This window comes from Saccoglossus kowalevskii, chromosome 1 (assembly GCF_978046115.1).
Source record: "Saccoglossus kowalevskii chromosome 1, keSacKowa6.1, whole genome shotgun sequence".
Classification (NCBI taxonomy): domain Eukaryota; kingdom Metazoa; phylum Hemichordata; class Enteropneusta; family Harrimaniidae; genus Saccoglossus; species Saccoglossus kowalevskii.
In genome coordinates, this window is record NC_140641.1 from 41,589,901 (window position 1) to 41,710,652 (window position 120,752).

At 38.6% G+C, this 120,752-nt stretch overlaps 2 protein-coding genes and 4 long non-coding RNA genes across 8 annotated transcripts; 4 read left to right on the top strand and 2 right to left on the bottom strand.

Annotated features, from left to right (window-relative positions):
• Nucleotides 1-48,632: 48,632 nt before the first annotated feature.
• Nucleotides 48,633-50,729, bottom strand: LOC146750892 (uncharacterized). The gene has a single exon (XM_085497916.1). The coding sequence runs from the start codon at nucleotides 50,727-50,729 to the stop codon at nucleotides 48,633-48,635; it is 2,097 nt and encodes a 698-aa protein (XP_085354042.1).
• Nucleotides 50,730-60,935: 10,206 nt separating this feature from the next.
• On the top strand, nucleotides 60,936-66,687 carry LOC144349493 (uncharacterized). The gene is made up of 4 exons (XR_013419975.2): nucleotides 60,936-61,032; nucleotides 61,287-61,508; nucleotides 62,193-62,249; nucleotides 66,100-66,687. It is a non-coding gene; the product is annotated as an uncharacterized LOC144349493 (long non-coding RNA).
• Nucleotides 66,688-68,792: 2,105 nt separating this feature from the next.
• LOC100367815 (uncharacterized) lies at nucleotides 68,793-70,236 on the top strand. Of its 2 annotated transcripts, none has more exons than XM_085502086.1 (2): nucleotides 68,793-69,292; nucleotides 69,656-70,236. In XM_085502086.1, exons 1-2 carry the CDS (start codon nucleotides 69,145-69,147, stop codon nucleotides 69,829-69,831), a joined length of 324 nt encoding a protein of 107 aa, XP_085358212.1. In that variant the 5' UTR covers nucleotides 68,793-69,144; the 3' UTR covers nucleotides 69,832-70,236. The 2 variants fall into 2 exon arrangements, with proteins under 2 accessions (XP_085358212.1, XP_085358218.1); XM_085502092.1 differs by having other exon boundaries at nucleotides 68,794-69,292; nucleotides 69,652-70,236.
• Nucleotides 70,237-70,821: 585 nt separating this feature from the next.
• LOC102801968 (uncharacterized) lies at nucleotides 70,822-71,667 on the bottom strand. The gene is made up of 3 exons (XR_438213.3): nucleotides 71,471-71,667; nucleotides 71,298-71,376; nucleotides 70,822-71,201 (listed from the first exon to the last, which is right to left on the bottom strand). It is a non-coding gene; the product is annotated as an uncharacterized LOC102801968 (long non-coding RNA).
• Nucleotides 71,668-73,020: 1,353 nt separating this feature from the next.
• Nucleotides 73,021-111,188, top strand: LOC144349492 (uncharacterized). 2 transcript variants are annotated; one of them, XR_014928828.1, is made up of 4 exons: nucleotides 73,021-73,125; nucleotides 73,295-73,431; nucleotides 109,997-110,239; nucleotides 110,638-111,188. It is a non-coding gene; the product is annotated as an uncharacterized LOC144349492 (long non-coding RNA). The 2 variants fall into 2 exon arrangements; XR_013419974.2 differs by lacking the exons at nucleotides 73,021-73,125; nucleotides 73,295-73,431 and having other exon boundaries at nucleotides 109,795-110,239.
• Nucleotides 74,889-77,421, top strand: LOC102801897 (uncharacterized). The gene is made up of 2 exons (XR_438212.3): nucleotides 74,889-75,196; nucleotides 76,992-77,421. It is a non-coding gene; the product is annotated as an uncharacterized LOC102801897 (long non-coding RNA).
• Nucleotides 111,189-120,752: the final 9,564 nt, after the last annotated feature.

Sequence of the window (120,752 nt, forward strand, 5' to 3'; positions counted from 1 at the left end):
GAACACTTGTGATATTGTGTAGCGGATTGCGTGTTGACAATGATATATTCGAACACTTGTGCTATTGTGTAGCGGATTGCGTGTCGGCAATGATATATTGGAACACTTTTGCTATTGTATAGCGGATTGCGTGTTGGCAATGATATATTCGAACACTTGTGCTATTGTGTAGCGGATTGCGTGTTGGCAATGATATATTCGAACACTTGTGCTATTTATTGTGTAGCGGATTGCGTGCTGCAATGATTTATTCGAACACTTGTACTATTGTGTAGCGGATTGCGTGTTGGCAATGATATATTCGAACACTTGTGATATTGTTTTGCGGATTGCGTGCTGGTAATGATATATTCGAACACTTGTATTATTGTGTAGAGGATTGCGTGTTGTCAATGATGTATTCGAACATTTGTACTATTGTGTAGCGGATTGCGTGTTGACAATGATATATTCGAACACTTGTGCTATTGTGTAGCGGATTGCGTGTTGGCAATGATATATTCGAACACGTGTGCTATTGTGTAGCGGATTGTGTGTTGGCAATGATATATTCGAACACGTGTGCTATTGTGTAGCGGATTGCGTGTTGGCAATGATATATTTGAATACTTGTACTATTGTGTTGCGGATTGCGTGTTGGCAATGACATATTCGAACACTTGTACTATTGTGTAGCGGATTGCGTGATGGCAATGATATATTCGAACACTTGTGCTATTGTGTAGCGGATTGCGTGTTGGCAATGATATATTCGAACACTTGTGCTATTGGGTAGCGGATTGCGTGTTGGCAATGATATATTAGAAGACTTGTACTATTGTGTTGCGGATTGCGTGTTGGCAATGATATATTGGAACACTTGTGCTATTGTGTAGCGAATTGCGTGTTGGCAATGATATATTCGAACACTTGTGCTATTGTGTAGCGGATTGCGTGTTGGCAATGATATATTAGAAGACTTGTACTATTGTGTTGCGGATTGCGTGTTGGCAATGATATATTCGAACACTTGTACTATTGTGTAGCGAATTGCGTGTTGGCAATGATATATTCGAACACTTGTGCTATTGTGTAGCGAATTGCGTGTTGGCAATGATATATTCGAACACTTGTGCTATTGTGTAGCGGATTGCGTGTTGGCAATGATATATTAGAAGACTTGTACTATTGTGTTGCGGATTGCGTGTTGGCAATGATATATTCGAACACTTGTACTATTGTGTAGCGAATTGCGTGTTGGCAATGATATATTCGAACACTTGTGCTATTGTGTAGCGGATTGCGTGTTGGCAATGATATATTAGAAGACTTGTACCATTGTGTTGCGGATTGCGTGTTTGCAATAATATATTCGAACACTTGTGCTATTGTGTAGCGGATTGCGTGTTGACAATGATATATTCGAACACTTGTGCTATTGTGTAGCGGATTGCGAGTCGGCAATGATATATTGGAACACTTTTGCTATTGTATAGCGGATTGCGTGTTGGCAATGATATATTCGAACACTTGTGCTATTGTGTAGCGGATTGCGTGTTGGCAATGATATATTCGAACACTTGTGCTATTTATTGTGTAGCGGATTGCGTGCTGCAATGATTTATTCGAACACTTGTACTATTGTGTAGCGGATTGCGTGTTGGCAATGATATATTCGAACACGTGTATTATTGTGTAGAGGATTGCGTGTTGTCAATGATGTATTCGAACATTTGTACTATTGTGTAGCGGATTGCGTGTTGACAATGATATATTCGAACACTTGTGCTATTGTGTAGCGGATTGCGTGTTGGCAATGATATATTCGAACACGTGTGCTATTGTGTAGCGGATAGCGTGTTGGCAATGATATATTCAAACACGTGTGCTATTGTGTAGCGGATTGCGTGTTGGCAATGATATATTTGAATACTTGTGCTATTGTGTAGCGGATTGCGTGTTGGCAATGATATATTAGAACACTTGTGCTATTGTGTAGAGGATTGCGTGTTGTCAATGATATATTCGAACACTTGTGCTATTGTGTAGCGGATTGTGTGTTGGCAATGATATATTCGAACACTTGCACTATTGTGTAGCGGATTGCGTGTTGGAAGTGATATATTCGAACACTTGTACTATTGTGTAGCGGATTACGTGTTGGAAATGATATATTCGAACACTTGTACTATTGTGTAGCGCATTGCTTGTTGGCAATGATATATTCGATCACTTGCACTATTGTGTAGCGGATTGCGTGTTGTCAATGATGTATTCGAACACTTGTGCTATTGTGTAGCGGATTTCGTGTTGGCAATAATTTAGTCGAACATGTGTACTATTGTGTAGCGGATTGCGTGTTGGCAATGATATATTCGAACACTTGTACTATTGTGTAGCGCATTGCGTGTTGGCAATGATATATTCGATCACTTGCACTATTGTGAGGCGGATTGCGTGTTGGAAATGATATATTCGAACACTTGTACTATTGTGTAGCGGATTGCGTGTTGGCAATGATATATTCGAACACTTCTGCTATTGTGTACCGGATTGCGTGTTTGCAATGATTTATTCGAACATGTGTGCTCTTGTGTAGCGAATTGCGTTTTGACAATGATATATTCGAACACTTGTACTATTGTGTAGCGGATTGCGTGTTGGAAGTTATATATTCGAACACTTGTACTATTGTGTAGCGGATTACGTGTTGGAAATGAGATATTCGAACACTTGTGCTATTGTGTAGCGGATTTCGTGTTGGCAATAATTTAGTCGAACATGTGTACTATTGTGTAGCGGATTGCGTGTTGGCAATGATATATTCGAACACTTGTACTATTGTGTTGCGAATTGCGTGTTGACAATAATATATTCGAACACTTGTACTATTGTGTAGCGAATTGCGTGTTGGCAATGATATATTCGAACACTTGTGCTATTGTGTAGCGGATTGCGTGTTGGCAATGATATATTAGAACACTTGTACTATTGTGTTGCAGATTGCGTGTTTGCAATAATATATTCGAACACTTGTGCTATTGTGTAGCGGATTGCGTGTTGACAATGATATATTCGAACACTTGTACTATTGTGTAGCGGATTGCGTGTTGGAAGTTATATATTCGAACACTTGTACTATTGTGTAGCGGATTACGTGTTGGAAATGAGATATTCGAACACTTGCGCTATTGTGTAGCGGATTGCGTGTTAGCAGTGATATATTAGAACACTTGTGCTATTGTGTAGCGAATTGCATGTTGGCAATGATATATTCGAACATGTGTGCTATTGTGTAGCGAATTGCGTGTTGACAATAATATATTCGAACACTTGTACTATTGTGTAGCGAATTGCGTGTTGGCAATGATATATTCGAACACTTGTGCTATTGTGTAGCGGATTGCGTGTTGGCAATGATATATTAGAACACTTGTACTATTGTGTTGCAGATTGCGTGTTTGCAATAATATATTCGAACACTTGTGCTATTGTGTAGCGGATTGCGTGTTGACAATGATATATTCGAACACATGTGTTATTGTGTAGCGGATTGCGTGTCGGTAATGATATATTGGAACACTTTTGCTATTGTATAGCGGATTGCGTGTTGGCAATGACATATTCGAACACTTGTGCTATTGTGTAGCGGATTGCGTGTTGGCAATGATATATTCGAACACTTGTGCTATTTATTGTGTAGCGGATTGCGTGCTGCAATGATTTATTCGAACACTTGTACTATTGTGTAGCGGATTGCGTGTTGGCAATGATATATTCGAACACTTGTGCTAATGTGTAGCGGTTTGCGTGTTGGCAACGATATATTCGAACACTTGTGATATTGTGTTGCGGATTGCGTGCTGGTAATGATATATTCGAACACTTGTATTATTGTGTAGAGGATTGCGTGTTGTCAATGATGTATTCGAACATTTGTACTATTGTGAAGCGGATTGCGTGTTGACAATGATATATTCGAACACTTGTGCTATTGTGTAGCGGATTGCGTGTTGGCAATGATATATTCGAACACGTGTGCTATTGTGTAGCGGATTGTGTGTTGGCAATGATATATTCGAACACGTGTGCTATTGTGTAGCGGATTGCGTGTTGGCAATGATATATTTGAATACTTGTGCTATTGTGTAGCGGATTGCGTGTTGGCAATGATATATTAGAACACTTGTACTATTGTGTTGCGGATTGCGAGTTGGCAATGACATATTCGAACACTTGTACTATTGTGTAGCGGATTGCGTGTTGGCAGTGATATATTCGATCACTTGTACTATTGTGTAGCGGATTGCGTGTTGGCAATGATATATTCGAACACTTGTACTATTGTGTAGCGGATTGCGTATTGGCAGTGATATATTCGATCACTTGTACTATTGTGTAGCGAATTGCGTGTTGGCAATGATATATTCGAACACTTGTACTATTGTGTAGCGGATTACGTGTTGGAAATGATATATTCGAACACTTGCGCTATTGTGTAGCGGATTGCGTGTTAACAGTGATATATTAGAACACTTGTGCTATTGTGTAGCGAATTGCAAGTTGGCAATGATATATTCGAACATGTGTGCTATTGTGTAGCGAATTGCGTGTTGGCAATAATATACTCGAACACTTGTACTATTGTGTAGCGAATTGCGTTTTGGCAATGATATATTCGAACACTTGTGCTATTGTGTAGCGGATTGCGTGTTGGCAATGATATATTAGAACGCTTGTACTATTGTGTTGCGGATTGCGTGTTTGCAATAATATATTCGAACACTTGTGCTAATGTGTAGCGGTTTGCGTGTTGGCAACGATATATTCGAACACTTGTGATATTGTGTTGCGGATTGCGTGCTGGTAATGATATATTCGAACACTTGTACTATTGTGTAGCGGATTACGTGTTGGAAATGATATATTCGAACACTTGCGCTATTGTGTAGCGGATTGCGTGTTAGCAGTGATATATTAGAACACTTGTGCTATTGTGTAGCGAATTGCATGTTGGCAATGATATATTCGAACATGTGTGATATTGTGTAGCGAATTGCGTGTTGGCAATAATATACTCGAACACTTGTACTATTGTGTAGCGAATTGCGTTTTGGCAATGATATATTCGAACACTTGTGCTATTGTGTAGCGGATTGCGTGTTGGCAATGATATATTAGAACGCTTGTACTATTGTGTTGCGGATTGCGTGTTTGCAATAATATATTCGAACACTTGTGCTAATGTGTAGCGGTTTGCGTGTTGGCAACGATATATTCGAACACTTGTGATATTGTGTTGCGGATTGCGTGCTGGTAATGATATATTCGAACACTTGTATTATTGTGTAGAGGATTGCGTGTTGTCAATGATGTATTCGAACATTTGTACTATTGTGAAGCGGATTGCGTGTTGACAATGATATATTCGAACACTTGTGCTATTGTGTAGCGGATTGCGTGTTGGCAATGATATATTCGAACACGTGTGCTATTGTGTAGCGGATTGTGTGTTGGCAATGATATATTCGAACACGTGTGCTATTGTGTAGCGGATTGCGTGTTGGCAATGATATATTTGAATACTTGTGCTATTGTGTAGCGGATTGCGTATTGGCAATGATATATTAGAACACTTGTACTATTGTGTTGCGGATTGCGAGTTGGCAATGACATATTCGAACACTTGTACTATTGTGTAGCGGATTGCGTGTTGGCAGTGATATATTCGATCACTTGTACTATTGTGTAGCGGATTGCGTGTTGGCAATGATATATTCGAACACTTGTACTATTGTGTAGCGGATTGCGTATTGGCAGTGATATATTCGATCACTTGTACTATTGTGTAGCGAATTGCGTGTTGGCAATGATATATTCGAACACTTGTACTATTGTGTAGCGGATTACGTGTTGGAAATGATATATTCGAACACTTGCGCTATTGTGTAGCGGATTGCGTGTTAGCAGTGATATATTAGAACACTTGTGCTATTGTGTAGCGAATTGCATGTTGGCAATGATATATTCGAACATGTGTGCTATTGTGTAGCGAATTGCGTGTTGGCAATAATATACTCGAACACTTGTACTATTGTGTAGCGAATTGCGTGTTGGCAATGATATATTCGAACACTTGTGCTATTGTGTAGCGGATTGCGTGTTGGCAATGATATATTAGAACGCTTGTACTATTGTGTTGCGGATTGCGTGTTTGCAATAATATATTCGAACACTTGTGCTATTGTGTAGCGGATTGCGTGTTGACAATGATATATTCGAACACTTGTGCTATTGTGTAGCGGATTGCGTGTCGGCAATGATATATTGGAACACTTTTGCTATTATATAGCGGATTGCGTGTTGGCAATGATATATTCGAACACTTGTGCTATTGTGTAGCGGATTGCGTGTTGGCAATGATATATTCGAACACTTGTGCTATTTATTGTGTAGCGGATTGCGTGCTGCAATGATTTATTCGAACACTTGTACTATTGTGTAGCGGATTGCGTGTTGGCAATGATATATTCGAACACTTGTGCTATTGTGTAGCGGTTTGCGTGTTGGCAACGATATATTAGAACGCTTGTACTATTGTGTTGCGGATTGCGTGTTTGCAATAATATATTCGAACACTTGTGCTAATGTGTAGCGGTTTGCGTGTTGGCAACGATATATTCGAACACTTGTGATATTGTGTTGCGGATTGCGTGCTGGTAATGATATATTCGAACACTTGTATTATTGTGTAGAGGATTGCGTGTTGTCAATGATGTATTCGAACATTTGTACTATTGTGAAGCGGATTGCGTGTTGACAATGATATATTCGAACACTTGTGCTATTGTGTAGCGGATTGCGTGTTGGCAATGATATATTCGAACACGTGTGCTATTGTGTAGCGGATTGTGTGTTGGCAATGATATATTCGAACACGTGTGCTATTGTGTAGCGGATTGCGTGTTGGCAATGATATATTTGAATACTTGTGCTATTGTGTAGCGGATTGCGTGTTGGCAATGATATATTAGAACACTTGTACTATTGTGTTGCGGATTGCGAGTTGGCAATGACATATTCGAACACTTGTACTATTGTGTAGCGGATTGCGTATTGGCAGTGATATATTCGATCACTTGTACTATTGTGTAGCGAATTGCGTGTTGGCAATGATATATTCGAACACTTGTACTATTGTGTAGCGGATTACGTGTTGGAAATGATATATTCGAACACTTGCGCTATTGTGTAGCGGATTGCGTGTTAGCAGTGATATATTAGAACACTTGTGCTATTGTGTAGCGAATTGCATGTTGGCAATGATATATTCGAACATGTGTGCTATTGTGTAGCGAATTGCGTGTTGGCAATAATATACTCGAACACTTGTACTATTGTGTAGCGAATTGCGTTTTGGCAATGATATATTCGAACACTTGTGCTATTGTGTAGCGGATTGCGTGTTGGCAATGATATATTAGAACGCTTGTACTATTGTGTTGCGGATTGCGTGTTTGCAATAATATATTCGAACACTTGTGCTAATGTGCAGCGGTTTGCGTGTTGGCAACGATATATTCGAACACTTGTGATATTGTGTTGCGGATTGCGTGCTGGTAATGATATATTCGAACACTTGTATTATTGTGTAGAGGATTGCGTGTTGTCAATGATGTATTCGAACATTTGTACTATTGTGAAGCGGATTGCGTGTTGACAATGATATATTCGAACACTTGTGCTATTGTGTAGCGGATTGCGTGTTGGCAATGATATATTCGAACACGTGTGCTATTGTGTAGCGGATTGCGTGTTGGCAATGATATATTTGAATACTTGTGCTATTGTGTAGCGGATTGCGTATTGGCAATGATATATTAGAACACTTGTACTATTGTGTTGCGGATTGCGAGTTGGCAATGACATATTCGAACACTTGTACTATTGTGTAGCGGATTGCGTGTTGGCAGTGATATATTCGATCACTTGTACTATTTTGTAGCGGATTGCGTGTTGGCAATGATATATTCGAACACTTGTACTATTGTGTAGCGGATTGCGTATTGGCAGTGATATATTCGATCACTTGTACTATTGTGTAGCGAATTGCGTGTTGGCAATGATATATTCGAACACTTGTACTATTGTGTAGCGGATTACGTGTTGGAAATGATATATTCGAACACTTGCGCTATTGTGTAGCGGATTGCGTGTTAGCAGTGATATATTAGAACACTTGTGCTATTGTGTAGCGAATTGCATGTTGGCAATGATATATTCGAACATGTGTGCTATTGTGTAGCGAATTGCGTGTTGGCAATAATATACTCGAACACTTGTACTATTGTGTAGCGAATTGCGTGTTGGCAATGATATATTCGAACACTTGTGCTATTGTGTAGCGGATTGCGTGTTGGCAATGATATATTAGAACGCTTGTACTATTGTGTTGCGGATTGCGTGTTTGCAATAATATATTCGAACACTTGTGCTATTGTGTAGCGGATTGCGTGTTGACAATGATATATTCGAACACTTGTGCTATTGTGTAGCGGATTGCGTGTCGGCAATGATATATTGGAACACTTTTGCTATTATATAGCGGATTGCGTGTTGGCAATGATATATTCGAACACTTGTGCTATTGTGTAGCGGATTGCGTGTTGGCAATGATATATTCGAACACTTGTGCTATTTATTGTGTAGCGGATTGCGTGCTGGAATGATTTATTCGAACACTTGTACTATTGTGTAGCGGATTGCGTGTTGGCAATGATATATTCGAACACTTGTGCTATTGTGTAGCGGTTTGCGTGTTGGCAACGATATATTAGAACGCTTGTACTATTGTGTTGCGGATTGCGTGTTTGCAATAATATATTCGAACACTTGTGCTAATGTGTAGCGGTTTGCGTGTTGGCAACGATATATTCGAACACTTGTGATATTGTGTTGCGGATTGCGTGCTGGTAATGATATATTCGAACACTTGTATTATTGTGTAGAGCATTGCGTGTTGTCAATGATGTATTCGAACATTTGTACTATTGTGAAGCGGATTGCGTGTTGACAATGATATATTCGAACACTTGTGCTATTGTGTAGCGGATTGCGTGTTGGCAATGATATATTCGAACACGTGTGCTATTGTGTAGCGGATTGTGTGTTGGCAATGATATATTCGAACACGTGTGCTATTGTGTAGCGGATTGCGTGTTGGCAATGATATATTTGAATGCTTGTGCTATTGTGTAGCGGATTGCGTGTTGGCAATGATATATTAGAACGCTTGTACTATTGTGTTGCGGATTGCGTGTTTGCAATAATATATTCGAACACTTGTGCTATTGTGTAGCGGATTGCGTGTCGGCAATGATATATTGGAACACTTTTGCTATTATATAGCGGATTGCGTGTTGGCAATGATATATTCGAACACTTGTGCTATTGTGTAGCGGATTGCGTGTTGGCAATGATATATTCGAACACTTGTGCTATTTATTGTGTAGCGGATTGCGTGCTGCAATGATTTATTCGAACACTTGTACTATTGTGTAGCGGATTGCGTGTTGGCAATGATATATTCGAACACTTGTGCTATTGTGTAGCGGTTTGCGTGTTGGCAACGATATATTAGAACGCTTGTACTATTGTGTTGCGGATTGCGTGTTTGCAATAATATATTCGAACACTTGTGCTAATGTGTAGCGGTTTGCGTGTTGGCAACGATATATTCGAACACTTGTGATATTGTGTTGCGGATTGCGTGCTGGTAATGATATATTCGAACACTTGTATTATTGTGTAGAGGATTGCGTGTTGTCAATGATGTATTCGAACATTTGTACTATTGTGAAGCGGATTGCGTGTTGACAATGATATATTCGAACACTTGTGCTATTGTGTAGCGGATTGCGTGTTGGCAATGATATATTCGAACACGTGTGCTATTGTGTAGCGGATTGTGTGTTGGCAATGATATATTCGAACACTTGTGCTATTGTGTAGCGGATTGCGTGTTGACAATGATATATTCGATCACTTGTGCTATTGTGTATCGGATTGCGTGTCGGCAATGATATATTGGAACTCTTTTGCTATTGTATAGCGGATTGCATGTTGGCTATGATATATTCGAACATGTGTGCTATTGTGTAGCGAATTGCGTGTTGACAATAATATATTCGAACACTTGTACTATTGTGTAGCGAATTGCGTGTTGGCAATGATATATTCGAACACTTGTGCTATTGTGTCGCGGATTGCGTGTTGGCAATGATATATTCGAACACTTGTACTGTTGTGTAGCGGATTGCGTGTTTGCAATGATATATTCGAACACTTGTACTAATGTGTAGCGGATTGCGTGTTGGCAATGATATATTCGAACACTTGTACTATTGTGTAGCGGATTACGTGTTGGAAGTGATATATTCGAACACTTGTACTATTGTGTAGCGGATTGCGATGTTGGAAATGATATATTCGAACACTTGCGCTATTGTGTAGCGGATTGCGTGTTGGCAGTGATGTATTCGAACACTTGTACTGTTGTGTAGCGGATTGCGTGTTTGCAATGGTTTACTCGAACATGTGTGCTATTTTGTAGCGGATTGCGTGTCGGCAATGATATATTCGAACACTTGTACTATTCTGTAGCGGATTGCATGTTGGCAATGATGTATTCGAACATTTGTACTATTGTGTAGCGGATTGCGTGTTGACAATGATATATTCGAACACTTGTGCTATTGTGTAGCGGATTGCGTGTTGGCAATGATATATTCGAACACTTGTACTATTGTGTAGCGGATTGCGTGTTGGCAGTGATATTTTCGAACACTTGTACTATTCTGTAGCGGATTGCATGTTGGCAATGATGTATTCGAACATTTGTACTATTGTGTAGCGGATTGCGTGTTGACAATGATATATTCGAACACTTGTGCTATTGTGTAGCGGATTGCGTGTTGGCAATGATATATTCGAACACGTGTGCTATTGTGTAGCGAATTGCGTGTTGGCAATGATATATTCGAACACGTGTGCTATTGTGTAGCGGATTGCGTGTTGGCAATGATATATTAGAACACTTGTGCTATTGTGTAGAGGATTGCGTGTTGTCAATGATGTATTCGAACACTTGTACTATTGTGTAGCGGATTGCGTGTTGACAATGATATATTCGAACACTTGTGCTATTGTGTAGCGGATTTCGTGTTGGCAATAATTTATTCGAACATGTGTACTATTGTGTAGCGGATTGCGTGTTGGCAATGATATATTCGAACACTTGTACTATTGTGTAGCGCATTGCGTGTTGGCAATGATATATTCGATCACTTGTACTATTGTGTAGCGGATTGCGTGTTGGAAGTGATATATTCGAACACTTGTACTATTGTGTAGCGGATTACGTGTTGGAAATTATATATTCGAACACTTGCGCTATTGTGTAGCGGATTGCGTGTTAGCAGTGATATATTAGAACACTTGTGCTATTGTGTAGCGAATTGCATGTTGGCAATGATATATTCGAACATGTGTACTATTGTGTAGCGAATTGCGTGTTGACAATAATATATTCGAACACTTGTACTATTGTGTAGCGAATTGCGTGTTGGCAATGATATATTCGAACACTTGTGCTATTGTGTAGCGGATTGCGTGTTGGCAATGATATATTAGAACACTTGTACTATTGTGTTGCGGATTGCGTGTTTGCAATAATATATTCGAACACTTGTGATATTGTGTAGCGGATTGCGTGTTGACAATGATATATTCGAACACTTGTGCTATTGTGTAGCGGATTGCGTGTCGGCAATGATATATTGGAACACTTTTGCTATTGTATAGCGGATTGCGTGTTGGCAATGATATAATCGAACACTTGTGCTATTGTGTAGCGGATTGCGTGTTGGCAATGATATATTCGAACACTTGTGCTATTTATTGTGTAGCGGATTGCGTGCTGCAATGATTTATTCGAACACTTGTACTATTGTGTAGCGGATTGCGTGTTGGCAATGATATATTCGAACACTTGTGCTATTGTGTAGCGGTTTGCGTGTTGGCAACGATATATTCGAACACTTGTGATATTGTGTTGCGGATTGCGTGCTGGTAATGATATATTCGAACACTTGTATTATTGTGTAGAAGATTGCGTGTTGTCAATGATGTATTCGAACATTTGTACTATTGTGTAGCGGATTGCATGTTGACAATGATATATTCGAACACTTGTGCTATTGTGTAGCGGATTGCGTGTTGGCAATGATATATTCGAACACGTGTGCTATTGTGTAGCGGATTGTGTGTTGGCAATGATATATTCGAACACGTGTGCTATTGTGTAGCGGATTGCGTGTTGGCAATGATATATTAGAACACTTGTGCTATTGTGTAGAGGATTGCGTGTTGTCAATGATGTATTTGAATACTTGTGCTATTGTGTAGCGGATTGCGTGTTGGCAATGATATATTAGAACACTTGTGTTATTGTGTAGAGGATTGCGTGTTGTCAATGATGTATTCGAACACTTGTACTATTGTGTAGCGGATTGCGTGTTGACAATGATATATTCGAACACTTGTACTATTGTGTAGCGGATTGCGTGTTGGCAATGATATATTCGATCACTTGTACTATTGTGTACCGGATTGCGTGTTTGCAATGATTTATTCGAACATGTGTGCTATTGTGTAGCGAATTGCGTTTTGACAATGATATATTCGAACACTTGTACTATTGTGTAGCGGATTGCGTGTTGGAAGTGATATATTCGAACACTTGTACTATTGTGTAGCGGATTACGTGTTGGAAATGATATATTCGAACACTTGCGCTATTGTGTAGCGGATTGCGTGTTAGCAGTGATATATTAGAACACTTGTGCTATTGTGTAGCGAATTGCATGTTGGCAATGATATATTCGAACATGTGTGCTATTGTGTAGCGAATTGCGTGTTGACAATAATATATTCGAACACTTGTACTATTGTGTAGCGAATTGCGTGTTGGCAATGATATATTCGAACACTTGTGCTATTGTGTAGCGGATTGCGTGTTGGCAATGATATATTAGAACACTTGTACTATTGTGTTGCGGATTGCGTGTTTGCAATAATATATTCGAACACTTGTGCTATTGTGTAGCGGATTGCGTGTTGACAATGATATATTCGAACACTTGAGCTATTGTGTAGCGGATTGCGTGTCGGCAATGATATATTGGAACACTTTTGCTATTGTATAGCGGATTGCGTGTTGGCAATGATATATTCGAACACTTGTGCTATTGTGTAGCGGATTGCGTGTTGGCAATGATATATTCGAACACTTGTGCTATTTATTGTGTAGCGGATTGCGTGCTGCAATGATTTATTCGAACACTTGTACTATTGTGTAGCGGATTGCGTGTTGGCAATGATATATTCGAACACTTGTGATATTGTTTTGCGGATTGCGTGCTGGTAATGATATATTCGAACACTTGTATTATTGTGTAGAGGATTGCGTGTTGTCAATGATGTATTCGAACATTTGTACTATTGTGTAGCGGATTGCGTGTTGACAATGATATATTCGAACACTTGTGCTATTGTGTAGCGGATTGCGTGTTGGCAATGATATATTCGAACACGTGTGCTATTGTGTAGCGGATTGTGTGTTGGCAATGATATATTCGAACACGTGTGCTATTGTGTAGCGGATTGCGTGTTGGCAATGATATATTTGAATACTTGTACTATTGTGTTGCGGATTGCGTGTTGGCAATGACATATTCGAACACTTGTGCTATTGTGTAGCGGATTGCGTGTTGGCAATGATATATTCGAACACTTGTGCTATTTATTGTGTAGCGGATTGCGTGCTGCAATGATTTATTCGAACACTTGTACTATTGTGTAGCGGATTGCGTGTTGGCAATGATATATTCGAACACTTGTGATATTGTTTTGCGGATTGCGTGCTGGTAATGATATATTCGAACACTTGTATTACTGTGTAGAGGATTGCGTGTTGTCAATGATGTATTCGAACATTTGTACTATTGTGTAGCGGATTGCGTGTTGACAATGATATATTCGAACACTTGTGCTATTGTGTAGCGGATTGCGTGTTGGCAATGATATATTCGAACACGTGTGCTATTGTGTAGCGGATTGTGTGTTGGCAATGATATATTCGGACACGTGTGCTATTGTGTAGCGGATTGCGTGTTGGCAATGATATATTTGAATACTTGTACTATTGTGTTGCGGATTGCGTGTTGGCAATGACATATTCGAACACTTGTACTATTGTGTAGCGGATTGCGTGATGGCAATGATATATTCGAACACTTGTGCTATTGTGTAGCGGATTGCGTGTTGGCAATGATATATTCGAACACTTGTGCTATTGTGTAGCGGATTGCGTGTTGGCAATGATATATTAGAAGACTTGTACTATTGTGTTGCGGATTGCGTGTTGGCAATGATATATTGGAACACTTGTGCTATTGTGTAGCGAATTGCGTGTTGGCAATGATATATTCGAACACTTGTGCTATTGTGTAGCGGATTGCGTGTTGGCAATGATATATTAGAAGACTTGTACTATTGTGTTGCGGATAGCGTGTTGGCAATGATATATTCGAACACTTGTACTATTGTGTAGCGAATTGCGTGTTGGCAATGATATATTCGAACACTTGTGCTATTGTGTAGCGAATTGCGTGTTGGCAATGATATATTCGAACACTTGTGCTATTGTGTAGCGGATTGCGTGTTGGCAATGATATATTAGAAGACTTGTACTATTGTGTTGCGGATTGCGTGTTGGCAATGATATATTCGAACACTTGTACTATTGTGTAGCGAATTGCGTGTTGGCAATGATATATTCGAACACTTGTGCTATTGTGTAGCGGATTGCGTGTTGGCAATGATATATTAGAAGACTTGTACCATTGTGTTGCGGATTGCGTGTTTGCAATAATATATTCGAACACTTGTGCTATTGTGTAGCGGATTGCGTGTTGACAATGATATATTCGAACACTTGTGCTATTGTGTAGCGGATTGCGAGTCGGCAATGATATATTGGAACACTTTTGCTATTGTATAGCGGATTGCGTGTTGGCAATGATATATTCGAACACTTGTGCTATTGTGTAGCGGATTGCGTGTTGGCAATGATATATTCGAACACTTGTGCTATTTATTGTGTAGCGGATTGCGTGCTGCAATGATTTATTCGAACACTTGTACTATTGTGTAGCGGATTGCGTGTTGGCAATGATATATTCGAACACGTGTATTATTGTGTAGAGGATTGCGTGTTGTCAATGATGTATTCGAACATTTGTACTATTGTGTAGCGGATTGCGTGTTGACAATGATATATTCGAACACTTGTGCTATTGTGTAGCGGATTGCGTGTTGGCAATGATATATTCGAACACGTGTGCTATTGTGTAGCGGATTGTGTGTTGGCAATGATATATTCGAACACGTGTGCTATTGTGTAGCGGATAGCGTGTTGGCAATGATATATTCGAACACGTGTGCTATTGTGTAGCGGATTGCGTGTTGGCAATGATATATTTGAATACTTGTGCTATTGTGTAGCGGATTGCGTGTTGGCAATGATATATTAGAACACTTGTGCTATTGTGTAGAGGATTGCGTGTTGTCAATGATATATTCGAACACTTGTGCTATTGTGTAGCGGATTGTGTGTTGGCAATGATATATTCGAACACTTGCACTATTGTGTAGCGGATTGCGTGTTGGAAGTGATATATTCGAACACTTGTACTATTGTGTAGCGGATTACGTGTTGGAAATGATATATTCGAACACTTGTACTATTGTGTAGCGCATTGCGTGTTGGCAATGATATATTCGATCACTTGCACTATTGTGTAGCGGATTGCGTGTTGTCAATGATGTATTCGAACACTTGTGCTATTGTGTAGCGGATTTCGTGTTGGCAATAATTTATTCGAACATGTGTACTATTGTGTAGCGGATTGCGTGTTGGCAATGATATATTCGAACACTTGTACTATTGTGTAGCGCATTGCGTGTTGGCAATGATATATTCGATCACTTGCACTATTGTGAGGCGGATTGCGTGTTGGAAATGATATATTCGAACACTTGTACTATTGTGTAGCGGATTGCGTGTTGGCAATGATATATTCGAACACTTCTGCTATTGTGTACCGGATTGCGTGTTTGCAATGATTTATTCGAACATGTGTGCTCTTGTGTAGCGAATTGCGTTTTGACAATGATATATTCGAACACTTGTACTATTGTGTAGCGGATTGCGTGTTGGAAGTTATATATTCGAACACTTGTACTATTGTGTAGCGGATTACGTGTTGGAAATGAGATATTCGAACACTTGCGCTATTGTGTAGCGGATTGCATGTTAGCAGTGATATATTAGAACACTTGTGCTATTGTGTAGCGAATTGCATGTTGGCAATGATATATTCGAACATGTGTGCTATTGTGTAGCGAATTGCGTGTTTACAATAATATATTCGAACACTTGTACTATTGTGTAGCGAATTGCGTGTTGGCAATGATATATTCGAACACTTGTGCTATTGTGTAGCGGATTGCGTGTTGGCAATGATATATTAGAACACTTGTACTATTGTGTTGCGGATTGCGTGTTTGCAATAATATATTCGAACACTTGTGCTATTGTGTAGCGGATTGCGTGTTGACAATGATATATTCGAACACTTGTGTTATTGTGTAGCGGATTGCGTGTCGGCAATGATATATTGGAACACTTTTGCTATTGTATAGCGGATTGCGTGTTGGCAATGACATATTCGAACACTTGTGCTATTGTGTAGCGGATTGCGTGTTGGCAATGATATATTCGAACACTTGTGCTATTTATTGTGTAGCGGATTGCGTGCTGCAATGATTTATTCGAACACTTGTACTATTGTGTAGCGGATTGCGTGTTGGCAATGATATATTCGAACACTTGTGCTAATGTGTAGCGGTTTGCGTGTTGGCAACGATATATTCGAACACTTGTGATATTGTGTTGCGGATTGCGTGCTGGTAATGATATATTCGAACACTTGTACTATTGTGTAGCGGATTGCGTGTTGTCAATGATGTATTCGAACATTTGTACTATTGTGAAGCGGATTGCGTGTTGACAATGATATATTCGAACACTTGTGCTATTGTGTAGCGGATTGCGTGTTGGCAATGATATATTCGAACACGTGTGCTATTGTGTAGCGGATTGTGTGTTGGCAATGATATATTCGAACACGTGTGCTATTGTGTAGCGGATTGCGTGTTGGCAATGATATATTTGAATACTTGTGCTATTGTGTAGCGGATTGCGTGTTGGCAATGATATATTAGAACACTTGTACTATTGTGTTGCGGATTGCGAGTTGGCAATGACATATTCGAACACTTGTACTATTGTGTAGCGGATTGCGTGTTGGCAGTGATATATTCGATCACTTGTACTATTGTGTAGCGGATTGCGTGTTGGCAATGATATATTCGAACACTTGTACTATTGTGTAGCGGATTGCGTATTGGCAGTGATATATTCGATCACTTGTACTATTGTGTAGCGAATTGCGTGTTGGCAATGATATATTCGAACACTTGTACTATTGTGTAGCGGATTACGTGTTGGAAATGATATATTCGAACACTTGCGCTATTGTGTAGCGGATTGCGTGTTAGCAGTGATATATTAGAACACTTGTGCTATTGTGTAGCGAATTGCATGTTGGCAATGATATATTCGAACATGTGTGCTATTGTGTAGCGAATTGCGTGTTGGCAATAATATACTCGAACACTTGTACTATTGTGTAGCGAATTGCGTTTTGGCAATGATATATTCGAACACTTGTGCTTTTGTGTAGCGGATTGCGTGTTGGCAATGATATATTAGAACGCTTGTACTATTGTGTTGCGGATTGCGTGTTTGCAATAATATATTCGAACACTTGTGCTAATGTGTAGCGGTTTGCGTGTTGGCAACGATATATTCGAACACTTGTGATATTGTGTTGCGGATTGCGTGCTGGTAATGATATATTCGAACACTTGTATTATTGTGTAGAGGATTGTGTGTTGTCAATGATGTATTCGAACATTTGTACTATTGTGAAGCGGATTGCGTGTTGACAATGATATATTCGAACACTTGTGCTATTGTGTAGCGGATTGCGTGTTGGCAATGATATATTCGAACACGTGTGCTATTGTGTAGCGGATTGTGTGTTGGCAATGATATATTCGAACACGTGTGCTATTGTGTAGCGGATTGCGTGTTGGCAATGATATATTTGAATACTTGTGCTATTGTGTAGCGGATTGCGTATTGGCAATGATATATTAGAACACTTGTACTATTGTGTTGCGGATTGCGAGTTGGCAATGACATATTCGAACACTTGTACTATTGTGTAGCGGATTGCGTGTTGGCAGTGATATATTCGATCACTTGTACTATTGTGTAGCGAATTGCGTGTTGGCAATGATATATTCGAACACTTGTACTATTGTGTAGCGGATTGCGTATTGGCAGTGATATATTCGATCACTTGTACTATTGTGTAGCGAATTGCGTGTTGGCAATGATATATTCGAACACTTGTACTATTGTGTAGCGGATTACGTGTTGGAAATGATATATTCGAACACTTGCGCTATTGTGTAGCGGATTGCGTGTTAGCAGTGATATATTAGAACACTTGTGCTATTGTGTAGCGAATTGCATGTTGGCAATGATATATTCGAACATGTGTGCTATTGTGTAGCGAATTGCGTGTTGGCAATAATATACTCGAACACTTGTACTATTGTGTAGCGAATTGCGTGTTGGCAATGATATATTCGAACACTTGTGCTATTGTGTAGCGGATTGCGTGTTGGCAATGATATATTAGAACGCTTGTACTATTGTGTTGCGGATTGCGTGTTTGCAATAATATATTCGAACACTTGTGCTATTGTGTAGCGGATTGCGTGTTGACAATGATATATTCGAACACTTGTGCTATTGTGTAGCGGATTGCGTGTCGGCAATGATATATTGGAACACTTTTGCTATTATATAGCGGATTGCGTGTTGGCAATGATATATTCGAACACTTGTGCTATTGTGTAGCGGATTGCGTGTTGGCAATGATATATTCGAACACTTGTGCTATTTATTGTGTAGCGGATTGCGTGCTGCAATGATTTATTCGAACACTTGTACTATTGTGTAGCGGATTGCGTGTTGGCAATGATATATTCGAACACTTGTGCTATTGTGTAGCGGTTTGCGTGTTGGCAACGATATATTCGAACACTTGTGATATTGTGTTGCGGATTGCGTGTTGTCAATGATGTATTCGAACATTTGTACTATTGTGTAGCGGATTGCGTGTTGACAATGATATATTCGAACACTTGTGCTATTGTGTAGCGGATTGCGTGTTGGCAATGATATATTCGAACACGTGTGCTATTGTGTAGCGGATTGTGTGTTGGCAATGATATATTCGAACACGTGTGCTATTGTGTAGCGGATTGCGTGTTGGCAATGATATATTCGAACACGTGTGCTATTGTGCAGCGGATTGCGTGTTGGCAATGATATATTCGAACACTTGTACTATTGTGTAGCGGATTACGTGTTGGAAATGATATATTCGAACACTTGCGCTATTGTGTAGCGGATTGCGTGTTAGCAGTGATATATTAGAACACTTGTGCTATTGTGTAGCGGATTGCGTGTTGGCAATGATATATTCGAACACGTGTGCTATTGTGTAGCGGATTGTGTGTTGGCAATGATATATTCGAACACGTGTGCTATTGTGTAGCGGATTGCGTGTTGGCAATGATATATTTGAATACTTATACTATTGTGTTGCGGATTGCGTGTTGGCAATGACATATTCGAACACTTGTGCTATTGTGTAGCGGATTGCGTGTTGGCAATGATATATTCGAACACTTGTGCTATTTATTGTGTAGCGGATTGCGTGCTGCAATGATTTATTCGAACACTTGTACTATTGTGTAGCGGATTGCGTGTTGGCAATGATATATTCGAACACTTGTGATATTGTTTTGCGGATTGCGTGCTGGTAATGATATATTCGAACACTTGTATTATTGTGTAGAGGATTGCGTGTTGTCAATGATGTATTCGAACATTTGTACTATTGTGTAGCGGATTGCGTGTTGACAATGATATATTCGAACACTTGTGCTATTGTGTAGCGGATTGCGTGTTGGCAATGATATATTCGAACACGTGTGCTATTGTGTAGCGGATTGTGTGTTGGCAATGATATATTCGAACACGTGTGCTATTGTGTAGCGGATTGCGTGTTGGCAATGATATATTTGAATACTTGTACTATTGTGTTGCGGATTGCGTGTTGGCAATGACATATTCGAACACTTGTACTATTGTGTAGCGGATTGCGTGATGGCAATGATATATTCGAACACTTGTGCTATTGTGTAGCGGATTGCGTGTTGGCAATGATATATTCGAACACTTGTGCTATTGTGTAGCGGATTGCGTGTTGGCAATGATATATTAGAAGACTTGTACTATTGTGTTGCGGATTGCGTGTTGGCAATGATATATTGGAACACTTGTGCTATTGTGTAGCGAATTGCGTGTTGGCAATGATATATTCGAACACTTGTGCTATTGTGTAGCGGATTGCGTGTTGGCAATGATATATTAGAAGACTTGTACTATTGTGTTGCGGATAGCGTGTTGGCAATGATATATTCGAACACTTGTACTATTGTGTAGCGAATTGCGTGTTGGCAATGATATATTCGAACACTTGTGCTATTGTGTAGCGAATTGCGTGTTGGCAATGATATATTCGAACACTTGTGCTATTGTGTAGCGGATTGCGTGTTGGCAATGATATATTAGAAGACTTGTACTATTGTGTTGCGGATTGCGTGTTGGCAATGATATATTCGATCACTTGTACTATTGTGTAGCGAATTGCGTGTTGGCAATGATATATTCGAACACTTGTGCTATTGTGTAGCGGATTGCGTGTTGGCAATGATATATTAGAAGACTTGTACCATTGTGTTGCGGATTGCGTGTTTGCAATAATATATTCGAACACTTGTGCTATTGTGTAGCGGATTGCGTGTTGACAATGATATATTCGAACACTTGTGCTATTGTGTAGCGGATTGCGAGTCGGCAATGATATATTGGAACACTTTTGCTATTGTATAGCGGATTGCGTGTTGGCAATGATATATTCGAACACTTGTGCTATTGTGTAGCGGATTGCGTGTTGGCAATGATATATTCGAACACTTGTGCTATTTATTGTGTAGCGGATTGCGTGCTGCAATGATTTATTCGAACACTTGTACTATTGTGTAGCGGATTGCGTGTTGGCAATGATATATTCGAACACGTGTATTATTGTGTAGAGGATTGCGTGTTGTCAATGATGTATTCGAACATTTGTACTATTGTGTAGCGGATTGCGTGTTGGCAATGACATATTCGAACACTTGTACTATTGTGTAGCGGATTGCGTGATGGCAATGATATATTCGAACACTTGTGCTATTGTGTAGCGGATTGCGTGTTGGCAATGATATATTCGAACACTTGTGCTATTGTGTAGCGGATTGCGTGTTGGCAATGATATATTAGAAGACTTGTACTATTGTGTTGCGGATTGCGTGTTGGCAATGATATATTGGAACACTTGTGCTATTGTGTAGCGAATTGCGTGTTGGCAATGATATATTCGAACACTTGTGCTATTGTGTAGCGGATTGCGTGTTGGCAATGATATATTAGAAGACTTGTACTATTGTGTTGCGGATAGCGTGTTGGCAATGATATATTCGAACACTTGTACTATTGTGTAGCGAATTGCGTGTTGGCAATGATATATTCGAACACTTGTGCTATTGTGTAGCGAATTGCGTGTTGGCAATGATATATTCGAACACTTGTGCTATTGTGTAGCGGATTGCGTGTTGGCAATGATATATTAGAAGACTTGTACTATTGTGTTGCGGATTGCGTGTTGGCAATGATATATTCGATCACTTGTACTATTGTGTAGCGAATTGCGTGTTGGCAATGATATATTCGAACACTTGTGCTATTGTGTAGCGGATTGCGTGTTGGCAATGATATATTAGAAGACTTGTACCATTGTGTTGCGGATTGCGTGTTTGCAATAATATATTCGAACACTTGTGCTATTGTGTAGCGGATTGCGTGTTGACAATGATATATTCGAACACTTGTGCTATTGTGTAGCGGATTGCGAGTCGGCAATGATATATTGGAACACTTTTGCTATTGTATAGCGGATTGCGTGTTGGCAATGATATATTCGAACACTTGTGCTATTGTGTAGCGGATTGCGTGTTGGCAATGATATATTCGAACACTTGTGCTATTTATTGTGTAGCGGATTGCGTGCTGCAATGATTTATTCGAACACTTGTACTATTGTGTAGCGGATTGCGTGTTGGCAATGATATATTCGAACACGTGTATTATTGTGTAGAGGATTGCGTGTTGTCAATGATGTATTCGAACATTTGTACTATTGTGTAGCGGATTGCGTGTTGACAATGATATATTCGAACACTTGTGCTATTGTGTAGCGGATTGCGTGTTGGCAATGATATATTCGAACACGTGTGCTATTGTGTAGCGGATTGTGTGTTGGCAATGATATATTCGAACACGTGTGCTATTGTGTAGCGGATAGCGTGTTGGCAATGATATATTCGAACACGTGTGCCATTGTGTAGCGGATTGCGTGTTGGCAATGATATATTTGAATACTTGTGCTATTGTGTAGCGGATTGCGTGTTGGCAATGATATATTAGAACACTTGTGCTATTGTGTAGAGGATTGCGTGTTGTCAATGATATATTCGAACACTTGTGCTATTGTGTAGCGGATTGTGTGTTGGCAATGATATATTCGAACACTTGCACTATTGTGTAGCGGATTGCGTGTTGGAAGTGATATATTCGAACACTTGTACTATTGTGTAGCGGATTACGTGTTGGAAATGATATATTCGAACACTTGTACTATTGCGTAGCGCATTGCGTGTTGGCAATGATATATTCGATCACTTGCACTATTGTGTAGCGGATTGCGTGTTGTCAATGATGTATTCGAACACTTGTGCTATTGTGTAGCGGATTTCGTGTTGGCAATAATTTATTCGAACATGTGTACTATTGTGTAGCGGATTGCGTGTTGGCAATGATATATTCGAACACTTGTACTATTGTGTAGCGCATTGCGTGTTGGCAATGATATATTCGATCACTTGCACTATTGTGAGGCGGATTGCGTGTTGGAAATGATATATTCGAACACTTGTACTATTGTGTAGCGGATTGCGTGTTGGCAATGATATATTCGAACACTTCTGCTATTGTGTACCGGATTGCGTGTTTGCAATGATTTATTCGAACATGTGTGCTCTTGTGTAGCGAATTGCGTTTTGACAATGATATATTCGAACACTTGTACTATTGTGTAGCGGATTGCGTGTTGGAAGTTATATATTCGAACACTTGTACTATTGTGTAGCGGATTACGTGTTGGAAATGAGATATTCGAACACTTGCGCTATTGTGTAGCGGATTGCGTGTTAGCAGTGATATATTAGAACACTTGTGCTATTGTGTAGCGAATTGCATGTTGGCAATGATATATTCGAACATGTGTGCTATTGTGTAGCGAATTGCGTGTTGACAATAATATATTCGAACACTTGTACTATTGTGTAGCGAATTGCGTGTTGGCAATGATATATTCGAACACTTGTGCTATTGTGTAGCGGATTGCGTGTTGGCAATGATATATTAGAACACTTGTACTATTGTGTTGCGGATTGCGTGTTTGCAATAATATATTCGAACACTTGTGCTATTGTGTAGCGGATTGCGTGTTGACAATGATATATTCGAACACTTGTGTTATTGTGTAGCGGATTGCGTGTCGGCAATGATATATTGGAACACTTTTGCTATTGTATAGCGGATTGCGTGTTGGCAATGACATATTCGAACACTTGTGCTATTGTGTAGCGGATTGCGTGTTGGCAATGATATATTCGAACACTTGTGCTATTTATTGTGTAGCGGATTGCGTGCTGCAATGATTTATTCGAACACTTGTACTATTGTGTAGCGGATTGCGTGTTGGCAATGATATATTCGAACACTTGTGCTAATGTGTAGCGGTTTGCGTGTTGGCAACGATATATTCGAACACTTGTGATATTGTGTTGCGGATTGCGTGCTGGTAATGATATATTCGAACACTTGTATTATTGTGTAGAGGATTGCGTGTTGTCAATGATGTATTCGAACATTTGTACTATTGTGAAGCGGATTGCGTGTTGACAATGATATATTCGAACACTTGTGCTATTGTGTAGCGGATTGCGTGTTGGCAATGATATATTCGAACACGTGTGCTATTGTGTAGCGGATTGTGTGTTGGCAATGATATATTCGAACACGTGTGCTATTGTGTAGCGGATTGCGTGTTGGCAATGATATATTTGAATACTTGTGCTATTGTGTAGCGGATTGCGTGTTGGCAATGATATATTAGAACACTTGTACTATTGTGTTGCGGATTGCGAGTTGGCAATGACATATTCGAACACTTGTACTATTGTGTAGCGGATTGCGTGTTGGCAGTGATATATTCGATCACTTGTACTATTGTGTAGCGGATTGCGTGTTGGCAATGATATATTCGAACACTTGTACTATTGTGTAGCGGATTGCGTATTGGCAGTGATATATTCGATCACTTGTACTATTGTGTAGCGAATTGCGTGTTGGCAATGATATATTCGAACACTTGTACTATTGTGTAGCGGATTACGTGTTGGAAATGATATATTCGAACACTTGCGCTATTGTGTAGCGGATTGCGTGTTAGCAGTGATATATTAGAACACTTGTGCTATTGTGTAGCGAATTGCATGTTGGCAATGATATATTCGAACATGTGTGCTATTGTGTAGCGAATTGCGTGTTGGCAATAATATACTCGAACACTTGTACTATTGTGTAGCGAATTGCGTTTTGGCAATGATATATTCGAACACTTGTGCTATTGTGTAGCGGATTGCGTGTTGGCAATGATATATTAGAACGCTTGTACTATTGTGTTGCGGATTGCGTGTTTGCAATAATATATTCGAACACTTGTGCTAATGTGTAGCGGTTTGCGTGTTGGCAACGATATATTCGAACACTTGTGATATTGTGTTGCGGATTGCGTGCTGGTAATGATATATTCGAACACTTGTATTATTGTGTAGAGGATTGCGTGTTGTCAATGATGTATTCGAACATTTGTACTATTGTGTAGCGGATTGCGTGTTGACAATGATATATTCGAACACTTGTGCTATTGTGTAGCGGATTGCGTGTTGGCAATGATATATTCGAACACGTGTGCTATTGTGTAGCGGATTGTGTGTTGGCAATGATATATTCGAACACGTGTGCTATTGTGTAGCGGATAGCGTGTTGGCAATGATATATTCGAACACGTGTGCTATTGTGTAGCGGATTGCGTGTTGGCAATGATATATTTGAATACTTGTGCTATTGTGTAGCGGATTGCGTGTTGGCAATGATATATTAGAACACTTGTGCTATTGTGTAGAGGATTGCGTGTTGTCAATGATATATTCGAACACTTGTGCTATTGTGTAGCGGATTGTGTGTTGGCAATGATATATTCGAACACTTGCACTATTGTGTAGCGGATTGCGTGTTGGAAGTGATATATTCGAACACTTGTACTATTGTGTAGCGGATTACGTGTTGGAAATGATATATTCGAACACTTGTACTATTGCGTAGCGCATTGCGTGTTGGCAATGATATATTCGATCACTTGCACTATTGTGTAGCGGATTGCGTGTTGTCAATGATGTATTCGAACACTTGTGCTATTGTGTAGCGGATTTCGTGTTGGCAATAATTTATTCGAACATGTGTACTATTGTGTAGCGGATTGCGTGTTGGCAATGATATATTCGAACACTTGTACTATTGTGTAGCGCATTGCGTGTTGGCAATGATATATTCGATCACTTGCACTATTGTGAGGCGGATTGCGTGTTGGAAATGATATATTCGAACACTTGTACTATTGTGTAGCGGATTGCGTGTTGGCAATGATATATTCGAACACTTCTGCTATTGTGTACCGGATTGCGTGTTTGCAATGATTTATTCGAACATGTGTGCTCTTGTGTAGCGAATTGCGTTTTGACAATGATATATTCGAACACTTGTACTATTGTGTAGCGGATTGCGTGTTGGAAGTTATATATTCGAACACTTGTACTATTGTGTAGCGGATTACGTGTTGGAAATGAGATATTCGAACACTTGCGCTATTGTGTAGCGGATTGCGTGTTAGCAGTGATATATTAGAACACTTGTGCTATTGTGTAGCGAATTGCATGTTGGCAATGATATATTCGAACATGTGTGCTATTGTGTAGCGAATTGCGTGTTGACAATAATATATTCGAACACTTGTACTATTGTGTAGCGAATTGCGTGTTGGCAATGATATATTCGAACACTTGTGCTATTGTGTAGCGGATTGCGTGTTGGCAATGATATATTAGAACACTTGTACTATTGTGTTGCGGATTGCGTGTTTGCAATAATATATTCGAACACTTGTGCTATTGTGTAGCGGATTGCGTGTTGACAATGATATATTCGAACACTTGTGTTATTGTGTAGCGGATTGCGTGTCGGCAATGATATATTGGAACACTTTTGCTATTGTATAGCGGATTGCGTGTTGGCAATGACATATTCGAACACTTGTGCTATTGTGTAGCGGATTGCGTGTTGGCAATGATATATTCGAACACTTGTGCTATTTATTGTGTAGCGGATTGCGTGCTGCAATGATTTATTCGAACACTTGTACTATTGTGTAGCGGATTGCGTGTTGGCAATGATATATTCGAACACTTGTGCTAATGTGTAGCGGTTTGCGTGTTGGCAACGATATATTCGAACACTTGTGATATTGTGTTGCGGATTGCGTGCTGGTAATGATATATTCGAACACTTGTATTATTGTGTAGAGGATTGCGTGTTGTCAATGATGTATTCGAACATTTGTACTATTGTGAAGCGGATTGCGTGTTGACAATGATATATTCGAACACTTGTGCTATTGTGTAGCGGATTGCGTGTTGGCAATGATATATTCGAACACGTGTGCTATTGTGTAGCGGATTGTGTGTTGGCAATGATATATTCGAACACGTGTGCTATTGTGTAGCGGATTGCGTGTTGGCAATGATATATTTGAATACTTGTGCTATTGTGTAGCGGATTGCGTGTTGGCAATGATATATTAGAACACTTGTACTATTGTGTTGCGGATTGCGAGTTGGCAATGACATATTCGAACACTTGTACTATTGTGTAGCGGATTGCGTGTTGGCAGTGATATATTCGATCACTTGTACTATTGTGTAGCGGATTGCGTGTTGGCAATGATATATTCGAACACTTGTACTATTGTGTAGCGGATTGCGTATTGGCAGTGATATATTCGATCACTTGTACTATTGTGTAGCGAATTGCGTGTTGGCAATGATATATTCGAACACTTGTACTATTGTGTAGCGGATTACGTGTTGGAAATGATATATTCGAACACTTGCGCTATTGTGTAGCGGATTGCGTGTTAGCAGTGATATATTAGAACACTTGTGCTATTGTGTAGCGAATTGCATGTTGGCAATGATATATTCGAACATGTGTGCTATTGTGTAGCGAATTGCGTGTTGGCAATAATATACTCGAACACTTGTACTATTGTGTAGCGAATTGCGTTTTGGCAATGATATATTCGAACACTTGTGCTATTGTGTAGCGGATTGCGTGTTGGCAATGATATATTAGAACGCTTGTACTATTGTGTTGCGGATTGCGTGTTTGCAATAATATATTCGAACACTTGTGCTAATGTGTAGCGGTTTGCGTGTTGGCAACGATATATTCGAACACTTGTGATATTGTGTTGCGGATTGCGTGCTGGTAATGATATATTCGAACACTTGTATTATTGTGTAGAGGATTGTCTGTTGTCAATGATGTATTCGAACATTTGTACTATTGTGAAGCGGATTGCGTGTTGACAATGATATATTCGAACACTTGTGCTATTGTGTAGCGGATTGCGTGTTGGCAATGATATATTCGAACACGTGTGCTATTGTGTAGCGGATTGTGTGTTGGCAATGATATATTCGAACACGTGTGCTATTGTGTAGCGGATTGCGTGTTGGCAATGATATATTTGAATACTTGTGCTATTGTGTAGCGGATTGCGTATTGGCAATGATATATTAGAACACTTGTACTATTGTGTTGCGGATTGCGAGTTGGCAATGACATATTCGAACACTTGTACTATTGTGTAGCGGATTGCGTGTTGGCAGTGATATATTCGATCACTTGTACTATTGTGTAGCGAATTGCGTGTTGGCAATGATATATTCGAACACTTGTACTATTGTGTAGCGGATTGCGTATTGGCAGTGATATATTCGATCACTTGTACTATTGTGTAGCGAATTGCGTGTTGGCAATGATATATTCGAACACTTGTACTATTGTGTAGCGGATTACGTGTTGGAAATGATATATTCGAACACTTGCGCTATTGTGTTGCGGATTGCGTGTTTGCAATAATATATTCGAACACTTGTGCTATTGTGTAGCGGATTGCGTGTTGACAATGATATATTCGAACACTTGTGCTATTGTGTAGCGGATTGCGTGTCGGCAATGATATATTGGAACACTTTTGCTATTATATAGCGGATTGCGTGTTGGCAATGATATATTCGAACACTTGTGCTATTGTGTAGCGGATTGCGTGTTGGCAATGATATATTCGAACACTTGTGCTATTTATTGTGTAGCGGATTGCGTGCTGCAATGATTTATTCGAACACTTGTACTATTGTGTAGCGGATTGCGTGTTGGCAATGATATATTCGAACACTTGTGCTATTGTGTAGCGGTTTGCGTGTTGGCAACGATATATTCGAACACTTGTGATATTGTGTTGCGGATTGCGTGTTGTCAATGATGTATTCGAACATTTGTACTATTGTGTAGCGGATTGCGTGTTGACAATGATATATTCGAACACTTGTGCTATTGTGTAGCGGATTGCGTGTTGGCAATGATATATTCGAACACGTGTGCTATTGTGTAGCGGATTGTGTGTTGGCAATGATATATTCGAACACGTGTGCTATTGTGTAGCGGATTGCGTGTTGGCAATGATATATTCGAACACGTGTGCTATTGTGCAGCGGATTGCGTGTTGGCAATGATATATTCGAACACTTGTACTATTGTGTAGCGGATTACGTGTTGGAAATGATATATTCGAACACTTGCGCTATTGTGTAGCGGATTGCGTGTTAGCAGTGATATATTAGAACACTTGTGCTATTGTGTAGCGAATTGCATGTTGGCAATGATATATTCGAACATGTGTGCTATTGTGTAGCGAATTGCGTGTTGGCAATGATATATTAGAACACTTGTGCTATTGTGTAGAGGATTGCGTGTTGTCAATGATGTATTCGAACACTTGTACTATTGTGTTTCGGATTGCGTGTTTGCAATAATATATTCGAACACTTGTGCTAATGTGTAGCGGATTGCGTGTTGACAATGATATATTCGAACACTTGTGCTATTGTGTAGCGGATTGCGTGTCGGCAATGATATATTGGAACACTTTTGCTATTGTATAGCGGATTGCGTGTTGGCAATGATATAATCGAACACTTGTGCTATTGTGTAGCGGATTGCGTGTTGGCAATGATATATTCGAACACTTGTGCTATTTATTGTGTAGCGGATTGCGTGTTGCAATGATTTATTCGAACACTTGTACTATTGTATAGCGGATTGCGTGTTGGCAATGATATATTCGAACACTTGTGCTATTGTGTAGCGGTTTGCGTGTTGGCAACGATATATTCGAACACTTGTGATATTGTGTTGCGGATTGCGTGTTGTCAATGATGTATTCGAACATTTGTAGTATTGTGTAGCGGATTGCGTGTTGACAATGATATATTCGAACACTTGTGCTATTGTGTAGCGGATTGCGTGTTGGCAATGATATATTCGAACACGTGTGCTATTGTGTAGCGGATTGTGTGTTTGCAATAATATATTCGAACACTTGTGCTAATGTGTTGCGGTTTGCGTGTTGGCAACGATATATTCGAACACTTGTGATATTGTGTTGCGGATTGCGTGCTGGTAATGATATATTCGAACACTTGTATTATTGTGTAGAGGATTGTGTGTTGTCAATGATGTATTCGAACATTTGTACTATTGTGAAGCGGATTGCGTGTTGACAATGATATATTCGAACACTTGTGCTATTGTGTAGCGGATTGCGTGTTGGCAATGATATATTCGAACACGTGTGCTATTGTGTAGCGGATTGTGTGTTGGCAATGATATATTCGAACACGTGTGCTATTGTGTAGCGGATTGCGTGTTGGCAATGATATATTTGAATACTTGTGCTATTGTGTAGCGGATTGCGTACTGGCAATGATATATTAGAACACTTGTACTATTGTGTTGCGGATTGCGAGTTGGCAATGACATATTCGAACACTTGTACTATTGTGTAGCGGATTGCGTGTTGGCAGTGATATATTCGATCACTTGTACTATTGTGTAGCGAATTGCGTGTTGGCAATGATATATTCGAACACTTGTACTATTGTGTAGCGGATTGCGTATTGGCAGTGATATATTCGATCACTTGTACTATTGTGTAGCGAATTGCGTGTTGGCAATGATATATTCGAACACTTGTACTATTGTGTAGCGGATTACGTGTTGGAAATGATATATTCGATCACTTGCGCTATTGTGTAGCGGATTGCGTGTTAGCAGTGATATATTAGAACACTTGTGCTATTGTGTAGCGAATTGCATGTTGGCAATGATATATTCGAACATGTGTGCTATTGTGTAGCGAATTGCGTGTTGGCAATAATATACTCGAACACTTGTACTATTGTGTAGCGAATTGCGTGTTGGCAATGATATATTCGAACACTTGTGCTATTGTGTAGCGGATTGCGTGTTGGCAATGATATATTAGAACGCTTGTACTATTGTGTTGCGGATTGCGTGTTTGCAATAATATATTCGAACACTTGTGCTATTGTGTAGCGGATTGCGTGTTGACAATGATATATTCGAACACTTGTGCTATTGTGTAGCGGATTGCGTGTCGGCAATGATATATTGGAACACTTTTGCTATTATATAGCGGATTGCGTGTTGGCAATGATATATTCGAACACTTGTGCTATTGTGTAGCGGATTGCGTGTTGGCAATGATATATTCGAACACTTGTGCTATTTATTGTGTAGCGGATTGCGTGCTGCAATGATTTATTCGAACACTTGTACTATTGTGTAGCGGATTGCGTGTTGGCAATGATATATTCGAACACTTGTGCTATTGTGTAGCGGTTTGCGTGTTGGCAACGATATATTCGAACACTTGTGATATTGTGTTGCGGATTGCGTGTTGTCAATGATGTATTCGAACATTTGTACTATTGTGTAGCGGATTGCGTGTTGACAATGATATATTCGAACACTTGTGCTATTGTGTAGCGGATTGCGTGTTGGCAATGATATATTCGAACACGTGTGCTATTGTGTAGCGGATTGTGTGTTGGCAATGATATATTCGAACACGTGTGCTATTGTGTAGCGGATTGCGTGTTGGCAATGATATATTCGAACACGTGTGCTATTGTGCAGCGGATTGCGTGTTGGCAATGATATATTCGAACACTTGTACTATTGTGTAGCGGATTACGTGTTGGAAATGATATATTCGAACACTTGCGCTATTGTGTAGCGGATTGCGTGTTAGCAGTGATATATTAGAACACTTGTGCTATTGTGTAGCGAATTGCATGTTGGCAATGATATATTCGAACATGTGTGCTATTGTGTAGCGAATTGCGTGTTGGCAATGATATATTAGAACACTTGTGCTATTGTGTAGAGGATTGCGTGTTGTCAATGATGTATTCGAACACTTGTACTATTGTGTTTCGGATTGCGTGTTTGCAATAATATATTCGAACACTTGTGCTAATGTGTAGCGGATTGCGTGTTGACAATGATATATTCGAACACTTGTGCTATTGTGTAGCGGATTGCGTGTCGGCAATGATATATTGGAACACTTTTGCTATTGTATAGCGGATTGCGTGTTGGCAATGATATAATCGAACACTTGTGCTATTGTGTAGCGGATTGCGTGTTGGCAATGATATATTCGAACACTTGTGCTATTTATTGTGTAGCGGATTGCGTGTTGCAATGATTTATTCGAACACTTGTACTATTGTATAGCGGATTGCGTGTTGGCAATGATATATTCGAACACTTGTGCTATTGTGTAGCGGTTTGCGTGTTGGCAACGATATATTCGAACACTTGTGATATTGTGTTGCGGATTGCGTGTTGTCAATGATGTATTCGAACATTTGTAGTATTGTGTAGCGGATTGCGTGTTGACAATGATATATTCGAACACTTGTGCTATTGTGTAGCGGATTGCGTGTTGGCAATGATATATTCGAACACGTGTGCTATTGTGTAGCGGATTGTGTGTTGGCAATGATATATTCGAACACGTGTGCTATTGTGTAGCGGATTGCGTGTTGGCAATGATATATTCGAACATGTGTGCTATTGTGTAGCGGATTGCGTGTTGGCAATGATATATTTGAATACTTGTGCTATTGTGTAGCGGATTGCGTGTTGGCAATGATATATTCGAACACTTGTACTATTGTGTAGCCAATTGCGTGTTGGCAATGATATATTCGAACACTTGTGCTATTGTGTAGCGGATTGCGTGTTGGCAATGATATATTAGAACACTTGTACTATTGTGTTGCGGATTGCGTGTTTGCAATAATATATTCGAACACTTGTGCTATTGTGTAGCGGATTGCGTGTTGACAATGATATATTCGAACACTTGTGCTATTGTGTAGCGAATTGCGTGTCGGCAATGATATATTGGAACAATTTTGCTATTGTATAGCGGATTGCGTGTTGGCAATGATATATTCGAACACTTGTGCTATTGTGTAGCGGATTGCGTGTTGGCAATGATATATTCGAACACTTGTGCTATTTATTGTGTAGCGGATTGCGTGCTGCAATGATTTATTCGAACACGTGTACTATTGTGTAGCGGATTGCGTGTTGGCAATGATACATTCGAACACTTGTGCTATTGTGTAGCGGTTTGCGTGTTGGCAACGATATATTCGAACACTTGTGCTATTTATTGTGTAGCGGATTGCGTGCTGCAATGATTTATTCGAACACTTGTACTATTGTGTAGCGGATTGCGTGTTGGCAATGATATATTCGAACACTTGTGCTATTGTGTAGCGGTTTGCGTGTTGGCAACGATATATTCGAACACTTGTGATATTGTGTTGCGGATTGCGTGTTGTCAATGATGTATTCGAACATTTGTACTATTGTGTAGCGGATTGCGTGTTGACAATGATATATTCGAACACTTGTGCTATTGTGTAGCGGATTGCGTGTTGGCAATGATATATTCGAACACGTGTGCTATTGTGTAGCGGATTGTGTGTTGGCAATGATATATTCGAACACGTGTGCTATTGTGTAGCGGATTGCGTGTTGGCAATGATATATTCGAACACGTGTGCTATTGTGTAGCGGATTGCGTGTTGGCAATGATATATTCGAACACTTGTACTATTGTGTAGCGGATTACGTGTTGGAAATGATATATTCGATCACTTGCGCTATTGTGTAGCGGATTGCGTGTTAGCAGTGATATATTAGAACACTTGTGCTATTGTGTAGCGAATTGCATGTTGGCAATGATATATTCGAACATGTGTGCTATTGTGTAGCGAATTGCGTGTTGGCAATAATATACTCGAACACTTGTACTATTGTGTAGCGAATTGCGTGTTGGCAATGATATATTCGAACACTTGTGCTATTGTGTAGCGGATTGCGTGTTGGCAATGATATATTAGAACGCTTGTACTATTGTGTTGCGGATTGCGTGTTTGCAATAATATATTCGAACACTTGTGCTATTGTGTAGCGGATTGCGTGTTGACAATGATATATTCGAACACTTGTGCTATTGTGTAGCGGATTGCGTGTCGGCAATGATATATTGGAACACTTTTGCTATTATATAGCGGATTGCGTGTTGGCAATGATATATTCGAACACTTGTGCTATTGTGTAGCGGATTGCGTGTTGGCAATGATATATTCGAACACTTGTGCTATTTATTGTGTAGCGGATTGCGTGCTGCAATGATTTATTCGAACACTTGTACTATTGTGTAGCGGATTGCGTGTTGGCAATGATATATTTGAATACTTGTGCTATTGTGTAGCGGATTGCGTGTTGGCAATGATATATTCGAACACTTGTACTATTGTGTAGCCAATTGCGTGTTGGCAATGATATATTCGAACACTTGTACTATTGTGTTGCGGATTGCGTGTTTGCAATAATATATTCGAACACTTGTGCTATTGTGTAGCGGATTGCGTGTTGACAATGATATATTCGAACACTTGTGCTATTGTGTAGCGAATTGCGTGTCGGCAATGATATATTGGAACAATTTTGCTATTGTATAGCGGATTGCGTGTTGGCAATGATATATTCGAACACTTGTGCTATTGTGTAGCGGATTGCGTGTTGGCAATGATATATTCGAACACTTGTGCTATTTATTGTGTAGCGGATTGCGTGCTGCAATGATTTATTCGAACACTTGTGCTATTGTGTAGCGGATTGCGTGTCGGCAATGATATATTGGAACACTTTTGCTATTGTATAGCGGATTGCGTGTTGGCAATGATATATTCGAACACTTGTGCTATTTATTGTGTAGCGGATTGCGTGCTGCAATGATTTATTCGAACACTTGTACTATTGTATAGCGGATTGCGTGTTGGCAATGATATAATCGAACACTTGTGCTATTGTGTAGCGGATTGCGTGTTGGCAATGATATATTCGAACACTTGTGCTATTTATTGTGTAGCGGATTGCGTGTTGCAATGATTTATTCGAACACTTGTACTATTGTATAGCGGATTGCGTGTTGGCAATGATATATTCGAACACTTGTGCTATTGTGTAGCGGTTTGCGTGTTGGCAACGATATATTCGAACACTTGTGATATTGTGTTGCGGATTGCGTGTTGTCAATGATGTATTCGAACATTTGTACTATTGTGTAGCGGATTGCGTGTTGACAATGATATATTCGAACACTTGTGCTATTGTGTAGCGGATTGCGTGTTGGCAATGATATATTCGAACACGTGTGCTATTGTGTAGCGGATTGTGTGTTGGCAATGATATATTCGAACACGTGTGCTATTGTGTAGCGGATTGCGTGTTGGCAATGATATATTCGAACACGTGTGCTATTGTGCAGCGGATTGCGTGTTGGCAATGATATATTCGAACACTTGTACTATTGTGTAGCGGATTACGTGTTGGAAATGATATATTCGAACACTTGCGCTATTGTGTAGCGGATTGCGTGTTAGCAGTGATATATTAGAACACTTGTGCTATTGTGTAGCGAATTGCATGTTGGCAATGATATATTCGAACATGTGTGCTATTGTGTAGCGAATTGCGTGTTGGCAATGATATATTAGAACACTTGTGCTATTGTGTAGAGGATTGCGTGTTGTCAATGATGTATTCGAACACTTGTACTATTGTGTTTCGGATTGCGTGTTTGCAATAATATATTCGAACACTTGTGCTAATGTGTAGCGGATTGCGTGTTGACAATGATATATTCGAACACTTGTGCTATTGTGTAGCGGATTGCGTGTCGGCAATGATATATTGGAACACTTTTGCTATTGTATAGCGGATTGCGTGTTGGCAATGATATAATCGAACACTTGTGCTATTGTGTAGCGGATTGCGTGTTGGCAATGATATATTCGAACACTTGTGCTATTTATTGTGTAGCGGATTGCGTGTTGCAATGATTTATTCGAACACTTGTACTATTGTATAGCGGATTGCGTGTTGGCAATGATATATTCGAACACTTGTGCTATTGTGTAGCGGTTTGCGTGTTGGCAACGATATATTCGAACACTTGTGATATTGTGTTGCGGATTGCGTGTTGTCAATGATGTATTCGAACATTTGTAGTATTGTGTAGCGGATTGCGTGTTGACAATGATATATTCGAACACTTGTGCTATTGTGTAGCGGATTGCGTGTTGGCAATGATATATTCGAACACGTGTGCTATTGTGTAGCGGATTGTGTGTTGGCAATGATATATTCGAACACGTGTGCTATTGTGTAGCGGATTGCGTGTTGGCAATGATATATTCGAACATGTGTGCTATTGTGTAGCGGATTGCGTGTTGGCAATGATATATTTGAATACTTGTGCTATTGTGTAGCGGATTGCGTGTTGGCAATGATATATTCGAACACTTGTACTATTGTGTAGCGAATTGCGTGTTGGCAATGATATATTCGAACACTTGTGCTATTGTGTAGCGGATTGCGTGTTGGCAATGATATATTAGAACACTTGTACTATTGTGTTGCGGATTGCGTGTTTGCAATAATATATTCGAACACTTGTGCTATTGTGTAGCGGATTGCGTGTTGACAATGATATATTCGAACACTTGTGCTATTGTGTAGCGAATTGCGTGTCGGCAATGATATATTGGAACACTTTTGCTATTGTATAGCGGATTGCGTGTTGGCAATGATATATTCGAACACTTGTGCTATTGTGTAGCGGATTGCGTGTTGGCAATGATATATTCGAACACTTGTGCTATTTATTGTGTAGCGGATTGCGTGCTGCAATGATTTATTCGAACACGTGTACTATTGTGTAGCGGATTGCGTGTTGGCAATGATACATTCGAACACTTGTGCTATTGTTTAGCGGTTTGCGTGTTGGCAACGATATATTCGAACACTTGTGCTATTTATTGTGTAGCGGATTGCGTGTTGCAATGATTTATTCGAACACTTGTACTATTGTATAGCGGATTGCGTGTTGGCAATGATATATTCGAACACTTGTGCTATTGTGTAGCGGTTTGCGTGTTGGCAACGATATATTCGAACACTTGTGATATTGTGTTGCGGATTGCGTGTTGTCAATGATGTATTCGAACATTTGTAGTATTGTGTAGCGGATTGCGTGTTGACAATGATATATTCGAACACTTGTGCTATTGTGTAGCGGATTGCGTGTTGGCAATGATATATTCGAACACGTGTGCTATTGTGTAGCGGATTGTGTGTTGGCAATGATATATTCGAACACGTGTGCTATTGTGTAGCGGATTGCGTGTTGGCAATGATATATTCGAACATGTGTGCTATTGTGTAGCGGATTGCGTGTTGGCAATGATATATTTGAATACTTGTGCTATTGTGTAGCGGATTGCGTGTTGGCAATGATATATTCGAACACTTGTACTATTGTGTAGCGAATTGCGTGTTGGCAATGATATATTCGAACACTTGTGCTATTGTGTAGCGGATTGCGTGTTGGCAATGACATATTAGAACACTTGTACTATTGTGTTGCGGATTGCGTGTTTGCAATAATATATTCGAACACTTGTGCTATTGTGTAGCGGATTGCGTGTTGACAATGATATATTCGAACACTTGTGCTATTGTGTAGCGAATTGCGTGTCGGCAATGATATATTGGAACACTTTTGCTATTGTATAGCGGATTGCGTGTTGGCAATGATATATTCGAACACTTGTGCTATTGTGTAGCGGATTGCGTGTTGGCAATGATATATTAGAACACTTGTACTATTGTGTTGCGGATTGCGTGTTTGCAATAATATATTCGAACACTTGTGCTATTGTGTAGCGGATTGCGTGTTGACAATGATATATTCGAACACTAGTGCTATTGTGTAGCGAATTGCGTGTCGGCAATGATATATTGGAACACTTTTGCTATTGTATAGCGGATTGCGTGTTGGCAATGATATATTCGAACACTTGTGCTATTGTGTAGCGGATTGCGTGTTGGCAATGATATATTCGAACACTTGTGCTATTGTGTAGCGGATTGCGTGTTGGCAATGATATATTCGAACACTTGTGCTATTTATTGTGTAGCAGATTGCGTGCTGCAATGATTTATTCGAACACGTGTACTATTGTGTAGCGGATTGCGTGTTGGCAATGATACATTCGAACACTTGTGCTATTGTGTAGCGGTTTGCGTGTTGGCAACGATATATTCGAACACTTGTGCTATTTATTGTGTAGCGGATTGCGTGCTGCAATGATTTATTCGAACACTTGTACTATTGTGTAGCGGATTGCGTGTTGGCAATGATATATTCGAACACTTGTGCTATTGTGTAGCGGTTTGCGTGTTGGCAACGATATATTCGAACACTTGTGATATTGTGTTGCGGATTGCGTGTTGTCAATGATGTATTCGAACATTTGTACTATTGTGTAGCGGATTGCGTGTTGACAATGATATATTCGAACACTTGTGCTATTGTGTAGCGGATTGCGTGTTGGCAATGATATATTCGAACACGTGTGCTATTGTGTAGCGGATTGTGTGTTGGCAAAGATATATTCGAACACGTGTGCTATTGTGTAGCGGATTGCGTGTTGGCAATGATATATTCGAACACGTGTGCTATTGTGTAGCGGATTGCGTGTTGGCAATGATATATTCGAACACTTGTACTATTGTGTAGCGGATTACGTGTTGGAAATGATATATTCGAACACTTGCGCTATTGTGTAGCGGATTGCGTGTTAGCAGTGATATATTAGAACACTTGTGCTATTGTGTAGCGAATTGCATGTTGGCAATGATATATTCGAACATGTGTGCTATTGTGTAGCGAATTGCGTGTTGACAATAATATATTCGAACACTTGTACTATTGTGTAGCGAATTGCGTGTTGGCAATGATATATTCGAACACTTGTGCTATTGTGTAGCGGATTGCGTGTTGGCAATGATATATTAGAACACTTGTACTATTGTGTTGCGGATTGCGTGTTTGCAATAATATATTCGAACACTTGTGCTAATGTGTAGCGGATTGCGTGTTGACAATGATATATTCGAACACTTGTGCTATTGTGTAGCGGATTGCGTGTCGGCAATGATATATTGGAACACTTTTGCTATTGTATAGCGGATTGCGTGTTGGCAATGATATAATCGAACACTTGTGCTATTGTGTAGCGGATTGCGTGTTGGCAATGATATATTCGAACACTTGTGCTATTTATTGTGTAGCGGATTGCGTGCTGCAATGATTTATTCGAACACTTGTACTATTGTATAGCGGATTGCGTGTTGGCAATGATATAATCGAACACTTGTGCTATTGTGTAGCGGATTGCGTGTTGGCAATGATATATTCGAACACTTGTGCTATTTATTGTGTAGCGGATTGCGTGTTGCAATGATTTATTCGAACACTTGTACTATTGTATAGCGGATTGCGTGTTGGCAATGATATATTCGAACACTTGTGCTATTGTGTAGCGGTTTGCGTGTTGGCAACGATATATTCGAACACTTGTGATATTGTGTTGCGGATTGCGTGTTGTCAATGATGTATTCGAACATTTGTAGTATTGTGTAGCGGATTGCGTGTTGACAATGATATATTCGAACACTTGTGCTATTGTGTAGCGGATTGCGTGTTGGCAATGATATATTCGAACACGTGTGCTATTGTGTAGCGGATTGTGTGTTGGCAATGATATATTCGAACACGTGTGCTATTGTGTAGCGGATTGCGTGTTGGCAATGATATATTCGAACATGTGTGCTATTGTGTAGCGGATTGCGTGTTGGCAATGATATATTTGAATACTTGTGCTATTGTGTAGCGGATTGCGTGTTGGCAATGATATATTCGAACACTTGTACTATTGTGTAGCGAATTGCGTGTTGGCAATGATATATTCGAACACTTGTGCTATTGTGTAGCGGATTGCGTGTTGGCAATGATATATTAGAACACTTGTACTATTGTGTTGCGGATTGCGTGTTTGCAATAATATATTCGAACACTTGTGCTATTGTGTAGCGGATTGCGTGTTGACAATGATATATTCGAACACTTGTGCTATTGTGTAGCGAATTGCGTGTCGGCAATGATATATTGGAACACTTTTGCTATTGTATAGCGGATTGCGTGTTGGCAATGATATATTCGAACACTTGTGCTATTGTGTAGCGGATTGCGTGTTGGCAATGATATATTCGAACACTTGTGCTATTTATTGTGTAGCGGATTGCGTGCTGCAATGATTTATTCGAACACGTGTACTATTGTGTAGCGGATTGCGTGTTGGCAATGATATATTCGAACACTTGTGCTATTGTGTAGCGGTTTGCGTGTTGGCAACGATATATTCGAACACTTGTGCTATTTATTGTGTAGCGGATTGCGTGCTGCAATGATTTATTCGAACACTTGTACTATTGCGTAGCGGATTGCGTGTTGGCAATGATATATTCGAACACTTGTGCTATTGTGTAGCGGTTTGCGTGTTGGCAACGATATATTCGAACACTTGTGATATTGTGTTGCGGATTGCGTGTTGTCAATGATGTATTCGAACATTTGTACTATTGTGTAGCGGATTGCGTGTTGACAATGATATATTCGAACACTTGTGCTATTGTGTAGCGGATTGCGTGTTGGCAATGATATATTCGAACACGTGTGCTATTGTGTAGCGGATTGTGTGTTGGCAATGATATATTCGAACACGTGTCCTATTGTGTAGCGGATTGCGTGTTGGCAATGATATATTCGAACACGTGTGCTATTGTGTAGCGGATTGCGTGTTGGCAATGATATATTCGAACACTTGTACTATTGTGTAGCGGATTACGTGTTGGAAATGATATATTCGAACACTTGCGCTATTGTGTAGCGGATTGCGTGTTAGCAGTGATATATTAGAACACTTGTGCTATTGTGTAGCGAATTGCATGTTGGCAATGATATATTCGAACATGTGTGCTATTGTGTAGCGAATTGCGTGTTGACAATAATATATTCGAACACTTGTACTATTGTGTAGCGAATTGCGTGTTGGCAATGATATATTCGAACACTTGTGCTATTGTGTAGCGGATTGCGTGTTGGCAATGATATATTAGAACACTTGTACTATTGTGTTGCGGATTGCGTGTTTGCAATAATATATTCGAACACTTGTGCTAATGTGTAGCGGATTGCGTGTTGACAATGATATATTCGAACACTTGTGCTATTGTGTAGCGGATTGCGTGTCGGCAATGATATATTGGAACACTTTTGCTATTGTATAGCGGATTGCGTGTTGGCAATGATATAATCGAACACTTGTGCTTTTGTGTAGCGGATTGCGTGTTGGCAATGATATATTCGAACACTTGTGCTATTTATTGTGTAGCGGATTGCGTGCTGCAATGATTTATTCGAACACTTGTACTATTGTATAGCGGATTGCGTGTTGGCAATGATATATTCGAACACTTGTGCTATTGTGTAGCGGTTTGCGTGTTGGCAACGATATATTCGAACACTTGTGATATTGTGTTGCGGATTGCGTGTTGTCAATGATGTATTCGAACATTTGTAGTATTGTGTAGCGGATTGCGTGTTGACAATGATATATTCGAACACTTGTGCTATTGTGTAGCGGATTGCGTGTTGGCAATGATATATTCGAACACGTGTGCTATTGTGTAGCGGATTGTGTGTTGGCAATGATATATTCGAACACGTGTGCTATTGTGTAGCGGATTGCGTGTTGGCAATGATATATTCGAACATGTGTGCTATTGTGTAGCGGATTGCGTGTTGGCAATGATATATTTGAATACTTGTGCTATTGTGTAGCGGATTGCGTGTTGGCAATGATATATTCGAACACTTGTACTATTGTGTAGCGAATTGCGTGTTGGCAATGATATATTCGAACACTTGTGCTATTGTGTAGCGGATTGCGTGTTGGCAATGATATATTAGAACACTTGTACTATTGTGTTGCGGATTGCGTGTTTGCAATAATATATTCGAACACTTGTGCTATTGTGTAGCGGATTGCGTGTTGACAATGATATATTCGAACACTTGTGCTATTGTGTAGCGAATTGCGTGTCGGCAATGATATATTGGAACACTTTTGCTATTGTATAGCGGATTGCGTGTTGGCAATGATATATTCGAACACTTGTGCTATTGTGTAGCGGATTGCGTGTTGGCAATGATATATTCGAACACTTGTGCTATTTATTGTGTAGCGGATTGCGTGCTGCAATGATTTATTCGAACACGTGTACTATTGTGTAGCGGATTGCGTGTTGGCAATGATATATTCGAACACTTCTGCTATTGTGTAGCGGTTTGCGTGTTGGCAACGATATATTCGAACACTTGTGATATTGTGTTGCGGATTGCGTGTTGTCAATGATGTATTCGAACATTTGTACTATTGTGTAGCGGATTGCGTGTTAACAATGATATATTCGAACACTTGTGCTATTGTGTAGCGGATTGCGTGTTGGCAATGATATATTCGAACACGTGTGCTATTGTGTAGCGGATTGTGTGTTGGCAATGATATATTCGAACACATGTGCTATTGTGTAGCGTATTGCGTGTTGGCAATGATATATTCGAACACGTGTGCTATTGTGTAGCGGATTGCGTGTTGGAAATGATATATTTGAATACTTGTGCTATTGTGTAGCGGATTGCGTGTTGGCAATGATATATTAGAACACTTGTGCTATTGTGTAGAGGATTGCGTGTTGTCAATGATGTATTCGAACACTTGTACTATTGTGTAGCGGATTGCGTGTTGACAATGATATATTCGAACACTTGTGCTATTCTGTAGCGGATTTCGTGTTGGCAATAATTTATTCGAACATGTGTACTATTGTGTAGCGGATTGCGTGTTGGCAATGATATATTCGAACACTTGTACTATTGTGTAGCGCATTGCGTGTTAGCAATGATATATTCGATCACTTGTACTATTGTGTAGCGGATTGCGTGTTGGAAATGATATATTCGAACACTTGTACTATTGTGTAGCGGATTGCGTGTTGGCAATGATATATTCGAACACTTCTGCTATTGTGTACCGGATTGCGTGTTTGCAATGATTTATTCGAACACGTGTACTATTGTGTAGCGGATTGCGTGTTGGCAATGATATATTCGAACACTTGTGCTATTGTGTAGCGGTTTGCGTGTTGGCAACGATATATTCGAACACTTGTGCTATTTATTGTGTAGCGGATTGCGTGCTGCAATGATTTATTCGAACACGTGTACTATTGTGTAGCGGATTGCGTGTTGGCAATGATATATTCGAACACTTGTGCTATTGTGTAGCGGTTTGCGTGTTGGCAACGATATATTCGAACACTTGTGCTATTTATTGTGTAGCGGATTGCGTGCTGCAATGATTTATTCGAACACTTGTACTATTGCGTAGCGGATTGCGTGTTGGCAATGATATATTCGAACACTTGTGCTATTGTGTAGCGGTTTGCGTGTTGGCAACGATATATTCGAACACTTGTGATATTGTGTTGCGGATTGCGTGTTGTCAATGATGTATTCGAACATTTGTACTATTGTGTAGCGGATTGCGTGTTGACAATGATATATTCGAACACTTGTGCTATTGTGTAGCGGATTGCGTGTTGGCAATGATATATTCGAACACGTGTGCTATTGTGTAGCGGATTGTGTGTTGGCAATGATATATTCGAACACGTGTCCTATTGTGTAGCGGATTGCGTGTTGGCAATGATATATTCGAACACGTGTGCTATTGTGTAGCGGATTGCGTGTTGGCAATGATATATTCGAACACTTGTACTATTGTGTAGCGGATTACGTGTTGGAAATGATATATTCGAACACTTGCGCTATTGTGTAGCGGATTGCGTGTTAGCAGTGATATATTAGAACACTTGTGCTATTGTGTAGCGAATTGCATGTTGGCAATGATATATTCGAACATGTGTGCTATTGTGTAGCGAATTGCGTGTTGACAATAATATATTCGAACACTTGTACTATTGTGTAGCGAATTGCGTGTTGGCAATGATATATTCGAACACTTGTGCTATTGTGTAGCGGATTGCGTGTTGGCAATGATATATTAGAACACTTGTACTATTGTGTTGCGGATTGCGTGTTTGCAATAATATATTCGAACACTTGTGCTAATGTGTAGCGGATTGCGTGTTGACAATGATATATTCGAACACTTGTGCTATTGTGTAGCGGATTGCGTGTCGGCAATGATATATTGGAACACTTTTGCTATTGTATAGCGGATTGCGTGTTGGCAATGATATAATCGAACACTTGTGCTTTTGTGTAGCGGATTGCGTGTTGGCAATGATATATTCGAACACTTGTGCTATTTATTGTGTAGCGGATTGCGTGCTGCAATGATTTATTCGAACACTTGTACTATTGTATAGCGGATTGCGTGTTGGCAATGATATATTCGAACACTTGTGCTATTGTGTAGCGGTTTGCGTGTTGGCAACGATATATTCGAACACTTGTGATATTGTGTTGCGGATTGCGTGTTGTCAATGATGTATTCGAACATTTGTAGTATTGTGTAGCGGATTGCGTGTTGACAATGATATATTCGAACACTTGTGCTATTGTGTAGCGGATTGCGTGTTGGCAATGATATATTCGAACACGTGTGCTATTGTGTAGCGGATTGTGTGTTGGCAATGATATATTCGAACACGTGTGCTATTGTGTAGCGGATTGCGTGTTGGCAATGATATATTCGAACATGTGTGCTATTGTGTAGCGGATTGCGTGTTGGCAATGATATATTTGAATACTTGTGCTATTGTGTAGCGGATTGCGTGTTGGCAATGATATATTCGAACACTTGTACTATTGTGTAGCGAATTGCGTGTTGGCAATGATATATTCGAACACTTGTGCTATTGTGTAGCGGATTGCGTGTTGGCAATGATATATTAGAACACTTGTACTATTGTGTTGCGGATTGCGTGTTTGCAATAATATATTCGAACACTTGTGCTATTGTGTAGCGGATTGCGTGTTGACAATGATATATTCGAACACTTGTGCTATTGTGTAGCGAATTGCGTGTCGGCAATGATATATTGGAACACTTTTGCTATTGTATAGCGGATTGCGTGTTGGCAATGATATATTCGAACACTTGTGCTATTGTGTAGCGGATTGCGTGTTGGCAATGATATATTCGAACACTTGTGCTATTTATTGTGTAGCGGATTGCGTGCTGCAATGATTTATTCGAACACGTGTACTATTGTGTAGCGGATTGCGTGTTGGCAATGATATATTCGAACACTTCTGCTATTGTGTAGCGGTTTGCGTGTTGGCAACGATATATTCGAACACTTGTGATATTGTGTTGCGGATTGCGTGTTGTCAATGATGTATTCGAACATTTGTACTATTGTGTAGCGGATTGCGTGTTAACAATGATATATTCGAACACTTGTGCTATTGTGTAGCGGATTGCGTGTTGGCAATGATATATTCGAACACGTGTGCTATTGTGTAGCGGATTGTGTGTTGGCAATGATATATTCGAACACATGTGCTATTGTGTAGCGTATTGCGTGTTGGCAATGATATATTCGAACACGTGTGCTATTGTGTAGCGGATTGCGTGTTGGAAATGATATATTTGAATACTTGTGCTATTGTGTAGCGGATTGCGTGTTGGCAATGATATATTAGAACACTTGTGCTATTGTGTAGAGGATTGCGTGTTGTCAATGATGTATTCGAACACTTGTACTATTGTGTAGCGGATTGCGTGTTGACAATGATATATTCGAACACTTGTGCTATTCTGTAGCGGATTTCGTGTTGGCAATAATTTATTCGAACATGTGTACTATTGTGTAGCGGATTGCGTGTTGGCAATGATATATTCGAACACTTGTACTATTGTGTAGCGCATTGCGTGTTAGCAATGATATATTCGATCACTTGTACTATTGTGTAGCGGATTGCGTGTTGGAAATGATATATTCGAACACTTGTACTATTGTGTAGCGGATTGCGTGTTGGCAATGATATATTCGAACACTTCTGCTATTGTGTACCGGATTGCGTGTTTGCAATGATTTATTCGAACATGTGTGCTCTTGTGTAGCGAATTGCGTTTTGACAATGATATATTCGAACACTTGTACTATTGTGTAGCGGATTGCGTGTTGGAAGTGATATATTCGAACACTTGTACTATTGTGTAGCGGATTACGTGTTGGAAATGATATATTCGAACACTTGCGCTATTGTGTAGCGGATTGCGTGTTAGCAGTGATATATTAGAACACTTGTGCTATTGTGTAGCGAATTGCGTGTTGGCAATGATATATTCGAACACTTGTGCTATTGTGTAGCGGATTGCGTGTTGGCAATGATATATTAGAACACTTGTACTATTGTGTTGCGGATTGCGTGTTTGCAATAATATATTCGAACACTTGTGCTATTGTGTAGCGGATTGCGTGTTGACAATGATATATTGGAACACTTGTGCTATTGTGTAGCGGATTGCGTGTCGGCAATGATATATTGGAACACTTTTGCTATTGTATAGCGGATTGTGTGTTGGCAATGATATATTCGAACACTTGTGCTATTGTGTAGCGGATTGCGTGTTGGCAATGATATATTCGAACACTTGTGCTATTTATTGTGTAGCGGATTGCGTGCTGCAATGATTTATTCGAACACTTGTACTATTGTGTAGCGGATTGCGTGTTGGCAATGATATATTCGAACACTTGTGCTATTGTGTAGCGGTTTGCGTGTTGGCAACGATATATTCGAACACTTGTGATATTGTGTTGCGGATTGCGTGCTGGTAATGATATATTCGAACACTTGTATTATTGTGTAGAGGATTGCGTGTTGTCAATGATGTATTCGAACATTTGTACTATTGTGTAGCGGATTGCGTGTTGACAATGATATATTCGAACACTTGTATTATTGTGTAGAGGATTGCGTGTTGGCAATGATATATTCGAACACTTGTACTATTGTGTAGCGGATTGCGTGTTGGCAATGATATATTCGAACACGTGTGCTATTGTGTAGCGGATTGCGTGTTGGCAATGATATATTTGAATACTTGTGCTATTGTGTAGCGGATTGCGTGTTGGCAATGATATATTAGAACACTTGTACTATTGTGTTGTGGATTGCGTGTTGGCAATGACATATTCGAACACTTGTACTATTGTGTAGCGGATTGCGTGTTGGCAGTGATATATTCGATCACGTGTACTATTGTGTAGCGGATTGCGTGTTGGCAATGATATAATCGAACACTTGTACTATTGTGTAGCGAATTGCGTTTTGGCAATGATATATTCGAACACTTGTACTATTGTGTAGCGGATTACGTGTTGGCAGTGATATATTCGAACACTTGTGCTAATGTGTAGCGGTTTGCGTGTTGGCAACGATATATTCGAACACTTGTGATATTGTGTTGCGGATTGCGTGCTGGTAATGATATATTCGAACACTTGTATTATTGTGTAGAGGATTGCGTGTTGTCAATGATGTATTCGAACATTTGTACTATTGTGTAGCGGATTGCGTGTTGACAATGATATATTCGAACACTTGTGCTATTGTGTAGCGGATTGCGTGTTGGCAGTGATATATTCGATCACTTGTACTATTGTGTAGCGAATTGCGTGTTGGCAATGATATATTCGAACACTTGTACTATTGTGTAGCGGATTGCGTGTTGGCAGTGATATGTTCGAACACGTGTGCTATTGTGTAGCGGATTGCGTGTTGGCAATGATATATTCGAACACTTGTACTATTGTGTAGCGGATTGCGTGTTGGCAGTGATATGTTCGAACACGTGTGCTATTGTGTAGCGGATTGCGTGTTGGCAATGATTTATTCGAACACTTGTACTATTGTGTAGCGTATTGCCTGTTGGCAATGATATATTCGAACACGTGTGCTATTATGTAGCGGATTGAGTGTTGGCAATGATATATTAGAACACTTGTACTATTGTTTAGCTGTGAAAATGAGAACGGAAAATAGGGGTCAAAGGACTACTATTAAAGACCGTCATCGAAATGAAATAATGAGTATACAATTACGCCTGTTATTTAAAAAAATGTGTAAAAGTAATCATCGTGAAGTGTGTAATGAAATAAAAATTGCTTATGTGAGGGCGCTATCGATACACATTTGAGTGTGTGTAAGTGTGTGAGAGAGAGGAAAAAAAATCTGGTGTGAGGGCGCTATATGAGTATTTTATATTTTCTTTATTCCGCACTATATGGCCACCATTTTTCATATTTTTTTCAGACGACCCCCTTTTCGGAAAACAATTATTTTTGATTTTTTCAGATTAATATTCAGTCTCCATTTTAGAAAATAATCCACTAAGTTATTAAGTAATCTTTGTAATCCAACAGGTGTGCTGCTGAACAACACCAAATCATCCGCATATAACAAATAAAAAAGTTTTAAAGTATTTATATACACAACTGATTCCCGTTCTTGTTGGAGGGCACTCTTAAGGTCATTTATGTAAAAGCAAAACAGTAAAGGTGAAATAACAGAACCCTGCTGCAGCCCAACATTAATATGGAAAAATTCAGTAACTCCCTTTGGGTTTTTCACAGCAGCCTTAATATTTTGATACATAGAATAAAGTGATTTAAACAGTTTCCCCTTAATCCCAATTTTTGACAACTTATAAAATAATGAACAATGGTGTACTCTATCAAATGCCTTTTCATAATCAATAAAGGCACAATAGAATCTAGCTCCAAGAGTATAAACATATTTTTCTACAAGGGTATAGAGAACAAAAATATTATTCAAAGTTGATTTACCTTTTTGAAATCCACTTTGTTCCTCAATTATTTTATTATATCGATTCAACCAATTACTTAACCTATCACTGAGAATACTTGTGTATACTTTACTTATAGTATTCAAAAGCATTATACTTCGATAGTTTGCTGGGTCATCCCTGCAACCCTTTTTGTATACTGGGGAAATTGGTCCCCTGCTCCATTCTATAGGAAACGCCCCTTGATCAAAAACTTTGTTATATAGACTGTACAACAGATCACATATGTCTAAAGGTGCAAATTTCCAAAACTCAGAAGGAATTCCATCTGGGCCAGGTGATTTATTAGCCTTCAGTTTATCCAAATTTTTCTTCACCTCTGTCATAGTAATTGGTTGGTTAAATTCTGCTAATTCCAAATCTACATCAGGTATACCAATATTCTCTATATCTAAATCAGTCATATAATCTTCGATTGAAGCGTAAAAATCATTGTAATTTTCATTTTCCACAAGAACCGGGGTAAACAAATTAGTGAAATAATTTGACCATTCCTCCATAGTAATATTTTCTGAAACATTAATTTTATGTTGCTTAAGTTTCTGCCAAAATTTATGAGAGTTTTTCTGTTTAGACAGGTTAATTAGTTCATCCCTTCTGAGCTTTTGAAATTCTGCTTTTTTCTCTTTAATGAGTTTTTGATAGGATTGTTTAGATGGAAGGTAATATTCAAGACTGTTCTGACTTTTTGTATGTCTATAATGATTAAGCGCTTTACTGACAGCACGTTTGGTGACTAAACATTCTTTATCAAACCAAACATTTCGAAAACACTCATTTAACTGTTTTGACTTGCACACCATATCTTTTCCACAAGTATAAATAATATTAGTTAAATTAGTAGCTGCGTCGTCTATATTTCCTTCTATCACATTCTCATAAAACTCATGTCTTAGATTTCTAATGCCCTCTGAATTAAAATTATTTCTATAAATATTTGCTTTTTTAGTATCCCATTTTAGTTTGTTCAGATTCTCAGTATTATGATGGACGGTATCAATAGTACTATTTTCATGCTTGGAAGACAGCATCATGGTAAGTTCAAGTGATAGATGGTCTGATTCAATTCTATTACCAATGAAAAAACCCGTAAAATTTGAGAGATTATTTGGGCTTGTTAAAATATAATCAACTACACTAGTGCCTATACCTGAAACATAAGTAAAATTTCCACTCCCTGTTTGTTTAAAGAGTCTTCCATTCACAATTTTAAGGTTGGTACTTTTACAAAATTCCAATAATTCCAAACCATATATATTACACTCATTATCCATAGATTCCCTTTGTGGAATATCATTAATAGTAGTAAACACATCACCCATAGGTAAGTGGTTCACATTACAATCAGAACTATCACTTTTATTACCCGTACGACCATTAAAATCTCCCCCAATTATTACCTTACAATCATATTTAGTGGAAAAAGTAACCAAATTATTTTCTAACTGATCAAATAAATATGGGTTTATAAAGTTAGAACCTTCAGGAGGCCTATACACACTTGCCACTATTAACACTGGGCTTTCCATATGTTTAATTAGAGACCATACTGAATAACTATCCTTATATATATATTCAATATCAAATTGAGCAATATTATTTTGATTAAATAGAATGGATATTCCCCCCGAGGCCCTCCCGAAATTCTTTTTCTTTACACCAGCGTTATGTATGGTTTTAAACCCTTCAATTTGAAAATCAAATTGTGAATCAACCCATGTTTCGAGAAGACACACAAAATCAAAAGACTTAACATAGTTCAACAAATCAGTGTCTAATAGTTTTCCGTATAAACCATTGATATTCCAAAATACAAATTTGAAATCTGTGGTTTCACACCTAGCAACTGCATTGTCAAAACTCGGGCTTTGACCTCCTTCCTATGGTAGCAATGGCGACGAATAATTCAGGCTACGCTATATGAGTAATTATCCAAAATTTCTGTTGCTGTTGCTGTTTTCTGTTGCAAAACAGTATTTAGACGGCAGTGGGACTCATGTTCAATCAAGAGACAGTTCACGAGTGCGATCTCTTCTATCTAACAATACGAATATGGACGGATACGTGACAGAAACTCATCACGACATATGTTCTAAAATATCGTTCAAAAACAGTTTAGTGGCCACATTCACATTCATACAGCTTTTCCATTGATCGTGCAGGTATAACCACACTTTAAGTGATTATGTGTATTTACATCACAAGAATTGTACTCATTTAGTGTATGGCCATCTAGATGATGACATGGGAGATGGGAAGACAAATGGAGATCAGATACATAATTGTTATAGTGGTTAAAATAGCTGTATCAGAAGAAAGTAACAAGGTTCGTATCATGTACTTTGGAAGTCCCAGGTAGTTTACTATTCGATACTCGGTCAAATTATCCCTGCCCATACCCGACATATGTACATGTATGTTATGCATAAGGGAAAATCTACATTCAACAATTGTATAGTACGATATGACCACATGTTCAGTAAAATGTGCCACTATGTCGCGAAAGCATAAGTACCAATCCCTTGGCAATCCTAGGGTCAAATATGTACCGCCACCAAACTACAAATCACTTCAAATAGACTATCACTCACAAACTGTCACGTATGTTATATCCCTATGTAGATTGCATGTCGCACTATTATATTTAAATGTATATTATCATATGTAGAATAAGTATCTCACAATTTATATACTGCAGTCTTGTATTCATAAGTAGATTTATCACATGTGTCATGCACTTTCCGCGAAATAACACCCGTGTGATATTTTGGTATTACACACTTTGAAAGTGACTTCACTCTTTAAATCTGTGATGTGATTGGCCAATACAGATAATTTCACCTTTGACCTAATCAGCAAAGTTAGTACTAAATTACGCATCACTTATGATGAGGCTAATTTTAATGACAAATTATGTAGAAATTATTAAATATTGTACTTATTAGATTTTTGGATGCTATATAATCTCTCATTTTATCGCTGTTAAATAAACAAAATGTTAAGATATTAATAAGTCTCAATTCTCCCAACCCGAAAATAGTTCGGGCATGATAATGTTTCGTCTGCTGTCAATCATAGAAATTTGCATCTTAACGTAAACAAACCATCAGCTGATCGGACGTTCAAAACCATGATATATATGGGCGACTTAACGTACCCAGTGAAGGTTCGTTTACGTTTTTTTCTTAGTCAGAACTGATAAACTGAGATCATGATCACTCGGCGTATCGTATGACTACAAAATGCAATGGGTAAAAATACACCAAAATACTGCAAGTACTAAATAAAATGATTCCACAACATGAATTTATTTTTCTATTTATACTTAACAAATGTAAAATTTCTTTTCGTGACAGAAAATGCTTCCTTGGCTGAAGCGACAGCACATATCACTCACAGCGACGGCGACGGCGCCGAGGCCGGGCCTTCGTGACCGGGTCTTCATGACGATGTCAATCGAAATCCAACAAAACAAAAACACAGCCAAGAAAGCCTATATGATATGAGATTACTGAGCCAATTTTAAAGACACCAGAAATAAACGAAGCTAGAGAAATCCACGAAATCCCTCCAAATGAACTGGAAATAATTCTATGCTGATTCTTTATCAGTGTTCGTAAACCAAGCGGTGATGACTACGAGCTTACCTTCTTACGATCTATGCTTTCTAGCTTTGAACTTCGCCTGAAACGACACAAATACATGTATTCACTGATCAGTAGTATTGAGTTTAATGAGGTGCGGGGAAAAAATAGCAAAACAGAATCAGGACAGTTTGGGTCCCACGGTCCTAAAACCATAATAAACCCCAAAATATACCACCAAGACAAATAATGCAGATCTCCGGTCATCGTAACATTCAGTCCGTCAATGCCTACGGCACTATATCAGACCAAACCAACACAGAGAAATTTCTGACATTTAAAATAATCAAGAAGCCATCCCTAACTGTAGCACATCATCCATACATTCTGTCATGCAACCTCAATCACAAAGTAACATCGCGTTCCAGTTTACACCAACCAATATCAGCCATCATGCCTCGATCTTGAGTTCACAATCAACACCGATATTTGGAGGCCCCCATCTCGGACGGATTATTTAAAGCGGGAGAGTCGCCACCTGCGCATGCGCCAGATAGCCATAGCGTGTCATTGTCAAACAAGCATCTATCCACGAGCCTTTGCGTTTTTAACGTGTGTTGTTATCGTCGCTTGGGACTCGTTTCCCGCGCGTGCTGTACACGTACGCTGTACAGCAAGTCTCAGAAGTATTGGGGCAGCAAATTTGCAAACTTGCTAGCGAATTGGCTAACTGCTTGGGTTTTGACTAAACAGTTGGCTTTCGAATCTCGCTGGTGCCGACTTGTGATCGCGTCCACTCTGGACGATTCCATATTGCAGTAGGGGACATAGAATGCTTTTTACGCAGCCTGGTACATGTCTGGATTCCCCTATGAGTAATTTGAGCCCCCGGTTTGAGCCTGGAAATAACCAGTCAGCTGGCGTACAAGTGATAATATGATAAATGCTATTATTTCACCGATATTATATGGGGGGTAGCCATCTTGAACACTGCTTGAAACTACAAAATGTAAATAGTCAAGTTGAGAAACATTTTCCTACAAATCAGTTATGAAACAAAGCAGATGCTGCATGTGTACTTTGATTGTGGGTATTAGAAATAGATCAGATTCTGTGGGAGTTGGTCCAGACGCTACTATGCCGGTGTTCTCTGGGGTACGGATGACGTTGTCGGAAACACCCGCTTCGATCGCTACGGTCACTTCTCTGTCAGAGGATTTGTTTGTATACCCCAAACTGCGAGACAGGATACTAGACATTCCTTGACTCTGATTATTGATGAATTTGTTGGTGTAAGACCGAGCACTAGCTTCGTGTTTATGTCTGGTTTCAACTCCTGCAGAATCTAACACAGTGCACGCAGTTGCCCTAACACAATGATTTGTATAAATTGTCAACAATTTCGCTGCTATCGAAATCTCTTTCAATCATCGATCCCAATTTATTTTCACCAAGGGGTGAATTACAATACCAGACTGTGTAAGTGGGTGTTACATTTACACGGGGCCTCTGAAACAACGCAGTTTGCCCTGGCTGCAATTTGGACAAATACATTTGAAATGCTACAACGGGACAATTTTCGCCACCAGTAGAAGGCTTAGTCTTTTCCACGAAACGAAATAAAACTATATCAAATTTGTTAACGACATTGAAAATCGCCACGTCATAGAAATAGATTTCTCGAGAAGATTTAGTTTGCAGCTCAATAAATACGAGTAACTAACATGATAGCTCAATAAATAAATACGAGTAACCTAACATGGCATGACCGCCATTTCGATTGACAAAACATGGAACGACCCAAACGATCCAAACTACCCCAAAACGAGCCAAATGAGTCACAAACGAGCTTAAATTGGGCACAAAATCAAAGAGGCTGAGCGATCAGCCATTTTTGAAAGGATACTTTGAACTGGCAGTTGGAGGCGCTGTTCCCATCTCGCTAATTAGCCGAAGTCCCAGAAGAAGTCAACACAAGTAAATAAATAAAAAATCGTAATGAATATATGCACGTATGCAATTAATAAAATGATAAAGACACTAATACACAATTATAATACATCAGCAAATAATACATTGGTCCATGGCTAACCTAAGTTTTCCAAAAACTATTAATATTTGGTTTGTGGCGTAATTTCAATGAATTAATTAGCAGTAAGCAATTTAGATTTAGAGTTTAGCTGTAATTTTCATAGTTTTACCTGTGGTAGTAACATTTGGTTTTTAAAAAAAGGATTTTGAAATGGGCGGCTAAAAAAACTACTTTTATGTTTAGAAAGAACTCCCTGCGAACGGGAGCCAACGCAGCCAAAAACTGTTCTCGCATGAATGATACGTCACAATTCAACAAGCAACGCTCATAATATCGCCCATTCTTCCAAAAACTGTAATTTATATCATGAAATCTAGGATACCCCGCCACGTGTAAAAGATGTTCTATGTCATTCCCTTTAATTTCGATTAACACTAGCTGCAAACGTTATGTGAAGGAGCATAGTGGGTCCTCTTCTGGGCATATCCAATGCCACATAATTAAAACATTTTACTGAGGCACAAAGTATATGTATGGTGTAACCTTTCCTGAATTACATTGTCCCAAATATATTATATAACTGGACACATATGTTGGTTGACGTTGACTGTATCTGTTCAGTATGTGTAATGTGGATAAAGTTGCGTAAATATGTTACCAACAGACACATTTAAGGTGCCTTACATTACAAATAATGGGTGTTATTGTAGTATTTGTGACGTCACACCTACCACGGTAACTATGTCACTACCCTATTCGAAAAACGTTAGGTTAAAGTTTGTAGTTGCTGCATTGCATAGAAAAAATCACAATATTTGTTAAGCGATTTAATTCAAGCACGCACTGAATACGTCATACAATTTACTTTCAGGGAAACGCGATACAGGGTATATAAAGTATTTTCAAGTTACGGTTACCCATTTGCTTTTCCCCCAGATCTTAGTAATCAAAACGAAGTACACATCAGATACGAAATTCACGTCATGCCACTCGTCAGTCAGTCACACTCTCAAGTAATGTTGTTATGTTAAATACCAGAACACCTTGTGATCCGAATTGATTGTGTTGATACTAAAGGCTACAATCGTTGTTTTATCGTTATTTTCTTTACTTCGATCAGCTGTTTTGTCTCGAGGACTAAGTGGCTAGTTCGTCGTAGTTGTGCTGCTTGAATGGAATGATCACTGTGACATTTGACCTATATAATTCATCACGACGTAGAAATTAATCAATGGAAATTAAATAATTACCAGTTTCAAAAATAACATTACCACTGGAGTTATGTAGCCTGTGGTAGTGAAACTGCTCTATGTGTCATGTGACGTATTATGACAGCCATAACACCATGGCATCGTCCTAACAGTTTGAGCATGGAGGTATAAGTTTATAACTCCATGGTTTGACCGACATAAAGTAACTTTCATTCCCACATGTTAACACATCTTCTCATCTTTTAGCAGAAGCCAGGCGAGCTCATGAGCCAACTAATAATATATATACCGTTTGAATTGAGTACGGAGTCTGCAGACATAATGTGGTATATAGTTTGTGTATCGTATTGAGTTGGCATCAGTTGGCATACTTGGCATCATATCACTCAATGTATCATGTAGCATGGGCGGATGATTGCGGGGCTAATGTAACATATGACCAATCGCGGTCATCTCATAATGATCGAGGATGACGGATCGATAATATTTAAACACATTTTATCCTTTGAGTGTTCTGGGTAAACCCGAGTACGGGTGACATATAAAAACAATTGTGTTGCATGAACGCATTTAACTAACCAGTAGAAAGCGCGACAAGTCGGGGATTTTCCATTAAAACTCGTGAGTAGAATTTGTCAAAAATATACAGAGAAAATTTCATAAAACAAACGTTTAAAAAAATAACTTACTCCTATAATAGAGCGGAGACAATATTACAGCTGCTCCATCGTGAACAAATCCAGTTCAAAACTTAAGAACAAAGTAATTGTCTTCCAACATTTCTAACGTTCAACTCTATATTTTTTATAGTGTCATCCACAGTGATTCAGACAATTAAATGGGCGAGTCCGTTTTTCGATCTAAGTACAACAATGCCCTCAAATTTCGTAGCTTATAAATTCACCCCCAGCCAAATTTACTGGTCGCTCTTATCACAAGTTACAACGCAATTTTACAACGCGTGAGACTGTCTTTTGTGAAAAACGCGTTGTATTATCCCTCCATCTTTAAGATACAGGCCGGGCGATACTGAGCAACATAATAATTAACGCATTTTAATTTTAATATAATTTTACAGTTTTTTATTCTTACTAAACAGTTTTTTTATGCCTTTTGTTTGTTTTTCCATTTCCAGTACAGCTTCGAAATAGTAGGTTCAGACTTTATTTATGTATTTAATTAATTATTGGAATGCCTTATTTAATTAGTTAATTTACTGGTTACTTCTTATTAATTATCTAGTATAGTGTTTATTTTGTTAATAATTATTTATTACTTAACATTATTATGCATTAGTTTGTTTATTGTGTTATAATTATTTAGTATTTACTTGCTCATATTATCAAGCGATTTTTATTAATTTATTGTGTCGTTTGGGGATAGCGCCCCCAAATGTCAGTTCCAAGTATCCTTTCAAAAATGGCTGATCGCTCACCCTTTTTATTTTGTTCCTAATTTTGGTGACTCGTTTGGGTAGTTTTTGGTCCGCTTGGGTCGTTTTTGACTCGTTTTGGGGTAGTTTGGCTCTTTTTGGTTCGTTTGTCTCGTTTTGGGTCATTCCATGTTTTGTCAATCGAAATGGCAGTCATGCCATTATGATGTTATAGTTACTCGTATTCATTTATTGAGCTGTCATGATGTTAGTTACTGGTATTTATTGAGCTGCAGACTAAATATTCTCAAGAAATTTATTTCTATGTCGTGGCGATTTTCGATGTCGTTAAAAAATTTGATTTAGTTTTGTTTTGTTTCGTTTCATTTCGTTTCGTTTCGTGGAAAATACTAAACCCCGGTAGAATACATTTTAACCTGTGTTTCGAAATCTCAGAATATGTACATTCTACATACCGGGTTTCGTTGTAGCTTTATTGGATGCGATAGCTATATTTTGTCAAACTTCCAAATCCCTCTCGATCCCTGCGGCCTAAATGAATGGTCAAATCGAACCGAATTGTACGTAACAGACTCAGCGGGTCGCTAGTTGTCATCACCCCACTAGACGTTAACTTTCTCAAGTCGAAGGTGGTAATTGGCGTTTTATGACAAATTGTATCCAGTCCGTCTGCCTTGAGATGTTTTATTAACGCAGTGAAGATGTTGTTTGCAGCAGTTGACCTCTCTGTCGTGGATTATATTGATTTGTCGGTGGTATGGTGGCGAGGTGAGATACCGATTGATGGCTGCACGCATTCCCGATAGGCTTGAGTTGGAGTACCGCTCCCCATCTCAGCTTCTCATCAGGTGGGAGAAATTCAGAATTTGAATCTTCGAAAAATGAAATGAACGATTTATTGCAAATGATGTCTGTGTCAAGAGGACCAGCCCGGAATGTTTTGTTTGTAAACAAAAGGACGAACAATAGTATGATCGATGTTGAAGTCACTCACCTTTCACAATTTTCACTCCCCACGCTGGTTGCTTTATGGTTGTTTTCTCGTCTTTTAGCAACTCAATATTCAGTTGTCAAGGTCAATTTCATTAAAATTGGCAAAGCGTTTCTTTCTCGGAGTCTGGACGAATTCTTCGGTTTCAGCAAGAAAGTCTTGCTCTAACAGCTCCCATACATGATACTCGGCCATGTTTATGTTACAGACAACGAAAACATGTCGCAAAAATAGCATGTAAAAATTGTAGGTTGTACAATTTATTTTTATTTAACCACTGCTAAAATAAAATATGTATATAATATCTTCATTCTATCAATATTACTCCAAAATTTCCCTAATATTTAAATGCCCTTCCCGTTATTTGTTTACGAATTACACTTGTACTCTTATTTTTGGGCCTTATTTGGAACACCATAACTGTGCATTATGCTCTATTTAACCATGGCTCGCATAACCAATCACAATGATGCATCCATGGCAGTGATACACGGGTATAATATAATACGTATCACAAACTCGTACCTTATATTGACTGCATAGTCTTACATTCCTATATAAATAAATTTTATATACGTGTAATTTTATGAGGATTGCATATCACTTGCACATATCAGCATGTTGATTGCATTTCAGACATTCGTATTCGTCTGAATATTACATATCGTGCTTATAGCTTTATATGCGAATTTCATGTCCTACACTTGTATTCATAAGTAGATTTCTATTCTTATACAGATTATATTTCACGAACTTGCACTTATATAATACATGTCACAGATTTATATTCTTATGTAAACTGCATATCACATTCGCGTGTAGATTGCAAATTAGACACTTATACTCATGTGTCCGACAGTGTAAGACCTGCTTCATTATTGCTTCAGAAGTGATTTGCAGGCCTTACACTGTGACACCATGTGTGGGCTATAAACTATATATTTGTATTCATTTATAAACTGTATACTGTACACTTGTATCCACGTGACTGATGAGAGCCTATCACAAACTTGTATCCACGTGATGAGAGCCTATCACAAACTTGTATCCACGTGATGAGAGCCTATCGCAAACTTGTATCCACGTGATGAGAGCCTATCGCAAACTTGTATCCACGTGATGAGAGCCTATCGCAAACTTGTATCCACGTGATGAGAGCCTATCACAAACTTGTATCCACGTGATGAGAGCCTATCGCAAACTTGTATCCACGTGATGAGAGCCTATCGCAAACTTGTATCCACGTGATGAGAGCCTATCGCACACTTGTATTTACGTGTTCATATAACACACTTGTTTATATCACATACTGGTGTTAATATATATTTAGAACAACGCGCTTCCTGATTCATTCTTTATTTAACATCGTTTACAACTAACTGTTTACATCTAAAAAGATAGGTGCAACATGTGCTTTTCTATTTAACCATTATAAAATTTAATGATAGTAAATACTCACTTATCTCAGTTTTACATACGTACTAAATTATTGGAAAAAAATATGATATAGTCTAGCTCTAAGGCCAGGAGTACAAAACACGATAAAAATAATATTTCACATAATAATATTGATTCTGACAACTGAAAGTATGAAAATGTACTTTATTGCTATTATACTAAATACGTGAATCTAACCATGTATTCCAATTGTTCTCGTTTTAATCCCGAGTAACGACGCCCTCGCGCTCATGCTTATCGCAGTGACGTCACGGTTGACGTAAGTGTTGCGTGGGTGAATCAGATTGAAAGTAGATATGGACCCTGGATATAGAGATTTATGTAATGAATGACTCACATGACGTCATTGAACACCGGACGCGCAGTGTGCTGACAGTATGATCGACAAAGCAAGTGATATTTTGCAAATATTATATACAGAAAGAATGATATTGCATTTATACGTTGATGAATAGAGGCCGATCACTGAATATATGCTGTGTTATTGTGATACACGACTAAATCATGCAATATGCGGAGATATTTGCAAACTAATTCTTCACACTTCGCATGTGGAATTTCAACCATGCATCATCATAACTCCTCCATGTGAACCGATGTTTTAACCTGTAGAAATATCAGTAACTTCCAACATCAGAACGCCCTCAACGATCAATGACTCTGAGTTTACCTTATGGTACACGTTCTTGACTAGCATAGATATACATGTTTTGGGTAGTGGGCGATTTTGGACAATAATTACATGTACGTGATGTGTTAGCTGTGCTCTTTATTTGGGCGTTGTTGTCCATTTAACAACATTGGAAGCAAACTGTCTGGAAAACCAGACGAGTTGAAAGGTCGTGCATGGTGGCCCAGTAACCTCGATAACATGAGAGGAGAATTTCTCTACAGGAAGGTAGATTAATTAATATGCTCATATGTACGTAAGTCTGTGTTGAAACAAAGTACTTTAATTACCCGGGGACTACTGAAATGCCGTTGTCACTTTGCATTATGGCACATAGACGGGTCACAGGTCAGATGTACTATATACCATACTGTCTGGAATGCGTCTACTGCAACGAACAAACTAACAACATGGCAGTTGAATCATTGCTATACTGGTAACGGAACCGGCGGGGCTTTCCAAAAAGTAAAGAAGGGTTTCATGAGAACAATGGGTAACGTAAATACTAAGATCATATCGACCAGTACATTTGTACAGGGTTCCTTAATTTGTTTTATAGAAACCATTTAATAATACTAGATTATGTTAATGGTTAGCGTAATCACACAACGCATTCCCTAACTAACCACATAGCGGAAAACCGACAGCAGTCAATGAAATATTTATGTATATCAACGTTTTAGTGAGATGGAAAATACAGTGTGATAATATTTTGATATTTATCTCTGGTGTCTGGTTTTCGATAAGCCGTCTTTTTAGGAACCGGATATTGGTAACTTTCCGCGACATCTGGTTGGCGACAGTAACAAAAATGTGTGTATTTAAAAACAATGCGATATATATCAGTGGTAAAATGGAGATGACAAGAGAGCTATGTATAACTATGACATGTATTATTGGTTGTCAATTAGAATTGAAGTCTACGTTTTCACTAAACCGCGTCAGAGTATGGAACATGTCGTCTACAAGGTAGGTTATTTATCCTTTTGTGTATTGAACAAAATAATGTGTTCTTCGTATCTGTGTAAGCGTAGTTAGGGTCAGAGTATTGGTTTATTGTACAATCTGTCATTAATATGTGAGATGCTATTTGTGTTTTATCTTCTCCCAGCTTGTATACAATTATACTGTCTTATTACTTGTGCTGTAGGTATTGTATTTCTCGTGATTGTGGCATTTGTTGACAAGGTGATACTGAACTTGAAAGCAGCAACTGTGATAATTTACATGAATAAACAGACATGCAATTACAATTTGTGTTCACCTTGTGCTGTTCTTGGGTGAGCCCAGAGGAATATTATTATAATAAATTATCACGCCCACGCAATATTAAAATCAATGCTAAATTCATTCAAATAGATGTGTTATTCGTAGTTGTTACAATGTAATCTATTTTACTTCTATATTGTAAGTAGAATTAACCACATTAATAGTAACTAGATGGTTAGATTTTATAATAATTAGAGATGTTCATAACATACTACGAATACTGTAATCTATATTGTACATGATGTATTATGAGATTGACCACAATAAACACTTTTTTCACAGCTGATGATGATCAATGAACCATTGTACAGCATTCCCAATACATACATCTGGACCAACTCATAACAAATATTATATACTCCAATATTACTTTCTCATTTCCAGGTTTCCGATGACGATGCTTGAGCGGAAGGTAATGGTGACATCGGCAATTTTACGTAGGTAGGCTACCCGACACTGCAAGTGACAACTAAACCTAAAAATAGTATCTTTATATAACCAGATTAGATATTCAATTATTCGGTTCAAGCATTTTGCTTGTATTGTCCATTAACATTATTTGAGGGTTAAATGGACATTGGTTGAAGAAAGAATTTGGGAAATTAATACGTAGGATTGTGGTTGGTTATTTAAGTAAACTGACTCGAATAAGCATAAATATTAGTAATAGGGACAATAATATCCCATACAAAGGGAGTACTGGAAACCGTATTTGAATAGTTAACACTCAGATAGCAAGACATAATATATGGATTTGGAATGAAGATAAGATTGCTTGATACAGAATAGTAGTATTCAATGTAAAGAAACATTTCTGGAGACCGCAGTTGAGAAGTTAACACTCAGATAGCAAAACATAATATATGGGTTTGTAAAGAAAATAATATTGGTTGATACAGGATAATAACATTCCATGTAAAGGGAATTTCTGGAGACCCCAGATGAGAAGTTAACACTCAGATGAGCAAAACATAATATATGGTTTTAGAATGAAGATAGTATTGGTTGATACAGGATAGTAACATTATGTGTAAAGGAAGTTTCTGGAGACTGCAGTTGAGAGGTAAACTGGCAGATAAGCAAACCATAATACATGGGTTTGAAATGAAAATAGTATTGGTTGATACAGGATAATTAAAACTCCATGTAAAAGGAATTTCAGATGAGAAGGTAACACTCAGGTAGCAAAACATGATATATTGGTTTGTAAAGAAAATAATATTGGTTGATACAGGATAATAACATTTCATGCAAAGGGAATTTCTGCAGACCCCAGAAGAGAAGTTACCACTCAGATGAGCAAAACATAATATATGGTTTTAGAATGAAGATAGTATTGGTTGATACAGGATAGTAATATTATGTGTAAAGGAAGTTTCTGGAGACTGCAGTTGAGAGGTTAACTGGCAGATAAGCAAACCATAATACATGGGTTTGAAATGAAAATAGTATTGGTTGATACAGGATAATTAAAACTCCATGTAAAAGGAATTTCAGATGAGAAGTTAACACTCAGATAGCAAAACATGATATATGGTTTTGAAATGAAGATAATATTGGTTGATAAAGGGTAATAACATTCCATGTAGAGGGATTTTTTGGAGACCGTAGTTGAATAGTTAACAGTCAGATACCAAAACATATTATATGGGTTTATAATAAAGATAATATTGGTTGATACAGGATATTAACACTCCATGTAAATGAATGTCTGGAGACCTCAGATGAGAAGTTGACACTCGGATAGCAAAATATAATATATGGGTTTGGAATGAAGATAATATTGGTTGACGAAAGATATTAAAACTCCATGTAAAGGGAATTTCTGAACACTTTAGATGAGAAGTTAACTCCCAGATAGCAAAACATAATATATGGGTTTGCAATGAAGATAGTATTGGTTGATACAGGATAATAACATTCCATGTAAAGGGAATTTCTGGAGACTTCAGTTTAATAGTTAATACTCAGATAGCAAAACATGATATATGATTTGGAATGAAGATAATATTGGTTGATACAGAATAATAACATTCCCATATAAAGGGAATTTCTGGAGACCTCAGGTGAGAGGTTAATCCTCAGATAGCAAAATATAATATATGGGTTTGGAATGAAGATAATATCGGTTGATACAGAATAATAACATCCCATGTAAATGGAATTTCTGGAGACTTCAGTTTAATAGTTAATACTCAGATAGCAAAACATAATATATGAGTTTTCAATGAGGATATTTTTAATCGATGTAAGGTATTAACATCCCATGTTGAGGGAATTTCTGGAGACCTCATATGAGAAATAAAGTCTAAGATAGCAAAACATAATATATTGGTTTGGAATAAAGAAATTATTGATTAATACAGGATGTTAACATTCCATATAAAGGGATTTTTTGGAGACCTCAGATGAGAAGTTGACACTCAGATAACAAAATATAATATATGGGCTTGGAATGAAGATAATATTGGTTGACAAAGGATGATAAACTCCATGTAAAGGGAATTTCTGAACACCTTAGATGAGAAGTTAACTCCCAGATACCAAAACATAATATATAGGTTTGCAATGAAGGTAGTATTGGTAGATACAGGATAATAACATCCCATGTAAAGGGAATTTCTGGAGATTTCAGTTTAATAGTTAACACTCAGATAGCAAAACATAATATATGGGTTTTGAATGAAGATACTTTATTATCGATGTAATGTAGTAACATTCTATGTTAAGGGAATTTCTGGAGACCTCATATGAGAAATAAAGTCTAAGATAGCAAAACATAATATATAATTTGGAATGAAGATAATATTGGTTGGTACATGACAATAACATTCCATATAGAGGATATTTCTGGAGACTTCAGATGAAAAGTTAAGTCTAAGATAGCAAAACATAATATATGGGTTTGGAATGAAGATAGTATTGGTTGATGCAAGATAATAACACTCCTTGAACAGGGATTTTCTGGAGACCTCAGATGCGAAGTTAACTCGCAGATAGCAAAACATGATATATGATTTGGAATGAAGATAATATTGGTTAATACAGAATAATAACATTCCCATATAAAGGGAATTTCTGGAGACCTCAGGTGAGAGGTTAATCCTCGGATAGCAAAATATAATATATGGGTTTGGAATGAAGATAATATCGGTTGATACAGGATAATAACATCCCATGTAAAGGGAATTTCTGGTGACTTCAGTTTAATAGTTACTACTCGGATAGCAAAACATAATATATGAGTTTTGAATTAAAATATTTTTTATCGATGTAAGGTAGTAACATTCTATGTTGAGGGAATTTCTGGAGACCTCATATGAAAATTAAAGTCTAAGATAGCAAAACATAATATATAATTTGGAATGAAGATAATATTGGTTGGTACATAACAATAACATTCCATATAGAGGATATTTCTGGAGACCTCAGATGAGACGTAATTCTCAAATAGCAAAACATAATATATCGGTTTAGAATGACGATAGTATTGGTTGATACAGAATAATAACACTCAAGGTAAAGGGAATTTCTGGAGACTTCAGATGAGAAGTTAAGTCTAAGATAGCAAAATATAATATGTGGGTTTGAATGAAGATAATATTGGTAGATACAAGATAATAACATTCCATATAAAGAGAGTTTCTGGAGACCTCAGATGTGAAGTTAACACCCTGATAGCAAAACATAATATATGATTTAGAATGAAAATAATATTGGTTGATATAAGAGAATAACACTCCATGTAAAAGGAATTTCTGAACGCCTCAGATGAATAGTTAACACTCAGATAGCAAAACATAATATATGGTTTTGGAATGAAGATAGTATTGGTAGATATAACACTCCATGTAAAGGGATTTTCTGGAGACCTCAGATGCGAAGTTAAATCTCAGATAGCAAAACATAATATATGATTTAGAATGAAAATAATATTGGTTGATATAAGAACATAATATATGGGTTTGGAATGAAGATAGTATTGGTTGATACAGGATAATAACATTCTATGTAAAGGGAATTTCTGAGAACCTCAGATGAGAAGTTAAGTCTGAGATAGCAAAATATAATATATGTGTTTGAATGAAGATAAAATTGGTTGATAAAGGTTAATAACATTCCGTATAAAGGGAATCTATGTATACATCAGTTGAATAGTTAGTTCTCAGATAGCAAAACATAATATATGTGTTTTGAATAAATACTGGTTAAAACAGCACAATTCTTGCAGCACCGTTCTTGCAATAGAGCAATGAGATTGATCTGATACCACGCAATGTTTTTTTTGTAGGTGTGAATGTGTGAAGCCTTAATTGCGAAGTTAATATACTATAAGAATGATATTAACATAAGATTGGTTGAATGCAGGAAAATATATTCTAGATTGGATGGATCTCTGGAGTCTAATTTGGTAAGCTTACTCACAGGTAGCAACTATAGGATTGTGGTTGGTTGATTTGAAAATGAGAAAGAATTTAATGAATACAGAACAATGAGATTATATTTATTTGAAGTTTGAGGAGACCTCAGATGAGTGGCTAACATAGTGGAGAATTAAATATAGAATTTAGACACCATGGGTGGATTGGGTTTCAAAGATTTTGGATTGGTTGGATACAGAATATTCCGAGTATAAAAGAAAAAAATGTATAGATATCAGGATACAGGAACTTCATTGGTTGCATAAGTAAATACAGGACTATCATAAATCAGTAGAAAGTTACATCAATGTAGAGATGTCAGCTGAGACGCCAACACTTCTACAAATGTAGAACTTTGGTTGGTTATATGATAATATTTCTTTTGAATCTGTCTTGCTCTATATTGAATAGAGTTTCTTTTGTTAGATTTCATTAAAGACACTAACTAATAGTTCAAATATTGGTTGAATATGGCATAGTTACGTTAATGTTACTTGAGTGATGTAGGCCTCTTATTTCTTACAAAATACATTCGATTGTGACTCCTATGTGAAGCAGGATGTGCAACCGTGGGGCCATATATTGTGACTCCTATGTGAAGCAGGATGTGCAACCGTGGGGCCATATATTGTGACTCCTATGTGAAGCAGGATGTGCAACCGTGGGGCCATATATTTAGTTATTGCAATAAGTTCTAGATATTTGAATTGTATAGATACCTCAGTTAATATCTGCTAGACAAACATATGATTGTGATTGGCTGCAAAGGTAAATTGATTCAAGATTCAATACAGTTCGGGTGGCCTAATCCAGTTTGCAATATATAGAATGTATTTGATGCAGGACTATGATATTCGGAGAAGAAAGATTTATTTGACATCAAACAAAAGTAAAATTGGTTTTAATGTATTGGGTGGAGTAACACTGAGCATTTTGATTAGGTGCATAGGTAAAGTTAAAACAGCTCAACAAAAAACTCAGAACATTATTTGCATAGTTCTGCCAAAAAACAAATATTAAAATTAAATAGACAACACCCCACAATCGTCGATGATAGCATCCATCTTTGATTAACAATACAGATCTGTTCATTTACGCAAAAGGTCCAAATTTGCGAGAATTAAAAATATCATCCATCAAAATTAGCATTCAAATTACGCCCAAGCGAACCAGTCACCAGAAACCAACAAATATTCACACTACCCCCTAAAAGTCAGTAGGTGGTCATTTTAATAGGAAACTTTTTTCTAGGGGAAAAAACCCATAGTTTTGTATATTGTAGAACTGTGGCAAATTCGAAAAAAAACAAGAGAACACGGCAATACAGCCGCAGCCAATGAGGGCATAGTTCAAATCATAGCTGCCAAATCACACTGATTGCTTCACTTTCTGTCAGTGTTAGAATGGAAACAGATGATTAATGAAAACATTGCCAATAATAAAGAGAGCATCGTCCATATCATAGAATTTCGTTAGCAAATATGGGTCGGATATTGATTGATATGTATTTAAAAGAAAGGTTAGGTTAGTTGGATGCCGAATCCAAGTATCCACTCTTCTCCTGGTTATTATCTGAAACCACCTTTTATCGTTATTAGAAGCCATATTGAACCATATTGTCCTTATTTGTCAACAAGTGTGATTTTTGCTGCTGCTACAACACTGTTAGTCTTACCTGTTGTTAAAGCTGTTCCCTCTTTTCCTATGTCACTAGTTAGCAAATGGCATATAATGTATAATTACAATGTACTGATCATATATTGTTAACACCAATTAATATCACTGCCTGCAATGCATTGTGCAATTTTATGTCATTATATTGTTCATGTTTTTCAAAACTCTCATAAGTATTTCGTGCTTTATAAAAATGGCATATTTATGCACCTAAATCAGTCCCCATAATTTATAGCACAGATTTTGCGAGAGGAAATGAGTAAATTATACTTGAATTAAAACAACATGAAAATGTTTCTTTTATAACTATAATCTCAACCATATTTTACATGACGTTCATATAAATTTAAATTGCAGAATGATGAAGTGGGCAAACCAAATATCGTTAAGGATTTACAAATTTAGCTATTTGTTTTTTTTTTTTTTTGTTTTGTGAAAAATAATTAGCGCGGAGCTCGATTGTCAATGTCTTGATCAAAAACAGACACGTGTTAATTGATTCAGTATTCAAATATTTGACAAAAATAAATAAAACATGAAAAACAATATGTGGAATTGACCAAACGCGTAATACGCCAAGCGTCCAAACTAACAAATATATATTCAGGATGATAATGTGTCAGCATTATTCAACACAAACGACAGTGGAATGAAATAACTAAACAGAGTATGGCGTACGCCAATAAACGGTAACGAATATATTGGTGGAGGTTGTTTGAGATGCGAGCACCTTTGTCATTCTTCCCTCAATAAATACCGTGCTTCCGAGTTAAAAACTTATATCGATAAATTGCTTGTTTTTATTGAAAAATAAGCAATATTAGTGCGTATATTGCGTAACATTCAGTAGCATTTTGATTATAATGTGCAATGCCAGTGATGTCATTCACTGATCAACTCATTTTACTATGGCCAATCACAAAGCGCCACAGAGTCAGACGCCATAACAGTCGGTTGAGTGACAGCAAGGTAGTCGCGAAAACAAATCATCGCTATTTTTAAATGTTATTAGTACTATTTTGAGCAATGGTAAAAAAGAGTTCCGATAGCTTTACCGGACTGGGTTTTTCCACCTTACAAAACTGCTGACGCAGCATTGTGCCATTGGCTGTGTTTATTGTTCCACGGCACTACTATGCTTTAAGCAGTAACCTTGCTCATGCCAACGAGGGTGCGGTCGTCAATTCGGTTTAAAACATTTCACTCAATATAACGAGATTCAATACAATTTGACCATAATCATGGCTGACGGAAAAGACGCAGGTAAAAAAGACGCCCGGACGAAGCTGAAAGACAAAGCTGGAGAAATTGGAACAGCTCTTCCCATGGCTGAACCATTTGATGACAACGGCATAGAGAACAAAGCAATAGCAGAGAAAACTAGACGAGGTAGGCATTCTACTATTTTTTTTATTTATTTCTACACCTTTCATTCATGCAGAGTATGCTACAGACACTCTTGTAACATACCACGTGCGCTGCCACCTGTATTATGATTGGGAGAAGGTCGAATTTAAGAGTTGATTTCTAGACATTGTCAGTAGCAATCCTTTGTTCCATTGTTTGAATTTCACAGCCAAAATCACCATTGCACTCCGAACAAAAAGGCTAATGCGAGACTTAAACTACCAAAAAATCGTCCTTGTTACCCATGGTGAATGGTGTATTATAAGAACGTTACATTTCCCAGTGTCGTATATGATGTAAACTCTGTCACTGTCTTTATTAATACAATTTTCTTTTTACAGCCAGAGAAGAAAGGAAACACACTGAACAAGCGTCGAAATCATCGACAAATCTGCCGGAGCACTAGGCACTGTTTCACGTGGCCAACTTCGCCAGTGAAGGTCCAATTGGCCACGATATTTGCGTCAGAAGAAGAGACGATTTCTAAATATTATGACAATATTATAAGTGACATTTTTTAATGAGTTTATTGTTATTTACAACAACAGTTGGAATGACTGTAAACAGACAATTAATCAACGTTCACTAGGCACAGTTTATTTTCAAAGGGTAGCCGTGCGCAGCTGCCTTGTGGACTACCGGGACACCAAGCGACGGTGGCAGTTGACCATTTTAGCTGTGTTTTCAGAAAAACTGTTTCGTTTATATTTTCATTGAGATATGCCTTTTATGTATCGTATTCAAATTTATTTTATATTCGTATTCACAAACAACACAGTTTATGAAAACTATAGTAAGTGAGTGTGTTAATGTCGCGGGGACGACGGCAACTGTTACAGCACCACAACTCCTCGCTATGATCTTTGAGTTTTGTTCATAATTTACTTTACTAACGGCGATTAAAAGCTTGTTTTAGTTTTCTTGGACATTGCTTAATATTGAGCATGGTATGTGTGTTTTTTTACAATTGTTTACGATTATGATAAACTGGTATAACGGAGAAGAAGAGTTTGAACGATCAAAGTATGCGAAAATCACTCGATATGTATTTTGAGTCTGGTCTCAATGGCACGGCAGCCATAGCCGAGAAAGAGTGACAGGTGTCTATTGTTAGGTGTACTCATTATGCTACTGAATATAACACTGGTTTATTTGTATTTTGGCATTTTTATCTCCGACAGTACATGTGACAGTGAAACATGAGAGATGATCCACTAAAATGGCCAAAGAATCGTTACAAATACAGTCACCATTACGCGCAACTCTGAAAATATCTAAACTGTAACTACCGATTTTTTTTTATTTTAGGTTGTGGGTCTAATTAACATAATTTATGTAAGATCGTTACTATTTTTAGCATCTAGTTTTTCTAATGGGTCGTTGCTTAGAGACAAGGCAAGGTGTGTGTGTCAAATTTTCCTTGAAAGCACAGTCATACCATGAATACGTAAACACCAAATCACTCTTAGTCACCAGCGTCAACAACAACAAATCACAATCGCCAACCAGGGTTTACTGTGTTAACAAGTTTATTGCTTCAAATGAAGCACTTAAATGACGTTAATTGCGAAAACAACACAAAAATACGCTGGTTAATGTGTAAAAAACGAGACATGTGAAAGTGGCGTATATTCTAGAAGCTTAATTTTACTAAAAAATAATGATTTAATTAAGAGAAGTATTGCCGAAAAAATAATAATCCTCGTATTAGTAATGTGGTACTAATATAACTTAGTTTGTGATTTAAAACTGGAAGGCTAGTCATCGAGGTTGCTAAGTTCATAACATTAGTAAACTTGAAAACTGCTTGGAGTCTTGAAAATAGGCTAGTATAGTGGTATGCTTCACAATGTCAATAGCGGGAACAATTCTCGAATATGCTGCCAATAATCTAAAGAAATAAATATGAATACGAGATTGGTGTACGATCGGATCTGTCAAGTTTTCGTTGAAACAGCATATAAAAACCAATTGAAAATATACTTACCACACATTATATCTAATGTCGTATGGCTAATTCGACAAGCTTTATAAATCCGTAGGGTAAAATCCACACTGGCGCAGTCCTGAAAACACAAACGTTATAACTGTAAAAACACGTAAAACAAGAATGCCACGGTTATTATGAAGTGTACGTATTGTCAACGTCATATAACCTACACTACGGCAATGGCAACTACTCCTGCCGATGCCACTCTAAGCGCGCCTTCATTTGTCTCGCACATACGTATACTGTTAGAAATTGGGTTCTTAATTCTGCCGTCACCCGGTTCGTAGTGTGGCATATTTCACTGTTTTGAATGTTAGCGAAAAGAAATCAGAAATGATGCCTCACCAACTAAAAGATAATAATACCCGTTTTACCTTTAAATATACCCGAGTTTGCATATCCTGTAGCCAATGGGGCAGCCCATTGGTTGGAACAGTCGCCTTTTAAGAAAAAAAAACGCAAATCAGCTTGCGATTGGTCCATGGAAGGTTATTTTCCATATAATGTTAAGTCTGACGACACCACAGAGTCCGGGGGAAAAACTCTAGACGAAATGTACCACCTTCTATTCTGAGAAAGAAAAAAAACATGCAATGGCGCAAAGTGAGCTGAATTTCTAAAAGTTGGAGTGTCACATTCCCCATTAGACTATTCGTATCAAAACTACTACAAAAATAAAAACTTAAAACCTGGACTTTACTAAATGTGTCAACCATATCGTTAGAATATAGTTGTAACTGTAGATCTAAATATACTACTACTACTACAATACACAATTCATTTATGTGGCAACGTTTGCTTATTGTGCAACACAACCAACTATTGACGGTGGCCATTTTATGTTATTTATCCATTTCATAATCTGTAAAACGTGTGTTATATTTATAGCCGTTCTCCAGTTCATTAATTTAAAACTATTTCGTTTTGTTTTATATCCACAACACAAATGACGTGGTGTTCGGAAAGACAATTCTACAACATCAATTTGTTGTTATTTTGGCGCTGGAACAACGCCATTGCACGTTTTATGAGTCTCGCTGTGGTTGACTGTGTACATCGGAGGTATTTATTAGGTGTTTCTTTAAGTAACAGACTATGATAATATGATTCATATAATATTATACATAACTACATGTTGACGAATATTCAAGTTGAGAAAATGCTGGAAAGTGTTTTGACGCGTACATAAATAGTCTTCACCTCGGGTACTTGTGTACACATCGATAAATGCGAATCCCTCCCACACTTTGCATATCATACTAATCATTTACATATGCTGTAGACAGCCACGCCTCCTGTGCAATTGAGATCACGCTAACTGTGATCATCGCTAAATTTGTAAGGGACTTTCCCTTCGATAACGGCTGAAAAAAATAATTTCGGCAAAAAGAAGTATTAAATAAAAACTACATCCAACTTCTAACACATTGAAAACATGATAAGTGTCGTTTATATTACTCTTGGCTGCTAATTGCACAGTGTTGGTACACATGTACGTATCATATCCATTTGCTTTGCCGATGAAAACACAATATATTATAACGTGTATGCAAGTATACAGGAAAGATAAATCAACTGACAATAGATCGATTTAAAGTCATCAATTAAATTCGATTTAATAAATTTAAAAAAAAAGTAGAAACTACTGTTTTTGAAAATATATAGAATATGCGTAAGGGTTAATCGCTCTGAAATAGCAGTTCTTGGACTTATATTTCTAGATTAACCACTGAAATACGATAATGGCGCTATATCTTCGTGAATTTTATCTGTCGAAATATAAAACAATCAGCATCGTGTACTTGGCGGATATAATCCCACGAGAGTAAGTAGACACAATCTTATATCAATCTATTACATTATCAATAATAAATATACAGATTTTTTGTGTCGGTGTTTTGTGGCTGATGTACCACATGCCCTATTCATAGTTACTCGAATAATTCAGTGATATTGTCCAAATACTGTGTTATTTTATCCTGTATTTGTTGTAGCTCCTTTTTTATAAAGCCCGTACAAAATGGCCGAATGGTATTCGTGTACGCTAGAAAGATGTGCTTAGTCGTATGTGTAGATAAAACAACGTATATTTATATTATCGAAGGTTGCTGAAATACTGGCGTATTAAGTAGTAAGTATTCTGTGACTATTGCTATTTGACAAATAATGTGTAGTATTGCAATGATAGCATTGCATAGACGCACTGTTCAGACCATGTACCGTAAGATATTTGTGGAGTTGTACATTTATCACATAGCATCCAATTAGGTTGTCCTACAGCTACGAACTCGGGCAACCTAAAGTAGTTGTCGTTTTAGAAAGGAAGACCATACCTTGTATCACATTACCCTACTATTATATAACTTCCTTGCATAGGAACGAACTCTATTACATATCTTGCACACTGTGGCCACCTCGCCAAATTTGTCCCTCTTTTACTGACCAATGCCCTTGTAATAAACATGTGCAGTTTAATTGCAATATGGAATAACTTCGTCTGGCTGATTTTAAAGAGTGATCAAATGCGTTCGATAGGTGGTACTTTGCATCGGTCTTCGTTTTCTCCTGGCTCATAGTGGTTGTTTTTCAAATAACCACAACCTTGGTTATTGCATTTACGCATAGCTTAGCTTCTTGTACTACTGACGTGTCTAATTACCGTGTTGCCTTATATATTTGTTTTCTGAAATTGAAGCCAAATTAGCATTCTTGAAGTTTGACATAATAATTGTTGTCCATTCCACGTTAACGTGTTATATGTATGGTCGTCAATCACTGGTTATTGGTTGAACTATGTTTCGCACAAGCTATTGTAAATTGAAGTGCAGACGCATTGGAGAACAACTCTAGTCTAGTCGATATTTCTGCGCAAGAATTCTCCGTACATGTGCATTGGCCTGGGTGTGTTTGTTTGTTTGCGTCAGTCCGTTGTGAAATTATACTGAGATTCGGTCAACGAATAAACCATGTGACAGTATGAAAGTCCCATGACTAGTCGCTATTGTGGGCGGGAATATCGTACATTCATTTTGTTCTAATGGTGTTTCTGAAATCCAAATGAACAGTTAATTGTGAACTGTTTGTTTCAATCAACAAATCCGAAATATAAATCTATCAAAGACCCGTGACTAGTCGATATTTTTTGGCGTGATTGTAGCGAACATTTTGTCCTATTGGTGTTTGTGGAATCCAAATTGACAGTTTATTGTGAACTGTTGGTTTCGATCATCAAATCCAAAATAGAACATTATGAAAGACCCATGACTAGCCGTTATTTTTGGACGCGAATATAGCGAACATTTTGTTCTATTGGTGTTCGTGGAATCCAAATTGACAGTTTATTGTGAACTGTTGGTTTCGATCATCAAATCCAAAATAGAACATTATGAAAGACCCATGACTAGCCGTTATTTTTGGACGCAAATATAGCGAGCATTTTATTTGTCTTGTGGGAATTTGCTGAATCCAAATGGACAGTTTATTGTGAACTGTTGGTTTCGATAACAATTCAACTAAAGAGCAGTAGGAAATGTGATTGACTAATCGCTATTTTAGTGCGATTACTGATTGTGAACTAGGGTAATTCCCAAATATTCCGCCGCGTTTTTGTTGTCCTGCTTTACGTCTCATTCGAATAGAAGCCACCATTTCAGACACCGCTTTCGTATTGCCTCAGCGAGTAATAATCATGAACAGTTTGGATTCCTCATTTTGTTACGCTGTTCATTACTATTTCATCGGCTGTAGTATGACCGAACATTGGGACTTGTACCAAACAGATCCCATAACACGGTGTAAAGACGTGACTGGTGAGATCGCAACAGGGCATCGCATAGCAGAACCCCTGGATAGTGACAACATTCAGAACCCAGTTATTCAAGATAAGATAATACAAGGTAATATGATATGATATGAATTTTATTCAGTACAATGGCCTCAGGCCTATGGTACAATAAATCAAAAAATAGAAAAATACATACAGAGGGATTCCTTTAAAGAATTGTTCAATCTACTAGTCACAACTGGTTAAGTAGATTGACTCTGTGTTTAGAAGCGTAGAATACAAATTTTGAAATTTGAAGAACAGATAAGTTGTCGAACTGCATTAAACGAAGAAATTTTTCGTAAGTCTGATTGGACAGATAAAATTTAGGTAAATATTTTTTTCTAAGATTTAAAAAACGTGGACATACAAGGCAAAAATGGTATTCATCCTCAACCAACCCTAAATTACATAATTTGCAGATCCTCATATTCCTCGGTATGTTTAGTTTACGGTCAGATTCAACCCGAAGGTTGTGGGATGATGTTCTAAGCTGACATAGCGCAGAACGTAACTTGTTGTCTTTTATTAAATGCAAATATTTTTCACATTCAAAATCGATCTTAAAATATCTGTATTTATCGAGTTTAGGATAATTGTTGAGATCTGTAAACCAAGTTTGTTTGTACATATCATGAATTCTTTGGGTGAATAGAGACAAAAAGGAACAGTTATCGTCCACGCCTTGGTTTAACCAAACAAAACCAAAACCGTGCGAAAATAGAAGTTCTTTGACTTGGAAAGCCCAACATTTACGGTTGTTTTCCGCTTCTTTATACTGGAAAAGGTAACATTGGTAAACATAACGCTGTGTTTGCATTTTTAAAATTTTCAACCAAAATTTAATAATACGTATGTAACGCAAATGGATTAGTGGTAGTCTGCCTAATTCTCCATAAATTACAGGATTTGCTGTGGTTGTAAGCAAATTTAAAATAAATTTACAAAACTTGCGATGTGTTTCCTCAATATTTACCCCTTTGTCAAAACCCCAAACTTCACTGCCATACATCAAAATTGGTTAAATTTTACAGTCAAAAATCTTTAAATACATTTGTACATCAATATCACTGTATTTTGCTAGTATCTTTTTTAAAGCAAATATTGCTTTACTCGCCTGCTCGGCAATCACTTTTTGGGATCTAAACCAGCGACCATTATTCGAAAAAGTAATACCCAGATAACAAAAATGAGGCACAACCAGAAGTTGTTCACCATTGTAGTGCCATTTCTCATAATGCCTTAATTTGCCGGCATTTCTAAAAACTACAATTTTTGTTTTACTAATATTTACTTTAAGTTTCCATTTGCCTGAATACTCTGATAAACCGTTCAGCAGTCTTTGTAAACCAACTGCATTCGAACTAAATAATATTAAATCGTCAGCAAATAGTAAGTAAAACAATTTAAGTAAACCAACATATACACATGAAAGTCTGTGCTCCAAATAGTCACCAAGGTCGTTTATAAACAAAGCAAACAAAAGAGGTGACAAAATAGAGCCTTGTTGAACCCCACATAGACATTTAAACGTTTCCGTTACCCCTTTTGGGCTTCGTACACGAGACTTTATATTGCTATACATAGACTGTACAATTTTGAAAGGTAATATATGGATCACTCTTCGAATACAAAACTAATACATTTTCTACGTCGATTGTCGTATTTTTTCTCTAGTATAGCGATTGCCGATCTGATTAATTGTCATACTTTGGGCCAAAAAATGGATGAAAATGCCTGTGTTACCAAATAGTATAATTATATTGTGTTGTGTTGTTTCACGTCGTATTACGTTATGTTATGCTTTTGCTGTATTTCTTAGTACAAATAGTTCTTCTTGTCTAAACTATTAATATCGTCATTTTCAGCTGCCCTGAAAAAGTCCCGCAGTGAAGCAAATAGCCATCATGGTAAGAGCACCTAACCAATAAGATGGACTGACTTGTACTGTATAGCTACATGGTGGTTATGTCTACCCACTACCCTCACCGGGATGCATTCATGAATCACGTGCCACAGCGACAGTATCATATTGGCGTCTACCATTTGATTAGATATTATTTCAGTTTGCAAGCTATAACGTGTGTAGATTTGGATTGAAACAATATGGACGTGTTATCACGTGATGTCAAATACAAAGACCTGTTAAAAGATTATCTACTGTGTCTTCAGTACAATTATTAAGATGACGTCATAAGTCCAGTCGATTCGCCCATTTATTGGTCTATGACCTAGTACATGAATTATTATAAAGATAATGTGCATCTATACTATTAAAGCATGGCGATATTCATTACACTGTTTCGTGTCTGTTTATTAATATCATCAAATATTTATTCAGGGGGTATCCAGTCTTAGCTATCTTATGAATATTCAAATAATGTCCAATATTTGTAAAAAAAACAAAACAAAATTGTAACCCAGACACTGGGGGCGCAATTACATTCACAACGATAAAATGTAAAACGCCTGCATCAATCATCCAAACATTTATTTTTGATATCAAATAATCCTCTGACGCCATTTTCACATTATATTCTCATAATGTCATTATTGAATTTCTTGATTCAGTGTTTGTCATACTCTCTTTATACTTCTGTATACTTTGTGTATTTGTTGTAGTCTACATTGAATGATTCACTGAATTAGTCTAACGTAATCGCTATAGCATATACGTTTGTATATGCTATAGCCAATGGGGCAGCCCATTGGTTGAAACCGTTAAGAAAAGAAAGGAAACGCAAATCAGCTTGCGATTGAAGCATAGAAGGTTATTTTACATTCAATGTTGCGTCTGACGACACCACATAGTCCGAGAGAGCACTCTAGACGAAATGCAATGGAGCAAATTGGACTGAATTTTTAAAAGTTTAAAAATGTATGACCGTTCTTCAGTTTATTAGTTTAAAACCCTTTCGTTTTGTTTTATATCCACAACCACAACGTGGTGTTCTGGAAAAAACAATTCGACAACATCGATTTATTTTGGCGCTGGAACAACGCCATTGCACGTTTTATGAGTCTCGCTGTGGTTGACTGTGTACATCGGAGGTATTTATTAGGTGTTTCTTTAAGTTAACAGACTATGATAACATGATTCATACAATAATATACATAACTACAAACATGCTGACGAGTTTTCAATTTAAGAAAACGCTAAAAAGTGTTTTGTGGCGTACATAAATAGTCTTCACCTCGGGTACTTGTGTACACATCGATAAATGCGAATCCCTCCCACACTTTGCATATCATACTAATCATTTACATATGCTGTAGACAGCCACGCCTCCTGTGCAATTGAGATCACGCTTACTGTGATCATCGCTAAACTTGTAAGGGACTTTCCCTTCGATAACGGCCGGGAAACAATAATGTTGGCAACATGTCGAATTAAAAAAAAGTATTACATAAAAATTACCTCAAACTTCTAACATAAATAATCCACTAACTTTTCCAGGATTTCGTTGTCATTAACATTTCATTATTGTCTGTGAATTCCATATTGCTTTTATACTTGTATACTTTGTGTATTTGTTATAGTTTACATTAAAGGGTTCAATATTACACCACGCCCTCTGTCGCACTGCGTTGGAAAGTGTTATATGTTGCTATAGTGACAAGCTACAGTGCTATATAAATTATGAAACATCTGCTCATTTACCTATTGACGATTCACACTTTTACTTGCTCTAGTTTAGTTTATTCTGGAAAATGAAAGATCAAATACAGTAAAGAGCAACAAGTACACAAGACAGGCGATGAATCCGTGACACAGTGCGTCCATTCAAAATAATGAAAAAAATAACCGGCTTTTTAGATTTTGAATATAAACGTGTTTATTGTCTGTACATTTCTATTTACATTCCTGTTTGGTGGACAACATCTATTGAAAAAACAGAGCCGCTCCGCGTCACTTGTGCCAGACAACACACGTCCATCTTTTGTTAGTCCCCGTTCGGACGAAGTCCGAAAACGGGGACTTATAATTCGGTCTCCGTCCGTCCGTGCGTCCGTGTGTCAGTGCGTCCGTGCGTCCGTGCGTCCGTCCGGAGTCATATCTCAGAGTCCCTTGGACCGATTCCGTTCATTCTTTGCATGTGCCTAGTACTTTATGTGGGACATATACACATGCAGTGGTTTAGCGATTCGATTCAAAATGGCCGACTGGCAGCCATCTTGTTTTTTGAAAATGTTGTATTTTGGACATGCTTTGTCAGTTTTCATTCAAACTTGGTACATAGATTATACATGTTAGGATACATGTTCATGATGATTTATTTCACAATTGGATCAAAGATGGCCGACTGGCAGCCATCTTGTTTTTTGAAAATGTCGTATTTTGGACATGCTTTGTCAGTTTTCATTCAAATTTAGTACATAGATCATACATGTTAGGATACATGTCCCCGACCGTCCATGAGTTCCTGAGTCTGTCCGTCCGACCGTCCGTCCGTGTGTCCGTCTGTCCCTGCGTCAGTCTATCCAACGTCATATTTCAGAATCCTGTGGACCGATTCCGTTCATTCTTTGCATGTGCCTAGTACCTTATGTGGGACATATGCACATGCAGTGGTTTAGCGATTCGATTCAAAATGGCCGACTGGCAGCCATCTTGTTTTTTGAAAATGTTGTATTTTGGACATGCTTTGTCAGTTGTCATTCAAACTTGGTACATAGATTATACATGTTAGGATACATGTCCATGATGGATCAAAGATGTTCGACTGGCAGGCATCTTGTTTTTGTTTTTTTATGCGGTATCTTGGACGTGCTCTGTCAGTTTTCATTCAAATTTGGCACATACATGTACTTTATACATGTTAGGATGCATATCCATGACAATTTGTTTCAAAATCTGGTCAAGGATGGCCGATTGACAGCCATCTGACTTTTTGGCCTTACTACTATATTTCCACAATTTATGTACCATTTTCATTCGTATTTGGCACATACATCATACATATCAGTGTGTTTCATAATCAGATCAAAGATGGCTGAATAACGGCTGTTTTTATTTTGGCCATATTACTATGACACGAAACACGTGTTTTGATGTAAATAAACAATCTGTTGTATACGCCACTTGGAACTCAAGTTTCAAGGACACGCTCGCGACAACCCCTCCGCTTTAATATGACGAGCACAAAGAGAACTTAACGGGGACTGTGTCATTTTCAATGACTTGTTCTATTTTATTGACATTAGTGATCAAATAATTTTATACGGTTCGCTTTTGAAAGTATCATGTGTCTGACTTCTTTCTCGTTCTTTCGTATAAAAATAGAGCGACGTGCCTTGCAAATCATAGCGTGAAATGGTGGATTTTGTAGACGTCAATGTAGATTTAAGAAGTCAACAAAATGTTGCGCTATAGTGTCAAATTCAGGGGCTAGGTTGATAAATACATAATATTTATTTACATTGGTAGATTTAACACAGATTTACTCCTCAATTGAACCCCAGCCATAACTGAAACACCATACATGATTATTATTTTCTCCTTGTAGCAATATTCTGTCTAAAATTGATGAACGGTTCTGTCGGAGCTTCGCAAAAACAACGCCCAGGACCACCCCCTCCGTTCAAAGGGCAAAGGAATAGGTATCAGTCATAAGTCAAATGGCTGTATTTTCTAACCAAAGGCAACCACATCAGTAGAAATATACAATATGTACAAGAAATATTATCGAGGAAATTGTAATATTCTTATCTATGTCGGGATTTAATCTGTAAAAAATGGGTGTGTTTACGAGCAGTTGTAATTGGCTGTTTGTTGGTAGGAAAAATAACATCACATAAAAATAACAACAAAATACAAATTAAAAATTAAATAAATAAATACAAATAAACAGAAAAGGGCACGCGCCAATTTCGCCAAACAGACCCCATCTACCAAATGAGTTAACACGCTTTGTTTTGTTTTACAAACACTAACGTAATATGAAATACAGCGTCAATAACAGGCACGCGACTTGAATTGAATTGAATATTAGAATGTTCCAATTTTTTTGTTTCATTATCATTGATCATGATTCGATTCAGTGGCTTACAAAATACGAGCATTATGAAAATATTAAAAAAAGTTTTGTAAATATGCATTTTTATGAATCAAAATGAATGTTAGAATTCAAATTGACCAATCCAAAAATCAAGTGTTACATCATCGTTATCGAATTAATATTAATCATGTCATCCTATCCAATCAGCAAGCGCATTATTTCGAATATGTGGTAGGTCTTAGTTGCTATGTCATGTGAAGGCATACGTGCACATTATGTGTGTAGGTAATGTTCAGCTCTTGAGTTAATCACTATTAAATATTTGAATTTGAATGAATGTTCTATGCGTTGTGCCTCTTACTGTATGGCCATTTTATTGCTACCTTGTGTGACCTTCTCACTTCCCAGTACCGGCTAATAGGGACTTTAAATGGGAGGAGAACAAATAATAATCCTAGGGCTGACAGGTCTACCGTCGCAGGTGACTTCGGTACCATGCAATGCATACAACACAGTGAAGACAAGTGGCATGTATCAATCAACCGGTTTAATAACAAATGACAGATTAGTCAAAATACACTATACTTGAATTATAACACTAGAGGGCGCACTCAAAGGGTCACGCACTTGACCTGAGTTACCTAGGTGACCGTCACATACAAAGAATTTGTTAGGATATGTCCCCAATGAAGGCATTTACTACTATTGCAAAATGTATATGCAACCCTTACTACCAGTGGTACGCCAAACAATGCGAATTAACCTTCAAATACGCAGCCTATCACCATGGCAACACAGTCGGGACACCAATCAAAGCAACTTCCTCCACTGTGACAAATATACTGGAGGTATACTCCCCTTTGATATTCCCCGTAACTAGTAACAATAAGTATAACTGGTAATAACAATTTCTCGGTAAAAGCTGCTTATATCATAACACAGCTAAACAAGATATCAAAACCAACAATACACTGCCAGATAATACTGTGCAAAACACTACCAAAACTGTCAATAACTGTCCACGACGTGCGTGTTCACAACAGGCGATGCGGGAACTGATTGTCCTTGGTCGGTCACAGCTACAGTGCACTGGTCTATTGCTGGTCAATCAAAGCACGATGAACGTCACGATCACTGTTGGCATGCGGGAAACCGTTCGCACACGGGATTCAGTAAGCCGATTGCGTCGTGTACTACTACACAATGTTTCCAATGCAATATCCACGCTCGGACGGCATTATCATCAGGATTACAGGCTCGTTACATGGGCGCTGCCATATTGTTTACACCGTAAATGAGGCCAAATGACGTCACGCCTTGGCAATACTCGGCAGACGACACCTCATGGGTTCCAAATTCAAAGCGCTCACCTCAACTGAAAGTTCGTGGCTATCACAGTCAGTCCTTCGCCATCAACGGCCCAAAATGCTCAGGAAGCAGTCCGCGTGTCTTTACCGGCACGTATCTGAACTGTCTTGTTGGCGGCTGCCGATTCAAAGCAATTTCACCACAACCTTCTGAGCACCGTCCAAAGCCATGTCACAATCTCAAGCATGTCTCGTCTCCTTCTCTGCGCATGCCTACTCAATCACGTTACCCGTCACGCGGGAAAAGCAAATCCTCTCCCAAAGCACAGCTGAAAAATTTCAAATAAAACACACTCAAATATGAAAGGTATTAAAAAGATGAAAATTACAGGCAGATAAACGATACTGTTCATAGCAAAATACAATACACGAAAAGTACGTCCAGACAATGACGTCATAGTTATTGTTAGATACTCTCGCTCACAAGCAAGGGCCGTACCAGTGTTTCAATCGGGGTACTGACCGTACACAACACTTGGTTACACACTCCCCCGAATTAGGTTATGTGCGCCCCGCACTCACCAAATTCTCCATGCCACAGCTATCAGTTAGATTCATATCTACAGCTATAGGAAAAGAATTAATGAGGTTAGCAGCTCAGTCCTTCAACTGGTTTACAGGGAATCCATTCTTCCCATCAAAGTGCAAACAAAACAGCTAATAATCTGTAGAGAGGGTACAAAAATGAGTTAAAAAGACTCTAACCTCTCAATGCAAGTAGAACTTGCAACCAAAGAACTGATACATCTGCAAGCAGTCAACGATACCACCAAGGCATCTGCTCATCATCGCCCAAAACTTCCTGACAACCTCTTCTGGTAGTAGGGCGATAAGGCCATCCAAAACGAAACGTTGTCCCAATGATCCATGTTTTGGTTAACCAAGTTACCCCACGCCAGTGGTCAGGGCCCCGGGAAGTTCTGATTAATTCCACCCCCTTTTCATGCCCAAGAGTACCCCATGGTAAAGGCAAGGGACTCCCCCAAACATCTATAAGCCCAAAGCAACTCGCGCTGCCACCGGCTGCGTGCTAATGCTGGATGCGCGCTAGTCCAAAGACTCACAGCAGAAAACACACGCAATAGTAACTTCGTCGGTTCACATCCCCTTAGCTAATCCTCATCATAGTCTACACACCAGTCATGAACATGACCTCATAAACACAAAATCAACATCACACCACGTTCTCAGCAATAACAAAGCTATCATAAATGTAAACAAATAGTTCAAAAGGCAATTATCCAAATCAACTAATAACGCTTGGCTCTATGCAACTCCTTCTTACACGACTTTGGTACACACAACTCGAATAAAATGTACAAAAGTGACGATATCAATGGTTCATCAGTCTTCTGTCTTAAACGCGGCGTACTCCAACCGTACCTCTTCGGTAGGTGTCTCGCACACAAAGATCGACGCAAGGGACGTACACAACTACTATCACTCGTCTCGTCAGATGAGTTACTCACTCTTGAGTCAGTCAATTCAACATCCTCAGTGCCATTACTACCATACTCTGTAACTTCGAAAAGTGAACCCTGATGTTCAGTTACTGACTCAATCCTTGTATCAAGTGGGGACTCAGGATCTCCCACAGATTCAGACTCACTGGTGATATCAAGCTCGGTAGTCACTGTTTGTGATTGAACACTTGAATCCCTCACCAGTGGTGAAACACTATTCTCCTCCTTGGCCAATTGATCTATACCCTTTTTAGGATGGAACGGCCGAGTCTGAGGGTTCAACATCACTGGCACTGCAGTTTCCATGTCACACTCAGTGGTGCAGGAGTTAGAATCAACTGAGTGCTTCAGGTCTGCAGCTTCCCTCTGGTTTTCAGCTTTTCCCTTCACCCGTCTGCCTGAATCCTTTAAATCTGGCACATCCACTCGTTCATCACCATACCCAAATTCAACATTGCAAGGTTTCAGCAAGTTCCAGTGAAGAGTTCTCAGCTTTCCACTACCGTCGTGTCGAACAACATAGACCGGAGCATTTGCATCTATCCGCTTAACGATCGTATAAGCTTGCTCTTCCCATCTATCAGCGATCTTGGCCTTTCCTCGAACACCAACATTACGCACTAGGACCTTGTCACCTTCAATGAAAGTAGTCTCATGCACCTTTCTACCATAATGAACCTTATTCTGTGTCTTCAATTTGCCAGCAGACTTTGGGGCTTGCTCATAGGCAAACTTCATCCTTTCCTTCAGATCTTCAACATAACGCTCTGGCTTTCCAGGACAATTATCCTCGGGTCTCACACCAAGACGGACATCCATCGGCAACCTTGGTTGCCTACCAAACATTAGGTAGTACGGGGAGAAGCAGGTTGATTCGTACTTGGTGCAATTATACGCATGAACCAAAGGCGCCACATATGCCTTCCAGTTGGACTTCTCATGGTTCTCCAACGTACCCAACATATTGAGCAAAGTCCGATTGAACCTCTCACACTGCCCGTTCCCCTGAGGGTGGTAAGGTGTAGTGTGAGTCTTCCTAGTCCCTGTCAGCTTGCACAGTTCCTTGATGACATTCGATTCAAAGTTACGACCCTGATCACTGTGCAGGCGTTCAGGAAAATCGTAGTGGATCATGAAATTATCCAGCAGACACTTAGCAGTAGTCCTTGCAGTTTGGTTCCTCATTGGCACTGCCACCGCATACTTTATAACAAGGATGTCCTTCACACCCCCCTTTGATTCTTCCAAAGACAAAAAGTCCATGAAGACTAGCTCCATAGGTTGTTGAGACTCTAGATGCTTCAAGGGTGCCCAAGTCTTCAGCGCAGTGGATCCTTTCTGCACGCACATCTCCTGCAGCTCAGTACCTTACTTTTCACGTCACTACTCATGTGCGGCCAATAAAACCTTGCTCTAAGCAAGTCTAAGGTACGATCTTGCCCAAGGTGCCCAGTTTCATCATGTGCCCCAACAAGCGCAGCAGACCGATGACTGCTTGGAAGAACCTGCTGAAAGTACTCTCGGCCATCTCTAGTGTGCCGACTACGATACAAGACTCCCTTTCTGAAACACAATTTGCCCCATTCATGAAGGGCAAGGTTCAACTCTTCAGACGCATGTTCTTTTTCCGCTTTGTTGGGTTGCTTCCCATTCTCCTTGTAGTAACGAAGTTTGCCAATGGTTGGATCCTCTTTCTGAAGTCTCTCCCAATCCTTTGCGGTCAGTGAAGTTAGCGTGGGCTCTCCCAACAAACTCATGGGTCTCTCAACTTCACTCGGTATAACAGTTGCAGCCGATGCGAAGGCTTCAACCCATGGCGTATCAGAATCAGAATGGACCTGACATATGGCCCTAACTTCGTCAGGCTTGATCTCTATACGGTTATCAAACCTATCGAGGGTCTCGTCCGGGAGTCCACCATCACGTTGGGGTCTACAAGACAACCCATCAGCATCTGCGTTCTGCCGTTCAGGTCTGTAACGAATGGTCAAATCATAGTTGCTCAAAGCAGCCCACCAACGGTGTCCTGCAGCATCCAACTTGGCTGTAGTCGATACATATGTCAGTGGGTTATTATCCGTCAAAACCTCTGTGTGGTTGCCGTATAAGTATTCATGGAATTTCTCTGTCACGGCCCATTTCAGAGCCAGAAACTCAAGTTTATGCGCTGGGTAGTTCCTCTCGGATTTTGTTAATCTTCTACTGGCATAGGCCACTGGCCTCAACACCTCTTTCCCACTCACTATCTGAGTTTGGTAGAGTGCTGCCCCCAATCCAGAGGTACTTGCATCCGTAGGAAGCTCAAATGGGCGCTGATAATCAGCGTATGCCAATACCGGTGGTGTCGTCAACTTCAATATCAAGGCATCAAAAGCTATCTGGCACTCAGATGTCCAGACAAATGGTGGTGGATTCTTCCGTGCGCCTTGGGTCTTGCTCCCCCATTTCCTTCTAAAGGGTTGCTCTGCCGTCAAGTCATTCAGAGGCCAGGCGATCACAGAGTACCCTGGTACAAATCGCCTGTAATAGCCAGCAAACCCAAGAAACGTGTGCAGCTCATGGACATTGGCAGGCACTGGCCACGTCTTCAATGCCCTGATCTTTTCTGGATCCGTCTCCACACCCTCTGAGGACACTACATGCCCCAGGTACTTCACACGCTCACAGAAAAACTGGCATTTTGTATGCTTCAGTTTCAGGTTATACTCCTGCAGATGCTGAAAAACATGTTCAAGTCGCTCCAAGTGCTCCTCAAAGGTCTTGGAGAAGACAATTACGTCATCTAGATAAGCCAAGCAGATCTTTCTATTCAAGTCCCCTAGGCACTGCTCAACAACTCTTTGACAGGTTGCGCCAGCATTCTTCAAGCCAAATGGGACAGTGGTATACTGGTATAGCCCAAATGGAGTGGTAAATGCTGTCTTGGGGATGTCCTCTTCCGCCATGGCAATCTGATGGTACCCACTTTTCAAATCTATAGATGAAAACCACTCAGAACCATTAAGTACATCCATACTCTCCTCTATCCGAGGCATGGGGTATGCATCTCCAATGGTAGCACTATTAAGTTTCCGGTAATCTATACATACGCAGATGCAATCGCAGATGCCCATGGACTACTTGATTCTTGTATCACGCCATTATCCAACATACCTCTTATCTGCACCCTCACTTCATCATAAAGTGATGGAGGTATGCGTCTGTACGGCTGTTTGAAAGGTTCTTCACTCGTCAAGTTGATCTTATGCTTGATCCTATCACACCTACCGAGGTCATTTTCTCCCTTTGAGAATGTGTTATGGTTGCAGTCGAACATCTCTTTCGCTTGGTGTAGCTGTTCCGTGTCAACAGGGGAGTTCGTCATGTCAAACTCAAGACCTCCGCTCACCATAGTCCTATTCTGAGGCTTGGTCAAGTCATGCAACGACACACCGTTACCTGGTATGGACTCTGAACTAGTAGTGTACACAGCCTGGGTCACGCCAAGTATGTCGTCAGATCTGATGGTGATCGGATTCGAAGATCTGTTGTGTACCACCAATGGCACACTGGATCTCTTCCGCCCACCTTCTGCAGTAACAATCATGGGACTAGTCAGCCACCCACCATCTTCAGACCACTTACCACTTGGTTCTATCGTGATATCAAGTTTTATTTCGGGAGGACCAGATTTCATTCTACCCCTAATCATAGTAGCTTCATTGGGCATCACAGTAACTGGTTCTCGTAGCGCAGCTCTGACAACGCCCATACGACCAGTCTTGCCACAAAACCTGTCCCGCGCCTTTAATGACTTCAGAACATAGCGTGCATTCGCTGAAATCCTCTTCCTGACCTTACCTTTAGCACCATCGGACCCCATATACAGGTTCAACCAGTTTGTCCCGGCAGTGATTGGTACCTTACGTGTATATGCATTGTCCTGGACAACCAGTGCTAATATTAACTTTTCACTACTATCCCCAAATAAGCGCTTCGGGAGAGACACTGTAACCTCCACTACACCACTGTATTGAAGACGCTCTCCCGTCACTCCCTGAATATGCAAGAGCTCACTGAGTGGGGTAAACGGCACATCACTCAAATACCTGTCATACTAGGACTGGCTTATCATGGTTACTTGCGAACCAGTATCTATCATACATTTGCACGATCGATTATTTACACTTACCCACTCCTCGACCAGAGTGCCCAAAATGGAATTATCAACCCGCCGGCCACGCCTGTTGTAAGAATTCGATACACCATGAAAAGTATGACTCCTAGCCTGTGCTACATCATGGCTGTTACCCTGATCCTTACCTGTTTCTGGACACCTCACGGAAGTATGACCTGACTTACCACATTTCTTACATGGAGCCGTACACTCCCTCGCCATATGACCGCGCTTCCCACAGTTGTAACAGCCGGAATCCCTTTTCCTAGCCGTCCCCTGCTTCCAGCCACCAGTATCACCAGTCTCATGCTGAGAATCGACAACTCTTTGTCCTGCCACTGTCGGATGTAACATGGGGTACACGCTGGGCTGGCGCATAGCCTGGTTCTTTAATTCCAGTTCCAGATTCTCTAGTCTACTCGTCTGAGCCTGCATCAAAGACAATATATTTCCGATCTGAGTCTTGTTTCTTCTCGAATACACTTCATTTGTTTCTCACTCTGCTCCTTCATTAGCTGGAGTGCTTTGACCATCATTGCTAGCTGCTTATCTGTGTCAGAACTCGTAGCGATCCCTCCATCATTGCCATCTATATCTGATTCACACTGCATCTCTGCTTGGGTGGCCAGGTGCACCCTGGCAGTCCTGTGTTTTGTCACGGTGGGTTTCCTACTGTTTATGTCAGCCTCCGCCTTTCTGGCTGCTCTCAGTAATTCATCATATGATGCAGAACGATTGAATGTGTGTCTCACGGTTGACCGTACACCATCATCCAAAAGACCATCAAAAAACCTACGACCCAGGCTTTCGCTCATCTCTGCCTCGCATACTGCCCCTCTCTGGTAGGCAGTGTGAAGCCGCCCTTCCAATTGCACACCATATTCCGCTACAGTTTCATTCTCTTGCTGCTGTGCATTGTAGAATTTCCTGATCACTATGTCACCGGTTTCAACCTCACCGTAAATATTCCTGAGTTTCTCTACAATTCTGTCAACTGTTTTTGCCCTAGCGGCCATAATTATCTGACTAGCCTTACCTTTCAGAGATTTCTCTTTTTGCTGCAGCAGTGGCTTCTCATCATAGACCTCAGACTATATTAACCTGCTCACCTCATGCTCCCAAACCTTAAAAGTGACTCCATCCTTACCTTCATCGCTGCCCGTAAAGGTAGATATGCACGGCAGATGATAGGCAGTGGGCGGCAAAAACCGTATGGGCTGACCCACACTCGCGTTGAATGTCTCGGGCGCCGATGATGCGTTCACACATTTGCGTTTGTGCACTTGCTTCCGGCGCTTACGTTCACACTTACGCAATAACTTCATCAACATAACTTCATCATCTTCAGAGGTAGAGCTATCAGTATACTGCGCGATGTCTTTGTTGTGCAATCCGTTCTCGCGCACTGCATCATGGGTAGTATCCCAATCCTTAATAGGCCTTCCCCCTCCCCCGATGGGTGTCAGGACAGCGTCAAGCAAATTAGCACCTCTCCCCCATCCAAACTTAGGAATGACCCCTGGGGTAGTCTCATACTTATCCTCCCATCCCAGTTTAGGGGTTATCTTCTCTATCTTGGTATTCAGGATTTCATCTCCCACATCGGCCATACTGGTAGAAGAGACTGTCAACAGCACCAGGGACAACAACAGATATGATATGTGGCAATTGCAGACTGCAAGCATCAATAACGGTAGCCCTGCAAAAAGACTCAATGTACAAAAAGGAATTTCAAAACTCCAATTTCAAATAACAAGCACTAACAAAACAAATCAGTAAACATGAATAACTGTGCTACACACCTCAATCAATATCTTAAGGCAACTAATGCCCCCTACACAAATCTGTTAGTATAAAAGGTCAAACACTGTGTTCCCAACCTTGCATGGATGTCATCTAACACACAGTTACAACAACAGTATTACAGCCTCACAACGTTTGGCGCCAGATGTGACCTTCTCACTTCCCATACCGGCTAATAGGGACTTTAAATGGGAGGAGAACAAATAATAATCCTAGGGCTGACAGGTCTACCGTCGCAGATGACTTCAGTACCATGCAAGGCATACAACACAGTGAAGATAAGTGGCATGTATCAATCAACCGGTTTAATAACAAATGACAGATTAGTCAAAATACACTTTACTTGAATTATAACACTAGAGGGCGCACTCAAAGGGTCACGCACTTGACCTGAGTTACCTAGGTGACCGTCACATACAAAGCATTTGTTAGGATATGTCCCCAATGAAGGCATTTACTACTATTGCAAAATGTATATGCAACCCTTACTACCAGTGGTACGCCAAACAATGCGAATTAACCTTCAAATACGCAGCCTGTCACCATGGCAACACAGTCGGGACACCAATCAAAGCAACTTCCTCCACTGTGACAAATATACTGGAGGTATACTCCCCTTTGATATTCCCCGTAACTAGTAACAATAAGTATAACTGGTAATAATAATTTCTCGGTAAAAGCTGCTTATATCATAACACAGCTAAACAAGATATCAAAACCAACAATACACTGTCAGATAATACTGTGCAAAACACTACCAAAACTGTCAAAAACTGTCCACGACGTGCGTGTTCACAACAGGCGATGCGGGAACTGATTGTCCTTGGTCGGTCACAGCTACAGTGCACTGGTCTATTGCTGGTCAATCAAAGCACGATGAACGTCACGATCACTGTTGTCATGCGGGAAACCGTTCGCACACGGTGATTCAGTAAGCCGATTGCGTCGTGTACTACTACACAATGTTTCCAATGCAATATCCACGCTCGAACGGCATTATCATCAGGATTACAGGCTCGTTACATGGGCGCTGCCATATTGTTTACACCGTAAACGAGGTCAAATGACGTCACGCCTTGGCAATACTCGGCAGACAACACCTCATGGGTTCCAAATTCAAAGCGCTCACCTCAACTGAAAGTTCGTGGCTATCACAGTCAGTCCTTCGCCATCAACGGCCCAAAATGCTCAGGAAGCAGTCCGCGTGTCTTTACCGGCACGTATCTGAACTGTCTTGTCGGTGGCTGGCGATTCAAAGCAATTTCACCACAACTTTCTGAGCACCATCCAAAGCCATGTCACAATCTCAAGCATGTCTCGTCTCCTTCTCTGCGCATGCCTACTCAATCACGTTACCCGTCACGCGGGAAAGGCAAATCCTCTCCCAAAGCACAGCTGACAAATTTCAAATAAAACACACTCAAATATGAAAGGTATTACAAAGATGAAAATTACAGGCAGATAAACGATACTGTTCATAGCAAAATACAATACACGAAAAGTACGTCCAGACAATGACGTCATAGTTATTGTTAGATACTCTCGCTCACAAGCAAGGGCCGTACCAGTGTTTCAATCGGGGTACTGACCGTACACAACACTTGGTTACACACTCCCCCAAATTAGGTTATGTGCGCCCCGCACTCACCAAATTCTCCATGCCACAGCTATCAGCTAGATTCATATCTACAGCTATAGGAAAAGAATTAATGAGGTTAGCAGCTCAGTCCTTCAACTGGTTTACAGGGAATCCATGCAAACAAAACAGCTGATAATCTGTAGAGAGGGTACAAAAATGAGTTTAAAAAACTCTAACCTCTCAGTGCAAGTAGAACTTGCAACCAAAGAACCGATACATCTGCAAGCAGTCAATGATACCACCAAGGCATCTGCTCATCATCGCCCAAAACTTCCTGACAACCTCTTCTGGTAGTAAAGCGATAAGGCCATCCAAAACGAAACGTTGTCCCAATGATCCATGTTTTGGTAAACCAAGTTACCCCACGCCAGTGGTCAGGGCCCCGGGAAGTTCTGATTAATTCCATCCCCTTTTTATGCCCAAGAGTACCCCATGGTAAAGGCAAGGGACTCCCCCAAACATCTCTAAGCCCAAAGCAACTCGCGCTGCCACAACACTTGGTTACACTTGTAAACGGCACTAGCATTTCACTACAAAGGGATATGCACCAGCATGTCACTACATAGAGGTCGACACTGACATATCCTTACAGAGGGAGTGACAGCACTACGTCACTACAGAGCTATCGACATCGACATGTCACTACAGAGGCGTCGACACTAGCATATCACTACAGAGGCATCAACACTGGCATATCACAACTGAAACATCGACACCAGCATGGGGGTCAACATCAGCATGTCAGTACAGAATCATCGACACCAGCATATTATTACAAAGGCATCGACACTAGCATATCAATAGAGAGCGATTGACTTCAGCATGTCACCTCAGTGGGATCACCACCAGCATGTCACTACTGAGAGATCAACACCAGCATGTCATTACAAAAGCATCGACACCAGCATGTCATTACAAAAGCATCGACACCAGCATGCCATTACAAAAGCATCGACACCAGCATATTATTACAAAGGCATCGACACCAGCATATCACTACAGAGCGATTGACTTCAGCATGTCACCTCTGAGGGATCACCACCAGCATGTCACCACTGGGGGATCAACATCAGCATGTCACTACCGAGAGATCAACATCAGCGTGTCACTACAGAAGGGTCAACATCAGCGCGTCACTACAGAGGGTTCAACATTAGCATGTTACTACCGAGAAATCAACATCAGCATGTCACTATAGAGGCATCGACACTAGCTGCAGTTCTGTAGCTCGCTTGGTTTCGCTGTCGGTTATTTCGTTCGTCGTGGTGTTAACGCGAAACCATGGAGCTATAGTTCCATATTATGCGAGTTACCCTATTTTACCGACCTGAAATCACGTCGGGCCGTAACAGCCGGGTTTTTTTTCATTATTTTCGCCTCAAGTTTCTACCTTTCTATTGTCGATGGGCCCCAAAACTATTTCTTCAATTATTTTGAGGGCAATGGTCCGAAATTGGTCGATTTCACGACGAAAACCGTGGAAAACTACAGCGAAATCCCCGTGTTTGCTGCCATCTTGAATAAGTTATTGTGACGTCACGAGGCGACACAGTTTTCCCATTTCACGCGGTTGGCATCGACACTAGCATGTCACTACTGAGGCATCGACACCAACATGTCACTACAGAGGGGTCGCCACAAGAATGTCATTACAGGGGCATCAACACCAGTATGTCAATATAGAGCGATTGACTCTAGTATGTCACGACAGATTGGTCAAGTCAGCATGTCACTACAGAGGCATCAACACCAGCATGTCACTACAGAGGCATCGACACTAGCATGTCACTATTGAGGCATCGGCACCAACATGTCACTACAGAGGGATCGCCACAAGGATGTCATTACAGGGGCATCAGCGATTGACTCTAGTATGTCACTACACATTGGTCAAGTCAGCATGTCACTACATAGGCATCAACACTAGCATGTCACTACACAGACATTCGACACCAGTATGTCACAACATAGTGACTGACACCAGTAAATCACTACAAAGACATCAACCTCAGCATGTCATTACAGATGCATCAACACCAGCATTTTACTACATAGTGACTGGCACCAGTATATCACTACAGAGGCATCGACACCAACATGTCACTGTAGAGCAAATGACTCCAGTATGTCACTACAGATTGGTCAACGCCAGCCACTACAGGAACATCTACACAAGGACGTCACTATAGAGGTATGGGCACCAGAATGTCGCTATAGAGGCATTGGCACATACATGTCACTACAGAGGTATCACTACAAACGGATTGACACCAGCATGTCACAACATAGTACATGACACCAGTGTATCACTACAGAGAAATCGACACCGACATGTCACTACAGACGTAATGACACTAGTACATCATTGCTGGAGGATCAAACATGTCACTACAGAGATATCAACACCAGCATGTCACAACATGGTACATGACACCAGTATATCACTACAGAGGGATCAACACCAGCATGTCATTACAGAAGCATCGGCACCAGCATGTCACAACATAGTGACTGACACCAGTAAATCACTACAGAGGCATCAACACTAGCATGCCACTACTGGGGTATCGACACCAACATGTCACTACAGAGGGATCGCCACAAGGATGTCATTACTGGGGCATCAACACCGGTCACTATGAAGTGATTGACTCCAGTATGTCACTACAAATTGGTCAAGTCATCATATCACTACAGAGGCATCAACACTAGCATGTCACTATACAGGCATTCGAAACCAGCACATTACTACAGAGGCATCGACACCAGTATGTCACAACATGGTGACTGACACCAGTATATCACTACAAAGGCAACAATATCATCATGTTGCTACAGAGGCATCGACACCAGCATGTTACTACATAGTGACTGCCACCAGTATATCAGTACAGTGGCATGGCCACCAGCATTTCACTACAGAGGCATCGACACCAGCATGTCAGAACATAGTGACAGACATCAGTAAATCACTACAGAGGCATCAACACCAACATGTCACTACAGAGGGATTGCCACAAGGATGTCATTACAGGGGTATCGACACCAGCGAGTCACTATAGAGTGATTGACTCCAGTATGTCGCTACAGATGGGTCAACGCCAGCTGTCACTACAGAGACATCGACTTCGACACTAGCATGTCACTACAGAGAGATCAACACCGACATGTTACTACAGAGGTAGTGACGCCAGTACGTCATTGCTGAAGGATCATCATGTCACTACAGTGTCGTCAACACCAGTTTTCCATAACAGAGGGATGGCCACAAGCATGTCACTACAGAGGTATCAATACCAGCATGTCATAACGTAGTGACTGACACCAGTATATCACAACAGTAACATCAACACCAGCATTTCATTACAGAGGCATAAACACCAGCATGCCATAACATAGTGACTGACACCAGTATATCACTACAGAGGGATCAATACCAACATGGCACTACATAGTAATCGACACGAGAATGTCATTAAAGAGTCATCAGTGCCGACATGTCACTACTGAGGCATCAACACCAGCTTGTTGCTACAGAGGGATTGATACAGGCATCCCACTACAGAGACGTTGAAACTGACATATCACTAAAGATGCATTAACACCAGTCTGCCACTAAAGAGGCATCAACAAAATTATGTCACTACAGAGGCATGAAAACCAACACATCACTATAGAGGCATCAACACCAACATGCCACTACAGAAAGATTGACAGCAGTCTGTTGCTACAGAGGCATCAACACTTGTATATTACTTCTGAGGCATCATCACCAGCTTGTCACTACAGAAGGATCGACAGCAGTCTGTTTCTACAGAGGCATCAACACTTGTATATCACTACTGAGGCATCATCACCAGTTTGTTACTACAGAAGGATTGACAGCAGTCTGTTACTACAGAGGCATCAACACTTGTATATTACTACTGAAGCGTCATCACCACCTTGTCAATACAGAGAGTTGTAGATTAGCATATCACTATAGAGGCATTGACAACATTATGTCATTACAGAGGCATCAACACCAGTATGTCACGTCAGAGTAACTGACACCTATCTGTCACTACGTCACTACTGAGGCATCATTGCCAGATTGTCACTACAAAGGGTTCTACATCATCATATCACTATGGAGGTATTGACAACATTATGTCATTACAGAGGCACCAACACCAGTATGTCACGTCAGAGTAACTGACACCTGTCTGTCACTACAGAGGCATCAACACCAGTATGTCACGTCAGAGTAACTGACACCTGTCTGTCACTACAGAGGCATCAACACTGGCATATCACTACAGAAGCATCAACACCAACATCTAACTACAGAGGGATCGACACAGGCATCTGACTACAGAGGCATCAACTGTGACATGTCGCTCCAGGACATCAACCTGCCACTACTGAAGGATCGACACCAGTTTGCCACTACAGAGCGATCGACACCAATCTGCCACGAGGACACCAGCATATTACTACAGAAGCATCAAAACCAGCACTATGGACAGGTTCGACTCAAGCATGTCACTGCTGATGAATCATCACTAGCAGGTCTCTTCTAAAGTTTCAACATCAGCATCTCCCTGTGTAGGGATTGACATCAGAATTCACTACATAGGCATTTATATCAACTTGTCAACACAGAGGGATCGACATAAGCATGTCAGTGCTGATGGATCGACATCAGTATATCACCACAGAGGCATTGATATCAGCAATACATGATTAAATTATTGAGCAGGATGGATACAACAATTCAATACCTATTCAACTGAACTATTTTGAGGAAGTGGCACATGTTCACGTATGTACTACTTTTTATGTTTAATACTATGATGGATGGACTTGCTTGCTTCAGATTTACACAGATTTGACATATGTATTTACTCTTGATTATAATTAAATTGATGATGTCAATTCAACCAACCTATTTTGGGTATATGTGTTGTATCATGATATTTTTAAAACTTGGGATGGACTGGTCTTATTGTAATTCCCAAAAAACTCAATTTATTGGTCTTTATAACACCATGTACAGAGTCTGTGCCATGATTGGTCAATACGTGATCACATTAGATTATTTAGAATTATGCATTCCCTCGCACGTGATGAACTATTCTCATGTGTGATGTCACTTTGACTAGTGAACATACTATTAGTGGCCGCCAATATGCGTGCACGGAGATCTCCACCACGTCCTGAGAGCATAGTTGAAACCCATTAACTTTTTGGAATTTGTGGCCAGCACACTGGAACATATTACGCTGCATCTCTAGGAAGACATCACCCTCCTAGACCAGCAGACACAGTTGTTGTTGGGGCATCGCAAGGCTATGTGTAATATCTTGCAGTGTCATCTTGGCAAGGGCTACTTCTGTGCAATTGGGTGCTTTTTTGGCAGCGTGTGTTTTAGCTGGCGAGCTGAATCACAGGGTGCATCACTGCCTCAGTTACACAGACTGGATCTCCTCCACCCTTTTGATGGGGAGACTGAGGGTGCAGTCAGGGCTGCAGGAAGCCACCGACTAGATGGTACAGGTGGAATATGTTAGCCAGTTGGCTGCAGCCAAGGGAAAGTGGACTGGACCCCAAGCAGAGGAAACGCAATGGCCAAAGTCTGCACCTACTAGCCACAAGCAGTCAGGAGGTAAGCGCCCCTATGGTCCAGGGAGGGACGAGTAGCAGCCCCCCCCCCCAGTAAGATGGGTCCAGGTGGTGGGTCCTCTTCCTCTTTGGGTTGTCGCCCCAAGTCACAGGGACAGCGAGTTTGACATTCCTGTTCGCTGGGGCTCCGCCGAGTCAGAGCTTTTGGACTCGAGGTCTTAGCCTCGGCAGAGAAGAAATTGTCCCAATGTAGAAGCTCAAGACCCATGGCCACATATTCCTGTCGCACTCAGATTGCACTGGTTTATTCCGGTCTGGAAGCAGCGGGTAACCAACACACAGATACAAAATTCCACTGTGAACTTCTCAAAGTGGAAGCAATCTGACAGAAGGTTGACAATTTGTTTACAAAGGGCGCCATGTGGTTCCGCGTGGAGACACCAAACATGGTTTTACTCTCTATGCACCATTTCGATTGATTAGCTGCACTAGACTTAAGCGCTGCTTACCAGTGAGTCATCGACTCCTTTGATTCGGCCATTTGGGCCAAGTATTCAAATTCAGGGTGCTCCCCTTTGGGTTATGCACAGCTCCATATTTGTTTACCAGAGTGTTGAAACAGGTGCAGCTGCTGCTGCATTAGTCATTAGTACACATCAACCATACCTGGACGACTGGTTGCTACATAACCGAAACAAGAGGTTGCCTGCCGAGCAGGTAAGGCTTTCCAGTAAAGCTAAAAAAGCCCCATGCACACCCGACACATCAGTTGATATTTCAAGGCATGGAGTTCAACACAGAGACAGGCTTGGTGCATCCATCGCAGGCTTTGTGCCTAGCCTAGCATTAAGCAGTCTAGTATGGGTTCCCTCTGAGAAAAGATGCGCATCATTGGGATGATGACGTTCCCCAAGCTGCGGTGCACCCCCCTGGTGCAACACACTTTGTTGCAACACCATTCTCACCTATGGGAACTGGAGAGGCAAGCGAGGATGCCTTGACCTGGTGGAAGGCATTTACCAACCTCAGGCAGGGGGACCCACTCACCATGACTATGACTTCCACTTCTGTTGGAAATGTTAGTTGAGACACTGGTAGTGCTTCCAGACATTCCGGATATGGTGTTCCAACCGGACGGCACACTAGCAATGAGTACAGCAGTGTACCACTTACATGCAGTTAACTTGAGACATGAATCAGGCTTCTCACCAAGGACCAAATCCCAGAGCACAATTCACAACCAATCATCATCCCTCGTTTGGCCAATATTGTCGAGGATCAGGATGAGTTGTGTATATGCCCCGTTTCGAGCTTTGAGTTGCTACGAGAGACGTACTACGGGGTCGAGGCAGGGCAGCAAACACATGTATATATGTTATGACTAGGGTAAGCAGGATAGCAGCCTCCCGACTTCCACTTCTAGGTGGATCACTACGACAGTGTTTGAGGTTTATGACTGATTGGCGTCTTCAGCACATGGTCTGCAGAGACACAGAGTGCGAGCGTACGAGGTTTTTGCAATCACTAACTAATTAGCTCTTTTGTCAGGTACCCCCCTCGATCACATATTTATGGCAGGCTTCTGGAGAACGCAAAACGTCTTCATCAATTATTACTTAAGAGACACGCAATCCATTGAGGAAGGTCTTTTTAAGGTGGGTCTCGTTGTCGTGGGTCAGAATGCTAGTTACTCCCAAAATTGGGTTTGGGTCTACCATCTTTGGGCAATTCTGATCCCGTCACCATATCAGCCGTATGCCTTTTACTATGGCGATGACACTGGCAAGGTAAGACACCAGTTTTCACTGATCTTATCTAAGTGGTAGTCATACATAAATTTGTCCCGAGATGGGACACCCTTCATTATGACTACTTTAATTTCTGTTTTGCTCAGAAATCCGCCACCTCTCGGCTGACTGGAGTCTATGGTGGGTAATTGAACGTAGTGAATTTAGTCTTTTCAGCCCGCCTATTCACCTAGTTCATACCCACCATAGGCTCCAGATTCCTCCCAACCACCCCACTTTCCATAGCGATTGGCTTTAAGTCCTTGTATATGAAGGAAACAGGGGAGTGAACATAAGGCAAGATGGCGCTGACCTCTTGATCTTTGTTACGTGATGTGGAAAAACATATATGAGGTCGTATGGCTCCCCCGACCTAGATTTCTCTCTTTGTTACCGACTGAATCTCATATTAATGCCTACAGTTCAAAATAGTCATTTTGAATGACCAGAGCCTATGGTAGGTATGAATTAGGTGAATAGCTGGGTTGAAAGTCTTTTTCCTAAGTCTCTACACAGCGTATAAGCTAAAACACAAAATACGGGCAACTAATGGTATTGCAAATTGTGTTGATCACTGCTTTGTTGGCTGTTAAATAAAGAGTCTAAATGAAGAATCTGGATTTGATGTGTTATAAAACCTAAATTGATTGGTTTCTGAGCAACAGCTTACGTCCATTTCCCTCCTCGTGATGCTGGGTCGTTCAAAAAATCAGTTTATTTCAATCAAATAGGAAATAGACGTATGATATAGCCCTCATGGCCAACAATATGTGTTCAAAATGTACTCTCAGTATCATTGCAGTTACTAATTACCCACAAAGTGTTTTTTTCCAACTGATTTAAATGAACATGTTTAAATGAGTGGGTCGACTTGTTGATACAGAGAACTCGTATCGAGCTATACCATTTATGAGTTTTTTTACTTTGTGTAATATGTGATATGCTCACATTTGTGATGGATTTACTGATTTCTGTAACATGCATATAAAACTCATTATTATTGAGTTAAACTCCAATTCTGCGTAAACACAGTCAATTGCATACATGTAATCGTGTTAGTGCATCAACATTGTATACGTATCAATGGCATGTGACGTCAAACGAGAACGTAACTCATCATGAAGTAAAATGTTATCTGTGTGGTGAGTCTGTCCATACAAAACAAGTGTGGATATACGGAGAGTAATCAAAACTACTGTCGAAGCTATGTAACCATAACTAGGCATTAGGCAAAGAAGGATCAGCTGAAATTTTGAAACGTCTATTACAGAACTTTACTTACAGTTGTGAAAACTTTCCAGTAGTAATTTACGATAGTAATAGATTTAAGTAAACCAATGAAACTGACCTTTATGCAAATTGTGAGCAAGAATATCACAGCATTAGGCACACCATATATAACACAATAAATATACTGTCGCAAATCTCAATCACTGTTACTACTGGAAAGGTTTCACATATGTAAGTAAAGTTGTCTTCTTACGCGTTTTGAAAGATCACTCGATGAATTTAGGGTTTTCTGGGGTAGCAATAACTTTTCGAAGCAACGACGAGTTGTAACATGATATTTTTTGGACCCGATTTTACTTGGTTTGTGTGTTTCTGTCATTGACATGCACCTTCAGTCCTAATGTCTTAAATGGCTTATATTGTAAAAAAAACAGCTAGGCAATCACCTGATCAAATGGTGAAATTTACATCTCTGACCATCTTATTAGAGTGTCTCAGAAACACTAGATGTCTAGGATTTGTTGACAACTTTTATTACTGGATGGAATGGCTTACAATTGACAGCAAGCTACATTTTGAGCTAAACTCTCGATAATATTACATGCATAAATACCTACACCCATTTGAAGGGGTTAGTAACATTTACTAATGCCAATTATATTTACATATTTTGAGGCAATTTACAACTAACGTGTGTATTTCTTTGGATGTTTAAAACTACGATAGATGGACTTGATTGCTTCACCTTTACAGAGAACTCATTCTTATTGATCAATCTATGACACCACAATAACTAATTGTCCATAAATACACTTGACCAATTTCGCACATTTAAACGTGTGTAAAATGTTGTGAGGTGTGTAATACAATGATGGATGGACTTGCCTATAAATGACAAGCTCATTTTGACTGAGCCATACTACTCCGGATAATATTACAGCAATTGATTAACTGATACACGTTAACCATTATAAGGGGTTGTTAAAAATGATTAACACCATTTCATTTTACAAGCATTTGACGACTAACATGTGTGCTTCTTTGGGTATTTAAAACTATGTTGGATCGACTTGATTGTTTTACGGAGAACTTATTTTGATTGACATATATCAAGTTATAATGTTACTGGCACTAATTATCAAATACAACCAAATAATTTTAACAGGTGTTCAAAATTGACCAATGTCAATTCACCTACCCTATTCTGAGGACGTATGCATAAATTAATGTGTATTTGCGTGGTAGTAACGCCTCTGCCTGCAGTGGTGGGGCGATTGCCTAGTCGTGAGTTCTGTATTTCATGTAATATTTGTCTGTTTGTGGTGTGTTAATGGGTGATTTACTTTTTTCCGAGTTACTGACAAAACAAATTTAGTTGTTACATTTCGTTCGTTTGAAGTGTTAATTGTTACAATAAATAATAATCTAGTATATTTGAATTGTTGCAAGGCGTGATTGCAATGATAATTACCAACCCAAAACATTTGTTACACATTCAAGTTGTTTACGCCAAATAAATTATTAATACATTTTAATCATTTGAGGGACGGATTTACCATTTCTGATGGTTATGGTAATTTCCAGGCTTCTTGGTGAGTTTAAAATTATTTCAATTTATAATTTTACAATCACTACTAATTAATACGTAAATAACAATTGGCCAATTAAACTCACCCATTTCATGGCGTTGGCACAGTTTAAGTTTTGGTGAAATTGAAACTAGGATGGATGGTCTTGTTCGTTTACATGTCTTTTTGAAACACAGGAATCAAAATAAAATGTCATAAAATAATACATATAATAATCATATTTCATGTACATATATACACAAGGGTGTTGTATAAGTAAAGTGTTATTACTACTATAATTATGTATAATAATAATAAACTACAGTATTATGACTGTATTTTCCTGACCAATACAAAGCACACAGCTTGAATGGTCATACGATATTACTAATCTCCGCCAAGTAAAATGGATTACAAGTAAATATGAAGAGAAAACTAATGTACTAATATAACTATAGCAGATTTAGCCTTCCTCATTCAACAATTAAAGGGGTGTTTGTGTGATACTTTTGACACACTAGATGACTTACTAACAAGCTTCACTATGTGTCACGTGTGAAGTACTTTTGAGACACACTAGATGACTTTCTAACATCTATATCTTCACTATGTGTCATGTGTGGAACACTTTTTTGACACACTAGATGACTTTCTAACATCAAAATCTTCACTATTTGTCATGTGTGGAACACTTTTTTGACACACTAGATGACTTTCTAACATCTATATCTTCACTATGTGTCATGTGTGGAGCACGTGTTTGACACATTAGATGACTTCCTATCATCCATATCTTCACCATTTGTTTTGTGTAGAGCATTTTTTGATACACTAGATGACTTTATAAAATCTATATCTTCACTATGTGTTATGTGTGTAGCACTTTTTTGACACACTAGATGACTTTCTAACATCCATATTTTCACTATGTGTTATGTGTGGAGCACTCTTTTGACACACTAGGTGACTTCCTAACATCAATATTTTCACTATGTGTTATGTGTGGAGCACTCTTTTGACACACTAGATGACTTTCTAACATCAATATCTTCACTATGTGTCATGTGTGGAACACTTTTTTGACACACTAGATGACTTTCTAACATCTATATATTCACTATGTGTCATGTGTGGAGCACGTGTTTGACACACTAGATGACTTCCTATCATCCATATCTTTACCATTTGTTTTGTGTAGAGCACTTTTTGACACACTAGATGACTTTATAAAATCTATATCTTCACTATGTGTTATGTGTGTAGCACTTTTTTGACACACTAGGTGACTTTCTAACATCAATATTTTCACTATGTGTTATGTGTGGACCACTCTTTTGACACACTAGGTGTCTTTCTAACATCAATATTTTCACTATGTGTTATGTGTGGAACACTCTTTTGACACACTAGATGACTTTCTAACATCCGTATCTTGACTATGTGTCGCGTGTGGCACTTTTTTGACACAATAGACGACTTTCTAACATCCATAACATGACTATGTGCTATGTGTGGACTTTTTGACACACTAAATTACTTTCTAACATCAATATCTCAACTATGTGTCATGTGTGGAGCACTTTTGTGTCACACTAGATGACTTTCTAACATCCTTATCTTGACTATGTGCTAAGTGTGGAGCACCTTTTCGACACACTACATGACTAACATCCTTATCTTCACAATGTGTTATACTAGGAGAACTTTGTGACACACTAGATGACTTTCCAACATCCATATCTTCACTATGTGTTATGTGCGTAGTACTCTTTCGACACACTAGATGGCTTCCTGACATCCTTATCTTTACTATGTGTAATGTGTGGAATACTCTTTTTACACACTAGAAAACTTTCTAATATCCATATCGTCACTATGTGTCATGCGTGGAACACTCTTTTGACACACTAGATGACTTCCTAACATCCTTGTCTTCACTGTGTGTTATGTGTGGAGCACTCTTTTGACACACTAAATGACTTTCTAACATCCATATATTTACTATGTGTTATGTGTGGAGCACTCTTTTGACACACTAGATGACATTCTAACATCCTTACATTCAATGTGTGTTAGTTTGGAACACTCTTTTGACACACTAGATGACTTTCTAACATCCAGATCTTTACTATGTGTTATGTGCGGAGCACTCTTTTTACACACTAGATGACTTTCTAACATATTTATCTTCACAATGTGTTACGCGTGGGGCTATCTTTTGACACACTAAATGACTTACTAACAATCTTCACTATGTGTTATGTGTGGTGCACTTGTTTGACACACTAGATTACTTTCTAACATCCATATCGTCACTATGTGTCATATGTGGAGCTCTCTTTTGACACACTAGATGACTTTCTAACATCCTTATCTTCACAATGTGTTATGCTAGGAGCACTTTTTGACACACTAAATGACTTTCTAACATCCATATCTTTACTATGTGTCATGTGTGTAGTACTCTTTCGACACATTAAATGACTTTCTAACATCAATATCTCTACTATGTGTCATGTGTGGAGCACTTTTCTGTCACTCTAGATGACTTTCTAACATCCTTTTCTTGACTATGTGTTATGTGTGGAACACCCTTTCGACACCCTAGATGACTTTCTAACATCCTTTTCTTCACAACGTTCTATGCTAAGAGCATTTTTTGACACACTAGATGACTTTCTAACATCCTTATCTTCACTATGTGTTATGTGTGGAACACCCTTTCGACACACTAGATGACTTTCTAACATCCTTTTCTTCTCAACGTGCTATGCCAAGAGCATTTTTTTACACACTAGATGACTTTCTAACATCCATATCGTCACTATGTGTTATGTGTGGAACACCCTTTCGACACCCTAGATGACTTTCTAACATCCTTTTCTTCACAACGTGCTATGCTAAGAGCATTTTCTGACACACTAAATGACTTTCTAACATCCTTATCTTCACTATGTGTTATGTGCGGAGCACACTTTTGACACACTAGATGACTTTCTAACATCCATATCATGACTATGTGTTATGTGTGGAGTAATCTTTTGACACACTAGATGACTTTCTAACATCCATATCATGACTATGTGTTATGTGAGGATCACTCTTTTGACACACTAGATGACTTTCTCACATCCATATCGTCACTATGTGTCATATGTGTAGCTCTCTTTTTGACACACTAGATGACTTTCTAACATCTTTATCTTCACAATGTGTTATGTGTGTAGTACTCTTTCGACACACTAGATGATTTCCTAACATTCATATCTTTACTATGTGTTGAGCACTATTTTGACACACTAGATGACTTTATAACATCCATATCTTTACTATATGTAATGTGTGGGGCTCTCTTTTGACACACTAAATGACTTACTAACAATCTTCACTATGTCTTATGTGTGGTGCACTTGTTTGACACACTAGATGACTTTCTATCACCCATATCGTCATTATGTGTCATGTGTGGAGCTCTCTTTTGACACACTAGATGACTTTCTAACATCCTTATCTTCACTATGTTTTATGTGTGGAACACTCTTTTTACACACTAGATGACTTTCTAACATCCGTATCTTCACTATGTGTTATGTGTGAGACACTTTTGACACACTAGATGGCTTTCTAACATCCATATCTTTACTATGTGTTATGTGTGGAGCACTTATTTTACAGACTAGATGACTTTCTAACATCCTTATCTCCACAATGTGTTACGCGTGGGGCTCTCTTTTGACACACTAAATGACTTACTAACAATCTTCACTATCTGGTATGTGTGGATCACTTGTTTGACACACTAGATGACTTTCTATCATGCATATCTTCACCATTTTTCATGTGTAGATCACTTTTTTGACACACTAGATGACTTTTAACATCCATATCTTCATTATGTGTTATGTGTAGAGAACTGTTCTTTGGTAACTCTGCTTTCTTAATTAAATACTCAGTTGTTGCTAGTATAAGAGCGAGGGATAATGGTGATTGAAAAGTTTGCTTATTTGTAAACCAATTTATTAAAAGCGTGTAGATTATATTCCAATACTCGATGAAATGGCATTATCACCATGGAAAATAACTAATAATAGTGTATCACAATATTAACACTATGGTGCAAATTGTACCATTGAACTACGGCCAGTCCTGTGACTTCTCTATCAGTCGTTTGTTGACTTTGCATCTTTCAAGATGTTTAAATGAGAGATTCTATCTGTAATGATAATTCCATTGCCATTCTATTGACCATGTTCTGCTGTGTTATACAATCAAATTTAGCAGAACAACTGTGAGATGACCATATCACTGCAGTTTCGTTTTGGCGAACTGATCATGTTTAGTGGTATTATATTTCATATAAACGGCCAGTCATTCCGCTTTAAGTTTTAAAATAGTATTTATTCAAAATAGCGGACCATAGCTGTTGAATTAATTGTATTTTTTTTTCACATCAGGCATTTGAATACTGGTATAAATATTTCTCTGTAGTTTGCTGGCCTGTGTAACTACTGCTATTCTAACCTTCATTTACTGTATAAATAAAGTTGTATTGTTGGCAAAACTTTTAATTAAGCGAGTTACAATGAAACCTGACACACTGCCTTGTTTATCGACTAAGTTACTTAATGTCTTCACTACAATAAATGCCATCATGTATTGCTGTACAAATTCTGCTTCGGGAGCAACTAACTTTATGCTCGATGTTCGACCTTCGCTCGGACGATGTGGTAACATGGGAAAACATTCGTCCTATTAAATTGAAATAGGCGATTTAATCTTAATGAAAAAATCTCATTGAATATTGGTTTTGTATATACATATTACCATTTCGACTAAATCCACCAATCGATACTTCCATTCCAATTCTATTCACAAATTACGATTTTTTAATTAGGATCTAGTTGATGTAAATTCCCCTCCCAAGTAGCCATTTGGCAGTGTAACAAATTTAAAACGTGAAACACAAAATAGTTTACATAGTTCCAACACAGTTTGATTTGCATAGTTTTCATTCATGCAATTGCACGGAATACTTTATACACTGGGCTCCTCAGCTATTATGCCTGCCTTCTGGTATACAAACGAGAAACAAATATGTTGATGTGTGTGACATAATCCTATTAATCGTCCGGGTAGTATTTTGTAGACTCGAATCTGAAACAATAAGGTAAATGACATAATATAAGTGATGCGTTAAGATTAGGACATTTTTAGTGTAAAAATGCTAGTTGAAATGAAATGGCTGTATGATCAATATAGATCGACTTAAAAATAATCATAACTTTCATTGGTACTCATTGACACGTTCGTAATAATAACTATAATTGATTATTAGATAGTCCTTAATTAAATAACGACTGCTGAGAATAGCATATATGTTTTGAATTAAAATATACCCAGTTTGATTTTCTTCCAACTGCTTGAGGGCGTCCTGTCCAACAGAACTATTTTCGATTAATTTGCCGGATGATAGAACATATACATTTAGAATAAAACCAAATTCGTGAATTTTAATTGGGTGCACCCTGTCTATTCAATAAGGTGTATATTTAATCAAATCATGAAAAATCGTTAGAGTTCATTTACCATTAAACCTGTTTCTTTAACCACAAACACACAGATGTAATCACTAAATTACCCATGTTTGGTTGGTTGTAACATGTAATTAATTCAAATGAGATGCAGACTGAATACGCTTAACCTGTGAGTCACGTGTGTATTTTTCTGTGATGTATATCATGAGCAATTTGATCTTAATTTCGTGATAATCGTGTCTGAAGAATAAACAAACTGACATATGCCTGGTTCTGCCATAAGTGACCACTGCAACACATCTTGTCATAAGACCTGTCCAGACGGTCGTATCCATGAAATGTTACCTTGTGCTTCAAATGTTGATTGTCAAGGATTGTGCCAATTATATTTGTAAATAAACATGTCCGCGTGGAAATGGCGTAGTGTTCAATAATGTGAGATGAACCAACTAATTGTGTGTCAAATTGTGAATTATTGTATGGGTATTAAAACCCAATTGTGGGTTTGAAGTTTGGTTTTATTAACAATCAATTATTATTAATATCGAAATTCAAGTTCAAGAATCTGAGTCGTGATTTCCCACAAACCAGAAACGGAAAAACACATTACTGTTGTGTCATTTCGGAAATACCATCCTTTAAATGTTTTAATTGTGACAAGTATAACCATTTCATACAAGAAGTGTGTTCAATTTTGGCGGGGTTACGGTAATATAGCATTGGTGGCGTAGAAAAATCCTTTGTTGTATAATATACGTTCGCAATCTCGCGAACGGCGGGAATATTGCGTGTAAACAAATGCCGCAGACAGAATTATCAGCGCAACTACACTGACGTGTTTTGCACAAAATTGTGTCATCTTCTAAATGAGTTGTGTGTCATTGACGAAGTATGGCATGCGCGTAATATGCAAGGATATGTTGAACAAATGTACAACTTGATTAAGTTCAAATCGCTGTTCTGTTCATATAGATCGTCTATAACGCTGGATGAAAAATCCAGGATTTTTTTTCCATGTTCAGTTGGAGAAACGAACAACCAACAAACAAACGATATAATTACAAGAATGGCGGACAGAAGTGTCGCAAATGCATCTGACGACATAGCAGAAGTTGCGCAGTAGAAAATACAGACTTGTACTTTCAATTTAATAATAAAAACACAATTCTTACATTTTTTGTTTTGTTCGAGATGTGGCAACAATAAATTCGCTTTTCTGTTCTTCCCCACCATTATCAACATAAAATATTTTCTGAGAAAAGTGCGGTAAAAATGTAAACACTGATCGAATCGGCTTCTACTACTTGCCGCATATAAATGTCTTGTTCTAGTACTACAACACGGCTTCTACGATTGCCATTTTCGTTTACTTGTATGCACACTTAATATTGGGTAGTACAATTAAAAATTAAAAGTCAAAAACACACACTTACCGGTTTGTTTCCGCGCGGAATCCAAATTATGTTTTGGCTCATTGCCATCAAAGCGTATTTGACCATCGAAAATCTGGTAATGTGAAATAATGCCGAACTACGGATTTTCTGTTGATTCAAAATAAACAAAATGAAAATGTTAGATATTAGAGAACAAACAATCATAGGTAGTAACATTTTGTCGATTGTAGGTCAGTGTGAAGATGGGCATCCGCCAATGGCGTTCGGCCTCACATGAGGCTGTGCAGAATATTGCAATACTGTACCATGTCAGCCCAGCTTGATGCAGTATGTCACATAATTGAGCGTTTTGGCGTTGAGTGCAACTCACTTTAAAATCGTCCATACTACTCGGTGGAGCCACGGCTCTATTGTATAGTCATTATCGCCAGGTTCGTACTCCCTTCTATTAAAACCATTGCATATTGGTGCAAAGACGCAAATATCGCGCGCGCGAAATTCATGTTCCATTTTTGGTGGATGAAGCAAAATTTGCTTTGGTTTTTGAAAAATCTTACCCTTTCAACACTGTCGGATCGTCCACATTTGGATATTGTCGTGTTTTAGGCACTATAATTAGGACAGGGGTAGGTAAAATCATCATTGGATACAGATTAGAGGAATTAAATTCGGTCATCCCAGTATTTCACTGTACTGTTGCCAACTAAATGGGAGTTCTTCTATCATTTCAACTTTTCAAACTCGAGCTGTTTCCAGTTTGTTATGCTTCATGAACTAATACTGTCTTGTTTCCATTTTATTCCCCCTCCATCAAATGGAATATACTAAGAAGCCTGAATGTGTGTTAGCCATACCAGGGTGTAAATCCTAATCATGTGTGATGGCGACGAGCTGGAGATCTTTCAAACTAGTCGCTTCGTTGCCTGTCGATTTTTGAGTTCATCATAGTGCAAATAGTAATGATGGCAAAGCGGCGACTTTGTTGATTGGCCTTGTGTCATTTCATCTTTTGTTAGCATCCCCCTATCCCTGGTCCTGCAATGGTCTTCCCCATTAGCAGGATATGTCAATATGTGAAATTATGCTCAACGCCAACTGACGAATCAGAAAGAATTACCCTATGAACTGGGGCAAATAAGAGTGATTCACCAATGATGACAAATCATTCCCCACCCCTGGATGTAAAAGCTTACTCGACGGGGATAAACGAATTATTTTATCGAACAATTAACAAAATACAGTAGTTTGCATTATCTCACGAGTATATTTCTTATATGTAGCATTGACTGTATCTGAACTTGTAATAATAGAACCAAGACTTTTGTTTAGAAAGGGCCCCTTCTGCCTACAGACAGTTGGAACACCAGCCACAGTCTATTAGGGGTGCACCACCATATTTTGAGACAGACGTGACAGCACTTGTGATGGCAGATAGAAAAAATGGTTCTGGTATTGATATTGAGAAAAAAATAAAAAGTGTCACTGCAGAGATGGCCACTGGTCTTAATATGGCTGAGCCGTTGGACCAAGAAACCATTATAAACCCAGTGATACGGGAGAAGCTATTAGAAGGTAAATATCATATAGAACTTGTTTTAGACATTCATATGAATATGTGAAGCCTATCATTTTATTCTCCAACAAATATAAACCATACAGTACGATATTAGTTATTATATTTTTTGTAACGTTTTGCATTCTGATTTTCACTCACCTACAAGCTGTGTATTTTGAATACTTCATCATAATATCAAATACGTGAGTAAACAAACAAACAAACGAATAAGCACCTACATATGCCATGATCAGTGTCGATTCCCATATACATAAAATTCAGTCATGCTTACTTTCCTGTACCAATAAATTAATTTGAGGTGTCCAGTGCTTCTTATTACGTTTATATTCCATTATTGCATTTATTAAACTTTGTCTAACAAAATAATAAAATTACCTTTTTTTTTTCTCCTCAGCCAGAGAAAAGAAAAAAACAAGAGTGACATCATTTGTTCTTCAATAACTCGATTTGTATCTCGATTTATTTCATTGTTTTTTGTTTGTTTTGAATTACACTTTGTATAATTGTTAGCGATTGACGTTGCACTAGAAAGACATTTACCCGAAGAACAGAAGACACAGTTCCAAATTACATCTACCAAACTCGTAACCAGCTGAGTGGAATATTCATCATTATACATTGTTATCCACAGTATTATACGTTCCTGTATCCAATTTTAATTGTCATAGATTCCATGTTGGGCCTGTGAAAATAGGCATCTAAATTACGAAACATGATTAGTCATTAAATAATGTGAATAGTGAAAACTTGTCTCTATGCACATACTGCTATTGTACTATTGGTATTTTAGTCTATCATTGTAACTTTTATTTACATGCATCAACAGTTAAACATCTTTTCGAATTCGTCACTTATGTCGTTAATAACACTTCTACTACATATTCTAGTTATTTATTCATTATTTCAAAATTAAAGTGATCTAAAATTAAAAAGAGAGAAAAAAGACTTCGTTTGCAGCACATAATTTGTCTTGTCTCAGCTGAGTACCAAGAAACTGAGTGGTGTGTTCAGAGGTGTTATAGAAAATGAGCGAGGGCAATGTTATGGCCTATTAACTCTAAACAGGTGTTGTCAGACACCAATAAATTATTGCACCTAACAATGAATCCACGATCAATTAAAACTATAATAACAAAAAGAGCACATTGATACTGTGATTTTGAGTTGGCATCAGCTCTGGAAGTGTTGTAAAATGTATATCAATCAGGGCTATAAACGAATGCTTGTGGATAAGGCCCACGTCACAATATAGTGAATGAACTCAATTCCAAGAATTCTACTTGACCCCTGTTCATGAGTATATTGTGTATTGGGAGTAATCACTCATAATATATAAAAATATTTATTTATTGTATATGCTTGTGTCATTTTTAGCATTAACGCCTGACCTTGACTCTTTTGTTCTTGAAGGTGTCAATAACAAGTTGTACGAGTTTAAAATAATGCCAGAAATTCGACAGAATACAATGGTGGCAGATTGAATTTTCGAAATTAATGCCAATATGTTGTTAAATAATTGAATGATGTGTGTGTCACATTATTATTTTTTTTATTTTTCATAAGTGACATTCTATTTTAAGCATGTTTGAACATGACAATTCACGTGTTATTTATCATGACATCATTATTACATTATATTTTTATTTATGGAGTGTTTTACATTCTGTTGTCATTTAGTAGTTGTAATGTGTATGGCATGTTAAAAAGAGAATGTGAGAAGCATATGAAATATGTGAGAACCACAATTTTTATATAATAATTAGGCAAATAGTATAGTGTGTAACCAATCAAAAACGATGGATGATTCGTATTTTGAAATATTCAAATAAACATGATAAAAACTATTATTATTTTCACACCTTTTGTGCTGTGAAAGGCAATCAATAAATTTAAATTATTCAGTACTATTTGTTTTCAAAGAGTAACGATTATTTAACAAAGCATGCCAATTGTAACTTAGTAGGCGGTGGTAGGGGGACGGGATGATCTTCTAATTTGTGTCAGTAAAATGCACAAATTGTCAGATCTAACTTGATAGAGAAAAACATGACCCAAATATAGAGGTCAAGGACCTGTATGTAAGTAAACATTTGGTGACCTAATTCTGTGACTTCAGTGAATCGTGATGTTGACAACAAATATATACATACATATAAATATATATAACACGCGTTAACTTCTAGAAATGTTAATTGATTTATTTCATATCAATGTTATATAAATAGTACTGCAATGAATTACCATCTCATTGAACTATATTCATGGTTCATGGCCATCAACGAAAGACTATTCTCCACAGAAGATGTACACTCACAACATCTAGGGTGTCTTATTACAGGGGGTGAGATAACAGCCAAACATATCACCCCCTTCTAATCTCAATTAGGTGTCTTTTGTTTCATTGAAGGTTATGAGGTTCAATTAAATAGCAGATAAATACTAGCAAACAACATACAATATCTAATGACGTCATTCAGGTACAACAATGAATGCTCACGTGATGTGGCAATAATATATCCTAGTAATGAAGGTATAATAAGCATTATTATTGTTTTTGCATAATGAAACAGTTTGTTTTTGTAAAATTGTCATACGAGATTAGCAGGAGATTAGATAACCTGGGTAATGGTTGAATGCATATCACTTTGTTATTAAAATAATCATTTTATGTGTTAGTGATTCCACATGAGCATATTAACCTCCTCTTGTGTAGTTATATATAACCTAGCTGCATATATTTTATCAAATTATATGCTACATAGTGTCATATAATCGTGTGGTAATGTAGGTCATGGTAAAAACAAGTGAAATTTTAATAGAATGACATGATGTTGTAAATGTACAACCTCACATTCAGGTATGTAAGATTGGAAGTGTTGATGTGTAATAATAATGCGAGACCACCCTAAGGTTCAAATTAGGTTAACTGACAAATTAATTATTATCATGGTTAGTGATATACTAAACTTATTTTAGTTTAATATTATTATTTTAGTTTTAGTAGTAGTATACACATATTTGCTGTTTAGCATAATGTATGCATTGACTGTGATATCTAGTTGACCCCATTTAAAGTAACAATCCAAGCTATGGATGAACAAGAACAAATAAATCAATATTTACAATCATATATTTGTGACATACTTTCACAATTATTAATATTATTATCATTATAAATTAGGCATACCATATATCTCTTCAGATTTTGTTAAAAAGTTATTATTGCATGTATGTTTCCTTGACTACAATCATAAGATATGAGTAGCATTCTCAACATACACATGGTATACTGACGTTATTATATTTTCATTTTAACATGTAAACTTAGTTTAATAGAAATAGCCGAATGCTAATATCAAAGTTCATTTATGGTATCTATACAGTACCTATAACATAGTCATAGTCATTGACTGTGAATGATATGTGAAAAGCTATGTTTCGGGCATTGAATCCATGAGGAGGAGGAGGAGGAGATTGTTTTATCATTAGACAAGATTGAACAGACACAAGCCGCATTTCTCTTGGTAGGCAAAGTGTGCCCCCAATTGCAAAGTAACACTCCAAATATCTCAATATTCATTCATTCATTCATTCATTTATTTATTCATTTACACACACACACACACACACTCACTCACTACTTATTTATTTATTAAAATATTTATTTATATATTCATTAATTCATTAATTAATTTATTTATTTATTTATTTATTTATTTATTCATTCATTCATTCATTCATTCATTCATTCATTCATCCATCCATCCATCCATCCATCCATCCATCCACCCAACCACCCAACCACCCAACCACCCAACCACCCAGCCCACCCAACCACCCACCCACCCATTTATTTATTTATTTATTTATTTATTAATATATTTACATTACCCTTTTCATGATTTGTTGGACCAAACATTATCATTGGTGCCTAAATAATGTCAATGACACGCACTTATACATAACAGGCAACAATGACAACTCTTCTAATTCAATCATTCATGCGAATTGTCAATATCATCCTGTCAAATGTTCTCTGAATATTCTAAAATATACACACAGTGAAGGTAAAATGTTCTATACAAATTATTAATTACAACCACTAAAGTAGTTAATAAATAAACGCTGGGACTGATAAATACGATGTATAGTAGACATTATTTGGTAATCTTTGTCCTAAGTAAGTATAGCTATTTTTAATAGTTACTTAGGACAACGATTACCAACTATTATCAACTACGTATCATAATTACAGCCACGATATTTGTTGCCCAGGATATAACTTGAAAGAAGCTATGCTGGGAAACCAGATTAATTTGAATACAAATGTGCTGGCTAGCATAGTATTTAGCACGGCTTTTCAGTAGTAGCCATTATGCCAAGTGACACAGACACCGTTTATTTTTCTTTTGATTGATTGATTGATTGTCTCGCTCGCTCTAGTAAAAAAAATCCCAAAATTTTCAAATTCATTTCAAAGTTAATTTTGACATTTTAGTCTAGCACCAATTGATCTTTTCGTTCTATTTGAGAAGCAATATTTATTTTTTTCAGATCAAGGACGACTTTGTCGTAGTGTACTTTATTTTAACATTTATTCCATCGTCACATTAAGGTCGGCGCGTGCGTGCATTCCAAACTGAATCCCATGCAGTTGCAGGGCAATCTCTTACATGCCTTGACATCGTGTGACACCATATTGACTTGCATTTTCTTCAAGTTCTGATTCAAAATAATTTGACTCATTTTAGTTTTGTTTACTAATGAGCACCAAGAACTGTCACTTTCTGTCTACTTACAGGTAGAGTCAAGTTATTTTTTTAAGGTTTGACATTGCGGATACTAGAGCCAGCACACATTATTATGGTGAAATGCGAATTAGACCATATACATTTCATGGAGTAACTAATCAGTTCCTGTCGGATGAAGTCCGAAACAGGGACGATGTATTCCTTTCTTTTTTGTGTTTTATTCATCTGCCTATGCACCTGATATTATTTTTTGACATGGCTTAGTTTAAATAGTTAATAAATAATTAAAAATATTGTTAATAAATAATGCATTTACCATGTTATGTGATGCGTTTATCATGGTATGTGGAGTATTTATCATGTCATGTGGTGCATTTATCATATTATGTGGTACATGTATTATGTTATTTTATTTTTTTACCATGTTATGTGATGCATTTACCATGGTATGTGGTGTATTTATCATGTTATGTAGTGCAGTTATCACATTATGTGGTACACTTCCCATATCATGTGGTGCATTGATCATATTATGTGGTGCATTTACCATGTTAAGTGATGCAATTATCATGATGTGTGGCGTATTTAACATGTCATGTAGTGCATTTATCATATTATGTGGTACATTTATTATGTGGTGCATTTATTATGTCACGTAATGGATTGATAACACTGTGTGATACATTTCCCACGTTATGTGGTGCATTTCAATTTATGTGGTGCATTTACCATGATATATGGTGCTTTCACCATGAAATGCGATGCATTTATCTAATATGTAAAGTATTTATCATGTCAGTGTGGGGCATTTATAATATGTAATACATTTTCCATGTTATGTGTACATTTACCATATTATGTGGTGCATACATCATGTCATTTATCATATTATGTGGAGCATTTACCATGTAATGTAGTGCAGTTATCCTATCATGCCACGTAGTGGATTTTATCATACTATGTTGTACATTTCCTATGTTGTATGGTGCATTTATCAAATTATGTGGTGCACTTAGCGTGTTATGTGGTGCATTTAGCGTGTTATGAGGTGCATTTATCTAATATGTAAAGCATTTATCATGTCAATGTAGTGCATTTATCATAATATGTGATACATTTACCATGTTATGTGGTACATTTACCATATTATGTGGTGTGTTTACCATGACATGTAGTGCAGTTATCCTATAATGTGATGCATTCATGTTATGTGATGCGTACATCTTGTAATGTAGTGTTTTGATCATATCTTGTGGTGCAATAACCATTTATGGAGTGCATGTATCATGTTATATAGAACATTTACCTTATGTGGTACATTTACCATGTTAAATGGTGCATTTTTCATGTCATGTAGTGGATTTATCATATTATGTTATACATTTCTCATGTTATGCGGTGCATTTATCAAATTACCATTTACCATGTTATATGATGCTTTATCTAATATGTAAAGCGTTTATCATGTCATGTAGTGAATTTATCGTACTATTTGATACATTTCCCATGTTATGTGGTATATTTTACATGTAGTACACGTACCATAGTTATATAGTGCATTTATTTTATTATGTGGTGCATTCAGCATGTCACATAGTGGATTTATCATGCTATGTGATATATTTCCCATGTTATGTGGTGCATTTATCAAATTATGTTGTGCGTTTACCATGGTGCTTGGTGCATTTACCTTGTTATGTGGTTCATACATCCTGTAATGTAGTGTTTTTATCATATCATGTGGTGCATTAACCATGATATATGGTGCATGAATCATCTCATGTAATGGATTTATCATACTATGTGATATATTCCCCATGTTATGTGGTACATTTATCATATTGTGTTGTACATTTACCATGGTATGTGGTGCATTTATCATGTCATGTAATGGATTTATCATACTATGTGATACATTCCCCATGTTATGTGCTACATTTATCATATTATATGGTACATTTACCATGTTATGTGGTGCATTTATCATGTCATGTAGTGCATTTATCATAATATGTGATACATTCATGTTATGTGATGCGTACATCATGTAATGTAGTGTTTTGATCATATCTTGTGGTGCAATAACCATTTATAGGGTGCATGTATCATGTTATATAGAACATTTACCTTATGTGGTACATTTACCATGTTATGTGGTACATTTATCATATTATGTGGTACATTTACCATGGTATGTGGTGCATTTATCATTTCATGTAGTGGATTTATCATACTGTGTGATACATGTTCTGTTGTACATTTGTCATATTGTGTGGTATATTTAATATGTTATGTGGTGCATTTATCGTGTAGCGTAGTGGATTTGTCATACTATGTGATACACTTCCCATGTTATGTAGTGCATTTATCATGGTGTGTAAAGCATTTATCATGTCATGTGGTGCATTTATCATAGTATGTGGTGCGTTTACCATAGTGTGTGGTGCATTTACCACGGTATGTGGTGCATCTACCATGTTATATTATGCATTTAGCATGATATGTATAGCATTTATCATGTCATGTGGTGCATTTATTATAATATGTGGTATATTTATCATAGTATGTGGTGCATTTACCATAGTGTGTGGTGCATTTTATCATATTGTGTGGTGCATTTACCGCGGTATGTGGTGCATCTACCATGTTATATTATGCATTTAGCATGATATGTATAGCATTTATCATGTCATGTGGTGCATTTATTATAATATGTGGTATATTTATCATAGTATGTGGTGCATTTACCATAATGTGTGGTGCATTTTATCATATTGTGTGGTGCATTTACCGCGGTATGTGGTGCATCTACCATGTTATATTATGCATTTATCATGATATGTATAGCATTTTTTATGTCATGTAGTGCATTTATAATATTACGTGGTGTATTTAACGACGACGGGAGATCGCTTGCGTGAACCGTACAAGGTAGTTGACCCCATAATCAACAAGTGTGATCGTCCGCTCAGGCCGGGTAGAACTGACCGACATAATGGTGATCACAAACTTTCAACCTATTTATATTGTGACGAAAGGCCAAAGGTCACACTATGCAATTCCAATATGAGACACCCACCCCAGTTTGAGATGTTGGATAAGCCTGCCATTCTCCAGATACGGTTCATTGAATTACTTAGATAGTGTTAGGATATTGGACTAGTTAGTACTTCCATTAAGTGTTAAAAATGTATAAATATATAAAACTCACGGATTTGCCTGTTTTCATCTTCTTCCAGGAGTCCAAATCAAGCTGTGATGAGCCTATCACTGAACGCTTTGGGTCAATGTCTTACCGGAACTCGATAGCTCAAGATTCTACTACACCATTGACCATATGTATACTGTGGCTTGTACAATTTAAATCAAGCTGCATCCTTTCTATTCATGGTGAAACATAATACAAGCTTGCCACAACCCCAAAGCATGTACAATGAACGTATGATGTATCAGTCTAACCTAGACTGTATTGATTACACGTCCAAATGTATTACACATGTTGTTACTGAGGCTAAGAAAATTTCAAAAGAAGCCAAGGCAGTCAAAAACGTTTTCTTCTACCACCATACCTGCCATTAAATATCAAATATGTAGTCCGTGTTGGTGATTTCTTCACTAGCAATGCCGAGCAACCATTTGCAGTTTTACTTTCCCATATTACTTTTGTTTTTTAGTAGCAGTGGGTAATGGACCCATGGCAGTAAAACATGTTACTATCGCTCCCACCTCGTGAAAGATAGTGTCTGCACTTATTGGCTTTATGTCCATAAAAGTAATTTCAGTGTCTTGAAGTGTTGTTCCATGGTGACCTTGTATTGCCAATATGATAGTCGATATAGGACAATCATTATGCAGGGCATCTGTAGTTCAGAGTCGCTTAACTAGATATCTGGATCCATTGTAAGTGATTTGTTTTCACCTTGCTGACAAGGAAACTTAATTGTCGCTGTCATAGATCAATGAGCCGAGGCATACATGCTGTCAACACCAAGCATAAGAACACAAGCAACCTTAGGACTGTGCTCTCGATCATCAAATCCTCTGTGTATTTCCACCTTGGAATTTCGGTCTCAAAGATGCTACTTGTTCGGAGCATCGTTCCTTACCGCTGGGTACTTAGAAAATCACTCTCTCACAATTTAAAATATGTCATTCAGGTTGATTATGAGATCGTACGAGACAAACTTCTGAGCCGGGCTGATTCTGAGAACATTACAGCATAATGGAAAAAACTGAGGCTTCTACTGTGTTTGGGAGGCATCAAATTGGCAATATTAAATGGCCCGGCGGTGGGAATACTCATTTTGTGCCATTGTAACAACAACAAATGAGAAACAAAACAAGGTTTTTTTTTAAAGACAGAATAGGTTTTGTCCCGATAGACAGTGAATCAACTATTAGATGACCATTCATAGATCTGTTTGCTAACCACCGTTCGAAAGCAACCAGTGTTTGCAACTAAGCCTTGACTTGGGACACACTGGCAATGGGAAAACATGGTCGCTTAGGCAATCCTAACCTTCCCAGTGATTTCTGAAACATAACACGAATAGGAGCCAGTGACGACACAGTAAGTACTGTAATGTCCTATATCATTATTTATGCATGACCTTTGACATCACACGATATGTTACTATAGTGATGACTCTGTAGCATTATGGGATACCTGAACGGCATGGCCGCCATCAGTTGTTAATAAATATACGTCTATCCAAAACAGAGCTTCTCGAGTTGATTTATCAATACAGACGTTACAAGTACTAAAATAGCGAAGCAGGGTGTAGTTTCCTCTGCTAGTTCGTCTACTAGTGCATCAATTATGGGAGCTACCGCCATAGTTTTTGGTACTGACACAACTGAGTTGCAATTTGCCAATCAACTAATTGATTGCACAGTGCCACCATTCACCATCTTAATTGCCGCGTTCATGATCTGCATGCCTACCTGGCAAAGACTACTAAAACGCAGAAGGAATGTAAGGTTCTATTTGCTATGCAGGAGAAAATCAGAACAAAGAGACAAGCACCATTGACCAGTGAGGTCACCGGTAGTCCACCAGGCAATCGTTCACTTTTTTGGTGAAAGCATGAAACTTTACAGTAGTACATTTCAACATAATTTAATTTTAATTAGAACCCACCCCTGACACGCCCTCTGGTGGCCACCATATTGAATTTCAAAATGGCCATCTTTCACCATCAATATCTTCAATAAAAGGGGGGCTATAAACATGCTTTTAATGGCTGTCCCTATATTATTATAATTATAAAATCATATTAGACAATGTAGGACATTTTATGATATCCGCCATCTTGAATTGCAAAGTGGCTGCCAATTATGAACCTTATTTTTTAATGTTTGTGAAATTTGATGATGAAAACTACTTCCAATGATCTTAAAGCCAATGATTACAGGTTATATATAGTGAAATTTAAAAGACTACAATTGAAGTTATATTAAATTGCGACAGTTCACAAAATATATAGCATAAACCAATGTAACTTCAAAATACATTGGAGGTCAAGAACTTATGTCTCGTCATTTGTCAAAGCACTGGCCATCACAATCAAAATGGGCCATCAAATATTTTGGCTCTTCTTGTCACTGGTTTGCTATGTATAACACTGAAAACAATGCATGGTCACCTTTGCTGTGATTTTTTTTCGGTACACGGTCTGCTGAACAATGATGATTTGTTCCGCCGAATTGTAGCATTGATCAATCTTGACCCTGTTTCAATGCATTCTTTAACATGGAT

Excerpts from the sequence above, each read along its gene's own strand:
- LOC100367815 (XM_085502086.1), top strand. The coding sequence starts at position 69,145 with ATGGCTGACGGAAAAGACGCAGGTAAAAAAGACGCCCGGACGAAGCTG. Across the intron at positions 69,293-69,655 it reads AGCAGAGAAAACTAGACGAG|AGAAGAAAGGAAACACACTG; the intron begins GTAGGCATTCTA and ends TTTTACAGCCAG.
- LOC146750892 (XM_085497916.1), bottom strand. The coding sequence starts at position 50,729 with ATGGAAAGCCCAGTGTTAATAGTGGCAAGTGTGTATAGGCCTCCTGAA.